Consider the following 131,059-nt stretch of genomic DNA (forward strand, 5'->3'; position numbering starts at 1 on the left):
CTGTAATCTTTGGCATATTTGTTTTTCCTAAGTAACTATTCCTTTCTGATTTTCAAGTGTGAACTGTAAAAATTTTTTATAATTGGGTGGAACGAGTCAGAAACAAAAAGTGGAACAAATGTAGAGGTGGGCACTGTATTTAGCTTGACTGGCTTTTTTAACTGAGAGCACCGAGAGAAAATGAAACAAAAATCAATGTCTCTGCATGGTACCTTACACAGCAGCAGACAAATTACCTCTTACATTTCCAAGATCATGCTCCTAATGGATTGTGTTTCAAGGGTCGGACAGAGTTATACTTGGTTTATACCTTTTGGGAATAATATTAAGACAACCAACAACTCCATCAGTCTCATTCTTGGTACTCTGCTTTGGTGTATGAGCCAGGATAAAAGTGTTCTCTAAAGAAAAAACACAACAAATCTTCAATTAACCAACCAACCAACTCTGCTCCCAAATTCAGAAGAAATGCCTCACATCAGTGCTTTTGCAGCCTCTGAATTGTACCATTATTTTCTTGGCCTGAGAAAACAAGCCACTGGTTTACTATCTAAAGAAGAGAAAAATCTGTTGGGTTTCCCAAGCTTAGAATTCCTGTATGTACACTATGTCTTTCTTGGATACACTTGTGTAGTTGAAACCACTGGAGGAGTTTCCTATTGACTTCACTACTCACCATGTAAATGTCTCCTGAAATCTTTTCTTACCTACTTTTATTTTTAAAAACACAAAATCCAAGTTTAAATGACTTTAACTGTAGTGAAGCTTTAGCAGGAGCCTCTCAAAACCCAGCTCAATTATCCACTGCCCATGTTTCTCTTAGGTCATGGCAAAAGCAAGGTTAATGCAGCTTAGCCTGCAAGGAAGAGGGCTCTAGTGACTCAGGTTATGCATGATTGCTCACTGGGCTGTGATAACTTGATTAGGAGTCCAAGGACCAAGCACTTGCCATGAAATTCACCTTTCCACAGAGCTCACTTTCAAATAAAATCACTTGTAAAGAGAATTAAATATGGACTCAAACCTAAATGTTTTAAGTGCACAAATGTTTACCTTAGCAAACCTGCTTCAGTTTGGGCCTATGTATTTCAGGTTTTTAGATTTTATCTGAACTCTGTTTACTAGAGTTAGACTGAAAAGTCCACAGGCATTTCCTAAGAATGCTTTACTTGGATTTGTTCTTCCTGCTGTGTGAGGTGATGTGCACTCCAATAGTTTATATGGTGATGTCTGTAAGGAAAAGCACATAAAAATAGTCAAATTAAAGAAAGCAAATTTCAAAGAGTTTGTTTTGGAGTGTGTGCTTTTTAAGTATTTAACCTTTTTTTTTTTTTTTTTTTACTCTGAAGATGAAAATTATCCCATATGGATTATTACTCACATCTTCTTCCACTAGAAAGCAGATCCTTGTGGAATGAAAATTGGTTTCAAACCCTGAAGTATGAAATTCAATTTTTATATAATTCAGATTTCAGTTTTTGCATATCCTTTTAGCAGAAATAGTCACTTGACTGAATTTCTCATCAAAAAGTAGAGCTGTAGCAACTCAAATTCATCCATTGCTAATGACAACTTTCAGCAAAAAGCCTCATCAGTTTCAACAATTCTTATGAATAATTATTACTACCACTAGCCAGTTTTAATAATTTTCCTCACTCTGTTGTCTGCATTTTTATTCCTAAAGCCCAATATAAACATATGAAAGAATGAAGTATGGAATCCAATTTGAGAATCAAAATATAAATAATGCTTCTAAAAGTATACAGTTTCAGGGACCATTTTCTTCCCATGACTCCAACCACCCAGCTGCAGAGTTCACAATGACTTGGGTCATCTAGATATAGGCCTGAGCGGTCTTGTACTGGGACATACAAAAACCCAGGGAATTGAAACCTGTACACATCTGGAGGTTCAGATTTACCCAGAACAAAATCCACACCATTTTAATTTTATTCCAAAGGTTTATTTTGCAATAACTGTGCATGGACACAGTTGATCACACAGACCTGCGGCACCCATACAAACACCACCTCACAGTACCTCACCTCAGTGTCAGACAGGAAAAGGGAATATAGCACCACACAACATTTGCTGACAAACACACAGTCGATAGACAATTTGATACATTCAACAAGAAAAAATAAACAATAAATTGCTGATATTTTCCATGTTGTCCTCTCATTGCTGGAGAAATTATAGCAGCATAGCAATGGGAAAAAAACTGTACGGAACAACTTCAAGAATAACACAAAACTCTCATTGGGTTCAGAGACAAGAAAGTTAACGAAATACTGGCACATCTGGAACTTCCACAGCCCAAGGCAGAAGACACTTCCCTGGCCAGTGAACAAAGCACTAGCTTGGCCTGGAATTGCTTTGAACATGGACGGCAACGAAAATCTGGTGAGATGTGGAACGCCTGTCCCACACTGTACCCAGTCTGTAGCAGCTCTTGCAGCCTCACAGAAAGTGTGTGCCCATCTCAGGTGGGACAAGAGGAGGGCAAATGGGGTTGCAGAAATGAAAACATGACCCCTTCTGTTAATGCTGTACAAGGCCCCCGAGCTATGATAGGAAATTCTATCAAGATATCTCTACCTATGCATTCAGAGCTGGGCTCCAAATGCAATTCTAGGTAAATATAAGATGGTTTTGTTTTGTTGCAGAAGTCCTGATTTCTGATATAACTGCTGTATCAAGTCAGCATGATATTTAATTGAAGTTATCCAATGGTAACATTTTCAACCGTGTCTATAATGTACATTAATGAACAGCACTAAATGTTACATTCTTCTCATTCTAATAATATTGGCTTCCAATCTTGCCACCTTGGCTTGAAGCAGATCTCATCATACTGTGTTAGCAGCTCTAACTACAAAGTAAGGTAATTCCCAGTCTGAAGGAGAGGGTCTGAATTTGCCAGTCTTGCCCTGCAGGCAAAAAAGGAAGAAACTTTTCATAAAATTTTCGGGGGGGCTGGCATTCACACTCAATGTTTACATAGCCATTCACTTAGCAAGCCTCATGTAACCCTTGGAATAGGGAACTAAAGGCACTGAAAGGTAATATTTTCATTTATTGTAGATGTAATTTTACAAGTGGTTATTGAAATAATATTTTTCTTCAGTTTTCTCTACAGTATTTGATTAGCTTCCATTTATGACTGCCAGTTGGTGTAATCCTGCTTCAATCCCTTAATAGTAGCACCATACCCATACATTTTTAATTTTTCATTCTCAATTCTCTCTCTCATATATATTTCATTTTCTTACTGCTGTACTTCTATCCCAGTAAAAAAACCATAAAGTCTGGCATGAAAGCACTCATCAATTTTTTGTCAAGTACCTAGTAATGAAATTGCCCAATTAGGTCAGCTTATGATGTCTGTGGAAAATATGCCACATACAAATAAATCACAGTATAAAACTATATACATAAATTAGTAGTAACAGCTGAACATTAGGATCTCTGATTTTAATTTACAGTGTAATTTACAGTGTAAAACAAAACAAAAAACAGCTTATCACTTAGAGAAATACAAACAACCCCCCCAGATATTGGAAAATAATTATCCATTGTGCGTGTATATATATGACTATAAATCACAGAATAGCCTGGGTTGGCAGGCACCTTAAATATCATCTTGTTCCAATCCCCCACCATGGGCAAAGGCATCTTCCACTGGACCAGGTTGCTCAAAGCCTCATCCAATCTGGACTTGAAAAATTCCAGGGATGGGACAGCCACAGCTTCTCTGGGCAACCTCTTCCAGTGTCTCATCATCCTCACAGTAGAGAATTTCTTCCTGATATCCAGTCTCTATCTACCCTCTTTCACCTTAAAGCCACTAATATTATATATATCTATACTTGGAATATATATATATATTCATATAGACACATATATGAATATATATATGCAAATTTTCTCATAGAAAGGCTCCAAATGCAATAATTTCTAGATTAGGAAATATAATTAGAGGGAGCAGTTGACTCTACCTACATGCTGCACTTTGTGTCTTACTCCTAACTGAGAGCAGCTCCAAGACTTACTGACTTTTCATATATTTTAATTTTAAAATTCTTATTACCCCTCTACATCTAGGTGCCTAGAGGGATCAAGAAAAATGGTTATCAAAATTACAAACCGTAAAGATAACGTTCATTAAGAAAAAAATCCTGTGAATTGTTCTCCAAACCACTGAGAGCCTGCTGAGCCTTTCTCTCATGAAATTAAGCAGTTTTACAAAGCTTCGGACAACTTAGGAACTCATTAATGTGAACTAGGCCTGGTGCTTCAGAATCTAATGCCCAAATAAAAATTAGTGTTTAAGCAAGAAATAGGAGCCCAAATTCCTATGCAGAGGTCTGAGTGTTAAGAACTAAATTATCAGGTCTCAGGGAAATTTGGGCTCCTAAGTCTTGTTTTAAAAGGAATGTGAAAAGAAAAGCAATAAACAAACAAACCAATTGGAACATTTCTTGTTTGAATTTTTTGTTTCAATACTCTGCTCTACACATACCATCAGAGATCTCCCCCTTCACCATGAGGTTTAGTTTTCTTTTCATATTAAAGCTTCTAAGTTTATTCCTAAAAAATAAAATTATGTAAATATATATCTTCAGACAAATGTAGTTCCAGCAAACCCAGAAACTAGAGACAACTCTATTACTAGTGAATCAGGATTTGCAGGTGAGGCAAGGAAACTCATCAGGACCCAGAGTTGCCCATTTGTGGGAAGGTGGGAGATGTTCAAACAATGCAACTGAAAGTCAAAATAGCTAGAAAAGGAATGGGAGATCAGGGAAGTGTCATGTCAGTTCTCATGGGCAGCTTGAATGACATCTTGGGAAACGTGGAGAAATACATTCTGGTGCCATTTCAGGTTTGCTTCTCAGCAGACTGGCATCTCTTCCCTTGTCCCTGCCACCTCTTCCTCTTGGAGAGAGCATGCACAGGGGCACTTCACCAGCTGCTCCTCAGAACCCTGGCTCCCCATGCCACTTCACGTCTCCAAGTCTATATTCCCCACCCCACTCACCACAGCACTTGCTTCACAGGTGCCAAGCCAACTCCATCTCATTTATTTTATCAGTTGCCTCTCCTCCCCCCTCCCCATTGTCCCACCTGTTACCCCAGCTGCTAATGAGTTCACCCAGACTCACTTAGAACATTTCCAAGGGAGAAGCAGTTCATGATGTCATAAAACATACAAGTTGTGCACTGCTATAAATTAAAAGAGCAGAATTTCCCCCATCCCCTGAAAGAGCATCCTGGGCTTACACAATCCCTTTTTTGGTTTTCCCATTGCCCGCTGAAGATGCGAAGTTTGATTCTTGTTCTTCACTTGATTTCCTCTCCCCTGGGTAGTGGTTCATCTCTTGCATTTCTAAAGCTACTTTATTCCTTTTGGCAAATGCTTGGCTGATCTCGTGAAATGTCTTATTTTTTGTTTCAGGCAGGACAAAAAACAGGTAGGTCGCTCCTGCAAAGCAGATGCCAGCAAACACTAGGAAGCAGTAGGTCTGTAAACCAGCCTGTGAATAGAAAACAGAGGAGATGGTCATTACAAAAGAGAAAAAAAATCAGAAACAAACCCAGGAACGGTTTGAAAGAAAATGTGGGCTATATGGAGCAATTTTCAGCCAAGTACAGTACATGCTGGTGCTCCTTGCTAGTTGGAGCGCTGGGATGTTTGTAAAAATGCATGAAATTTTGGTTCTTCCAACACTGCCTGTGACCTGGTGACAGCAAGGCAGGTTCCTGGCACAGGCACACAGAGCTGCAGTCTGGGTGATGCTGGGAGACACCAGGCTGAGCTGAGGCAGCACGGGGAGGGCAGGGGAGAGCTGGTGGCACCAGGAATCCTGCACTGTGCTCAGCTGAGCCTGGCACTGCCCCGGGGTCTCTGGAAAGGAGGCAGATGTTTCACTAGGTTGTTCTGCACACCGCCACCCAGCTCCTAGGTACAGAAACGGAGGCAGGCTTTAGCAGTGCTGTGCACCTCTACAAAACCTGTGGAGAAACTGCCATAGCCAGGGGCATCTTCATCACAGCAGTTACAAGCTTTGAGATTTCAAAATAAATGAGGATAAACCCCAAATAGCACACATTTGTTATCACTCTTAGGGTTACAGGAATCCACAGCAGGAAAAAAAAAATCCATAAAATGTATTTCTCTTCATGCTAGAAAGCATAAGAGTTAGTTAAGGGAATGCAAAGTACTGGCCATATTTGAATGTTATGGATTATACTTCACTGCAAAAGCAAAGAGAGTAGAAGTAAAGAAGGTAAATTATAAATTGATTATAGAGGCTTCAACCAGCCGGTAGGAACTGAAATGCAAGTATTTCTTGCCCAGTGATTATAAGATCATTTAGCAACTACCCTTACCTTTCAGCAGTACAGTTGTGAAAAACCATTTGATAAATACCATATTCCCATCTGAGCTTTGTTGAACTTGGAAGAGGTTTGATATTACAGCTCCAGGAAAGCCACTTGCAACATTTGAGAAAACCTCCCTTCCTCCTCTATTGATTTACACTCTCAAACATCCAATGTGCCTTTATTTTTCTAATTGTTTTTATTAGCAAAGCTGAACCAAACCAGAAAGTGTATCTCCAACTCCAAAAATCTCCACCTTTCTGTGGTGCCTTGTGTGAGGTCATGAACAGCAAACCCAAGGCAAACCAAACTCTTTGCACGTCACCTCAGGTGCTGCAAGGCTGAGTTTACCTCAGGGAAAACTACTGAGGATGGAGGAGGCAGACTTGTCTTTCTAAACATACATATTTGTAGATGCCATTAAAGGTATGTAGCTGAAACAAGTAAGACAGAGCCAGGCAACCTTCATTTTGCACATTTTTCAATAGACTCTCATAGTTGTTAGTCACAGCAGTCCTACACTGCAGGCTGTGTGGTGTGCAAGAAGAACATTAATTTCTGCATGGAACAAGAAAGAAAAAAATGGAAAAAACCCCTTTCCTGCAGCTACTTTTTAATACCATGGCTGATTTCCAGCCTGCCTAGTCACAATGTTCTCTGTTTCTGTGGATAATTCATTACTTTGTCCAGCACTTCAAATCCTGCCTGTAACAGGAAAAGCTAGCAAGTGCATTCTCTGATATTGTCCATGCACTCTAGAGACCATCAATGCTTTTTCAATAAATCCTAGAAGCGTGAAATCCTGAGCAAGCTGACAATCACAAGCCAAACAGCACAGGTAACATGAGGGGGGGGGAATATGCTGGCACGTAACAAAGAGAACTTTCAAGCTTATATAGAGGCAGAAGCAAAAGAAAATAGAAGACAGGAGAAAATAATTTTGCATTGCCTCATAAATCATTCTGTCATGCTAAGAATTTAAATTTTACATCTGAATCTTCTGCATTTGTAGTTGTTACAATTGTTACAACTCTGAAAGGCAGAGTTTCAACCCAGAATAATATTTTTCACTTTTTAAAATTTCACTGAATTAAATATTCTCCATGACAAAAATGAACCATGAATACCTCATATGAATAAACATGGCAACCAAATATAATAAACTACCTGCGTCTCTTGGTGGTGCAGCTACAACTTTTGTCCCACCTTTCTAATTACTCTTTATTTCTTTGCTGTCTGTGAGCTAAATAAAGTAGGGTGTATTGTCCTTGATTCATATCTCTGTAAACCTCTCCTAATTGAATTAAACACTCATGAGTGCTTGTTTTATTTGCAATTATTTTACCTAATGTATTTATATTTATTTGTAATAATCATACTCTTCTTAATTTCTGCAATCCCTTAAGAAGTAGCCCTCAGGGACCTCCAACTGAAATTTCACAGAGAATAAGCTAAAAATTAAATTTTGTTATAAATCCTATGAGTGGGTTTTGTAGGGTTTATACAAGGCTGTACTTGCTTCCTGCAGGATTTGTCCAACAGGCTCATAATTCCCAGACATGAACACTGCAGGGTGACCACAAAAAGCCCTTTTGTCACAAGGCATTCTTCAGTTATATTTTTCTTTAAAGCTGGATATTATTTTACCCTCACAGTGAAGAAAATCACTCATTCATAAACTTTTTATAACTTATCCGGAGTTCAATTCTGAATGGAAGTTCTAAGCAAATAGAGAAAAAATAGCAGGAAAGTGTGTGGTTTCTGTAGTTCTGCATTTCCTCATGAGAGGACAGGTTACTGCCTCACCCTCCGCTCCAAGCAGCAGCAGCAGCAGCAGCAGCAGCAGCAGCAGCAGCAGCAGCCCTGGTCGCGCAGGAAGCACCAAGGCAGCCCCATCCACATCCCACGGACACATCCACTCGTGCTGGGCTCTTCACGCTGCCTGCACGCACTGCTCAGGTTCAGAACACGCTGCCACCCACCCCCACAAAGCTGCCTCTCCTCTCCTCTCCTCCCCAGCACCAGGCAGCCTTGCCAGAGCTAGGAACAGCTTTCCTCAGCAATACCTGAAGCCAGGATTTACGTGCATGGTTAGAAACCCAAAGGTCAGAAGGCAGTCAGAACGAAGCTCTACGAGAGCCCATGCTCTGCAGCTGCTTTCCCTTAGCATTCCTCAAGCACAGCCTCCCACGGGAACACCCAAGGTTCAAAGGTGAGCAGAGTTTCAGGTGGTTTCCTCAACAGCAGCCATGCTGTCTCCTGATAATTATCCGTTCAGAGCCAGGGGCAGATACACAGCTGAGGATCCTTGAAGGGCCAGGCTTCGGAGGGTCACCTGCCCCATCAGGTGCCAGGGGGGAGGACAAAAGAGCTGCAGACTTATTGATGCAATCTCCTGAGGGAAGCACCTACCAAGTCTTTTAGCAGACTAATAAAACCTCTTCAAAGCAGGATTTGCATTGGATTTGTTGAGGCTTGTGAGTGCTTATTGCTACATAGGATACATAATTGTTAAGCATAAAATTTTAAATGTATCACCTTCTATTTTTAATACCAGCTTTCTGAGGACACCATTTGAAAAACAGCATTTCTACAAATTCTAGCCAGCTGAATCCTGAATTACTCATTTTTGTCTTCTCTTTTCTGCAGATGATCAAGGCTTTGTTATTTGTGGGGGAAAAAAACCCCAAAAAGCTACCAAACAACCAAGAAGTGATTTACCTAAGACATGCATGCAATTACCACAAAAAAGAATCAAAGTTGAAGTACTCAGGCAATTCCCTCAGATTACATCCCAGGCACGGCAAGCAATCAGGCCTGACTCTGAGGATGAGATAGAGCTGCATAAGGGAGATGTATGAATAAGCAGATGCTGCTTTGCCACATTTTCTTAAGAAAAGAGGTGAGCAAACATACCCCCAGCTTGTGAGGGGCTGCTGTGTGCATTAGAGAGAATGTACAGGTGTTTCCCCCACCTCCCTTTAAATACAATAGTAAATACTTAATCTTCAGCATTATGAACTGACTTTATCTGCCTAAAATGAATGAACAAAAGAGCTTGTTTTTTTAAAGCTAAACAGTAAACTGAAACAAATTAAAAAACTAACATTGAAATTATCAGAATTCTGGTTTTAATTAAAAATCCTGCCCAACGTGCTACTTTTGAAGCAATCTAGCTGAGAAGAGTCTTCCTGTTAATAGCTTGCATGCTGTGAACACCAAACTGGAGGAATCTCATAGTAGTTGAGAGGATCATTATGTGCTATTTAACGATGGTTGCTTACTGACTTAACACACTCAGTAGCAAAGGTTAAATTCTAAGCAGGACTGTGATGCTGGGAACAGGAAAATATACATTCTAGGGCAGATACAAATGAGCAAATGAACAAATTCTGAATCAATTTAACAAGGATAACACCTTAATATTTTTAAAGCAAAACTTTTGGCTCTTTCCAGCAAAAGCCAAATTTGACCCCAAATTCTCAATTTGCAAAGTCACAACCCTTGACAATAGCAATTGGTCCTTGCATTTGGAAGTTACCATGAAGATTAGTGCCATGAGATGTGGGTCAAACTGGCTTGTGAAGTGGTGAGGTCAAGTGATAATGGGTTGATGTCTTACAAATTTGATCATCAGAAAAACTGTTATTCGTGCAGACATTTGACTTCACTTTGCTTCAAATTGATATAATGCAGTGAAACAAATGGATGAGGGCTTGTGTCCTTTACCCTTTGTCCTTCTTCTGTTCCAGACATAATTTAAGGTTCTGCTGAAAGTGCAGGACAATGAAGAAAGACAGAGCACTGAAGTATAATGTATGAAATGTAATTCCTAAGTAAAAAATAGAGACATTTTTCGTCATGAACTGCAATTTCAACCATGACTCTCACACGCTCACTATCTCCTCATAAAAATGTAACACGTCCTTATATTGTATCTCTGAAGTGGGTTGATTCTAATTAAGATAAGCACATCTACCCCTCTGATAGGTCAGATGTGCTTATCTTAATAAGAACCCATATTTCATTTTCTCATCTTTGAGGGGAACTTCAACCATTTCCCTTAATATGGGGACACTGTCATTACATGAAACAGCCAATGTATTTGAAGAGGCTTAAAATAGCTTGGCTGTGGAAAACCATGCATACTTTCTGAGCACACCTGTTACTGAAATGCTTGTGCTGACTTATAGAAGTCGTCAAGGAATACTATTACACAGTGAGGAAACAATAAGGACAACCAAAAGACAATCTTGCTGAGTAAATGAATCTTGAGGCATGAGAATGAAAATCTCTAGTGTAAAATTAAGGTAGGAGTAGAGTAGGAGAGAACCTCCAGAAATCAGTATAATGACTCCGAAGTACTACTCGCAGGCACAAGTAAATTAGTTTCTAAAAGGAGGAAAATAAACACACGTACAAGCCTTGGCACGGTACAAAGTAAGCAATCTGAACTAAGCCTTCAGGGCTTGTAGCCGCTTTATCCCATATGATACTGAGCTCCTTCTGGATCACAGATCCAAGCAGATTATTTTGGTCAAACCCCAGATAAGAGTAAGATCAATTTTCCATATAGCAGTTCTCTAATCATAATGGGATATTCCTCTGCATTCCCCACTCACTGGAAACTTTTGCATTAGGAGGAAAGTCTGAAGATGAGCTGTTCTTGAAAATTAAAAATATAAAATACATAGCAATTTAAATATTTCTTGAATACGTACTGAATATACAATGTGAATTTAACATCAAAAAACCACTCTGCACATTCTTCTAGAAAGAGAAATTATTATGACAGAAAACTTCTGTAGAAATCTGCTATGTTTTCCTACAGTATATTATTACTTTACAGTGTAGTCTTTAAGTACCGCATAACAATCTAATGGCACAGCTTGAAACATGAAATAAAAATGCATCAACACATATTGAAAATAGCATGTTGGGAAATTATTTGATAATTATTGATGTTTAGTAATTCTTTGTTTTTATGCAACACACTACAAAAAGTACACAGAAACTTTTTCTAGATAACATGTAATTTAGGGTCCTGCTACACCACTGGGTTACTGAATTCTACCCCTGAAAACTCACTGCTAATGAGGAATATTACTTTAATGCAAGAAGCCTATTCTACAGCACCAGAAGTTTTCCAGCCTTTTAGATTATACTTTTGTGCTGGTTTGTTGTTCCCTGTGCCTGCTTCAGGTCATTGCACTCATTTATATATATATATATACATATATATACATATATATACACACACACACACACACATTTTAATTTCTGTGTCCCAGTTCACATTTCAGCACCTCAGGTGGTGAGGCCTGGAAAAGAAGCCACATTCTTTTTTTTTTTAATTTGTCAAAAATTGATTTGTATACTAGCTTTTCAAACTCATCCATATATTTTAATGTATGACTCAAGCCACTCTTTGATTATATTTGTCTACAGATGGTTGAAGGGCAAAAACCTAGTAATTCAGATTAGTTAATTGGTGACATTTGGTATACTAACTACTGGATGATTTTTTTTAGTAACTCTAAACTTACCAGATTTGTTTCTCAGATGTTTGGGATAATTTTGTAGAAGCACACCAAGGATAAAAAAAGTGGCTGCTGTTTCTCAGGCAATCAGGTTAGTATATAAATACACAAAGAGGATTATGCATTCATCCTGTGAAGGTGTCTTAAAGATTTTTTTCCTGATTTAGGTTTATGAAATGAGATAAGGAGAAGATATTGCCTTTATGTGAAAAAAGCGGTGACTCATAAACTGAATTTTGAGAATAAGGTTGACTGAAATAGGAAAAAAGTTAAAGCTTGGGAAAGAGATGTTCTAGTTTGATCTTGTGAAAAATCTTTAAAAATCAAAGTCTGAGTAACACGGCTTTCATCTTCAGGTGCAAACTCTAAGCTTTTTCTCTTTTTATTTCTCTTTTCTTTAAAAGAAGAAAAAAAAATCCCCAAAACTCCTTCAAGCTGGAAATACAATTTATCTTCATTAAAATTAAACTGGATAATTTTTTAATCAAACAACTGGATATTTTTATGACACGTAATGATAAATTCCCCATGGCTACAGCAAACTTCATATGGATGCATACTAAATCACTCAAAAAGCTTTAATATGCATGTGGAAAATTAGAGAATGTAGTTTGCTTTTTAATTTGAACTTACTGAGGGTAATTTTGAACAGTTTTCACCAGGTGATCTGTCAGATAGCATTAGCAAAACAAGTAGAGAGTGTCCTGAGTTGCATGAATTCAACTCTGACAGCTAAGCAGAGGTCAGGGTAATGCCCAGTTTTATGCAGAAACCAGAAACTACAATTTTAGAGAAATGTGGCAATTCTCTAAATGTCTCTGGTTAATTAAAAAAAACAAAACACCCCCCCCCAAAAAACCCCAACAAAAACAAACAAATGAAAAAAACAACACACACACACACCCTGCCCCAAAAGCAACTCAAATAAAAGTATTCTGATTAAATGTCTCTAGATTGGAGATCTTGTTCTCTGTCCCTTCCCAGCTGCCATGGAGGCAGGTGGTGGAACTGGAAGTGCCTGGCCAGCTGGGTTGGAAGGGAGGGTCTAATGCTACTAAAACTCTCATCTTCTGCAAGAAAAAGCTATTAAACCACACAGAAACATCAATTTTCTGGATGAGTTCAGGGTGCCCTATGGGTTAAGTCAGGTTCTCAAAACTTCAAGGGAATTAGATGTCTAACTCTTTCTATCAATTGACAGATAGGTTCTAATGATCTCATTGGAAAAAGAATTATGTCTTTACCTCATTTTGGAAATCTCACATAAGAGTATCTAAGTTGGAAAAGCCTTCACCATGAAACTGAAAAAACTGATGGAAAACACCCATCAATTTCAATAAGCATGAAAAGAATCTCTTAAGACATAGCAGTGTAATTGCAGTTAATGTTAGTAAATGTAGAGAGTTTGGAAAGGTTACAGACATTACAATCATGTTGAATTTTGAAGGTGATCCAAGTAATCAAAACTACAAGAGATTTGCCCCTGTTAGAAGAAATTTTAAATTAGGTGTCAAAATTAGATCATGGGTCAGACTTTGTAAGGCTTTCAAGATCTCCCATAAAGTACCTCATACAGATAATTTAAAAGAGTACTACATAGTAAAAGCAGTTCTAATTGTCAAATTAAAAAGAAATATATAAAGTTTTAGAGTATGATCATTTTACTGTAACTGCAAATAGTTAGGCATGTGGCATCGTAGAATCAAATAATTTTCTGTTGGAAGAAAAGACACACAGCAGCAGCTCTCATTACTCAAATCTCTTCCTTGGCAATGATTTGAAGACTATTCCAGAATCTCTCTCCTGGGTGTGAGGTGCAAGTATCCCAGATGGTTTGCTCTCCCTGCACCTTTCCTCTTCCCCTTTTATTTTCCTCTGTTTAAAAGCCCGAAAACCTGGAACTTCTTTATTTTGACCTGTAGTGGTGAGCTTCACTCTTAAACTGTTATTGTTGGAGCAGGTTGCCTCTTTTAAAAGTTTGGATATGGCCAGTCAGGCCATGATCATCTGTATTTCAACTCCTGAGATAAAGCACCAAATTCAGTGTGAGCTCTAGAGGCTGTAGACAATTCCTGGGAGAGGCTCATGATCAAGAAAAGAACCTCAGCTTGTTTTCTAATTAGAAGCTGCTTGAAGCCTTTTTACCGTACAATGATGCATCAATAGTGTTGAAGTGTTCTTAGGAATCAGAGCAAGAGAATGTTGTTCTATGTTGAACTTCTAATTCTCTTTTGCAATTTTTCTTTTTGCAAATAAACTTATCTTGTTAAAGTACAACCCCAGTTCTCAGACAGCTTTTGATGAAAGCGTCCTCCATGTGACTAGTGCAGCCAAAAAATCCACTAAAAACAAGTTTATGGGAGCTTGGGGAAGCTGGGATAGGAACAGATTAATCCATGTAGCAATTAAGCTTCAGCAAGAAGGAACCAGCTAAAGAAGATAAAAGCCTGACAGAAGTTGAAAAAAAAAGAGCCATGAAGCCAAGCTTGTGTAGGGAGGTGCAGAGAGCATCTATTTTCCCATGAGACTAATATGGATTTTCAAAGCATAGGGTAAACCAGATGATGTGTAGCCTTAAGGCTGAAGAAAAAGGCAGAGACAATCACCATCAGTGACTGCAAACCCACACAAAATCATCAGATTGCATAGCTTAAACACTCCAGTGGGGAACTTGCCATAGAGGGTTATCCACGGTTGCAGTATTTTTTTCTACTGCAGGACAACTTACTTCCAACACATTCCAGCAAGGAGATGTGGGTATCACAACTGATCTGTTTATCACAAATGTGGTGGGAATGTCACCCACTTCAATAATAGGGCATTTACTATTTATTACCTGAAATTTCTCCTCAAACGCCATGTGTCCCTCTATACCAGCAACATCACAGCATTTCAATTACCAAGGATGCTGAGTACCTGGATGAAAGGGAAGAGCAGTCCCACGGCGAAGTTGGAGAGCCAGTTGACTGTCCCAGCTATCATGAATGCAGCTGGCCTCTGTGACTGCTGGAAAAACTCTCCAGTGAGGACAAAGGGAATCCCACCTGAAACAGGGTCCAACAAGACAGTGGTTTTAGTAAAGACCCCCACCCATCAGCAGAGATGAACAAGCCTTATGATGCACACCTCCATGACTAGCACTGCTCTGCAGCTCTCTGCAGGGCCATCTGAGACAGATTGGTCAAAATCATATTTTAGAGTAGTGACACTTCTTTCTTTCATGAAATCACATCTCCTGGTTTACATTCTTTTCAGGGGTGACAAGCAAGTAACAGAGCAGTGAATCCACACAGCAGCTTCCAGAACATCATGTGATGAGCTGTTTATTAAAAAATAAGAATTATTGTTTCTACTAAAATGCTTGAAATATTGAAAATTCAGAGACACTGCAAAATACTTTTAGATCTTAACAGTTGGAAAAATGGCTCCAAAGAGAGTCCTATTAATTTATAATTATTACCCATTTTATTTCAGCAATAAAAAAGACAAAACTTTTGCTTCCCTATGAGTATATTTTCATTGATGTTTTAATTCATTCCCTTACCAGATACTGCTGGCATTTCTGGTGAGGCCTATTTCTCCCATCAGCCTGACATCCATCATAACAATTGCAGTTGAATACCATGTTTGTGACTCATGTTTCCTTCCACTTAGGCAGTGGACTACTTTGTACAGCACTGGCATATTGCTGCCCTGACAGTAAACCCCAGGGAGCAGCTGTCTAGTAGCTGAAAACCTCAGTTTATGATATTTGGCTTCCTTCCTTCCCACCAAATAAATCAATAAAATATTTCTATTTTTAGATAGCAAAGCCTGTATTTTATTTGCTGATTGGCTCCATAATTCAGTTAATATTACACATTAGACTTACATCTACTTGCAGAATTATTTCATTACAGTTCCAATAACTGTACAACTAGTAACATCAGTATTCTGCCTCTAGGTCCTCAAGTGTGCTGGTATTACCTCTCTCACTATGCAGCTTTGTAGGCAAGACACATATACACCATGTAAGACTATGCAAGTCCTTCCCCTGTTTTAAGCATTTTAACAAGATAGTGTAAACAACCAAAACCATATTTATAGATACATTTACTTTCATAAACCTCTATAAAAATACCGACCTCCAAAAGATTTATAAATTAATAAGAAAACACCACTACAGGCTTATCCACCCACTGGGTCTTCTCCTTGCACATCTTTCCTTGGTCTATGTGCTAATCTTTTGCACTACCTTTACCCTTGGACGTTAGTGAATACATCTCCGAGTGCATTATAAGGATGCATCCTTATGTAACCCCTGGTGCTCAATGGTCCTGGGCTTAAACACATGCACCAGAAGTTCCTGTGAGCAGTGTGAAATAGGGACTTGCAAACACATAACATCACATGCAGATGACACATGTTATTAGACATTCTTCCAGATACAGAAACTATGAATATGTGCATAAAAGAAAGGCAATCTGATGCAGCAAACAGCTACTCTCCATCATGAGCTTTTTGTGAGGACATACCTAAAGTGGTAGCAAAGCTCTCAACTGAATTTTCTGTGCCAAAGAGTGGCAGGATAAATTACACCAAAAGAGGAGAGAATAAATAAATTTTTTTACTCCTACTTTATACATAGGAAACAGATATGGAGAGTTTAAACCATCCAAACTGCATCTTTGTATCTTTCTATAAGACATATGTAGTGTCAGAATTCTGTGACTAAAAAAAGTAATCTCTCCCAGCACCAGTTTGAACATGAAGAATAAGTATCTGAACCCTGATAACTTAACAAAATTCAAGCAACTTGGGGTCTGTCAATGCTTGATGGCTTCCAGTGGCCATTCTATCATACCCTTGGGATTGGGTTCAAATGGCAGCAACCACATCTGTTCTGTCAGCATTCGGTTTGGGTCCTAAATACCATATGAGGCAGCAGTTTGCCAGGACACTTGCCCCTTAGAGGGGAAGGACGGGAAACAGAGAAATTGTGTAAGATGACTTATTTATGATCATTTATTCTGTCATGCCTTTGCTGTAGGACAATCTACAGAGGTGTTGCTGTTCCTGTCAGTATAATAAAATATGCTGTTGGAAACAGCATTTGGAAAAGCAGCATTTGGAAAAACACATATTTGCACAAGTGAGAAAAAAGCCAGAGGCAAAACAAAAAACCAAACCAAAACAAAAACAAACAAACAAACAAAAAAACCCCCACACAAAACAGAAGGAAAGAAATAAGTGTAATGGAAATAAAAATGCATTGGCATTATCTTGGAACAAGTTCCTTGAAATTCCAATTTAATTTCTAAGAATATATCAATTATCACTAACTTTCAAAAATTCTGCGGAGGAATGGGAAGGGTGGAACAGACAGACCTCCCAGCTTTCTCATAGTCTAGAGAAGTGTATCCACAGCATCACAAAACTGAGAAAGTCAGCTTCTGTAGAGGGATGACTTACAAGAGTCATAAAGAGGAACCAAGGAGCCTGAAAAGTGGTACATGAGTTATGTGAAAGACAGGTCAGGTCTGGGAACACAAGGAATGGAATGAAGCCAGGTCACCGCTGTCTCTTGCTGTATGCCTGGAAGAGCATGGACTTGACTTTATGAGGATGAAGAGGAGGGGATGTGAACGCCTTCCAAGGGCCACACCACTGTGAAGAACGCACTCTGCAACTGAGTGAAGTGAAACAGAAACTCGGGAGAGCTGAAGGAAAACTGCAAGGCCTTAAAGTCACAGCCAGTGAAGGTACCTGAGGTCAGCTGAACCTTTAGTCCCAGAATTCCATCCTCAGTCATTTCAAGGTGTCAGGGATGTGCTCAAGGACTCCCTTGGAACTCACTGTTCTTTGAGATACAAATCTGAGTGCCTGGGGCTGAAGGAAGCAGTATTATGCTTTGACTACATAAGTTGGATCTGAGCAGAGATCACAGTACTGTGACATCCTGCCAACCACTTCCCAGAGTCAGTCTCTGCAAGGTACCCTATATAATCACTAGGCCAGATGGGTCTGTGTTCCAACATGGGAGCTTGGAAACCACTATCAAAAGCAATCCAGCCAAAGCACTGTATTTTTGGACCAGTCTTTAAATGCTTTGTTGTGAGTTTTGCAACTTGAACACATACTTGAATGTGGGTGAAATAATTCACCAAAAAGCTACCTGATGATCTTTCTCATGGAGGATGAACTTGGCATTGTCCTTTCCCTTGGAAGGCTTTACATACAATTTTCAGTGAAACAGCTTTATTTTAGCTCTGAACATAAAACAAAAAAGTGTATATTAGGATTCCCTGTAGGAGTTTTTCAACAAGTAGCTTCCAAACATGAATTTAAACAGGTAATGCATTGACCACATAATTACAGTGATTAATTTCTAGTACTCTGTTCTTTTCAGCATTGCAATGAACATAATAGAAAAACTCTTAACATACTGCAATGCTAGTAAAGAGTGATAGTTATACCTGTTAGGATTCTATATCTGTTGGGAACTACAAATGTCTTACTGCAGGACTTGTATATCAGTAAGCTGTTTAATAAAACTAGGTTAAACACACATGACACAATTAGATATGCATAAATATGTCTGTTTCTATGTTCTTTATTACTTTATCTCTGTAATTAGTCCAGATACACATAGAAACAATGTCATGTGCTGGTAAAAATCCAGACTCGTAATCCAGTACTCTTTTATGCATGAAATCGGAAAGTTAGAACAGAAAATATATTTTTGGTATCCATGCTATAGATTTTCAAATATATATTTAAATTTACACAAGTATCATCGTGTTTTCTTAGAAAAAAATAGGCCCACATATTTACTGTTTTGTTCAGGGAGCAGTTATGAATAAATATTTCTTAGCAGAAGTTACATGAGTCAGTGCAAAAACCTTAATACAGAAAAAATAAGAAAGGAAGGAAAATGCTGAACTCCTCATTCTGTTCTTATCCAGTACCGAATTGAGAATTTATGTTATGGCTATATATATGATTTATGAAATGAGACTGTTACAAGAATAAATGCCTAATACAAATCAGGGAGATTTATTACAGGGGTAAATCACCTCTAAAAGTGACAGAAATTTTGTGCCCTAAGAGCCATTAAAGAAAAAGGAGCTCTCCCTGAGCTAGCAGCTCATCTTTCAATACCCACCCAAGCCAAACCCTGGTGTGTGAAGGCAGTGACCCCATGGCAGCCAGAGGGTTTCCAGCCCCACCAGAAGGACCACCCATGGCCACCCAGCCTAGTGACCTCCTGCAGGTCTCAGCTCTCCAAATTCTGCCCACGCAGGGGAGAGTCTGAGAATCCCGAAAGGATGATTAGGGCAAGAGCTCCCAGACTTTCCAGCTCCATGGTTTGAGGCAAGGAGTCTTCAAAGGGAGATGTTTTGAGAAAACAGGCAACTACCTTACAACAATGTTCTGGTTTTGGGATGCTCTAGCAGCTCTACACACGATCAAGCAAAATGGTTTTGTCTGCAAGGCAAGGCAGGGAAGACTGATATATCCTAATAGGGTGGTGGGACAAAGTGCTGTCTTAAGGTTTTGCTACTTGCAATTCAAGGGCCCTCTAGAGAGCAAATGAGGGAGAGAAGAAGTGGAAGTGAGACAAAACTCTTGAAAGATAACTGCTGGAAGAGCAACACAATGTTCTTCAGTGAGAGAGCAAAAGGCTGTTTGTTTTTACCCAGACTTTAGTTATTAAAAAACCCCAAAGAAACAAACAAACTAATAAACAAACCAAGCCCAATGTAACCAATGAACAAAACCTCCAAAAATGTGCCACAAAACCTATGGGAAAATATATTTTGTGAATACTACTAGGGAGAGATGCAATGCAGTTCCCTAGTTTCTTCCATTTCTGTAGGTCTACAGATAGAAGAAGAATTTTGTAAAACAGATAGCTCAATCTTTATAGAGGTGTTCTGTCATGTGTTAGATTATTTTAACTTGCACTTTGTGTTTGATTGAATAATACCCCACCAAATATGACATTACAGTCAGATATGACAGCTGTATTCCCAGCTAATCCTGCTGAGAGAACTGGGAGCAGAAGGTGTGACAAGGGTGTACTGAGTCACAGCTTCATGCTACAGGTTTTTCTAGCTGTCTGCAGCTCTTCTCCACGGATAATTAAGTAAAACAGGCACTTTGTTTGTAGAAAATGGTATAGTTCATTAACCACATTAATTTATACCATTTGAATCTTATCTGCCTTAGATGAAGAAACAGTAGAAAACATTTAAAGCAGTCAGTCTATGGCAAACCAAAAGTGCAAACTATAAGACCAAACTAAAACACACAAATAATACAAAACCTTGCAAACTCCGATATTATAATATTTTGTATTTATAGTTATTAAAGGACTAGTTTTTAATGCAGTGTTGTGTGAAAGACTTTTAGCATTGATTAATTGGCTCTTGGTTTGGCATCGGTATAAAACCTGCTATTCCAACAGCATTTAGAAAGTCAGTTTTGGAGGTATTCTAAACTTTGTTGGTGCAAGGCAACCTATATCACTCAGGGTAAATAAAACAAATTAAGCAATGGTGCAGAACAAAAATATTGATTCACTCTGTTCTAACCTCAGTAGTTAAAATGTTATTTCTTGGTTTTCGGGTAATTTACACTGAAATGGCTGACATACAACAACAAGGCTATTGCAGAAAATATAATAAATCACACAAAATTCTTTCAAGGTCCATTTAGGTAACTAATTTTACAGATGATATTCCATGCAAAAAAAAAGACACAATACCTTTATCTGAACCACCCGGTAATTTCCTGTTCAGTGAAATTCTCCCCCTCTTGAATATTAATTAGTGTGTTTTCCTATAATTTTTACTTCTATAAGTCAGTGCACTCAAGCAGAATTTTATGAGCAATCCTTTACTGACTGAATAATTTTTTGCTGAAAATTTGTTCAACAAAATACTTATCACATAACTGATGAATCCAAATAAGTATTTTTAAGACATTTTTCCTTAGATGAGTTATAACAATTCCTTTTGAAATACAACTGTTGACTATTAATGTGAGGAATATATTTAATTTTGAATTTAATTTAATTTAATTTATTAACTTAATTTTTTTGGTCTCTTTTATTGTAAGACCAGTAATATGTAGGCCATTCTGACAAACTCCAAACAAAATGAATACCTTTTTTTCTTGTTTTTTGGTAGCAATTTCAGAATATTGGGATATTTGGTAAGTTTTAAATTTTTTTTGTTACTATTGTTGCTTGATTTTTTTTTTACCTGTTTTTGATCTTTTGTTTGTAAAAACTGAACATCAACATTAAATTTCTCCCCTGGTTCTTGGCAACATTTCTTTTTGCTTCACAATTATAATGCTGCATAGCTACCAAAGAATAAAATGCAATTTAAAAAAATGCACTCAACTTATAACTACATAAATAGTTAATAGTCTTTTAAACATTTCTGCCATATGTTCAGATCCACTTTATAGCACCACAACCCTAATTATAGCCCAACTTTCTGTTCTATTTGAATGTGAAGGATTTTTTTTTTTAATGATCTATGACTCTGTATAATAGAATTAAATTTATAATTATTCTCAGTAACAATGATGATTAGGCACTTCTGTTCATATTAAATTGTTAAAACCAATTATCTCAATGATGAGAACAATGATGAGAGAGTTTTTACTTTAATAAAAGCACAGAGCTGTCCCTTGTACATTCATCCACTTTATAGATGGAAGTAGTGTGGAAATAGCCAAGTTAAAGACTCACAAGTGTGTTCAGCCCAAGGTAAGAGAAATATTCATAAAATCACAGCACTGTGTGAGGACTGAACAGAAGAAAAAACTCAACCCCTATCTATTCTAGGTTTATTACTCCTATGATAATCTTCTGGAAGAAATATAAAGTCATCAGACACCATTTCTTGCCAGGAAATCAAGCTGACAGACCATTAGCACAAAATGCTGCTGGTTGTGAACCTGCAAGTTAAGGCATTCTTGAAAAGTCAGTATATTTTAACAAACAAATTATTCATGCTAGCAGTGCACAATTTCGTGATTGTATAACTGCATTCACCCTGAAGGACACCAACAGTATAAACAAATTTTCAGAGAAGCTGGGACTGAAGAGTTCTCCCTGTCCTTCTCCTGTATAAGATGGGTAACAGACCATGGCTTCATTGTTTATGATTTCTGGAAGGAGTTGAAGTTTTTAGGACACATAACCTCAAATGCCAGTAATTAGAAATTGCTTGCTGATACAGGATGGTGGACAAGGTACGAGGAGCAGTAGCTGTAGAACTAATGAATGTAACTAATGACAATAACAAAAGATGTTTTCCATAAAGAAAATGCTGTGGCCAACAACAACAACAAATATATATATATATTTGTTATATATAATCACAGTTATCTGCTTGCTTACAAACAGAAAGGAAAAGAAAGAGAGACTCAGAAGATGCACTTCGACTAGAAGTACCAGCTGAAGACAGTAACAGTCTTGCTGTGATGAACAATATAAACCTTCTTTTGGATGAAACTCAGAAAGAGGTAACCAAAGCAATAACTCAGTGTTTCCAAAAAAGTGCAGTTTCTGGAGTAGGACAGAAAACATCTGGAGATTTAAAGGAAACAACTTCTTTGACTATTTTCTTGGTCAGACTGACACTGACTACCCTTGTTCATGCAGTTCTCCTTACCTATTTTTTTCCTCTGGAAGTCTCTTACTGGTGTTTATTCATCTTTCTATGCAGTACCTTGGTTACCAAGAAACACTGTCTGGACCCTAGAGCAGTGCTCATTGCAACAACAAACTAATAAACTTTTGCATATAGATCTTACATGGAGGTTAATCAGAAACACATGAGATGAACAGAAAACTTTTTTTTGCTATGCATTGTGCCTGGGCATAAGGGAAATAAAATATTTTTGTTGCCTTATAGTCATTAATCCTGCATCTACTGTTCTTTATTAGTTTGCACTTTAGCAAGTATATCTATTCTATATGTTTGCAGAAAAAAAAGTGGGTTTTTTGGTTTTGTTTTGTTTTTTTTAACTAGGTTTTCCATATCCAACCCCTATTAATCTGAATTATGTACCTAGGTCACTTACAGAGCTTTTGAATAAATGGTTTTTTTTCATGGTTAAATGAACCTCTAAAACACATGGGTGCATTTTTGCAGCAGTAAATTTCTTCAGGGTTGGAGTTGTGAGCCATCAGCAAGTAATTAATGATCATTCAGGAAAAGCTGCTAGTTCAGGTAGGAGGAGTGCTGTCAAGTGTCAAAGCATTCACATTTTGAAAGCTTCAATTAAGATAATTTGTAAAAATCTATTGTTAGCAGGATAAAGTTCATAAGTTTTCCTGCTGCTGAGAACTCCAGGTGTCACCTCCAGCAACTCCTTTATTCAACAGATACAATTACCTTTCAAATACATGGGGTTAATTTTTCTTTAGAACTGCCACTAATTATGAAGAATTGAAATCACTTTTGCTACAGAACTGTTAAAAGTTATGCATTTTCTCTATGCTGCTCTTTAAGAGAAAAGAATTTAAACATAAAATAGGTATTAATCCTAAAATATATGTTGAATGACATTGCATTTAATATATTCACGGGGTATGTTATCCTCTTCCCCTCCCCACCCCCCAAAAAAAAGCAATTAATATTTAAAGGAATTCTAGTCTTATTTCTTAACAGCCTAAAAAATCAGTTTGTTCACTCAAAGGTAATCATAAGATAAATTCTCAACTAGTTGTCTTGGTAGAAGTAGTTGAAAATACAGTTGAAAAGACTCCTGTCCCCAGGGTTAGGCAGGAGCTTCTTCCATGGCTGGAGAAAACCAGGAGAGGAGGGGTAGGTGAGTGCTGTGCTCCCAGCCCACGGCAGCTGGAGCAGTGGCACGGACACCCAGGCTGTGCCGCCTGCTGCTGGGAGGGCACAACACCAGCCCCAGGGGTTCTTGCTTTGGGATGGATGGCAGCCCTCAGCAAGGGGGTGGCACAGCAGGGGATGGGCCCCGAGGTCTCAGAAAATCTTCAGCTGAGACTGCCTCCAGGGTATTACAAGTTTCTGAACTGAACCATAACTTCACATTTGGAGTATCTAATTGATATTTGGGCAGCATGTTTTAATTCTGCTGTTGTGCCTGCAAAAGCCTTACAATTATCAATGAACCAAAACTTTTCCTAAATACCTGGGAAAACTAAAGTTACTTCTGCACAATTACTCTCCATATCCAATGCAAGAACTACCTGGCATTATCAAAGAATTCCTATCTGCTGTAAAGATTTCTAGTTTATAGAACTTTCTAAAAAAATGAAAACTAAACTAACCTTTCAAATCTACTACTTTTAAACTAAATATAGAACATCATGAGTTTATTTGTTTCTTTTACCCTCATACATTTTCTGATACAGAGAATGGGTTTTTTTTACACTCAAGCAAGCTCAAACTCTTGGCATAATGCCTCTGTGGGAGGCCATGAGTGTTAGAAGTTTTTACGTCCCACACTAAGTGGAGAAGCTAAAACATCACACAAAGCTTCTGTAAATGCCTATTTCAAGCAATAATACTGATGCTGCCTTTCATTGCAGTACTTTCACATACTACATGTGTGTTTATCACACCTTTGGTTGTTTCACATGCAAGAGCTGATTTTTATTTTCTTCACTCATGACATTTCAGGATGAACAAACCTCGTGACTTTCAAAGTGACCCTTTTATGACGACAGCTCTGCTGTCAATACAGCTGCACACATATATTCAGAGTAAGAGCGTGGACTGATTTAAACTTTAAATACCAAAGTATCTTTGATACATCTCAGGGCACAGCAATGATTTCCCCTGGGTTTTCTTTTGTTTATCTTATAATGTCAATTTAAAATTGTTTTCAATTGTATTTACTGTATTGAGCTGTGTTAGGGAAGCCTCCAGAACACATTCCATAAGCCATGACAAATATTATAAAACTGTCAAAAAAGAAACAAGTATAAGTGAAAGATTTTTCTGGAATGGCCTGGTTTGTTGATATTTCTCAGCTGTGTCTGAAAATGCAATTACTATAAAAAGTAACAATTGAAAAATTAAGATCTTACTACCATAAAATTACTTTTTTTCAATTTCATCTGAGTTTGAATTTTACTGATTTCTCTTTCTTGTAGTCAGAGTGTGACTGGAAACATATCACTGATCTGATTTTGTTATGCATACTTAAATGGAAAGTTATTTTAAAAGTAGGAATTTAAGTAACACCACACAGACTTGTGTTTGATCACACTAAATTCAGCCTTATTTGTGCTGAACTCAGCAAGACTTCTGTGGAGAAATGCTACTTGTCCACAGAAACACTTACAGGATTAAAGACCAGAATAACTATTTCTAAGACATTATGTGACATAAGACTGCAAAGCCAAAATGCCTGAAGACACTGTGTATGACTTAGCCACTGTTGTTTTTTTTGTTTGTTTGTTTTTTTGTTTTGTTTTGTTTTGTTTGTTTGTTTGTTTGGTTGTTTTTTTTTTTTTTTTTTGCAGTAACCAGCTAGAAAATTCCTCGGGCCACATGTGCATCTTTGCAGACACTGTGGACTTTTAGACAGGTAAAAACATGGTAAGACCTTATACAGAAGATCAAGCATCTCACTTAGAGAGAAATAAAGAACACAAGATTTGAAGATAAGGGAATCCAGGATCATTTTAGATCATCTTGTTCAAATACCATCCTCAGTTGTTTCAGGTGGTGTTTAATTCTCAGCCTATTCTGTGAGACACTATGAAGTTATTCTGGATCTTTTCATATATAAATCTGTTTTCTCCACCTTCACAGTAGCCCTTCTTTGCAGCCCTTCTGTGCTAACTGCTGCCTGAGCAGTTTCATGCTCCAACATTCAGCTCTAAGTCATCTCAAAAATGATGACACGATGCCTGACAACACAAAGAGCATTTTTCACATTACAATTCAGTGAGACAATGCATGACAATATGAAGTATTAGGTCTTTAAGAAAACTCTAAAAGAATGTGCATAGAGAGTGTTCATATAAAACAATCTTTCAAATTACTTAGATAAAATATAATCAGCTATGTGGAAGACTTTCATGTGATACTGAGAAATAGTATTCTTATATTTTTCCTTAGCAAACTGGCATTTTTCAGACACTTTTAAATCTTTACACTGTTCTGAGTTTCTAAGCCTCTTTTTCTCTCCAGGTCATGCAGACATATATGCCCCATTCTTAGAAATGGGCAAATGCAAAAGATTTCAACAAAACCATAATATCAAACTTGAAGAGCCACCAAAATAACACAGCTTTCTGGCACAAAGATGGCTTGAGTTATCATGTTCAGGCAATGGACATGAAATCGCCTCCTCAGATTTTTGGAACTTCTATGAGTATTACTGTTTGTTGTAATAAAAGGTAATTTTTTTTTTCTTTCCAAAGGACTCCAGGGAACTCTTTGGAAGAAGGTACATATCAAATGCCTTCTGGTGCACACGTGGCAGATCTCCCTCCCACATGCAGTGGTCAAAGGATGGGCAGCACACCTGTGGTATACAAACACTTTTTACAGATATTACAGCCACAATTAGGGTCTGGGGTTATTTTTCCTTATTTCCAGTGCTTCAGGGCACCATGTTTCCAGAGCCAGCAAATTTGCAGAGATTTGAAAGCAACGATACTTATTCAGTTTCTGAAAGAAGGTGGTAAAAGAAGATTGCTTCAAAGCTAGGTATTTTATCAAAACAGCCCAAATCCTCCCACCTCCTGCCATCTTTGCATTTAGTGAAAGACAGGCATCATTCCTCACTTCAGCCACCAAGTTTTCCTGCCCCTTCTCTGCAGCAGTGCCTTCTCTACTTATCAAAACTGGATAGAAAGGTGTTGCACTTAAACAGAATATGCTTCTAAGGAAGAAATACCAATAAATCACTTCATACCAAGATAATGCAAGGAAATGCTCTATGCCAGGTTTCCAAGTTCTGAAGGTCTTGACTGTCTTTCTGCTACCCTTATTTTCACTAGGAAGGTTATCTGGAAGTTTGTGCCAATGTTTCTGTAATCCCCAATTAATCAGTTGATCAGGTTTTTTCTCCACATGTTCCACTATCTGACACACCTTGACAGGTGTGACAAAAGCCATTCTCTGGTTCAGGGCGTGACCATATAATTGTTTTATATGAGATGGAAAAACTTCACAACCAAAACCTGCAAGTCCCTCCCATCTGAAAATTCATGACAGACTCACTGACAAGTGAGGTCAACATCCCTGCAGACAAATCAGGAAATTGAATGGAACACATTCTGTGTCAGTTTTGGGGTGTTCAGTTGTTTTTAAAAAATATTTGGCTGGTGATCAAAGGGGACATTCTGCAGCTGGTTTTCTAAAACTACAATGAACAATTTTCAATTCTCCCAGAAAAATCAAAAATCACTTGCTGGCACAACAACTATTGTAAAGGTACAATGAGTGAATGGGGAATTTAAGAAAATAGACAAAAATAAGCAGAACATTCCCTTTTTTTGTTTTGATTTGCCATCTTTCCTTTAAGAGATTGATTTTGCAGGCACAGCTGAACATGAGTGTTCAGTCCATGAAGAGGCAGCCACACAGGCTTAACTGAGAAAGTGGGAATAAATCTTAGTTTTCCTTTTCTCTTAGATATTAATTAAGGCAAAGTTAAAGAAGGAAGATCTTTCACATGTACCTAAACCTGTCTATCACTATCCAGGTTTCCAAGAAGCTGCACATTATTTAACCATTCTGTAAGGGCATTACAAATCAATGCATTTGCTCATGAACAGCACAAATGCTCTCTGCAGATACTGAAAATATTCTCATAATTTTTTATTATTATTATTTGTTTTCTCAGCTGATTTTCTGCTTTTTGCTTTTTGTCTCCTTAGGAGTCAGAACCAATCCCTTCAGTTTTTTCTACTTCCTGTTTGCTGGATTCTTAATTTCAAATGTATCCTATATTTATTTCAGGACCAGCAGATATCTTAATTTGCATAAAATTAACCGAATAGGCACAATGAAGCAACTGTCTGGACCAGAATAACTCTCTGGTCTATAGAACAATAAACGATTTTCTTTCAGATCACAGATTGACGGTATCGAGCATGAGGGCCCCTTTAAGTTTTAGAAAGTGAAAGTGTTCTGCTGTTTGTCTTTTGACAAAAATCATGAAGTACCAAACCACACACATGCCAAACATACCTGTTCCTAGCATAACTGCTTCAGTCCTCAAAAATATCTGCAAGCTGAAAACCTGAGTTCAGAAAATTGAAACAAATAAACACTCTCCACAGTTTATAGTAACAGCTGATCCTCACTGTAAAGAAGCAGATGGGACTCATGCATATGCTCTCAGAAAATGGTTTACACAACATCTAAGCTATCGAGAAGGTATTAGACGTTCTAACAACAGAGAAAATATTGTACTTTTAAAGGCAAATAGAGAGTTAAAGCAGTATTTTTATAAACTCAATTCCTCATGTTATTTGTTATGTTTAGATGGGATGATTTTTTCAAGTACCGATAGCTCAATGAACATAAACTAAATTCATCCTAGCTAAAGACTTGTACCTATGGAATCATTACAAATTGTTTTTGTAGTGTAACTGCAAAAGAAATTAAGATATTGCAGATTAGTTAACAAGAGTCTCTGTTTGACCAATACAAATGAATGGCAAAACTTCTACAAAAGGCTAAAAGTATAAAAAATATGTAGCTTTATAATAAAGAATACATCTTAATTTTCTTGGGGAAACCCCCTTTTACCACCAGAAAGGTGGGAAGGTTATTCTTGAACTTCGGCCTTGCCTCATTAAACCATCAGAGTGCTACAAAAGAACACTAAAGTGTGAAATTTCCCTGCTAAAGGGGTGTCATAAAATATCACTGAGAAGGTGGCAATAAGAAATATCTGTTCATTCCAGAAAAATCTGTGTTGATAAGGTAAAAGTTTACAAGATCACAAGGAAGTTGAAAAGGAGGAAGAGGATCAGTTGCTCTATTTCTGCAAGACCTAGAGGATATCACACAGAGGCTAACAAAGGATGTGTGCATGAAAGGTGATAGACATGTAGTTTTCTTTGCCAAAAACCACTAAAATTCTGCTGTTTCAGGCAGAGATTTAACAAATCCATGGGAGACTATGAAAGCGTTAGAAGCTATTTCTCAGAAAGACCCTAAGCTGGAAAAAAATGTGTTTTGGTTCTCTAAAAATGTCTCACCTACTTGCCCTCTTTGTATTTTGCTCTGGGCTCCTCCCTACAACCACTGCAATGGAGAAAAACAGAAGTACAAACTAATCCCTGTTGATCTTTGTGTAGTAATTAAGGTAGCCTGCTCGACTGCCTGGAGGCAAAACACTTTTCCTTACAGTCTCTCTGCATCTTTCTTGTTTTAACACCTGCCTTCTGCCTCTCAAGCCCCTCACCATGCAGCAATAGGAGACTGGCTCTGCCACTGCAGCACCCTTCTCATAGGTCCCCAAAGCTGTCTCTTCTCAGGCTGGACAAGCCCAGTTCACCCAGCCCCTTCTCACAGGTCTCCTGACTGACAGGGTGACTCTCCAATGGACTTGTCACAGGCTATTGATGTCTTTCCTGTACAAGCAAAGGGGAACGAAACTTGACGCAGTAACTGCACTCAATTATTGAGTTGTGCTTTGTGATACAAAAAGCAATGGGTAAAAAGTGGACTTCTTGTAATAATTTTTTTCTTCAGAAAAAAATATATATGGTCTCTTCTTATTCAGCCATCTTAAAACATTGTTAATAATGGAAGTTGCCCAGCTAAAAGGTAGTAAAGTAGTTCAGATCTCCTAAGCTCCCCTAAAGAGAACAGAGAAGTTTCATTGAAATCAGTCCCCATCAAAGTCAGCAAAAATATTGCTATTGATTTGCAGAGATAGCGGAATATGATTCTTCATAGCTTCTTCTCAACAGATGAAGGGTCAATTGCTGAGATTTTCATTAAAAGCAATTCAGTGTTAAGTGCTACCCAGATATTACCACTATTGCCACATATGACAAATGTTTGAGCACACAGAGGAAAGGCAGAGAGGCCAACTAGGTAGCTGCTAGTACATTATTAATGTTCTTTGACTTTAACAGCACTGATTACAGTGAAAAACACAACAGAAGCTTTAATTTTAATGAATTTCTCTAGAAAGTATGCCAGTAATTTCTAACAATAGGTGTTTATCCCAGATGTATCTGCAGATACTTTATTTCAAAGACATTGTGAAGTACAACACAAATCCTGAATAACATCAGTTAAGAGAAAGAATCTAAATGAAGAACACTAGAATCCATTTTGAAGAATGGTGAGGCGAAGAAGAAAAGCAGGGGTTAATCTTCATACTCTGGAAATATAACATGTAAGAACATAATGATCTGCAAGTTCTAAAAATTGGTGGAACATCTGTAACAGGGGGAAAACCTCAGTTTCTTTCAACAGAGATTTTAAAAACTCCAATGGTAGATGTTGCAAGTAGTTGCACTTAAACCCTCTGAGCCATATAAAACACCAGAAGGGAAGTTTTAAACAAATTTCAAGTCAACATTTGACATTCCTGAGGTATTTAAAATTCAAGAAAAGTTCTATTCCACAGAATTCTTTAACACCCACCCCCCCTTCTCAGTTTAAGAACCATATGTCAGCAGTACAGTAGACTTAGCTGAACCTGAGATTTGTCCTTACAGAAGGACAAAGGGATTGCTATTTTTTTTTCAGTATTTTCACAGTATTTTTCAAAGAAATTAGTGACAAACCTTTTTTCCCAGAAACAAGGGTAAAATAAATATCTTGGTATTCTCCCCATTTTTCTCTAAAGCAGCATAAAAGAGGGTCCACAGAATTACAGCAGCATTTCATTGGAGTCACATCAAACATCAGCAACTCTTCTCCAAATAAACCACAATCAATCAATTAGACCAATTCAGTGGTAAGGATGTATAAACAGATGATTAATGTTTAATGTCAAACTCTTAAAAGAAAAAGAGGCAGAAAATAGTGCACAAGAAACCTCCAAAAGCTCAAGGGAACAAAAGTCTTTCTGGTTTACTGCCAAAGTGAAGTTCTATACAAGTGATTTGCCAACGTAACGCCAGGGCAAAAATACCTATTCTTAGATGTACAAAGAAACATGAAGAGATAATACAGACATACCTGGTCCGATGCAGAAGGATGCAATGATTGCAAGGATACAAAATATGCTGAGGTAAGGAAGCCAATGCACAGTGTTCTGGGTAGATAAAAGACATTCATTTTAAACATATTGTACATATCACAAATTGTCTTCATAATAGTTCCTGCTATGCACAAATCATTGAATTAAGGAGTCTGAATATGAGAATGTGAGAAAGTCCCTATAGCTTTTTAATGCAAAAGATTTGAAGCAAACAGATTCATAAATTAATATAAGAAACCTTTCACTCTTTATGCCAAATTGATTAAAAGAATTGGCTTATGCAGGAATGTCGAGACAAACCAGTATCAAGTATGTTTAAAATAGGTAAAAGAGAGAGTAAAAATCTTTAGGGACCCTAGTGTTACCTGTAAAGTCAGGGAAACAGTGAGTACAGCAAAGAAGACGACCATCAACCCAAAACCCCCGATGAGGAGAGGCTTGCGTCCAAGCCGTTCAATAACTAAGCCCTGAAAAACAAAAAGTGGCATTTGACTCTGTTGAGAAGACACGAAGAACTTGGACCATCAAATATGCTCTCCTAGTAAATATAAAAATCAAAACTAAAACCTTGAAATTGATTTTACACTATTCAAAAGCTATGACATTCATAATTGTGCTCACATTTACGTTGACAAAATTTAACATGTTTGGAAAAAACAATGCAGCATAGTATCCTTATCTAAGACCACTGAAAAAATTGTTTATTATTTGAATGGCTTACAAATATATATTAAATTGCTATGACAATGTTCTTACAATTACAATGTTCTTATAATACATAATTTTTAAATGTCAGTATGTTGAGGTGATTTATAGTCTCTTGCTTTTGCATTTTAACTGTTTCCTAATTTCAACATCACTCTGAATTTAAGCTTAAAACATTTAAAATTTGAGATTTAAATATTTGTAGCATAAATTACATTTTAATAAAACCAAAATTTATTTTAAATTTCTTTTTTTCTCAAGTACAGAATGAGCATTTAGTTATTATTTTGGATAATTAGTGTAACTGGAATATCCAAACAAAAGAAATCCATGCAGCAGAAAATTTGCTCAGACAATTGATTTTAATAGTGATACTTGTGAAGTTACACCCATTTTGAATTTATATTTAACATCTAATGTAATGTAAATCACAAAATCTGAATATATATCTGCTAGAGAACAACACAATGAAGAATTTCTTAAAAAGCTGTGACTTGAAGTTCTGCTAGTCTGACTCATTAAAACAGGCTAACACGTATTTTGTCATAACAGCTGATGTCATTTTCATGTTGGTAACTACTAAAATTACTAATTACACTTGGTTTTCTTTTGAGAAAAATAAAAGAGTTTTATGAAGATTAAAATGTGCCACTTCAAACAAGTTAAAATCAGAATCACACAACTGTTTTCCGTATCATTTACTGGAGACTGAATGCCATCTTCTGCATATCCTTTGAGGAAAAAAAATTAAATGGGCAACTAAAATAAAATCTGGAGTAATATCCTTAATTCCAGGAAACAACATGCATCACTCCACTGCGAGGATCTAGAAAAAATGTGTTAAAGCAAAGTACAGAGACATCCATATATGAAATGCCTTGAGAGGCAAGGGCTCCTCCCTCAGTCTAGGGTTCCCCAGTAGATTTTAGGACAGGCTTGTCTGTCCTAAACACACTTTAATGTTGCACCCTGAGCTGAACTTCTGCACCAGAGATATGCTCTTTGATGCTGCAGATCACTGAAAGCAGCTCTGTGGCAAGATTTTGCACTCTTTATTTCTTTAAATGGTGAAATATACTAACTTGGATGACTTTCACAGCTTCCATAATAGAATTACTGAATTTTAAAAAGGCCTATACTGATATTAATAAGATCTTATGAGGTTCTAATATTTCAGAACTGCAACTGCTTCACTGTCAAAACCTCTACAAGATGGCAGCTATTTCCCATTATGATGAATGAATCCACCTTGCAAACACACATGACCACAGACACTGAAGCAAGAGGCAACTTTAATGGCTTTGAGGGTTAAAAAATTATTTGTTATGCCTGTAAGACCTATCTTCTGCAACTTCTGCATGAGACATCTGCAAGAGGTGTTGGTAATTTGGAGTGCATTCTATGTTCATCAATAAATATTGCACATGTAATTTGACATACTGTGCAATTTCTCTTATTTTTTTCAGTGTTGGATTGATGGTCATAATCAAGCAATTTTGGTGTTACATAGCTGCAAGGTTTTGTATTAAAACAGGGTCAGGGACTGAGCATTTCTTAGAGAGAAAAAGTTCATAGATGCTTCTCATACAATACATGGGACAAATGTGATATATCGTTTTCACTTGTAAAACTCAAAGCCAAACAAATTCCAGTAAAGAAGAACAATTTGGACTTGGTCTTCTATAACAGCAAGTTTCCCGGATGAAAGCAATGCTGGTTTTGAGGTTGTAAACAGACAGCAACTTAATTTTTTAGTTATGATTATACAAAGCCAAAACTCGTTCACTTGCAAAACCCACTAAGATGCTTATGACTCATAAGAAGTGGAAGATGATTCACCAGTTTCCAAGTATTTATAGTTCTGAATGCTCCACTGCTATGCACTGGTAACTGTTACCTATTGGAGATGTATAGCAAGTCAAAATATACTGTACAGTAGAATAAAGGAAATAACAAGAAATCCAGACAACAGAACACTGCAACTCTTTGCTGTGATGACACCTGAGTTACGCGCCAGGCTGTGTGGGCTGATACTTGTTTCTGTGTGATCATAAACATGCATTTGTAGAAACCTATACCCAGTCATGATGATTAACACAGCTGAAATTACTGAAACTGTGTAAAAAATACTGCAACCAAAATTCTCTCAACACAAATGTTTCGTGATAAAAAGGCAAATGATATACAAACTACATTAACCGTTCACACAGCCTTACTTCTGTCTATCAGGAAACACTTGTGAATAAAGTTAAAGAAGCAAATGTTAACCTTTTCACTCAATTCAGCTGCAAATACCAGGGCTGACATAATGAAAGCAGAGTGCATAGACCAGACAAGCTTCCTTGGATAAAATGAATGTGCAAACAAGTCCTGCAGTCCAAGCAGGAAGTCGTTGCATACTGTTCCCTACTTATATCCTGGCCCTAAATTATACTAAGCAAACCCTATCAGGTTTTCTTGGTGTCTCAACTCTGTGAAGAAGTTTGCTTTACAAGTTAATGTCAAGAATAGTCACACTTTCTTTCCATTTATTTTGGATAAAATCTGAGTAAGACTTTGTGACTAGATTCAGACTTAACATGGCAAGCTAACACTATGTTATTTCCATTTTAAATATTAGGATTAAAATGGATAACCTCATTTATATCAGTTCATGACACAATGCATAATATCTTGTACCCAGGAAAAGGAGAGGAACAGTAGACTGAGAATTATAAATTGGGGGGCTTTGATTAATATTTTGATGTATATCCATTAGTCTACTGTATGAACTATTCATTTTAAAACAAAAAAAAAGGGGCTATTTAAAACAAAAAAAGGGGAAATTAAAGGCCTAGCATCAACTTTGACCACATAAGCACAAGCCTTAAATAAATCTGTCTGCAAGGCTCACACATCAATTTACCTGTATCTGTATTAAAGCCATGACAGGATAAGATCCTACACAACTTCTGCAGGTACCTGTCTAAAGATTACTCTCAGTAAAGCATGGAATTGATTACTACATTTTTAAGCTCAGTCTGAAGAACTTTGCAGTAAGGCATCCTTAGTCAGCTTCACTTGGCAGTGAAAATTTCTATTCACTAAAGATTCTCTCATACTCAATACCTGCCAAGACCAGCACAGCCAAAATGTAGCCCATGCAAGGACTTATCTTAGCCATCCACTTTTGCTTCAGCAGTGTTTGGCAACAGCCTCTAAGGCAGCACAAACCACCCATCTCCTTATTCCTATTCTGGCCCTTCACGAAACTGTAGATATTTCTGAAGCAAAGCCCCTTCTAGTGATAATTTAGTTGTTAAATCATTAAGCTATCATGTTTATGCTATAAAAGCCAGACTAGATCTCAGCTTTGATCTGTGACAGCTTATTGTGGTTGATGCTTTATTTTCTAATGGTGATACTTGAATGCCCTGATGCAGATCATCCTGAATATATTGATAAGAATTACTCAAACCTAATACTTTTAATACACAAGAGCAAAAGATACATCTTTAAAACTTTCAATTTCTGAATATATCCAACAGAATTATCCAAAAGAATTTGTACTACATAAATGCAGCCTTTAATCATGTACACCTTGGGTCTTAGGAGTGGTGTTGTATGGTTACTAGGACACATGCAGTCCTCATCTGTTCAAAACTCCATATGTATTAAAACAATTCAAAAAGAATAATGTCTTCACCTAAAAGAAATCCTGTTGATTACCTTTGGGCTAAGGCAGTGTGCATGAACAGTCTCTCTGCAGTCCACCCTGCAGAGAAAATATTCCCAAATGCCTCTGGCCTTTCACAAACACTGTGACCTGAGACACTGCTTGCCCAATCCCTTTTCTACTGCTGTCTCTATCTGGCCTACTACAGTACCTTCAAATTCTGGTAATCCTCGAGCAACAGCTTGTTGGGGTGAAGGGACAAAGAGGGGGAAAGGCCATGTTTGCCACATTCTTGCCCTCTCTACTTACATCCTACTGGAAATTATGGGTATGTGAAGGCTGATTCAGACTTAGTGTGAACAATGTCACAAGGGACTTATTTGAAAGCCTTAGTAAAAAACAGATCCTGACATAACTTCCTAGGAACCCTCAAGATTCTAGTATTTGTCACCCCATTTTATTCACTTGCTAAGACTGGCTGTTACTGGAACATATTTCTTTCTCTTCTGACCACAGGGGACCCAGAGTTTCAGCAGAGAGCTCTTGCATCATCCTGTGGAAACCATGGAGGAAGGTGGAAAACCATGTTGGAGATTCTGTGGAAGTGTCTGGAACGCCCTTTATTTAAGATGTGCCATGCCCTGAGCAGGGACTATTTCCTTCTATATTGAGATCTATTAACAGTAAAAGAAGCAAAGAATGAGTCTAAGAGAATGAGTCTTTGTCATGACATCCTAAAGCAGATTAAAATCCGCTTGTTGAAGAAAGCTGGCTTCCCTGACTTCTGTGTGATACTGCAAAGGATTTCCTACATACTTTTATGGTCTAGTACTGCAGTGCATTTTAACTCATCCCAGGCTTCACATATCTTGTCTCTGTCACAGGCTTTTAGTAACACCATCATGCATCATCCTATGGGAAACACTTAGAGCACAGTCTTCTCAATATAGTCTCATCTAGAGTCTTTCTGTGAACATTATAATGAAACCAAGTGTGGTGCCACAGATGGCAAAACTTGATGTGGGATGCTTAATTTGAATAACATTCCCTTTTATTCTATGCTGGCTTCAGGGAGGAGGGAAGGAATTTTTTCAGACATTTACTTCTGTCTTCCTTTCCATTCACCCCGCTCCTGTGCTAATGGCAGGCACTGGAAAATTGCTGTCTTTGCCCACTAAGAGTAATACAACAACTAAAATTAACCTGAATTACTAAAAATTAGGAAATAGCAGCAGTAATCAATCTTACTGAATAATAACTAAGTTTGTGGTATGCTCTTACTTTAGTAATTATAGAACAGACTTCTAATAAACACAGGGAATTATTTAGGTTCCATCCTGCTTCAAAGAATTGTATCAGGTTAGGTAACTTACTGCTGTAACATGTCTGAGGGGTAAATCTATGCAGTATTTCATTCCAGAGGACACAAAACTTGAGAAACAAACTGAATTTAATGGGCACTGTGCTAAAAAGTAATTGTTTATTCAGTTTTCTAAATCAAATCTGTGTTAAGTACAATGGGTGGAATTCTCTCTCATTAATTAAAAAATATACAGAAAGTTTATATTTTCTCCCTAGAGAGAAGCCAGGGCATCAGGTATGCAATGTTAAAACACAAGTATCACATGAAGTAAATTAGGAAGTGTTGGTGTAAGTGGAAGTTGCAGCCAAATTATGTGAATGAAAGGAAAACTATGATGCATGTTTCATCTTTCAATGTCTTGTTAATCTGGCTTTTTCTGGAGAGGAAGAGGGGTGGAGCTGTAGCCAAAGCATGCTTCTCCATAAAATACATCTCTATTTCACAGTTTTCCTCTGGCATTCATAAGGGTCTCATCAGTGGAGGACATCAATACCCAAGCATTCTTACTGAGGCTCAACCTCATGACCACCTAATTTATGCATAATGATCACAGATGGTACATGATTTCTAGAGGACATTTACAATTTCTATTTCACTTAAGAGGACAGAAACTATACCTCTATAACTGATTACCTCTACTGAAATCTTGGAGTTTATTGTGAGTAAAATCTGGTTTCTGCTAGCAAACACAGCCTATTGAAAATACAAGGAAAATTAAGTTCTGGGTTTCTTCTGTTTCTTCTTTGAGTAGTACAAAAGGCATGCACCTGGCTTAACATTTAAGGCTGTGAAAGAGATTTTTAAAAAAATGTCAGAAAGAGACATTGGGAGAGGTTGGGAATGGGAGGAATCTCCTGTCCTCAGTGCCAGGCATGAAAACTTGATGGGAAATTACTCCAATAAATAAGCTGCAAAAGCTAAAACTGAAAAACTAAATCCATATTGTTGTTCCTTTTAACAACAGCAATGAAACTTTTATGAAGAAGAGAACTGAGAAATTTGAAGGGAACAGAGGTACAGGTACATCAGCATTTCAGAGGCACAGCAGGCAGCATTAACAGAAAAAAGTATTTAAAAAAACTCCTCTTGAGTACAAAAAGTTACCACACATACCAGGAACCAAAGCACACCCATTCAGCTCATTATTTATGAAGAGTGTGCTCTGAACAAACTCCACAAACTGACAGCACAGAAGGAATTGAAAAGATTACAGATCCTTTTCATAGAATGGCTTTAATATAATGGAATCATTCCATGTAATTAGCATCTGTTTTCACATAAAAGAGGAGTATTCTTCACTCAAATCAGTGGTAGAATTATCATTATTATTTTTCCATATCTATTAAACAAAGAAGCATGTGTGCAGTATCACAAAGAAGAAATTGTAAGAGGTAGCCACTTTCATATTTCTCTGTTTCTACCTATTAAAATGAATAATAAGATCAGTCTCTTTAATTAATAAAAAGAAAAAGTCAAAAACAGATTTGTGGAAATTCACTAACATCAGAAGATATTTGTGACCCTGTAGAGTCCTTATGTCATAAACTATAAGAAAACATACCTGATAGCTGGATTTAGTTTAACATTTTGTAGGTCACAAGCAGTTACTTTAATGTGCCACTGAAAAGGACTCTTTATCTAAAACCATTCTACTGACATTTAAAAATGCTTGGTGCTGTGTTCAGTATTGTTCCAATACAGTTGGTATAGAATATATGAAGGAAAAATTCTAACAAAGGAAGGACTACTCTCTTGTTTGCCACTTTCCATTCTGAAGACTTTCCCCATTTCCCTTCTTTTTTATTGCAGTGCAAATATAAATGTATTTCCTTTAGCAATTAATTCTATTAAATTCAACTAATTTCTACTAAAACTTGGAGTTTTAGTTCGCTCATTTAGTGTATTTTTTTCCCTAGTCAGCTTTTCCACTTTGAAATAGGAAGGAAAAAGATATGCATACATGAGATCTTCTATTACCATCTTCTTCTAGATTCAGAGCAGAGCAAAGGACCTGCTCTGGAGCTCACGTATTAGGAAGGGATGGATGCCTGTTTGTCCTGAGTAAGGCAGCAGAACTGAACACCACATGGGACTCCCTTGTTCCAGCAGGCTGGCTTTACTGTTCCCCCTCCCTGGGTGGCTGTTCCTGCCAGCCACACTGAACACCTGTAGCTGTTCTGTGCCTGAGCCTTCTCCAAACAACACTGCTGCTGCCCAGCAGGCCCATGAGAAGACTCTGAGATGTGAATAAACTGCTACCACATAAGGTTGTTCTACCAGGTGAAAAAATGTATGAGTTACCACTTAATACACTTTGGCCCTTGCTGTTTCTGCCTTCTTCCTCTTCATACATACAAAGCACTGCAGGACATACCAACTTATTCTGTTTCTTTTATGGGTCTAAAATTAAGGAGCATCTTAAAAAAATATTCTAAGAAAAAAATTTGGTTTAGGATTAAAACTAGAAATAGTATTTTGAATTGCGTTATCAACCATACCACTTAATCAACATACTATTCTTTTTATATTTTGCTGTAAAAGAAAATAAAATCTAATAATATTTAAATATCAAGCATGCTAATGGATTTTTATAAACATACTTACAGAAAAAACAGCAGCCAGAGTCTCAACAGCACCAGTACTTAGTGTAACGTAAGGGATTGTTTCACGATTGATCCCAGATTCACTAAAGATGTTGTTTGTGTAGTACCAGATCTGTATCAGAGAGAATAAAATGAGTTATTAATCATTATAGGTTGAACTACAATATATCATTATTCAGTTCAACCATCTAATCTGCTTGAGGTGAGACTTGTCAAAACTCTGAGCCCTCCCAAATCACTGAGGGTCCGACAGGACAACAGATGTAGGGAAAGTGCAGATTCCAGGTGGATGAGGTACAACGCTGCTGTAGTTCCACTTGTAGACCCAGGCAGAATTACAAACAGCTTCAACTCAATTTAGCTTAATTCACTTTAGGAGTAAATCAAAGAAACTCACTTTAAGCTCGAACAACAGGATACAAAGAGGTTTCGTGTGGCTTACCAAACAGGTTCGTGTAACTTTATGGAATACTCCAATAGCATGTAACAACAGGGGAGAGAACAGGAAAGAGATGTTGTGAGGTGATGAAGAAGCTGCTCATTTTTGGTGTGAGGTGTTATTTCTGCTTTAACCTTCCTTACTGGAGTGTGGATACCTGCAGCCAAGCCATCCCCCCTGGTCTTTCTTTATTATCCACAAAAAGAAAAGATACTTTTAAGATTAGAGTTACCTGGGGAAAAGTAAAATGCAGGTTTTAGGATGAAATTAATCATAGGCTTGTAGTAGGTGTCACTAATGGACAGAAATACAAGTTGTATGACTTAGAAGAATTCAATCATCTTTAGTCAGTAAAACCTTATCGAGCAGTGACAATATCCAGGCAGATAATATGTAGTGACAACATTCTAAAATAACAAGTCTGGTAAGCATCAGAGTGCCATTCACATCAACTGTGTTTGAAAACCATATATTTATGTTTGACTCAGAAAAAGAACTAGCCAAAGATTTTGGCTGCCAAAAACATGTAAGAAGAGGAGAAAAAAGATAATTGATTTAGTAGAATGAAAAGAAAAATGGTTGAAATTACTGATTATCAAAAGAAAATAAAGTTCTAAACCACAGGTAATTTATCTGTGATGACAAAACTCAAAGCTCTAGATAAAGATGGCACTAAACTCTAAAGTAGCAGTGATATTTTTTCCCATATGTTCTCAATGGTACAAGCCCTAACACTGCTAAATACAAGGCTTGTCTGATGCATGGAAGTGTTATGATCACATGAGAAAACCTGGTTACCTGCCAGTATATTATTCACTTTCTACATCTATTTGTCACAAAACTAACTTTCTGTTAGCAGTTTTGTCTTAAAAAAAAAAAAAAAAAATCAAAAAAAAAATCCCCACTATCCCTTCAGCAAAGCTGCTTGTCCCAGATCAAAGAAGAAAATCCAACATAAAGTAAAATCTTTTCTACATGAAGTAATCTCTCTTTGTGTAGCACATGCTGGAGGTAGTGGTGCACTGCCCTGCTGACACAAAGCACAGACAAACAAAACCAATGATCAGCTCCCATATCTCTGAAATTTTTATGTCCACTCATAATTTTGGGCGGACCCAGTACCCTGACAATATATTCACTTCCCATATACTTATAAAGTATATTAGCAGAACAAAGTAGCACAAAACCTGATAAAAATAATTTTCTTCTTCATGCTAGTTACATGCTTGATTTAGTGCAGTAAAGTTAGAAAACATGTAACTTAGGCATTTCATCCTTGTTATCGGTTTTATATAGCAGCTAGATCTTTTAAAAATGACAGAGATGTTGCAGGTATGCACAATTTAAGACAGAGCCTAAAGAGCCACTAAAGCAGTTAACTCGTGAATGGAATTTGCCAGAATGCCACAGCAAGAACATAAGATGTTTTGCAAGTGCTTTCACAGAAGAGTATGACTGGCTACTGATAGTAAGATTAAAAAACTGTCAGAGCAAAACCAGGATGGGATTCACAGACTTATTACTCTCTGTAGCAGAAAAAAACCAAAATAGGATAAAAATTAACAAAATGTACAGTTTTCAAGACAAAAATTGAATGTTTTTCAGCCTGTGTACCATTAAGGAGAGAAAAAAACACTGGCAAATTTGCTAGGCATACTTACTAGGCTAATGATAGCTTTTGTAATTTCATTTAAGTCATCTTTCTAACATGGTTTTTGTTAGCTAATGATTTAATCAGCTAAGAAAATTAGCTAATTATTAGGCTAAACATTTTTGAATGGAAGAGCTGTGGAAAATGGTGCAGAAGGCTCAAAAACTAAATGGGCAGCAGCAGAGACACACAGGCTGCAGCACACTGCATTCTCACCCTTTCCTACACTGGCTGATGCTCTCCACACTGGCTGTGAAGTGCACACCATGCCAGATCTTTTGCATATTGAAAACATGCATTGTTCCACAGATCCATCCCAGAAGAATTTCTTTGCACCCAAAATACAGCCTTAAGAGCAGACCTTACAGAAGCATAGGGATCTCACACTGGGAATGACTCCAATACGTCGTACAGTGTATTCCTTGACATGAAAAAGTACAGCCTTCACAAGGGAAAACTTCACTGTAGTTTTGTGACTTCTTTAGAACTGAGATAAAGTGGTGGAGGATAAATGAATTTATCATGGCTTATATGTATCAGATAAATGTTAACAGAGTAAAAGAGACTAATAAGAAATAATTTGTTTAGGTCAGGCTGTCATGTATTTTGTTATGTGAAAAGTGCATATTACATGGCTCTATGCAAGATATTTACTATATGTATTATGTTGTATTAATTGTTAATGTTGTGTTAATAGTTTGATAGTATAGTAAATGTAGTTTTGTAGTTAAAATGTAGTTTTTATGTACCAACCACAGGAAAACGTAAATCTTTCAGAGAAAAAGGATTTACTACTTCTTTATCAGAAGAGACCAACTCCTCCTGCCTCGCTCGGCCTTGGGGATGCCATAGAGATTAAAGGAAAAAAGTGATACTAACCAGAGACAATTCTTTGTTTGAATGGAATTTATGCATCATGTATGAAATGTATGAATATTCAACAGGCTATTGCTTTTAAGAGATAATCCTTTGTTAACAGGGGTCCTTCTCCGGAGCATTTTGCTTGGGGAAGCACCCAGACGTCTGAAATTTTGGTTTTTTATTGTCTCGTATTGTCCTAACTCTAACTGTTCATTTTTTTAACTCTAATTCTATTTTTATAACCATCTTATTTACTATTAAACTTTTAAAATTTTAAAAACAAGTGATTGGCGTTTTTCACAGTTATAATTGAAAACATTAACATGATCAGAGCTTCACCACTATTTCTGTTCCATGTGGAAATTAACAAATGTACTGTTTTAAGTAAAACAAATTTTTATTTGAAGTAAAATCCTTAAAAAGAAGCAGGAGTTCTCAGGTACCAGCAGGATGATTACAGTGATCTGCCAGCTGGTCATTTCCCTGGAGAATGACCTGAGATTCTCACCTGAAGGAATCTCAACTTTCCCATATGCCCTGTCCAGATGGAAGTTGTGGAAAAGACCAGACTGACTAACAGGGCACTACAGACAAAACAAATGAGTTAGAAGGAGCCTTCCCTGCAAGCAAACCTGGCTGATGCTGGCTCACACCCAGCAGGCTGGTCCAGATGCACTCAGGCAAACCAAGATCTAGGTTCTCCAGTGTCTGTCACACCTGGACCTGTCCTCTCATCTTGGAGCTTTGGGTGACTTGAGCAGCAGCAGCCAGGAAAGCCAAGCAAAAGAGACAAATTTTCAAAGCCTGGTCTCTTAATCAAGTGGTTGAACTATTTCTCTTAACCCCTCTTTTAATTTTCTTGGTTTTACTATTGAATGGTCCCAACAACTGTTTAAATAATCCATTTCAGAACACAATTTTTGTGTGAATAATTTTTTTGTGTGTTTGATGACATTGCATGAGAGGAGAAAAATAATAATAATAAAAAAGGAAGGCTTGAAGTAGCCAACTCAACACACAGGTTTCCTGACAAAGACAGTTTTTCTGAGACATATTTTTAGAAAGTGGCCATCCAATGACACTTTTAAATAACTCTGGCATCCATTTTGGACTGGACAGGTCTGATTATCCAACCACAGCCTTACTTAAGCCATGAGAGTGTGGCTTTGTTCTGCCACAGAATACTGGACAATTTCTATAAACTTAAGTATCCTCAAAGTCCCAAAACTCTTCTATTTCCCCTGAAAATTTAGCTGTGACCTTTTTTTTAGGCAATGTGCTCCATTACTTGAACAGTCTGTTTATTACTATGAGTGTCATTTTTTCCCCTTATGTGTTGATAAATCTTAAAAAGACTGGATGACAAGATAATTCTGGGGGTCTTTTTCTCAAAAATGTTTCCACAATGAGGAATAAAATAACCTGCCATTAGCTCTGAAATCCTACCATTAGAAAAAAAACATCACCTATACAAACAATATTATAGTTTACCCCACAGGATGAAAAAAACCTCTTCTAATTCCCTCCAAGTATTTTGTAAAAAGCTTTTAGATACCAGAGTTCCAATTGCATTAATCTTTTAAATGGTCTTGAACAAATTACTTTTATTTGGAGTCTTAAAGCTATAGAGATACCTGAGATAAGCCTGAGCTAGTGTTCATAGATACAAAAGCACAAAGACTTACTAGCCCGGGGGGGGAAAATCTAACTGGAGTTTGCTGCAGGGCACAGTGAGAGTTCCTTGCAGCAGCAAGAATATTGCTTTTCATATATATATAAGCAAGTAATGCCTTTGAACCATGACAAAAAAACTCTTTTCCTTTGAGGTGCTTCATGAGAATATTTGTTTTGTGCAGCATAAAACATCTAACCCAGATCTCACAAGCTGCAGGAATGATAGTTCTGGCTGGATATAAACACTTTTCACAGTGTAAGTGGTGTAAACACCTGGCGGAGGTTGCCCAGGAGGGTTATGGACTCTTCACTCTGGAATATGTTTAAAACTCAACTGCACAAGGTCCTCAGTAGCCTGAGACAACCCTGAAGTCATTCCTGCTCTCAACAAGGGCTTGGACCAGGTAGAGGGATCTTCCAACCTGAACTATCCTGTGACCTTCTCATATAGGCTCAGATAAATGGTAAAGGAGACTTCTGACATCCATTAGCCTCACACATATTAATGGTCAATAGGATTTGCTGTTTTATGTTTTTTTCCTTCTTTTGTTTCACTTTTGAAGACAGGAATATTGAAGCAACAAAAAAATCAAATATCAGTGAGACCTTTTAAAATTTTTTATAGTAAGTTTTACTGACTTCTGAAAGTACTGAATGGAACGAATCCAAGCTGAAATATCTACTGAAAAAACCCTGAATAAGCATGGGCCATATCCAGCAACAGAGAATCTGAGTACCAGAAGTGAAAGTTTCATGCTCTTTCTCTGCTGATCTTTTCTACATTTACATCTCCTTTCAAAGTTAACACAACATGCTTTTCCTCAAACTCTTTTTGTTTTAAAACCCCCCAACCAATACAGATCTCTGGATCTTCCCACGTGCTGCTCTCACTGAGTCATTACTGATAAGAAACAGCCAAAAAAGGGTAGAGGTTGGTAAATGGTATAACCCAAACCTTGTTATAAAGGAAAGGAGCTCCCCAGGAGATGCCATGCCTGAGGAAGGACACTTACAGCGTTTAGCCCGCAGAGCTGGTAGCAGCCCATGGTGACGACCACGGTGACGATCTGCCATCGCACCGCGCGCGTTCTCAGGAGCTGAACAATCGACACCAGCTTGGTGTTTCTTTGGACTCGAGACTCTGCCAGAACTTCTTCTATTTCATGAGACACGTCATCTTTCCCAAGGAATCTCTGAAATGCTACAAAGACAGGACACATACTTTAGGCCAAACACTTGGCACTGTGTGCATTTATAACTGTCTTGCTTCTTTAAAACAGAAATATTTGGCAAATACAGGAGGTATACAAGAGCTACAACTTAATTATTCCTCTGCCAACAATATGATTCTGCTCTGGATGTGATCTGGTACACCCTGCCATTAGGCCCAGAAACTGAAACAAAACCATAAATTATATGTCTCCCTACAAGATCTCTCTTGTGTTATTTCATATGTAATATAACTTAAGGTCCAATGAAGAGTGAAAACCCTATGTGACTTGAAAATATTCATTACCAAAGCATTTCTGAACATTATTTGGCTTGGCTAGTTTTGCAGCCTAACAGCATACCTGGCTTCATTGCTGGAGATAGACTGAATAGAGAAGTAGTAAGATGTAAAAATGCAGGTAAGTCTGGTAAACCAAGAAAAGGCAGACATTGGAAAGGAACAGTTTCATATTATATTATTTCATGTTCTTGTTTTAAATATTAGAAATAATTACCCAGAGCAGTTCAAGACTTTATATTTGCCAATGCTGGAGTCATGGGAACAAATTTACATGGCCAATGTAAGCAAGCAAACAAGCAACCAACTTCATCTCCCCAGAAAGACACCATTTAGTATTGCACACTGATAGCGTACTGAAATATCCTTCCACTGTGAGGCTTTCCACCTCACACCTCCTCCAAGATAGAAATTCCTCTGATGTGTCTCCACCCACCTTGTTTAACAGATACGGTCGATGCAGGTGATACTTTTGTCTCAGTCTAATGAACAAACCCCAGGGGTTGGCATTTTAAGAGATGTTTTAAACATCATCTCAGAGTGACTGCAGAGAAACAGTGACATTACATGCACTCCTGCAACAAGGCTTTGTGACCCAGTAGGATGCTAACACTCAAAAAAAAAACTTCACACAGCAGGTTACTTAAAATTGTTATTTTTATTAAATTAATAACTTCATTTAGTTCACCTAAGAGCCAAATGAAATTTTTCTTATCCACAGTGTTACCCAACACTGCCTATAAACAAATGATCGTATATTTCAATATGTTGACACACATTTGGATCATAAAAAGCACTTTGGTGGTCAAGAAAAGTGGAGATACGGACTAGTCATGGTTAATACATCCAGAACTGATGGCCTCTCCAGAGCATCCCTCTCCTACACTGGTGAATGCACAAGGCTGCACATTCTCCTGGCTCCAAATCTGGTGGTGCAAGGAATTTACTTGAGCTCTGGGTCAACTTTTTCTGAGGCACTTAGCACTTCTAATGCATTTTAATGGACCTCACATGATTCTGCTTAACAAGAAGGATGACTTTTTAAGGGATGAACTGCCTCTGGGTGTTCAGTCAATTCATAACATTCATATTCTGTTAACCAATTTCTCTCTTGTGAGAGGAGAGGTCAGAATTTTTAAATCTCTCAGCAAAAACACAAGATCTATCTTTTCACACAGGCTGTACAATCAGAAATGGATCAACAAACGGAGACCTCAGAACTAAAATTTTAAGCTGCTCAGTTTTGTTCTTTGTTGTTGCCTATTTTTAATAAATAACATGCTAAACACTCATTTTAATGAGTACGATGTATGTAAAGACAGTGATAAGAAATGTAAAATTAGAAAATATGTGCCTACAGTATGTTTAAGTCAATGTTTCATGCTGAAATTACACTTTCCTCAGTACTATTAGAACATCAATCGAGAAAAATTCAGATAAAGATGAGAAAAAACAGACATATATCACAACAGTCTTCCATGAAATAATTCTCTTAGAGTTTTAAACATCTGGTTTATCAGTGTAAACTAGGTCAATGCATAATTTTCTTTGTTTTTCCTGTCCTTAGAATCCTCAGCATCACTTTAGGGCACACAAGTCAAAAATATAGGTGCAGTCAAGTAAAAAGATAACAATCTCTCTTTTCTGCACAAGGGAGCTGGCTGTATTTCTAGAGGGACCAGGAACTAAACCAGCTGCGATTAACAAAATAGTCAACTGCAAGGCAGGAAAACATAGACACCTGATTTCTTTTCTTTCCTTCATGGCATTAAGTAAAGGGAGGTAAAAGCAACTAGACAGCTTTGATGGATACTTAAAATTACCAACAAATCAAGAAATGCTAAGAAATTACTAGTGCTGTACCTGCATAATTTTGAATAGACATCACCCAACCTTTTTGGAAAAACATTTTCCTACTACTCAACATCTTTAATTTTCTTCCATTAGCAGTTTTTCAGTACCATAAGAATCACCATTTTATATATAAATAATGTGGAAATAAATTCTGCATTAACAGGGAGATAGAGAAACTTAAAAGTCTTTCAGTGTGTGATGTTCAATTTATTAGTTTTACATTCTAAACCCTGGCATTACTGCCACTGAGAAGCACAGCAGTCGTTCCTCTCCTCTCTGCAATGACTCATTTCCCTCCGTGACTTGCTGCCTCTCCCTATAAGGAAACCTTATTTTCATGTAACACTTAAATCCATCTGAGGAGTTGCGGTTCTAGAAACTTTTAAAACTTTCCAGATTCGTATTTAATTCCCTTGTATCAGAAGGTTATAGAAGCTCAGACTTCAAAAGTTGGAATATTGCCTTCATAAATAGGGAATGAACAGGATGGTTCCAGTCAAGGGGAAAGAAGTCAAGAAACCCTTCCACTTACACCACCAGTTTTTATTCATCTCACCTAAGTGAAGGTGAAGCACCTGAAAGAGGTTCAATGAGATGAAAAAAGTCAGTTGGTACCATGTCTAAAACCAGTCAGTCCTTTAAATTAACTGAAGACGGACACTCAACATCTCAGCTACTTGGGGAATTACTAATTCTTTTTCCACTATGGTACTTCCAGGGCTGTGCAAAGAAAGCAATTGTTATCAACAGGATTAGCATGCAAATTTTGAGAAGAAATTTTAAAATAAGACCAAAAGACTCTTGAGTCATTTACAGTATAAAGCCAGCACCAGGCAAGAGGGAGTAGAAAAAGAGAGAAGTGGTCAAAGCTTGTTTGGGCTTATCCTTTGAAAAGAAGCAGACAAAAAATTAAAATAAGCTGTAGGAGTTTTATTGTCATCTGTTTCCCATGGACACATTCACTTCCCTGATGATTAATTATATTAAATCCAGTGTCAACACTGTCTCACACATCTTTGTCTAAGTTCTGCTTAAACAGCATCTTGTTTGGCCACTGTTGAAGATAGTAGAAATTTCCCTGTAATGACTCCATGTCAACACAGAAAAAATTTACAAAATGAACTAATAGTTACTTTCATATAAACTAATTTTATTGGAGTACTGAGTATCCGGAAGAATAATTCAATTCATCCTAGAAGAGAGATAAATATAAAAATGCTATTTAAATCTAGAAAAATACTTTTTATCCACTAGCATACAGCATGGTAAAATTTAAGAAAAAATATCGGGAAATATAACTGCAGGCAAATTTCTTTAGGCTTTTCACACATAATCTCCCTCTTCTGCTAAGTAAAGGACACACAGACCTTTTTTGAGTTATTATACAGTTAAGGATTAGATCTTTATTTGTTTGTATATGTGGTTTTACACATATCAGTAGGCCTGTTCAGGTTTACCTGAAACTAGCCAAGGTGTACAGGTAAAACAAAACATACACACACCACCCTAAAATAACACAAGAATTGGTAAACAGAGTTGTATTTAAGGTCCAATGACCTAACATCCTTTATAAAAGACAGGAGGTTTAAGGAAAGTTTAAAAACTAATCAGACGCACCACAAGCACTCCAGCTCTTGACAGGCAAACATCTGCGATGAAGCCTTTACCAAAAGCCAGCAAGTGTGGTAGTCATGGCTGTCTCTTCCTTTCCAGTAAGAATAGTTTATAATCCTTAGAGGCATACAAAACCCACAGAGAAACAAAAATAAATCATATACGTGCTAGTTGACAGTCAAAACCCCTTATTTTAATCACTGGATTTGCAGTAATTTTTCCTGCTGTAACTTTGGGTTTAACACCCCTCCAGTCCATGTAGGTCCCCTGAAGGGCTTTGTAAAACATTGGCTACCTGCTTTTTTAAATCAGGAGTAGCCTTGCTCTTTCGTCACATGAAAAAGTATCAACTCTAATCCATCTTTCTAAAAATTTAAATCTATGCTTCTCATTATACCTATTGTAATGCTTCTTTCATAACCATGGGACTTTTAATGTATGCCTGAATATACTAAATGAACAGATTTTGAGTGTCACCAACAGATGTTGCTGTGACGTTTTATCCAAGCTGCTTGACCCTTAAGACATAACAAAATTCTTGTTCTCTGGCAAGCTGGGATACCAGCTGAATTCCATTATTGATTTACATGACCTGCTACTGTAGCTGCATAGAAAATGCAAGGTTCCTCCCTGTAACAGTGCACTTCAAAAAAAGACACCTCAACTCTCCTACTGCAACTGTTTATAACTAGTGTTGTTAGTTGTAACAAATGTTCCATTTTATCACTGCTACTGGCTTTATTTATATTACATCATTATGATACTCGCAGATCAGGGGTGCACTTGGCATGCAACTAATACACAGCTGATATGAAATCCTTGTCTTACTGTCCTAGAACTGATGTAATTACAGCAGCAGGCTTTTTCTGTTTCTATCCCTGTCAGTCTCATTTCCACAATCTCCTTTCAAAGTTCTTCTCTTCAAACACTTAAATACCCATTTCTCCTCTGCCATCTGGCCTTGATTAAGAAGAAGGATCACACCAGTTAAATGCTAGGCAATTTCTTCCCTTCTATTCTTATCAAATGAGAAGAATATTAGTTATGGGACCTGGGAGAGGAGCTGGGATGGTTCTGCCCTTGCCCCTTAAAGACATCTACCAGAAAAGAGGCTGACATCACTTGTATTTTGGTAGTTATAGACTGGTTATCTCCTGAGACAGAGAAGAAAAGGAGGGGATGAAAGCAGCGGGAAAACTTTATGGAAACTCAATGACCTACATTATCTCACAGGATATTATTGCTCTAAAACAATTAGGAAGATTAATGTTGTCAGCTCCATTTTATGAGCTTTGACATACACGCCTACTTTAGAGTATTTCATAAAGATTAACATAGTCATCTGCTTTAAATACAGCAGACCTTTTGCAAATAATAGTTTTATATTTATCTGACAAGGTATAATCCACAGTGAAATATATATTTGCATGAATAGCCTTGATCCATTAAGAGAAAAAAAAGGGATTTAGTCAGTAGAAAGAGTTGTAAATTTCCGATATTAATATGTAGATTTAAGCTAAGAGGGAAATTATTTAAAAACATTACTGTAGTCATCATTAAAATGAAGAATTCTGCTTTGTCATTATGTAACTTACAAGCAGAAGGGCATTTTAATAAATCACAACTCCTCTAGTCTCCTTAATACTTAGATTTTTCCTCCCCCATTTCTGCTGATAATGCGAATATCCAGATGATTTCTCTTGATTGTTGATTCACTCCCCTATTTTTTGAATTCCGCTGTAGACTACACTCAAAATGAGTTGCTGTGCACTACAATATCTCTCAGAACTGAGTCTTTTCTTTTAGAATTAATAAAATCCAAAAGCATATATTCATATGCAGTTACTTTGAAAAGCTTTTTATATCAGTTGTCTCTTTTTTCTCAGAGTATCTAAATTAATAGTCTTTAGGGTGATTCATGAAAGCCATCTTCTTGTATTCAGCAAGCCAATGGCTAAAGCTCATTTCCCCAGGCAGCTGCTCTCCTGACTTCTACTTCATAACCTACCTCCAATGCCTCTGGATCAGATTTCAAATTATTTTCAGAGCATGTATGCTGAAAACATCCCAGAGTGCAGTTGGCACATTACCAGCAACAGCAAGTGGTGTGTATTTCAAGGCAGGAGGTGTTATTTTACTGCCATATTTTATAATTTTTAAACTCTATCTATGAGAGGTCCAGTTTCACTGTCAGTGCTGAGGTCTCCAGGTACTGTAGCAGGATTTTCAATAGTTCCTCATAGCAAGTGTGACATTATGCAATAGCATTGCAGATGCAGACTCTTTGCCAGCTGTAGCTCTGGAAATACATTTTCAGTTTTATCAGGCAGAAATGAGCCAGTTTAAACTTGGCACCCAAAGGCATTTCTTCCCTGCCCAGCCGTGGTGCTGCAGAAGTTTCCACCCAGCAGCCAACCCGAGCTGGGTCCTGCACTCCTGCTGGGCTCTCTGAGCGCAGCTGGCCGGGCAGCCCTGTCCTTCATGGTCCTTGGAAAAGATGTTCTCTGCCTCCTCAAAGCTCTGCTGACTCTGTGAAGCTAAAGAACTCTTCCCAAAACCTTGTTGCTTGTGTGTTATTTTTTTTTTTTTTTAAGCACTCTAAGTGTCTGAGGCTCCACCATTTATAACATTCTTCATTCAATGCCAAATTGAGACAACGTGGGAGTCTCTTCTTTAGTATGCTATTTCTTTTTCAGAGGGCTCTTCAGAACAAAATGGGCCAATTTTTAGTTTCAAAATAGAAGAAACTGGACAGAGTTGCATTCATTTAATGCTAAAAGATTATTAAATTTATATTTCAAGTGTTGATAGACGCTTCACAAGTAATTTTGCAAGCGACTAGTTCAAGACTGCAAATGTTAAGGGTCATATTCAAACAAATTGTTTAAGATTAATTTGTAAAGCACTTATGGTTGGTATTTTAGTATTATAATCAGTCTCCTTTTTTTTGTAGATTCCTGTTTTTCATGTTGTTATAATAAGATAAACCAAATTTTTAATATTCTCTAAGCTGTATCGAGACCATGGTAAATTTACTGGGATGAAGAATGCAGCAACTGTGATCATGCAAGCAAATAGTTTTATATTTGCAACCTAAAATAAGGAGGAAATATTCTGTATATGTGAAGCTGAAGCAATATGGAAGCATTAGAATTTTTCAGTTAAAGAGATGTATGGGGTTTTTATTAGATCTACAAAGGTTATTGAGTTACAGAACACAGGGTCAAACACAGCAACTACTGGGCAAAAAAAGCAGCAACAGAATCTGTGTTTTTATTAGTCAAAGTGCAAAGACTATAGATTTGAGATGACTGAAACCACCTTTCACTTCCAAATTAACCCTGCACAAAATAGCTGGCACACAACAGCAGGATGATTTGGTTAGTTCTGTATCATCATGTGTAATGTTATATAGATTACCTTGCTGAAGAATTTAATTTATAAAAACTTCAAAGCTACAGCTATACTTATGCATACAGAGACAATTAAAAAAGGTGAGAAAAATTATTGCCAAGAGATTCTCTCCTATGAGAATACTCTGTTTCTGGAGTGGTATCAGAATCAGGTATCTCCAGCCTGAATCCTTACAATAAACACCCTTTATTGCAAAAAAGTAACATATCATACCTTTTTCTGCCTTGCTCCTGTTATGCTTTTCGAGCAGGAGGTACCGAGGACTTTCGGGAAGAAAAGGCAGAATCACAGCTTGTACCAATGAAGGAACAATGATTGCTCCAAATAAGAAAGGCCACCGAGATTCCTGCAAACAGATGTAAACACGAGTCAGTAATACTCTCCCATAGTGAGACTTGGAAGAAAAATAGCTTTGATAGGAGACACTGTAATTTTTTGTCATTCAGAGTATTGTCTCCACCACCAGAGTGACATGTTCCTCCTAAGATTAGTAAGTGGTTTGGGCATTTTCATCTCAAATCACTTTACTCAAGGGCCAAGCCCCCAAATTTCTTTCCATTTTCTTTTTATTTTACATTCTTTCACTTCAGCAAAGCCTAAAGCACCACTTTCTGTATAGTATGGGATGTAATCCACACGTCAAACCTGGAAGAAAAGGGGGCCCAAGATAACCAAATAACTCCCAGAAATAATGGGCATTGACAAAGTATTTCTTCAAAAACTTAAAACTTGATGTAATCCATCACCTTAAGAGCCTGCATTATCCTGAAGGCTTCAAGACCCTATTTCTTCATTCCTTTTTCCTTTTTTTTTTTTTTTCCATTTGAGTGGAAAACTTTATGTAATGTAGGTGAATCAAAAGTGGCTAATAGTGTTTATAGAAAAATAAGCCTGGATTTTATTTTAAAAACCAGAAAACTAAGGTTAAGACTTTAGAATCAGTGAGTAATCACATAATCAACAATACTATAGTTTTTTTAAAGAGGAACTTAGGAAAAATTTATAGGGTGTTAGAATTTTTTGACTATAATTCCAGATAAAAACTTTACTCTTGATCAGCACATCATATTTTCTATAGTTTTTTTTTTTTTTTTTCCACAATGTCAAAGATGTTTCTTAAAGGAAAAAAAAAAAATTCTTTGTATACTCTTATTATCAGCATTCTGCCCACCTATGGAGACTTCTATAGAATAAGCTCACACTCCTTTTAAAGTCACCTACAATGTATGGTTTATAAGCTGGTAACATTTATCTCAAATAAATCTTTTTGAAAGCATTATTTTGAAAAATTATGAACAAAACTCCGAACTTACTCTTTATAATAAATAGCAAACCCTGCTACTATAATGAAAAGCCCTTCATTTTCACTACGTAAGACATCAAGTTTCCTTTATTTCCTCTATTAAAGATTCCTGTCTTACTTTTTATAGTGCTAACTTCTAAAACCTTAAGGTAAATTCATAAATACTCATAAATACTCATAAACGTGGTCCCACTTGCCATTTTAGCATGAATTGATCAGTAAGTGACTGAAGCAAATGGAAACTTCTCCATCCATTTCAAAAGATTTCATGTCTATTCAACATCATGTAGCGTGTTTTCTACTTGTTTTTCTCTTAATTTACATTATACAATTTAACACTTTCCTCCCACTACAGAAAAGAAATAGTAGGACTAATAAAAGTTTCAAGGATTCATTAAAATTCCTGGAAGTCAGGCTGACCTAGACCCTATAAAAAGAACCAAGAGTAGCAGGGAAAAGGAGGATTTGATAATGTCTTTAAGGAGGAATAGAGCAGGACATCTCTTGGGACAGTGCTCAGAAGCAGTAATAAGCTAAAGCCAAAAGACAGTGTAGCCGACTTAGAAGACGCTTAAAACACTTTACCTCAACTGTCAGCAGTAAGGAGAAGCACACAGGCACTGCTGGGAGAAATGAAAACTACATCCCGTTTTATTTCAGGAAAAGCTTAAAAGAGCATTAAATGTTTTAATTACAGGGGTCCTGATTTCATCACCCGCTCAGAATTGGTAAAAATAATGTGTCAAGATGGTAAAATTTTCCTTTTATACTGTCACATTATGGATATATGCTTGCACTGGAGCATGAAAAACCTGGCTTTGATGTATTTACAAAAGACAGTTAAACAGTAAAGCAAGTTTTACAACCACAGACTAATTCAAAGGTTGATGTAATAACGTGCAAAACCGCAGAGACAGGATTGGGTGGGAGGGAGGGAGATAAAGCATGGTGTGGATTTAGCTGTGAATGAGACAAGATTAAGGTGCACAGGAATACAGTAAAGAAAATGTTGCCATGTCAGAAAATCATCTGCTAAAATGCAGGAAATGGAGCTTATTGTGATCACCAAAAGGTGGAAAAGAAAGTGGCATGGGAAATGTCAACAGGCACCGCTGACAGCTGAACTATCCATATCAAACTCAATAATCTATTTAAGCACCAGTTACATTAAATACTCTCAGCAATTAGAAAGACTTCGATAAGATGTGAAGACAATCTCAACACAGACCAGGTTAACAATATATACATAGGTAAATTTTATAGGGAGAACAGAATTGTTAACAGGGCAATGCAACAGAGGTGGGAAGAAGTGCTGTAGTGCCCTGGCTACGGGCACTCATTTTTTGAAAGGTCTAGTGTGGCCAGTTAAATATCCAGTAAGAGAGGGAAAACAGGATCAAAAAGACTGAGTAAGGAAATATGCAACTGTGACAGGCTTCACTCTCTCTGTTTCTCTCTAAATGATTTTACAGAAACAGAGAAACATAGAATGGTTTGGAAGGGACCTTAAAGATCATCTTGCTCTAAGCCCCGCCATGGGCAGGGACACCTTCCACTATCCCAGGTTGCTCAGGGCCACATCCAGCCTGGCTTTGAACACTTCCAGGGCATCCACAGTATTTCTGGGCAGTCTGGTCTAGTGTCTCACCACTCTCATAGTTAAGGATTTCTTCCTAATATCTATGCTAAACCTCTTCTCCTTCAGTTTAATAAATATATTTTATTTATTTGTATTTATTTTAAAAGCATAATCTGGACATAGATCCCACACCCCATTCCCAGCTGAGTATCAACCACTACTGCACAGTCAGGCTTCTTGTTTGCTCTCAGCCCAGAGTTTGGGTTTCTGTGCTGGGGAGAACCCCATGGCCCACTGAGCATCCTGACCCTGACTGCTTCCGGGCGAGCTTCCCACATCCTATCTCCTGTCCATTCTAGAGCCGCGGGGAAATGCCCATTCACCAAACACCTTCTCCTCGGCTCAGGGTGGACATGGAGTAGCACAGGGCACTCCCCAGCCCTGCTCTGCATCCCTGTGTAACCACCACGCTGCCTCACAGGACTGTCAAGGGCTTGGCTGCCTCTACTGCTTGAAAAGTGCAGGAGATGGTACCAAAATAAATACCCTTTCCCTCTTTTTAGTATTCAATGCACAGGATGAACTGTGATCTCTCAGTGAGCAAGTCTATTTACCAGTCACTATTAAATAGTCATTATTTAAGTATTAATTCTGGAATTAATTCCTTAGGCATAGGGTTGTGATGAGTTTACTACACTGCTGAACAACTTATAAACAGAAATGGCCTTTTTGTATAACTTTCTTGTGTAAAATGACATATTTTACCCATTTTGTATGTGGGGAACAAAGAGATAAAAGCCTCTGGCTTCCAATGTGAGGTATTCAAAATATCCAGGAGATTGTGATTTGGTGGTCTCTTCTTTTTCATGTTCTAAAAGAGCAGGAGCACTTCCAAAATTTTAGTTTGGCAAAATATAATCACACATACAGACAGAAAGAATTACATCTAGTCTAATTTTTAGATGCCCTGAAGCATCTTGCTTCAGCCTCCTGCTGCAGCTACAGAAGGATGCAGGTCTCTGCGATATTCTGTGTCACATCTGCCAGTCCCATAGGGACATCTAAAGTACTGTAGGGCATCAAGATGATACTATGTGCTTATATTCAAGCAATTGAATTTTGTCCTTTCTTGTAGAGACTTGGCACAAAAAATGCATATCAGAAATGTTCCATTTCCCCCATTAAAAAATTGTATCCCTGCTCAGAACAGACTGGGTAAACTTACTTAGGCATACAAAGCCCAGAATACTGCACAAGTTCAGCATTTCTCTGTTCATCTGTTACAATATCACATAAAACACTCCTAAAAGTAAAGGACAACCTTGGCCTGGGGCCAAGGACTGAAAAAGCACTGAGATGGAACTAATTTCTTAGCATTAGAACTGTCTTTTCTTCCTTTAGTCAAGGGTATGGCACAGTGGTGATGATCATGAGGCAGCTGAGAAAAGAACTTCTACATCACAGGCTTCAGAGCAGCTACTCAAGTAAGGTGCAGAACAACTGCCTTCATCTTACCTTCCTTGTATCACTCCAAACATTTCTCTACAACCTCCTCTGGCTGCAGAGGATGCTAATCTCACAATTATATCCCTGCTGGACACAATTTTCTCTTTGCATGACCATTTCTGTAACCCAATTTGTCAAAATGTATTTCAATAACAGAGTTGCAAATTGCTTACTTTCCTGTTTAAAACAGAGGCAGCTCAAATAATATGTGTATTTCACATCTGTTCTGAACCCAGGTGTGTATTTTTACAGGTCACTACTACAGCTATAGCTCTGACAAGATGCTTACTCAAGTGTAAGTATCTTCCCAAGTAATAACCAGTACAGGAAGTCACTAGATTTAAGACTGTCTGATGTAAGACAAGTCTGATGTAAAATTCACAGAAATCAGCAGGAGATTTTGTTACTGAGTAAATGTCCTTTGGATGAGAACTTAAAACAGCTTTTAAAGTGTCTAGTGTCTGAGTTCCATGATTTTCACTTCACAAAATGGCATGTTAGATCATGTACGTACTGAGAGGGAGAATTAAAGTATCTGAGTTCCCCAGATGGTTTTTTGTCCAACTTTTTAATGTAGTAACAACTAACTTTTTACTGCAGATTTATATGGCATAATTTGTCTTCATTTCTTATTCGTCTCCAAGAGAAGTAAAAATTTCAAAGAAAAGCAAGGGGAAATAGAAAGTTTTCACATGGGATTATTATCAGCAGCCAGCATATATACTCGAGCCTCTTTAGGAAGAAATATTAGAGGTATGCTGGAGCTAGGCAAAATTTCTGACAACTTCCTCTTAGTGATGCAATTAAACTGATGTTAATATCCATAAATAACAAAACATAAAAATAGTAAATTAAAATAATTGAAGAAGATAAGACTGTTTTTCAAACACGAGAATGTGCTATCATTCTGATGCCCTTGGATACCTCAGATGTCCCTGTGGGACAGGCAGATGCAACACATAGAACTCCAGAGACCTGCATCTTTTTGGGACTGCAGTGGCAGATGAAGAAAAATGCTCCAGGGCATAAAAATCGCTCAAAATACTAATCAAGAATATACCTCCCATTTTTTCCTTTTGTCAGCAGTTTCAAAAGCAAAGACACTCAAGAGTAGAAAACACACCCTCCTACTCAATATGATGACAGCATGCTATCTTACAGTGCTTAACCAACTTGCCATAGCATTAATACCTGATTTGTAAAGGACAAATTTACATATTAGGACATGAATTTGCAATAATGAGCAGTTTTACAATGTATAATAGGAAGTAATACTGAAATGTTAAATCTTGAACCTTCAAAAATGTTTAAGTGGTGGTTATTTCCCCAGTGTGTGAAACACACTTAGAAGGGAATCTCAGTTCAAATTGCTTTAGAGTTATTGCTTAATAACAGATTTGTAAATATTATCAAATACTCAAGCACTAAGGAAACAGGCAAATCTGAAATGTTCACTTGTTATTAAACATCTGAAGCAGAGTCCAACTTACACAGGGTAAGATGAGTTTTATAAACAGGCACTATTTGTTGTTAGGTCAGCTAAAGTAAGTGAAAACCTCACTTTTTAAAGTCTGATAAAGTAGCAGAAAGTCATAGCATAAATATGAGTATAAAAAATGCTCTAAGTTTTGTTACATGTGCTAACTATGTTTCAGTGGATAAGGAGATAATTATAAGCAACTGCTATCAGCCTCCACAGTGTTTTTATGCCTTTCCTTCACATCTGTTGAAGGATATCATTCCAGGAAAGCTTGTCTACTGTGTTTCCAACTGACCTAATTAAGCAGAGGACAGCTACATAGAAATCTTCTCAAGAGTCAGGTGAGCACTGTTTCACTGTCTATGAGTAGCAGTCCTCACTCATGATGAACTTTCATCTCAACATTAGATGCTCTGCCATTAAGTCTTTTGTTCATTGTTGAGTCTAAATTATATATTTATCTCCATAGTGCTCTTGTTTCCATAACCACACTTCCACTTTCAGACAATTCCTCTCCCGTAAGATGTTCTCCTTCCCAAATGCAAAACTGCAACATTTCAATATAACATATGGCCCATCGGCCATATGTTGTTAAAACTTTGGGAATTGAAGCCTCACAGCACAGCCTTAATGGACTGAAACTCATTTGCAAATATGAAGACACACAGCTGTTTTCCCATGCATTACTAAATGAGTTCTGTACAGAAAAGGGATGAATAAATACTGTTGTGTCTGTCTCAGGGAACCAATAATAAATTGATTTATAATCTCCAGTAAATACATAATCTCAGCTGAACCACAATAGATATAAACAAAGTACCTCACTTAATATCTCCATTAGAAATACATCAACACATACCACATTCCCCCAGCAGGGCTGGTATAATATATCAGCACCATCAAGGCTGTGTCTGGTGCCTGCACAGCATCTTCCCTTGACTGGATCAACCAACCCTTGGATGAGTTGACCTTCATGTACCTGATCACCAACTCACAGCTTGTATTGAAGAACTTGTGTCTTGATAAAAGACTTGGAAATTGCTTCAGCGTAAGAAACTTTGTGCCTTGGGTGTGTCTGGTAGCAGTTTGCAGGAAGCACAGGCAGGTATCAAACACCTGCTGAAATTAGTGTCTTTCTTTTTGTCTTTCTGTCTTTCTTTCTCTTTTCCTTCCTTCCTTCCTTCCAGAAATTCCTTCCTTCCAGAAACTCCTTCCTTTGTAAGGGTGTTTCTCTGAGTTATTTTTAGCTATATCATGCCCTTAAGGATTTGAGTAGCTACTGATAAGCACCAATATGTCTCCTGTATCCTTAGCAGAAGTCCTAAAACAGTCTTTGGGGAAGGCTTTAGCTTTCCATTCAGAGTTTTGCATTTTACTACATGGATACAAAACAGTTTTGTTTCTGTGTTTTTAAGAAATACTGTACAAACTCAGCAGTCCAGTGAACTTCTAGGGACCAGGGTCACTTGGAGTCACATTTTTGCAAGCCTGGATCAATAGCAGAATGGTTTCCAGGAATACTATGAGACCACCTCCTCAAACTCCTGCTCTAAACTTTGACAAATCCTCACACCTGGAAATTAGAGCTGAAGAGAAAGAAATCCTATGTTATTTCTCCCAAGTCCTACACTAACCTTTGCTCTTAAGAACTCATTAAGAACTAGCAAGGTATATACTAAAATAGACTCTACAAAGCAGCATGTTCCTACAGATACAAATAGCTCCACCATCATCCAGGTCATTAATGAAGATACTGAACAGGACTGGAACTCTGTGTTGCACCACCAGTTACTGGCTTGCAAACTAGACTTGGCTTCAGTTAACTGCAATTTTTAGAATATAACTAGGCAGAGTGAAGATGTTGTGGGATTTTTTATTCTGTGTAGCCAGATGTTTGAAATTATTATACACAGGACACTTAAGGGTTTCAAGTGATCCTGGAAAATGTTAAACTGGCTGAGTCATTTTTTCTCTACTAATGGAAAGTAAAAACACTTTTCTATATTCTGTAGACAGAATAAGGCATAAGCTGCTTTAATTTCCAACACTCTGCCTGAAGCTGCAAGAGTTCACCTGTCTCTTATTGCCACAAGAGCTCTCTGTTCTGTACCCTGAAATTCCCACTTGTATTTTAAAGAATAATATCTTTAACTATAGTCACTATCATGGCTCAAGAAGATAAACATACTGAACAAAAGAGCTCACAGAAAAATATTAAGGAACGGGTTGATCATACTTTGTGTTATCATGCTGATGTGTCAAGAGCATCTCCAACAAACCATTTTGCCATTGGTGTCCACCTGCACACTTCAGGTCCCTAGAGTGATTTGGAATTGTTTTCTCTACTCATCTATAATTTACTGACAGTTTTTAAGGAATCCTTGAATCTGAGTCAAGAGACTTAGGAAGAAGGATCAGTTAAAAAAAAGAAAAACAAAGGAAAAATCAAGCTGAAAATGAAGCTTTGACAAGTAAAATCAAAGCTTATTTTCAGAACAGTCTTCAACTGCACAAGCTGTACAACCTATTCCATCACTGTCTATTTTTGTGCAAGTGAAGGAATACTTTTAAAAGACCTTGGCAGAGCAAAATGAAAAATTCCTATATAAACTTTCCTAAATACACAGTTATCTATCACATCAAATACATCATTTTTAAGAGGTCCAGTAAAGAAAATTAGTTTAACACAGCATCTACAGAAGTTTATTTTTTTATCACAAATATTCCTCAGCAAGGCTCACTTGTGTAAAAAACTAACTTGAAAGGGACTCATCATGGAGATGTTTCCTTAGTAGACATATTGTACAGTGTCTATGGAGTTCATTGGTCCTTTCCCAGATTTAGCTCAATTTGCTGAAGAAATTGATATTGATGTCAGTAGAATAATTTCTTTGCTAAAATAATGAGTTTTGGGGAAGACAGTTTGGCCACCATCATCATGTGTCACAAACCTATTTCCAGCTAAATACCTTTTTAAAAACAGGTATTCTCTAGCCAATATGCAAAAAAAAGTGTAATTAGACAAATTCATGTGTCTTCTATGACAAAGACAACATCCAATTAATAAAGTTTGTAACTCTTACCATGTACACAAGAGTTTTGCAATAAATTCCAAATGCTTTTAAAGAAAGATTGAGAAGAGTCTAGAAAAAAATCAGCATGTCACTTCAAGATGAATTCTAAACCTTCTCTGGTGCACTTTGTTTCTGGCTCACTCATGCTTTGAGTGTTTCCCCTACATGGGGTTACCCTTAAGAGCTCTTTAACCCTGATTTTTCTCCTCAAGAAGCCACTTCCCAAATCTGATCATTGCTGTTCTCTCCTGTACCTTGTACTGCTTGATTACATTCTTTTTAAAACAAAATGACCAAACCTACTCTATTTGCAATGTTCAACAGATGGACACATCAGAAATTTTACATTTTTTCTGTTTAGTGTATATATATATATATATATATATTTTTTTTTTTCTCCCTTGAAACACTATCACAGTAATAGGGTTCATTCAGAAAATGTTCCCCTGGTGAGTCTTAGGATGCAAGGAAAGCAAAGTTTTTAGGGTAACATAATACGCACTGGGAAAAAATGTAACTATGTAGTTAGACAAGCTCCTGGGTGCATGACACAGAAACATTTGAAGTTTATAAAGTACGGCTGCTGAAGTAAACAGACAAACAAAGATTTTCTCTTTGTCCATTGGTGTACCAATGGCAAGCAGCAGTTCAGTCAGAGAAGCGGGCAGAGCTGGCCAGCCACCAGGGACAGCTCCAGGGAAAACAACTGCAGCTCGGCAAAGCCTGGCACACCACACACAGGAAAAGGGCCTCAAAGCACAGGGCTGAGGAGAGCATGGAAAGGGCAACTGATTCAGCTTTAGCTGTCCTGAATAAATATATACACTGTGGATTATTTATTTCTCTCTCATATTGATACACAAATGAAAGAAATACGGAAGCTCAATGTGTGTCGAAAGTAAGAACACTGTGACCACTGCAAATGTATTCAGAAACTAAACCCTCTATAATTACAGGGAAGATTAAAGCCCACCTTCATTAAACAAAATGAGGCTGTAGAATAGACAGTCTGACTGTTTACAATGTTTAGAAGATGCTAGCACGCTAAGGAAAACCTGTGGAGCAGGCCATTCCATGCAGGAGGAACTAGATGAGTTAGCTAGAGAGATACCTAAAGTTGCATGGAATATGCCAGAGTCAGGAGAGATAATATTCCCCCAAGACAGTAAGTGTAAATTTGAACTTTCAAAACTAAGTTGACAGTGCCCTGGTCTTTGCTTTGCAGGAACAATCTGTCAGGAAAAATCGGCTGGGTGATTCAATCGCAGAATCACAGAACAGAGAGAACGGAAATACCTGAAGGGCAGTGTTTGAAGAAGTGACAGGTCTAAGATAGTTTGTCCTTATCTTATTATCTGTTTTTTTTCCCTTCAATGAGATATATGGAAAGATGCACATGCTGTGCAACCAAAAATGGCCTGAATTAAATAATCATGCAGCCAGTAGCAATAATTCAGGGCCCACATTACAGCAGTTAACATCATTGCACATCTGTGAGCCTGCATCAAGTTGTCATCTGCAGATACCATGGCTTCCTGAAGAATTAAGGACTCTGGCTTACTGAACACAAGGTGTCAGCATGTGAAAATAAGCACTGACAACTCTCAGCAGTTGGGGTGGTGGCGAGAAGCAAGTCACCAACACATGAAGTAATTGTGCTCTATACTCTGATCACCAGTTTGCTTTAGCATGGCGGAGTTCTCCAAACCTCAGTGGAAACATTGCAGATAGGTTTTCTCATAGGTTTTGAGATATAAGAATCAGAATCTCGAATAAAAAGCATTGCTGCAATTTGTTGGATGGGAGGCAATTAGGACTGTGAAAAGCAAGCAAGATTATCAAGTCACCACAGCAGAGGACTGTTATCACAATTGCAGCTTTTCTCCTTCAAATAATCATTCAGCACTCCATACTGAAGAAACACATTTGAAAATTAGTACATTTGTCTCCAAATATGAGAAAATTCTATATATTTAGAATAAAAAAAATTGCCTATATTTAGGTATTACAATCTTTATTAGATTGTAAATTTTTAGTTGCATTTGCATATCATAATTTAAAAATTGGACATAGTCATATTTGTCTAGTTCATGTCATTATGGCACGACGCAGAAAGGAATTAAATGCATTTCTGCAATACTTCAGACAAAACATTGCCAGGCAAAACAGGAAATATTTAATATAATTCTATTTTTATAGTATAGTTTCCTCTGGGTTAGCTGCATAATCTTGTTCTTCTAGGTTCAAATTTAAACCAAGAATCATCTGAGAGAATGGCTTACAGGGTGAGAAAGAGATTGAAGAGCTTGTATTCCTAGAGGAGGTGAAGTTTAACCTGAAACACAAAGATCACAAGCAATGAGGGGAGGAAAAAGGAAGCGCACTGTAGTAGGTGGTGGGAAAAAAAAAAAAGAAACAGATAGGAGCTAAGGAATAAATAACAGTTGATCAAAAGAATAATGAGAATAAGTTGGCAGAACTGGCATGAAAAGGTATTAGAAGGAAATTAGAAGATTGTCAATTCCCAGCATTTCCAGTAAAAAGCTTGGGAAAACTGAAAGAACAGGAAAAAGCCAACCAACCTTAAACCAGTAACCCAGCCAGAGCTGACCACTGCCCCTCAGCACTGCACCTGGCGCTGCCCACACCTCAACCAATCTTAACAAACAAAAGATTGCTAAAAAATCTATTTAGGGCTGCTTAACCTACTCGATACAAAAAGCAGAAGGGACTTTTGATTTGCCTCAAGTAATACTCATTGCCTTAGAGCTATTTTTATCACAATTTCACATTTAAAGGGACAATTTTGCATTTGATAACATGAAATCATCACTTAGATTGTTAATAAATGCTTGTTAACTGTATGCCCTACAGCCAACAAAAACACTTTCCTTTTCTGTGGAGAGACTTCTACAGAACCACTGAAGGCAACAACCTCATATAATCCACATAAATGCATCAAGCTCCAATTTAAAATTTTAATTTTCTGCTCAAGCTACTTCAGCCGGAGTCTGTTCCAAACTCTGATGAATTTCAGCATGCAATTATTCACACAATATTTATAAAAAATCATTCTTGTAGCCATATTGTCTTTGAGATTAAGCTACTTTATTCCTTCTTTCTTATGTTAACAAGGTGCAGTCAGTTCCTCTCCCTTCTCTCTGCTTATTGACCACAGAAGCAATGTTGCTGTTACCTCCTCTTACAAGAAGGACCTCAGCCAGGCTGACAGCCCTCCTCATGTCCATCCCTTTTCCAGAGTCTCTTCCAGTAAGACATTATCTCTGTTTTTGTCCCTCCTCTCTTCAAAACCATCAATGCTTAGATACTGTGGTAAATAAGCTCTTAGATATTTGCTCAATGTACAAGTAATAGACACTGACAGAGCTCAGCAGAAAAATTATGAAACCATGACAGAAGTATTTGTAACTAGTATTATTTACAACAAATTCTGATAAGAGACAAACTAATACAGAGCTGCAAAACTAAAACTACCTCCCAGTAAAGGAGTTTCAATGGGAAACCCACAAGGCTAAGAAAAAAAAAAAAAATCCTGGCTTGACTGAAACCAAGAAAAATTAAAAGAAAAAAAACCTGCTCACATATCCAACTAGAATATTCACATCAGCCAAAATTTTGTTTCTTTTACATGTTGATGTTACCCATCCTGAAAAAAATAATTCTACAGACAAAACACACTTCTTCTTACATAAATTAATGTCTGTCTTTCATGGTGTGATATGAATTAATTTCACACTAAAGCAGGCTATAGAAGCAGAAACTCTACCTCCATAATTTGGTAGTGGCAAGAGTGGTGATGAAAGGAAAGCAAGAAGAGAAAGAAAACCCACAAGAATGAGCTGAAATCAAGGAATGAGAGTTTGTGTGACACTTCACCTTTAAAAGTGTATGAATCTTTCAAAAAAGCCAAATTCAAAAAAACTTCTGCTACGTAAGGGCTGCCATATTTGAAGCAATCAAATTGGCCCCTTGAAATTTCATGCACTCATTTGTAATAGACTTGCTTCCAAGACAAGAGAAGGGACATCTAGAAGCCACACAATAAAAGCTATTTTAAGTTTTTTCCCTATAATCTGTTGCTTTGGACAGTCAGGAGAGAAATTTATCCTTCAATAAAGGGTAAATTAAATCAAATTATTTGTCTTCAGGACAGCTGAACAGAATTAAGGGATGGAATAAGAAAGCTGGTCAGGCAAAAATAAATGTGTCAGGGAGGATGGTACTATGTATTTGCAAAGGAGTTGCCTCAGGATAGACAGAGGACAAGCTCCTCACACTTTCCAACTCCTTATTACTTTTTCTGGCTGTCAGAAGTTCAAGTTTCACTGTGAGAGGATTGCTGCAGACCTTTCCTCCATAGTGCCTTGAAGATTCATCTCTGAATGGAAAGCTCCTGGTTGGATCAGATGACTGCTCTGGTTCTTTCTAACCTTACCTATTGGGTGAGTTTGTATTTCTAGTTGCCAGCCTGAGCAAAACTCGAGTTCATTTACTCAGAGTAATGATGACATCCAGTGGCCACGATGTTAATCTCAGCCTATGACATCAAGACTACCTCTTACCTGAATAGATAATCTTTCCATAAAGATGTGTGTTAATTCTGCTCTGCTATCACTTAGTCTAAAAGTGGGACAAGTAAGGATTCCACTAAAAGGAACACAATAATCACCAAGCAAGAGTCCTCCTATTCAGGTTCTCATGGTAACTCTAACCAAGCCCTTTTCAGCTCTATCTCACACTGAAAAATTAGAGATCAAAAATATAAAAATTCTTAAGGATTTCCATGGTGTCCAAAGAAACTGAAAACCAGCAAAAATAGATGTACATCAAGAAAGGGGGAGAGGGAGATCTGCATATGGACACACACAAGCCACTCAAGCTGTTGAAACTGCTGCCCACATCTACCAAACTCAGTCGTACTTTTAGTACATGCTTTTAGAAGACATGCAGGAAACTACTTTTCAAAATGCTTCAAAACTAAAAATAAATATTCCTGTTTTCCACATTTGTAAAGAATCCAGTCAAAATATGAAAATATGACACTTAGAACATGCTTGTGTTCTTTGACAGGAAAGGCCTGTTAAATACTTACTTGCCCAAATATTTCTGGTAGCCCCAAAACTTGACCAGTGAAAACACCAATACAAATGAAAATCGCTGTGACCTGACCCAATGAACCACGGATTTCCTTAGGAGATATTTCACTCAAATACATGGGGAGGGCACTTAAGGAAATGCCTAAAAAGGAAGAACAAAACCAATATATTAAATCAAAATATTTTTATTATGTCAGGTATGCAACAAATTTCTATTGAAAGGAGCCTGAGTGATAATCTGCTCACAAAGGTGGCATAAAAACATGCAAGGAACAGAATTACATCTATCCATATATAACATGAATTATTTTCCCTGAATGTCTAATTACTCTCACACCATTTAATAACTATGGGATTGATTATCTGTTACAGATCTACAGCGATGTGCGTAGGCTGCTTTTTGATGTGGAGCACCAAAGGTTACTCAGAGATGAGAATCTCAGGGAAAACAGATTTTATGCTTTAAATTTGCTCATCCCAAAGCACACAAAATCATATTAACACTGGTGTGGGTAAGGGAAAAAAAAAAGCTCAGGGCATCAGTCAGAGCAGGCATTATCAGACGAGGTATTTTTTACGGTAAACAGTATTAGCAGATGTTCGTCTCAATACAGGCTTATAATTGCAGTGAACTCTTCACAATAGGCATAAAATAAGAGCTAGAATGCTGCTTAAAGCCAGGACTAGAACAAACAAATGCATGACCCTGGTCATCACAATGGCAATGTTTGTACAGCTCCAGAAATTTGGTTGCTTGATGGTAATCTGAGAAAAAAAAATAGCAGAAACCCTTCCTTCTAGCATCAAGATTATTCTGGTGCTGCAGTGCCTCCATGATTTACTTTCAAGCTGGGAAGACCATATTGCTGGGAACAATTGCTGAGGAACCAAACCTCCCCTAGTCCTGCAGGTATTAGCATAGGATCCAACAACTTTTAAGCACAGCAAAAAGCAGTGTTAATAAACAGAATACACTCTCCTAGTCAAGGGATTTTCACGGCATGGAAAAGGAAGGAACTTCCTTATGGCTGGAAGAGGAAAAATAGGGAAACAACCAGCACTGTTAGAAGTGGTGAGCACCCATTCCAGTGTCTCCTCCAAACATCACATCCTCCCTGATGGAGCCCTTAGTGTGCCATTTTGTCCCAGTGAAATCAGTGTGGCTGCAGCTAGTCCCTGGAATACCTCTTTGATGTAACACAAATCCTAACCGGGGAAGAGGAGAAAGTGAGTGTATGGCACAAACATTTCAGGCACGTAGAGTGTGACCAAAGCTTACCTGCATCAACACCCATGATAACACGGCCCAGAATGAGCATTTCAAACGACCCCGCCAGCAGGGACAGGGACATCAGCAACGCAGCTGCCACTGCAAACACATTGTTGAGCACCAGTGTGCATTTCCTAAAAGGCAAAGAGGCTTTAAGTAGAAACCAGCATCATGGCAGTTAAATTCAGTTATATTAGAAGCACACTAAGCTGTTATTCTTAAATATTTATAAATAAAAAGTGTTTAACAAACTCTGGCTCTTAGATTTGCAGAGTTCCATAAAACAGCACTATATGCATGTGGATACAGTTTCAAACCTATACCACAGTTTAAAAGACAACATAACATAGATAACTAAGGAGTTGTACATAAAAAGCACAACAAGGAGATGACATATGCATCCTAAAAACCCAAGTGCCAGGCCTGAGGCTTTGTACATGAATATAAATAAGCATACCCTGGATAGATGTCTGCATGGAGAACCCAAAGAATATACTTTAAATAGCAATAAGTTGATATAACTACAGGCACTTTAATGTTACATGCAGTTTTTGACACTTAAAGAACTTCCCAACTGTGACATCATCCATGTCATTATAATTCATCCTTAAATTCTCGATATTAAAACCACACATTAAGGAAAATAACTTCCTACTTCTAGAGTTAGGAAAAACACTTGGGCTTATTCTAGTAATAAAAATCAACTTTTTCCTAAAAACTGTTGGAATTAACCAAAATAGAGGTTTACACATTTCTTCCCCACTTTTATTCTATAACAAAACATTAGGTATTAGGTGGTTGTTTGGGTTTTTTTGGTTTTTTTTCAAGTAAAAGAAATACTCTTTATGGCAAATTATTATTTGTTAAAAATTATAAAGAAAAATCACAAAACTATATTTTAAAATTTTCAAAACATCTAAATATTTCATTTGCCGACAACTTAATTCCTTTTAGTTTTCATCTTTCAGAACTTTCTGCTCAAGTTTGAAGGATTAATTAAAAAGAAGAGGAGTGACCAGGAAGGCTGTCTAACCCTTTCCTTCCTAGAGCAGGTGACAAACTGCCCCACCTGTTCTAATTTTTTTCAACATGAAAGTATCAACTGGAAATTTCACACCCATTGAAAAAGTCACTCAAGTTCTCATAACAGATGCATACATCTTTGAAAGGAAATATTTTTAATGCTTGTATTTTTAATTACTCTTCCTGCTTTCTAGTGAGTTTTGAACACTGCATGAATAACACGGCTTGAATATTGAAAAATGAGCTAGAATTAATTTAAAGTCTATACAACACAAGTCTCAGAGTGACTACTGAGTGTGACAATATGACTGTACCATTTGGAATAGATTTTTCAGATGGAAATACACTCTGAAATGTATGAAGTGATACAAATATTGACAAAAATGGAAAGAAAATGTTCATTCTGGTCAAACAAGTCTTATTCATCTGAAGATTTTTTTTCTCCCTTAATTTAAATAAAAACTATAAAATACATAATTTTTGAGAGAATGTAGGCCAACAATTTCTTATACTATACATCTGAGAAGAGAAAAGCACAGCCTAACTAAGCACAATAAAACAGACTTTGGCAGGCTGAAAAGGAAATGAAAACAGGAGAACACTCTATTTCGGGTGTTACCATGGAAAGCAGTGTCTGTGGCAAGGTTGTGTAAGTGTTGGGGCTGCAGGGGTGGCTTCTGTGGGGAGATGGAGCGAGGGAGTAACAAGGTCAGTGGAGGAGAGGGTGATCCAGACCAGAGCAGGGACATCCCCAGAGGGACTGTGCTCCATGGGGGCCCACACTGGAGCACAGGAGTGAGGAGCAGAGAATGGCACGAGGATGCACACTGACCCTGCGCCCTTGCACTGCCCTCTCTCTCACTGAAGGCACTGAGTGGGACCACAGGCTGTGGTACCAAGAAGGAGAGGAGCCTGTTGTGATGCTCAGCCTGTCTCCCTAGAAGTGACCTAAACAATCCCTTGAGCACATTGGTCTGGGTGCTCAGGATAAATAGCAGCAGACCCTTTTCACTAGAAGAGGAGAAATTAAATTACAAAGTGTCAAAGCCAAATCTGAACTTGGGAACTATGTTTATGTGTATGAAGGTTCCATTTCAAAAAATTACCCTACGTGTCTCTTGAAGTAAATAGGGCCTAGAAATTCAGTAATTTGGAATTTATGTTTTTAACCTTACAGCAATATGATTCAAAATTGTTCTTTTAAAGTCATACATTATTTCTGACTAGTGCTTTTAATCCCCCTTAGCTCATCATTCTGTGTCAGTGTAAATGGAGCTCAGCTTCATCACACACACAACCCTCCAACCTACACTTGAGCAATTTAACAGCACAGTATTTTATTGTTCTGTCAACATTTCACTATGCGCTCCTCAGTTACCGTAATGACATGTCAGTCTGGGTTCCTAGACCAGACAAACACACTGCAGTGTGAGCAGCAAGCTCAAGAACCACTCTTTGGTGAGCAGCCCTCATTCACACAGCCCCTTCCCATCTCTGCTTCAGCACTCACCCACTGTATCTGTAACAGAGCTGTTTTCATGGCTCAGTGGAGACAAACATAATAAACAGGGGCAGAGTCTGCAAGTGTAAAAGTCTGCCCTGGAAACCTGAGCATCTTCAATAGAAGTGGAGTACCTATGACTGAGATCAGCCACCATTTTAACAAACCTGCACACACAGCTGTTCTGCTCTTCACTGAAAATTCTAGCCTTCTGCAAACCCATTTTTATTTCACTTTGTTTTAATAAAGACTCAACAATATTCTGAGAATTAATCAGCCTGAATCAGGCACAGGTTCATATTTCTAACAAATATGTCAAAGCCAAATGTATGATTTGGCAGAAGAAATTGAAAACCTCAAAAAAAAAAAAAAATTAAAAATTGAAAATTGAGTACTGAAGCAACAAAATAAATTCCTGAAGAATGGGTAATAGCTAAGAATACTGACTTGCTGTAAACATTAAATGGAAGAAACTGAAAGTATACTCTTTGAGATGAAAAATGGCATATAGACAAGCTGGGAGAATGAAAAATAGACCTAAGAAAGTACAGTTTACTGGAAATAGTCAAAATGTAAAGCAGGAAAGTAAGAACACTGGAGGTTTACGCTTATATTTAAGACTCCATGATGATGTTCTCCTGTGATTTAACTGACTAAAAGTCATAAAATAATATTGAATTTACAAATAAGAAAAATCCAAATCAGCAGTTATGGTGAATGCTACAATTGTTGGTGTTTTTTTCCCATGCCCTTCTAAATATAGATAAATTATACATTACCTTTAAAATTCTATTTGAAAGACTGTATGACACAAAAATTTGTCAGAAATACCTAGCTAATACCTGCACAAAAATGTAAACACACACCAGCACCAACATTCCTAAAATACTCATATTCTCTAAGGTCAAGGTTTGGTCAAATACTGCATTGTACACAATGGATGGCACACCCCCTTCCTGGGGAAGGCAACACACAAACTTCATCCTAGGCCAGCTCTTCAAATTGTATTTTGACACAAGGGTTGAAAAGAGAGTAAATTTTTAATACCATATGACAGCAAATGCTGTTAAGAAGCAAATGAGATATGTTGATAGCTTTGTTTGTTTACAGTAAGATACTCAGTAGACTCATGAAACAAGATTCTGCCTGTCCTTTGTGAAATCATTTTTGTTTTATGATATTTTCCTTTGGCACACTGGACAAGTCACACTCCTTGACATCTCAACTCACTGCTCATTCAGAGCGAACGGCTTCTGTGACTCAAGTGATGCACAGCAAGTTTTCAGAATTTAAATATATTTGTTTGGTTTTTTTAGTAAAACTAAAATCTTCCAGAGAGACTAAGTGAGAAACTACTTTAGAAAATACAAGTTTTCCAAAATGCTTACCTTCCAAAAAACTTCACAATCGGGGTAACAATAATGGCACCCACAAGGCCACCGATGGCAAAAATAGAAACAGTTATGGACCAGAGGAGCGTCAGTGTGCCTTCATCCACCGAGAAGCCATATCTCCTCTCCCAGGTTTCATTGTAAAACTTCTTAATATACTGAAAGAAAATACACAATAATAACACGTGAAAAAAAAAAAAAATACACTTAAGGAATACAACTGAGAGAAACAGAATTAAAATCCCAGAAAACTACCAGTAGCTTTCTTTCAGGAATCACTTTTGCTCTTCTGTCTCCCTCCTCCAAATAACAGGGCCTTATTTAGACACAACTGCAATTAAACTAACTGATTCAGTCCAAGGATGCAAGAATATACACAGGTAACTACAAAGTGGCACCAAACCAGGTGGGAAATAAAACCACAGGTAGACAAGAGTGTCCAGGTAGAGATAATTCTTCAGCCTTTTACATGTCAACATTTACATTCTTCCTCTGTTTTCCTGACATGAGCACAACTACGGGTTTTTGAAGGATGCCGTCTAACAACTTCCCCTCCCTGATGTTTAATTAGACTAAGTTCTTCATCTTTTTAGAAGGTAAAGACATCATAGCTCCAGGACAACATTTTAACATAGTCTCTGTATTGCCTGCAGAGACATCACCTATTTGCTTTCTATTCAGTCAAGCTTCCTTGTTTTTATGCTGCTCCCATTCTAAAACCAAGGAAATGCCACAGTGGTGCCTGATGTTCTGGCAAGGATACAGTACCAGGAAGTTGCAGGCACTACAGCAGAAGGTCACAGCAACTTGGGAACAGTTCTTAAGCTCTACAGTATCAAAAGTTTAATCTTGGCCCTTCTTCCCAGTTTCTTCTCCAAATTTCTTCAGAATGTAACAGATCCTACATTATCCTAGGACAAGACTCAGCATAATAAGTCACTACATTTTCCCTGTTCAAAGCAGAGATTCAAATTTTTACCTAAAGTCTGGCCTTGGACACATGAAATATTCTGTTTGAGGGTTTTTAATTTGAATCATCACCTCTCCATCTATAAAATACCTAAGAAAGGTGAAAGTAGAATATACAATTTCCTGTCTTCCACCTGTCTAAATTTCTAGTAAACTTCTAGTGCCCTGAATTAAAAAGAGAATAGGGTTATTTCTCCCATCCTATCTTAAATGTTTCTCAACAGAAAGGAAAAAATAAAATAATAATAAAAAGTCAGTTTGGTGCTTGAATAATTTAGAAATCTCACAGTAAGATTCCAAATGAATCTGCCATTAAATCAAGAGTAACATCTTAGTTCTTTAACACCAATACTCAGATTATATTTAAATTCAGACATCTTCTTTTCTATTTGAAAATAATTTCTGATAGTAATGAATACTAAAAGAAAACACTTTTAGAACTCTATTAGCATTTCTTGCTAATGATAAGGCCTAAAAATAGTATGTAAATTACTCTCCCCTTGTGTTATGATTAATTTTCTCAGCATAGCTTAGTTATTTACAAGGAGACATCAAATAACTGCAAATATTCAAGAAACAAAAGTAGAAACTAAGACACTCACTAGTAACAGATAGATGAATGTCCTGACAGTAACTAGCACCTCTCTCTGGACTCCAATTGACAAGAAATAAGAAACTAATAAAACACAAAAGTTCTCAGAATATGCACATAAAACAAAACAAACCTGGTGAACAAATCCACTGGATTTGAATCCAGTGCTATGTAAATCCAGGAGCTATGTAAAAGCTCCTCTGGGACTTTGGTCAGGTGTTTAAATAACACTAAAGGCATAAACCTGTGTACAGAAATTTTAGCCCCTACACAAAGCCTACAAAAAATGGTGGCTGACAGATTCCAGTATCTTATTTTCTCAACTGCCCCAGTTCATTATGATAGTAGTGCTGAGATGAGAAAGAGAAGAGAAATAGAAGGAATATGCAAAGTTATATATATATGAATCTAATGGATGGATTTTAAAAACAAGAGAAATATTTCCCTTGTCTTACCCATAATTACAGAGGTTATTCACACACAGTGACAACTACTGAAGCAGCTGTCACAGCAGGCTGAATGTTTGTTCCATAGGAACTCAGAGCTGCAGCCTCCTGCAGGAAGAGGGCAAGGGCTACAAAGAAGAAAGTGGCAGGGACTTTGCTTCCCTCACAGAGCACAAAGCACATCATTGTTTCACAGGCATTGCCCACAATCAGTCCATGAAATGAACTCTAGAAATTCCGCTCAGAAAAAGACAGCTTCATCTTGTATTCAATTAAATCTTTTGTCTTCCTACTGCCAAATGTTCACATATGTTTTTAATAAACTCTGGTAACTCTTTGAACAAGCCCATGGAAACTTGTAATTCTGGGTTTCTCAGGGAATCATACCTGTGATGGGCCATGCTCTTTCCCACAGAACCACAGGGAGCTGAGTGGGAAGCAATCTCAGCTCTGAAGAGAGTATGTGCAGCTTATTTCCCCTCTGCAACAATCAGGAAGTTAGACTAACTCTGCCTCACAAGATGACCTGAAGCAATGCCCACCAGTGAGAACTACAGGAAAATTCCCCTGTGGTTTGATGAGCTGACACAATTTGTGGCACTGAAAGAAAATGGACACAAAAATTTACAGATAGTTCTTCAACACTTCAGTCTTTAATTAACTTCCTTTACTCCATCAACTCCTGCTGTCATCCTGCTGATGTGCTCAGTTTGAGGATTCTGGAAACATTCTGTGTTTTAGTCAACTGTCATTACCAAGTATTTTTTCACTACTTCTCAAAGGATTATACAGTCCTTCTCTAAAGCTGGAGGACTTCAGCATCAGGAGGAATAATACTGAAGTAAACAGAGGCAGAAGATACCCAGAATCCTACAGAGAGAAGAACAATCTGACAATGTCTGCTGTAAGCTTCATATCACCACAAGAAGTTATTCATCCTACCAAGTTTATAACTTGTAGGAATCCCAGTAATTACTCCAGGAAATAGACTAAACTTGTAGGAATTACTGCACTCCCAGGAATTACTGCACTCCCCTCTTACAAGGCTGCTTCTATCTACAGCTACAAGATGCTTGACTTCAGTGTTTCTCGGTCATCCCATATCGGTACTCCCAAAGGATCACCTTCCAGCAGACTGATTTAGTAACATACAGGAGAAAACTGATGGGGCAAAGGTCCCTTTTCTTGTGCTGCAAGAGGCACAGCTTGGATATGGCTCACTGATCCCCACCATGGCTATGACCTCAGCTCATGCTCATCCCTTCAACCTGATCACTGCAGCTCCAGGGACAGAAAAGTGGTCTGTTGTAGGCAAATGGATGACACACATTAATCCTGGAGCTAGAGACAGGGACAGAGGACAGATTGGTATTTTATTCTTGAACTAAACAACTTCCTTGTCATGGGACTGTTCCTTAGCCCTAGCTAATGTATGGCTTAACATGAATAAGAGAGATATGAAGTTCTCAACCAAACACTGAAACACCAAGGGAGACTCCATGCATACCTGTAATGATATGACCAAAGCCATCAGCATAGTGCCGAGTTTCAGCCCAAAAGCCACCCTAAAGGTTTCAAGCAAAACCAGACAATCCTGGAAGTGTTATACATTTGTCACAGGGTTGCATCTTCAGCCTCCCCACCCACACCACTGTAATCTATCACATGGTTCAAAAAGAACTCTCTGAGTGCTGCCAAGGAGCACTTCCCATCATCCTTTCTTTCCCTTACTCCTGTAGAAAGTGACAGGAAAGCTTTGACTGCCAAGACAGTCCATTTTTCAAATGGTACTTGGAAGTTTAGAAATTGGCTCAGTCTCACTGCTCTGTTGACAGCCCCAAGGCAGTGCAGGAAGGATTTTTCCATCAGTACAATCAATACCATTGCTCACAGAATTACAGCCCCTTGCTGATTTTTTCTAAGCCATGTTTATCCTCTGATGACTGCAAGGGGAAATGGTGCCTGGACATGTCATGCTAACATCCAATTTATCCAACCTTGAATTACCGGTATATAATACACCAGGAACTTGAAGAAAACTCCCAGAAGTTATAAAGCAAGCAACTAAAAATTTCTATAGGCTGAGACTCTTCCTACTCCTTTGGGTCAACAATTTACCAAATAAAATACACTTATGAAACATAAATTTTAAAAAATGCTTCTTTCATTATTTGCATAAATATTGCATCCAACTTTGACATGAAAAACCTGTTTAGGTAGAAATCTAGCCACATATTTTAATAGAAGATTTTCATAAAAGAAGGAGCTTAGCTTTGGAAAGAAACTATTTTGACATGGAATTTTCACAGTTAATTCATTATATTTACTAGCCACTTTTCAATACAGTGTTGCTTGCAACTCCACTGAATTGCTTCCTGCTGTGCCTGACTGAATTGAGGGTGTCTAGACAGCCAGTGTAAAAACAAAATATTCAGATTTCCATTTGTAATAACTGATATTTTAATGAAATCCCCACAGATTTTGTAGACTGGTTTCACAGTGCTCTATTCATCAAACCTATCCCACATGTTGCAGCCAATAGATGGTCAACCCACAAGTTTAGAATTCAGAACCAGACAAGACATCACAACAAAACACAGAAGAGGAGGCCCATTATCTAATAGGAAACCAGAAGCATTATTTATAATATCAATACTGTGGGAATGAAATGTTGTGCAACCCTCTAGAACTGAATGATGTGAACAGAAGCTGCTGAACCTGTGCATGCAGCTACTGAATACTCACCAGTCAGATATTAAAAATACTTTATCACATAAAAACGTGCAAGAGGATTCAGGACTAGTCTGGACCTGGGAGAATGAAAAGTGAACCATGTGCACCCATTCACCTCAACAGCAACATTTAGCTCTCTGAGAGTTACTGAATTTATGTGAATACCTCACAGGAAGTAGAAAGAAGGTTTGAGGCAAAGATACTTTAGTATACAGGATTTAATCCCCTTCTACTATCTAATCAGGAGGAGTACAAAGGCAGGATGCTGAGGAGCACAATAGTTGGACAAGGCTGCCCTCTGCTGATATTGAATTCTGCTTTAGTCAGTCACTTACCCCTGCGGGAGCATTCACCACCGACAGATTGTAACCATAAAGAAAAGACGACCCAAAAGCACCAGTTAAGGAGGCTAAAATAAGACTCCCAGACCAATTCTGAAAAACAAGGAAAAAATACAACAATTGTTAACATGCTCAAAACTAATGTACCTCAGATTTTAAATGCTCCTTAGCTATCTTGCATAGCTCCTGCAGGCAGATGTCCTTGCTGCAGAATAATAGCCTGAAACACTTCGCCTTGCTCAATCTGAGAAACATTACATTTGAAGTGACAGCATGTCACTTAACATCTCTAGAGGCATAAGTCAACATTTGAACTTCTTTCAACCTCACAGAATTCTGCTGCAAGCATTCTGCCAGTTCCCACACCAAAAAGTAAAGTGCTGGGGTAGCATAAATTTCAGCAAAGGCAATTGTTTGCAGTATATCACTAACACAGTGAAGTAAGGTATAGCATATATGTGGTACAACAGGTCTGTGAGTAGACCAGACTTGGATGAAAACTCAGGAGACATTGTGCCCCTCTCCACCCCTGTCATAAGGATTAATGAAATTGTGACCAAAACAATTAAAATTATGCCTACAAACTGGGTTTTGTAGTCCAAATGCAAGTTTCCAACAGTAACTTGTTGCCATACACTCTCCAGTGTCTTTTCCTAGTTGTACACCTGTACTTCTCCCTCCTCAAGTCTCCTCCCTCATCCTCCTCATAATATTTTTAGCCCAACTCTACAATTTCTGCTTCTGCATCAGCTGTTGAATAAAAGGTAGAAATGCTTTGATTAGAGAGATTTTGCTTTTGCATTCCTTTCCAACTTGCCCAGTATTACTTCTGCTGGATTACAGAATGTGGCAGAAGAGACCATTCCCAGTCATTCCCAAGAGACATTGACGTTAGTGTTTTGGTGGCTGGTCAATTGCAAACGTCATTGTGTATATAATGAAAGAAAACTCTGAATGTGTTAAAAAGGACATATTTTTAATGTGTTTTCAATTTAAAATCAGATATGATAAGAATATAGAATTTCGGGCACAGTTCACTGCTATTTATGCCCAGCCTCTTCACTCACTGAAGCCTCAATCCTTTCATGAGGAGGAAGACCTGCTTAAGCAGGCTGAAGAAACTCAGCTTCAGTGATATCACCACACCACAACAGGTTAATGAGTGAATACATTCTGTCAAATGCACAAAGTTGGGTGTTCACTTTGGAAAATGCAGATCCTGAGCATGAAGGAGGTTTGTGCAGCTGGCACATGGCACAGCTGCAGTGACAGTGCACTGGAACAAGCTCCACCAGCCTCGTGGGCACAGCAGGGCAGGTGAACGCACCGTGGCTATTGGCATGTGCCAGAGCTCCCGTGCCACACTGTTGTCACAGACTCTGGGACCTGTGGAGAAGGGATGAGATACTCAGGTGCCAGGATGGGGAGCACAGTGTAGGACCCAGCACATGTGGGGTCTGCCATGCTCGTAGCTGCCAACTCTGAAAGTTCAAAATGCACCCTGTGGGATGGCTGGGTGTTTTTAACTGCTTCCACATGATGTGGGAACCTTTTAAGAGATTACACAGTTCATTAACCAGCCTGTTTTTGGTTGGGTCAGGAGGAAGTGTGCGGGGGACAAAAAGACTTGTGTAAGAAATATATCCCGTTGAGATCATTACATAAACCAAACACAATTTATTATTATTAGCCAGCTTCTTAAAATGAGCCTGCCACACACACACACACAGAGTCTGCACCATTACTTTGTCAGTAAAATGCAGAAACTTGACATAAGGCTTTATTTAACTTCTCAAGATAACACCTCATATTGGGTGCTTATAATTTCTCTGCTATGCACAAGCATTCCTGCACTTAGAAGAAATTGCTGTTACTCTGAAGGAAAGATGCTGGGGGAAATATTTCTGGTGGTTTACCAGGCTGCTCCCAAAGGGTTCACAAACAATAAACATAGAGGTCCCGAGTGTTATGCAGCACTCTTGATGCAATATTTCTAAAGGGCTCTACTCCAACAACACCGGACACAGCAGAAAAATCCTGCAAGCAAAATTATTTGGAACATATAGCCTAATGGTTTTTAGAAATGCAAATTATATGCTCATGAGGCTAAGTGGAAGATAATGCAGGGCAAGTCACAGAAGTGCTTAGAAAATCTCAATTGTAATAACTGGGTTTAGAAATTTATTCAATACCATGAAGTTTTTAAGTATACAGGCTGCTGCAGAAAACCTCAGGCTCGCTCAATTCGGAGGTTTTGGAACTTGGAACATAAACTTCAACTTCTCCATGACCTGTCTTCTCATTCACTATTTTAAATATTTGCTCAGGCTTCAGCAACACCAGATAGAGACAAAAGCACAATGAAGCAAGAATGCAAGAAAAAAATCAAACTGTTGCTCAAAAAACTATTTACCCTGTGGCAACATTAGTAAAAGGAAAGGAAAGATAAACACAGCCCACAGTGTCTTTTAAAATGGCCAGGAAACATGAAGGCTACCACGCCTCCTTCACAGGTGTTCCTTGGCATCACGGCCATGCACGACCTCATGCATCGCTGCTATCAGCCCAAGGGCAGGAACATGTGACCGTCACCACAGCAATAAGTATTCAGTCAGGAGAGCTGCATGTCAGTTCACAAGCACCTGTAGATACACGAGGATTGCTTACTTGTGAAAGCCCACATTTTTGGTCTAATCACAGAGCCCAGGGCACTGGGTCTGTAGATGCTTTTCTCAACTCCTGTCCTTGTTCAGTATGCTGTAAAATATTTGTGCTGTCTACCACGAGTCTCAAATTTTCTTTTTTCGTTTTTTTTTTTTTTTTTTAATTTACTGCATGACAGTTTGCGTTTCAGTCTGCACTTCAGTTTTCAAAACACAGTTTAGAGTATTGTGCTTTGGTTAGTTATAGCCCCCTCCTCAGACTAAAATTAAACACAATTGTTAGTGGTAAATATTGCATGCATGCACGCGGAAGTTTTATCTTTTTAGATAGCTACTGCTAATTGACACAGGAGAGCTGGACGCTGGAGCACCATACTGGGGATGGTGAGACCGCGCGGGCCGGGCGTCCTCCGGCATCTCTGCCCTCGGGGCCGGGGGCGATGAATGGAAACCTCCGTGTATCTCTCCCTGGCTCTGCCATTGCCCTGAGAGCTTGTCAATACGAGTTGTCCTGGGGAACAGCGAGGAGGCAGCAGAAACGCCCTCGCCTTGCTCTACTCTCGCCGCCGGCGCCTCACCCGCGGCGGCGGCTGCGCTAACCGGCCGGGCACGCACCGGCCCCGCGCCGACCCCCGCCCATCCTCCGCGTCCCGGCTCGGCGGCTACGGGGTTTTGATCTCTGCCGCCACCGGCCTCCCCTGCACCGGCACCAACAACTTTCCGAGCGGGGAAGGGCTGTGCAACCTGAGCTCCGCCTGGCTCTCGGGGAAGCCTCCGTGCACCACCCTCCCCGCCCCGCCAGAGAGGATCGGAATCACCCCCTCTCCCGTTAATCCTCCCCGAGGCGTGGGCAACGCAGGCCGAGAGTCCCCGCCCGGCCCGCCGGGCTCGCTCCCGCTCCGCGATAAGGGCTGCGGGCATTCCCGCAGCACGGAAGGCTGCTCCGCACTACTTACGCCCCGGCGGGCGCGGCCGCCGCCCCCCGCTCCCCGCTTGACCAGCGTGTCCGCCTCGGGCTCCGCCGCTCCGTCCATGCCGCCGCCACACGCGCGCAACGGCCGCGCATCTCCGGGGGCAGCGGGGGCGCGGCCGCGGGGGGCGGCGGCGTGTGGGGGTGTCCGGGGGCGCGGCCCCTGTCCCTGCCCCTGTCCCTGATTCTGCCCCTGTCCCTGTCCTTGATCCTGTCCCTGTTCCTGATCCTTCTCCTGCTCCTACTCCTGCCCCCGCCCCTGCCCCTCCTGCTGTCCCTGTCCAGGCCGCTGCCCCTGATCGTGTTCCTGCCCCTATCCCTGCTCCTGTCCCTGTCTCTGCCCCTGTCCCTGCTCCTGCCCCGGCAGCTCCCCCTGCTCCTGTCCCTGCCCCTGCCCCTGTCCCTGTCCCTGTCTCTGCCCCTGTCCCTGCTCCTGCCCCGGCAGCTCCCCCTGCTCCTGTCCCTGCCCCTGTCCCTGCCCCTGTCCCTGTCCCTGCCCCTGTCCCTGCTCCTGCCCCGGCAGCTCCCCCTGCCCCTGCCCCTGTCCCTGTCCCTGCCCCTGTCCCTGCTCCTGCCCCGGCAGCTCCCCCTGCCCCTGTCCCTGCCCCTGCCCCTGTCCCTGCCCCTGTCCCCGTCCCTGCCCGGGCCGCTGCCCCTGCCCAGCCGCTGCCGCGCAGCACCCCGGGAGGTGTCCGGGGCTGCGGGCAGGGCTGCAGAGCGATGGGGAACACGAGCTCACTTCTGTGCGTGCTCGCACATAACTTAGGAGAACGTGCCCTCCCGCCGCCCTGCCTGGGGCTGCCCGACAGGCCCCGTCCCTCCGAGGGGATTTACCCAGCAGCGCAGGTAGGGCAGGGGAATGTCACCACTCGGTGTCCATCACGGCCCCGCCGCCGAGTGGCATTGGGGCTGGGGGACCGCGGCTTGCAGGTCCCGACTGCCGCGGTTCCGACTGGAGACCTGGGCAGCCTTTCTGTGAGCAAGACTCTAGACTAAGGTGGGGAAAACTTTTCCCGTGTTGCCGGGGCTGGAAAGTGAAGGTACCACAAGACTTGTAGCCCATTAAGATGTTAAGGATGTTTCCACAACCTTAGGAGGTTTAGATCTGACACGCCACACTACTGCTGTGTTTAGGATGGAGATTAGACATGCCACCTGGGGAAGATAAAAGCTTTCAGCCATTATATTTGAAGGTACCTACTTGCAAACATGGAATTTTGAACTAAGAGTTAAATGACACCTTCTAGTCGGCAATGATGAGTATTAAGTGCATCTGGGAATTGTCCCCAAGAGACTGTAGCTGATATTGGTGTAAATCTGAGCTGTTTTCACTTCTGATATGTTGCATGCCCCAGAACTAGCTCAGAGCTCTCAAAGACATAGTAAGTAATACCATTGAGCAATGCAGGCTGGAAAGCAGTTCATTATGCAGCAACTTTGAAGCGTCATTGGCTCAGATCAAGATGACCGGGGTTTGAATAGAAAGCCAGATGCTACTCATTAATGTGTACTGTTATTGTACATATTGATAGAAGATTTGGACGACACTTATAATCTCTTTGAATTGTCGTAAGCAGTAAAAAAGTCAAGTTATGAGAATCAAGCCCCTGGGATATATAGAGTGTATTTGAGATGAATCAGACACCTGTGTTTTGTTTTGTTTCATGTTAAATAGCAATGAAAGTAGTTCAGTTCATACTCAAATACAAATACCATGGCTACATGTGGTTAATACATACATAATTTATCACCTTAATACACTCATAATTTTTTTACCTTTTCCAATCACTGTTGGTTAGTTATAGAGACTAAATATATGTTACTAAAAAAAAACAAAAACAAAAACAAAACAAAACAAAACAAAAAAACACGTAAGTATTCATATAGGTTCCAAATAATTATTTTATAATTATTTTCTGCCTCTAGTCTCCACATAGCAAACAAATACTTTGACAGAAGACTTGATGAAATCACTCACCACTTTTTTCTTTACTCCATTAATTTCTTTTGTCATGCCATTGCTTTGCTGTTTGTTCTCCATTCTGTAACCTTGTTAAATAATAGCTGAGAAAGAAAAGAGGAAAAGTCGTACTACTGTTCAGGATGGTAAAAAGATACAGGCTTTTAAGTAGGCATCCTGTCACTATTAGAGGAGGAACATCAGACCCACTACAACTACAAAAGAAGTTTAGTCAGTCAGGTGGAACCACATTACTATGGCTGAGTTCCAGCCAGGGCATTTGGATTAATTGTTGGTGTGATTAGACCTTATTCTAGCTAGGTCATTGCATATTGGCAAAGGAGGAGTCCATTTATTTACTGTTTTGTCAAGCAAATTCTTGCCTCATCAACATAGGTACCTAAATAACAGCAAAGGGCATTTCAATCTTAATTTATTAGTAAACTAAATTGGTTCCTGGTGTTTCAGAGAGGATCTGATATTTACATGGTGCTTCATTGTATGATCTTGGGCAGTCCACCAGTTTGTTCAGTTAATTTGGAACTGTGTTATTCTGCTTCAACTTCTTGAGATGACAGACCATTTTAAGGTTTTTGCCTATGTGGCCATTATGATAATGATAGACCCAGTCCTGAATACAAGTTGTCTTCCAGACAGGAGTCTACAAGACAGTGGGCAATGACATGTGGGGATAACAGGCAGTTTGGTGAGGCAGCACACGGGACTGTTGAGGCCATCAAACTTAGAAGATGTTTTTAGGATGAAATCACTTCTATGAGACATTGGCAGTACTGGGACTATTATATCAGATGGTTCCAAGCAATCAGTCTGAGTTTTTAAGTATGAGAAACCAGAGATGTAACATCCTAGAAGCACTAAATCCAGAAAAGTTACCTTCTTCCTTTTCTACTTATCAGTGCAGTCAATACTAACAACCTGCAAACAACATCCTTTTCCTCTGCTTCAAGGGTCCTTAGTCAATTCCTGCTAAATTGTTCTTCAAAAGAGGCTTTCATGGAAATGTATTTCACTTTATAGAAGAGAGGCTTAGTCTCATTGAACAGTTCTGTCCCATGCCACATTTAACAAGTGTGTGAAAAAATAATATCATGACCAGTTCACTGAAGCTCCCACATCCCATACAGATTTCATATGTGGATAATGTAGATAATTAAATTAATGAAGGCTCTGACAGAGCACAAACAAAACATCATCAAACTGGAATTTAAGAGCTGACAAGATAAAGAGCATATGGGTCATAGCACTGAAAGAGAAATAACAAAGTCGGAAACAATCTGCTAAGCATCTAAGGAGACATAACCTCACAGTTAAGCCACTAGCAGGGATAACTTGTGTCTCCTTTTCCTCACTGAACTTATTTTTATGTGGCTGATTTTTTTTTTTTTTTTTTCAGAACATCTTTAAAGCATTTTAAGATATGTCTGTTGTGTCTGGAAACTTTAATTGCTGGCAGTGCACCATAAGCATAAGTGTTAAGATTGAGTTATCCTTCCTATATTTCAGGAAGTTTCTTTTACTTTTTAAAGATATCAGCTTGACTGTAACAAAAGGAATGTTACTATATCCAGAAGAGACGTTCTAGTTGATGAAAAAAAAAAAAAAAAAAAAAAAAAAAAAAAAAAAAATTTGGACTGGAGATGGAATAGAAGTCACTGAAATCCTGTGTGGATTTGTTAATGTTATTTTTGCATCTTGCTGACTTGTGTGAATGGAAGAGAGACACAATGACAGCAAGCAGAAACCTGATCTTCAGATTGCAGTTTGACAAAATCTAAGGAAATAGTGATCCACTTAGGGAAATGAAAAGCTCATATTTGCTCTGATGCTGTTGTTTATCACTCACTGAAAAACTTTAATAGTGTGGGAAAGTTTTCCTTCCCTCTGAAGTTCATATTGCTACTAACAGGTAAAGTTGCTAACATTCATTTATTATTTTTTCTTTGTCACAGCAGATTAGATTTTTCTGCTCCATAGCTTGTACAGTTAGTCAGGAGGTGACTCACAAATCAGGAAAATCTCATTTGTGTCAGGCCAGGGGGCATCTTCCATTTCAGCTACAGTTTGCTTATCTGCTTATCCAACAGCACTCATCTAATGTATGGGTTGAGTTCACTGGCAGGACATGGAATCACACTGAGTCCTAGGAATTGATAGCCTTGGCAGGGAAGGCTCAGCAGTTCACAAAAAAGGAACATTGACTAGCACAGCTAACTGACTTGGGAGAGGTATGAATAGACCTACGGAAATCCAGGTTTGATTTTGAACTTCTGTTGAACATTCAGCTTTCATTTATTGACTGCAAGTCGGGAAAAAGAAAGGCTGTTGGAAAGCTGTCATGTTCAGGAAAAGCAAATATGCAAAGGGAGAAGTTCGGGTGAACTAAGATTCTAAGCAGCCGTATTTGCTAAGTTAGATGGTGAAATCACCAAGGAGATGGGCACCCCAGAAAAGCTGAGTTAAAGGACACAGATGTTAAAATAAACAAGACCAAGTGAGACTAAGAAGCATGTAAAACCTGGACTAGATAAATTATTGTTGTCCAGTCTGAGCATAAGGCTCAGTGGCCAGTGAGGGCCCATTTTCCACCTTCATCAGATGAGCATGGACTAACACCAAAGCCCCGGTCACTCCACCCAAAGCAAAACACACACAAGCTTCAGGCAGTTTATCTGTGATCTAAAATATTCTCCTGTCACAAATTCCTCATGGTGGGCATGCACAGCTTCCCTATGTCACCCAAGTACAAAATTATACTATCTCCATTGAAAAATAATGTCTATATCAACATTGAACTACTATGGACAGGAGAAATGTGGAAGAGCAGCCCCCAGCTGAGAGAATTGACTTGTAATTATAAACTAGTATGACCTCTCAGGGATGGAGTGGGCTTTTTACCCCTCAGGATACATGGCTCTCAACGGTAACACAGAATAGTTTGCTTTCTTTTAAAAGCAGGAAAAAGAAGAGAAACAACACCACAGTGAGGTGTGAGTGGCAAAGCTTTGGAAAACACACTGGTATATAAATAACCCAAACAAACTCAGTAAGTCTTATTGCCTGTGATAGACTGACATCCAATAATTTTTGCATTTGGGAGGTAAAATTGCCCAATTTAATTATTTAGTTTGCTATGCTTTGTACTGGAAATAAGTCCATGTTTCAAAATATTTTCTTTTTTATTATTTTTACATATTTTATTTATTTATTTATTTATTTATATAAATAAAAATTCAACACTAAAACTCTGACAAAAGACCATGGAAGAGAATTTTTGCATCTCACTCTTATTCCATAGCTTGCGTGTCGGTAACTTTTTCTACTGAGCTATTGCAGAAGTTTTCTATGGCTTAGTGCTTGTGCCTTTCGAAAATGGAGCTGTTCTTGCTCCATTGAGTGTAAGAGATGCAAGCCGAGGACTTGCCTGTGCTTCAAGGCAGATGCCTCTGCCCCCAGTTTATGGTGTGAACTGCAATGAATGTGCTCCTCTCCAGTACCTATAAAGCACACATATACTCATGTAGAAGAAATCTACCATCGACTAATTAAAAGACTGATTAATTAGAGCATCCAATGTGAAGAACACATTTGAGTTTCTGTGTCCCCAAACCAGTAACTATTTATGTATCGGGTCCTGGCAAGTGACATAACTACCTGGTTAAAATAGGTATAGTGGAACACCATTAAGAATCAAAGGGATTATTTTCTTCTCAAGCAGTTTTGTTAATCTAGATCTATTCTGATTCTAGTGAGACTGTACAAGTCAATGTTTTCTATACTGTTTATGAAAAAATGTCTAGCAGTCCAAATACTAGAATCAGATGGGCTATGACTTTTATTAGACGCAGCATTCCTATGGTATTGAACTATTTAGAAAAAGTTATTCTCAAATACTGTAGGCACCCTAGCTCCCAGAAATACCTGTATTGTAAATAATTAGTTAACATAGTGGTAAAAAACTTGGCTTTTTTTCCTGTACCTCTAGTATCCATCCTAAAGTGCTTTTGCAAAATGATGAATTATTATATTTGCACTTCAATATTTCATACGAGTCACAAGCTGATCTCTTATACTGAGAAGCGGAAAAATTGAGTTTCTATTTCAAAATAAAGTGTCCTGTTGTGGGTTGTTGTTGGGTTTTGGTGGATTTTCTTCTAAAAACTTCTTGTGAAAATTAAAGTTATTTTCCGTAGAAAAGTGTTGCACTAGGAGAGGAAGACATTTCAGAGTTAATGACTAGTTACGCAGAAGCTGAGTATTTGGCTAGCACAGGAAATTATTTGTTTATAAATTTCAAAACATTGGTTTATACCCAGATAAATCTATTCTTTGCTCCCCAAGTCAACCCCTTGAGAACATTGTCAAATTTCCTGTAAAGTCCAAGTCAAGTCCAACTTCTACATGCTACTCACCACTTATCTGAAGTATTCTTCACTTCCAATGAAGTTCAGTGCAGTCCAGAAGCAGCCCTCTTCAGAATTGCTGCTGCTGCCTTCTTCTCTAAAATAGGGACAGCTAAGTCACTGAACTAAATGTAAAGCCAGATTTAACTCTTTTATACCATTTCAGAAGTAATAAATAATTAACAGTAAAAACAAAGAATAGTATGACGTTTCAGCTGGAATTCATGCAATGTCTCTTTTTTTGCCCAATAGAAAACAAACTGCCTTGTATGGTTATGATACCCTACAAGAGGTCTTTGTTTCAGACCTTTGTTTTCACAAACCATGAAAAAGCTTTGCTTCCAAAATTTGAACCATTAGGCATTGGAAATGCAAGTGCCTAAGGCTAGGACTTGCATTCTTATACTTTTACCTGATTACAAGTGACTTTACTGAGGAACACCCACAGCATTCCATGTGCTATAAATAGCTTTAAACAGTGATGTCTTGGGCCGATACTTGAGCTGTAAAAAGCTTTTAACAGTGGCCAGTACCTGAGTGTGTGAGATGGTGGAGTGACCCCTTTACAAGACTATAGGAGGCTGGGACAGTACTGTACAGAACACACTGTACAGTAATTAACCTCTCAGTAGTTAATAAAAAAGTTACACCTTGTCTGCTCTTCTGGCTTTGTGTCATGGAGAGGAGCTCCATATCAGTGTTAGTTTAAAAATTGAACAAAATATGGATCAGGACAAGGGTGTAGCAGTTCTGACTTTGTTATAAATTCCTTACGTCCTGAAGCTAAGAGAGATAAGAACACTCCATTGTGAAAATGTGCTATCTGCTTCAACTTTTCCCTGCTTGTACACATATTGCTCTCTGGGAAAATTCAAGGTGTGTTAAAAGCCTCATCAGCATTTTTCTAAGGACCTTGCTAGGCAATTTAGTTGGATTATTCCTAAATTTGCAATGTTGAAGTATCCAAAATATGTTAGAGAAGCAGCTGTACAGGGGTGAGTTGGCTGAAACTGTAAACTCTGGGTGGGATTTGAAGTAAGCTTGTTCTTTTGGGGGAAGTGGAATTATTGAACATGTGGTACTTGGTTTGTATTTCAAGTTGTGATTGTTCTGGCAGCTCCTACGGCTCACCTGTGACCCTGTTACATAAACCTTGCTGAGGTTCTCAAGAGATATTAGCATCAGATTTACTTCAGCTTAACATAGGCATCCTTCTCCAGTTACAAGTTGCTAATTAATAAAACACCACTTTTGAGCAACAGGAAAGATGTTCTCCTTAAGATCCCCTAGCATATTTTATGTAAAAGCGTCTTTAGACTTGGAATCCAGTATCCCACAATTAACAGGAAATGCAGTCTTGTACTTCAGCTCTGTGTAATGTGGTGGCCAAAAAAAAAATAGGAGATTCATTCTCTGGAGTGAGAATGAGGGACCAGACAGGTGAGTTTTAAACAAATCTTATATCTCAGCTACAAGTGAGAAATGATACCTTCCAGACTTGCATACATTTAATTTTCATTTCAAATAATCTACACTTTGACTGTAACTTTTACAACTTCAAAATTAATCCAAGATGATTAGGTTATGAAAACTAAAGCTACTTCCTAGTTGCATCTGTCACTACTGGAAAGGACTTGTTGCTCAGCATTTCTTATGATTAGCATAAGGAAAGGAAAGTAAGCAAGAAGGGCTATAAAGCTAGCACTGCTACCTTATAAAACAGGTTTTATATAGTTATGTATGCTTTGGACACACATACATGTTCAAAGAGCATTAATCAATGCTCCATCAATGATCTTTGAAGAGCAGCTCATCCTATGGTAAGACTAATCCTTTCAGACTAAACGAACTACCTCTTTGATCCAAGTTTTCCCTTGGAAAAACTTGGAAAAATTTCTCCCATCCAAGTTATAGATTCAGGTTTATTAGTTCGCCCTGTTTCATCTTGAGCAAGAATACAAAGAAACCATTTCAAGGGCAACGTACACAGACACGACCAAGAACTAGCACAACCAAAACATGAATTTCTTTGTTAAATACCACAAAAGAAAGAAGTCATAAAAATGGAAAAATTAGAATTTTACAAGCAAGCGCATGTTAAAAGCTTGTAAAGTGACTATTCAAACAGACGGCTGTGAAATTTTAATGTTCATGATGCTTTTTTTCACTGTTAGGAAGCTGGAAACACAAATGTTAGAGAAAATGTGATAACCAGAGAGTGCACAGTGTTTGTAACACTGTGTGTAAATGCTCATTCACACATAAAGATGTAGTTGGTTTGTATGCAGATGTCCCTTTGGAGTTGCAGGCTCAAACTGATGCTAAGATTTTGGGTCTATAAAAATGTTCTGATCTAGCAAAGGAGTTGTATACAGTTTTGTTTTAAGCCAGTCCCATAGGAAAATTAACCATATGCATAAATACTTTGCTAGTGAAAGAATACCTAGCTTCTCACTTAAACCAAAGTGGTGGTCAAATCACCAAAACTGGAATATGGTATTGTTTTACAGCTACATGTCCTTGATGAAAATGCATTGCTTCCTGCACTGCTAAAACCACAGTTTTGAGAGAAATTGGCCAGTACACTGACCTTTTTTTTTTTTTTTTTTGTATTCCTTTCATCTTAAAAACCTTAAAGTTCCAAATACTTACACTTCTGTACAAGGAGATCAAACAGATTGGGGGGGGGGGGGGGGGGGGGGGGGGGGGGGGCGGGGGCTGGGAACAGAACAAGAATATTGAATATTTTTAAATAGTTTTTGTTGATTTTATATGACAGTTCATTGGATCAGCTACAGCAGAGTAATTTCCAGCTATTTTGCAAGAAATAGTGGTTAATAATTACCCTTTGCTGTGTTGGTCTTTAATGTTGTTTTAGCCATTTTTTTCTTATGTACACATGCAAGTCTGGTATGTCATCATTTAGGAAAAATCTTATGAGCCATGAATTTAATGGTTTTATTATGATAGGGTTATTTCCAACATTGCCCTCCACAGACTAGAGTAAAGCTAGTTAAATCTTTGCAAAATTATTTCCAGTGAAATCAGCCTAACATCTATGTACCACTTAGTAAATGTTGAATTAAACATTGACAAGTGAAGGCTTTTACGTTGTGAGGTCATGCCCTGAAGTAGGACCAGAGCTGCTGCTTTCTACAGGTTCACTCCAGGTGGAAAAGAAACACTTTTAAAGTAATTTGTGTTATAAAGAAGGATGATGCCACAAAATGGAGCCCTTCTAGGACTCAATCCTGAAAGCAGATTCCCAGCATCTAAGTCCCTTTTGGTTGAACATCAAAGAATATTTCAGAATTTCTGAGACTAATGTATTTGAGCAGTGTTATTACACTCATGTTTACTACTTCTCCTGAAATCTTCAGAGAACTGGTGATCTTCTTGAAAGATCACTTGAATTGCTAACCCTACAGACCAAGCTCTGTGCCCTGACTCAAGGATCATCCTCATTGATATAATGACTTCTTCTAGCCTTAGACATCACTCTTGATCTCTACAGAGAGGGAAGAATCAAAATGCCTTTGCACTGCAACCTCAGCCAGTCACTAGCTTGCTCAAATCTTGAGTTGCAAGGCTCATGTCCCCTGAGAGCAGAAAGCACTGCTTGAGCCTGGAGTACACACATTCCTCTCAAGGCTGAATGTGCCTAAAAAGGATGCAGAGCAAACCCAGGGTAGAAATACATACTTATGTTATTTTCTTGTGAAAGTCAGTCCAGGAAATTAAGCTAGGAAAATAAACTTTGTCAAACTTTGCCCTATCCAACCTGTCCAGCTATTTAAAATAGCCCCAATATCAGCTTTGCTTCAAGCTACAAAACCCTTTTAGTTTGTCTAGCTGTAGTTTTAAGTTTGAAGTTTCATTTTTCTTTATCTAAAGACTAAAAATAATCAGACATATCTGAGTAACAAATTATTCTTCCATTCTCAGATTCATGAAACGTGGCAAGCAGTGATTCACCATTTATTCTCTTGAAGGTTAAGAGATATTATCAAAATACTCCCCTCTAAAAGTAGGGGTAGATAATGTAATACGAAAATAGGTTTCAATGTATCACTACCATAATTTGGGTAATTAAGGTAGTGCAAAGTCTTGATATGTAAATATAGTAAAAGTCTGCATGCTTTGGACATATGTGTTTTTCTCCCACTTTGAGGAACTGGGCAATAAACAAAAAAGCTAGTGAGATAGGTCCTCCTTCATCTCTCAAGCTTTAGCTGTGATTTCCAGAGGCATTTAAATGTCTTTTGTTGTAGTTTAAAAAAAATGGTACCAAAAAATGCTTCGTCACACTCAGTAAGTTTCAATTACATGAACATAAAGACACGAAACTCCCTGACATTGCCAAGGCTTATGAAACACTGGAAAGGCTGGTGGCTGAAGTGCCTGCTTTGCATTTCAAAAGATATTGGGATCAAAGTCTGTTAGCAATTACCATTTTCAGCAGCTCATGGCAGCCAGCCCTGAGGAGCGCCTCCTGGAACAGCGGGGACTCCTCTCCACTTCCCTCGGGAGAGCAGGCCAAGGGATGTTCTCAGCCATGGTCCACAGTCCAGGTAAAACTCATCCAGACCTTTACCTGACTAACTCAGACCTGCCTCGTCACCGTGGACTTGCCTGTGGGCGACACGGCTGTGTCTGTCCCTGACTGGTGACTTCAGTTCACACCTGAACCCCAGACCTGCCTCACCACCAGGGCTGAGCCTGATCACTGCTACCAGGTGACTGGAAGTCAAACAAAGAAATTGTCAAAGAAGTAGTATCAAACATGTGTAAAAGACACAATTATATCATAAATTCAGAAGCTGTGGAGTTGCAGGCCAAAAAGTCCCCAAAGGACTTGGAGGTGCAGGATGGTTGCCATAACCCAACCCCCACCAGGGTGAAACCATCAATCTTGGGAGGAGCAGGGAATGGATGAGTGTAATTCTAGGGAGAGGAACAGGATCTGAGCAGTGTGGGGTAACATTGCTGATGCGTTGTTGTTCTCTCTTTCTCTGTAATAAGTAGATCTGGACTAACAGCAAGACTCTTAAAATCTCAGTTATAGAAACAGGCTCACAGTTAACAGTAAAGTCTTAATAGATCTAAGGTGTGTTTCCTCTTTGACCATAAACAATGCTTTGAACAATGTTTCTGTTCCAAATTTTTCTGCTCTAAAAGCCAGCCCTTTGAACTGTGATGTCCAGACAGGGAGGTAAAGGATACTGCAAAATTTAGTACAGAATATTTATTTGTCAAAAGCAGGAGTCTCTCAGCTGGTGAGCACTAGTGACAGCAAAAGGAATTCTCCATGAAAGAAGATCAACTTTGCTTCAGTTGCAGTTAAATTGTAAAACAATTTTTCTGCAGTAAACTTCACTGTCAGTCTTTACCTAGGATGGTAAGTAATACTTTTTAACCACCTAATAATTTAGGTGGTCTAATCCTTCATAGAAATAATTATGCAAGCAGAACAGCATATTCTAGGAAGGTGCTAGAAATTAAATTAATGTCACTATAATTTTGAGTAAATAAGATATCCTTTTTCTCATTTTATGAAATAAAAGGACATTGAGAGAATACCATCATTTTGCGTCCAGACTTCCCTCTGAAGAGAAAGAATAGGGCTAGAGCAGGGATCAGCACTGTACTCAGCACTGGTGAGGACTCACATGGAATCCTATGCTCAGTTCCAGGCCCCTCTGTTCAGGAAGGATATTGAGGTGCTGGAGCAAGTTCAGAGAAGGGTAAAGGAGCTGATGAAGGGGCAGGAGCACCTCTTACGAGGAGAAGCTGAGGGGACAGAGGTTGTTTAGCCTGGAGAGAAGGAGGTTCAGGGGGGACCTTATCACTCTTAGGTACTTTGCAAACTAGATGATTCCATGATTCCATGATAGCCCACTCTGAAACTGCATAAGTGTCCAGACAGATGTTGCACATCTTCTTACGCAATGTGAAACCCCCAAGTTATAAATTCGTATAACATCCTATATAGCCCAGTATATTCTGTTTGCATTGCTACTGACAACTACTGTATTCCATCTTTTATGCTTCCTTGTACTCAAACATTTCCCACTGTAACAATCTTTTGGTCTCCAGTCTTAAGTACTAGCTTTAAAGTTCAGTTGGAGTTGACCTTTGCCCACTCTTGCTATTCAAGGTTTGAAAATTGAACAAGTTACTGTAATTTCATGGTGTAAACCAGTATGTGAAAGCAAGAATACTGACATAAGGCAAGTCACTAACAATGAGACTGTTCCTAGTTTTATTGCCAATTATATGAACAGGGTGTGATAATGACTGAAGTATGTCCAAGTGCATGACTCATGCCATGTATGGCAAAAAAATCCTGTGACAACACTATGTTATTGCATTCCACTTTGCTGTTGGTTCAAGGGCCATTACTTTCATGTTAAGACTTACGCCACCAATTAATAAAACACTAACCTGAGAACAGAAACAGGAATCTGTAGGTAAAACACACTAAGCCATTGAGAAGGATATTCAAATTAGTCATCTTCTCCCAGAAGCCATTATTGAACTTACTGGTAGCTGCATGGCAGAGTTGTGTTTGTAGATCCCCTTACCTCCCATTTATGGTTGTAATGAAAATCAGAGTTTTAAGTACTTCCTGTGGTTTTGTTACTGGGAAAGTCATTCACTGTTCCAGACCAGTATAGGATGCAAGTAAACATTATCTCAACCACACAAGTTATGCAAGTGCTAAAGCACCATGCTAAACTGGATCTTTGTCGTACTGCTGAATTGAGCTACTTCTGTGTCAAATTAATTCCATTACATGAAAGAACAACACACAATTAATATGACTACCTGAGAATTGTATTGCTCAACCTATCACTGAGCTATTCTGAAAAGGAGAGTGATTGTGAGGAGAAAGTTTGCATAAAAGTGTACTAGGGACACTCAAATCTAAGGCCAATTACAAAGAGCTGTAGAAAGTCACTTTGTGCATTAAATGGCAGATTATGAAAATGAAATTGCTTTACATACATATTAATGTAGAAAACCCCTTTATAAATACAAAGGAATGGACTCACGTGTACCTATTTTTTGAAAGATCCTGAAACCATTATGAATAGTCTTAGAAATCTGACAGTTGAGTTTCTGAGGCAGAAAAAACCCAAGAAAAACAATAAAATGAATCTTAATAAAGGAGTCCTTAGGCTGATGCTGTTTCAGACTGTGGCCAGCAGTAGATACTGTAATGGGCCTTTACTCTCACAGCAGTTGCAGAGGACAGAAATCATGGATGTTGGAATAAGTGTGTTAACTTAGAAGGGAGATGAGTCCTTTTCCCTAGGTTGTCCTTTCCTTGCAGAACCTTTGCCAGTATAGACAATTTCACAAAGAATCTCACTTCTATAAAACTTGCCAGCGCTGCCTTTGGTCCAGCCTTGTAGTCACATCTTACACTGGCTAGCAATGAGAAAAAAAGAAAGTTTATATGTGTCCAGATTCTGATAATAGGTTTCTTAACAACTTCCTAAATTAGAGTATGTATGTATTTGGATCCACTTTCCATTCTTATGTGTCACTTGCCCAATTTACTTGTACTGTTTGTTCCAGCTTCGTGTCAGTGAGTTTGACAGGGTTCATACATCAGATTGTCAATTTTGACTTATTTTCTGGTTACTCACCTGGAATTTTCCTAATTCTTATGTTGTGTGACTGATCAGCCACACCTTTCCGAAATAAAGTTGTGCAGGTTTACCTGCTTTATCAGCTTGGTTCCCTAGGCACACTCCTATTGTGCTATATTAAGCAATTGTGTCTCACAGTCTGTATCTATATTAGTACCTAAAATAGTTCCCATTTTCCTAAACTTTACAAGACATCCAGTTCACATGCTCCAAGACTGCTCTGCCTTACAAGCCAAAACACGTCTTGGTTTACTAAAATTCAAACAAAAACACCACTGTGGTCGCACCATAATCTCCCCAACGTACCCAAGGAATCTCCCTTCACCTAATGCTGCAACAGGCGACCTCAGCCTTAGGTTTATCCTCTTTCAGGAGTGTTGTGGTATGTTTATTTTAAAAAGGAATTGCTCTGGATAGAATGTGTCTGGGTTTGATAATTTTGTTTGTTTGTTTGTTGTTGTTGTTGTTGTTGTTGTTGGTTGGTTGGTTGGTTGGTTTTTTTTGGTTTTTTTTCTGAGCTGCTGCAGTAATGCCAGGAACTGGTGCAAGAGATCACTCAGAGCAGAGGCAAAGCTGAGCTGGGCCAGATGCTCCAGGACAGGAAAAAACAAGGCATCAGAAGCAGCAAAGGAAAATTATCAACAAAATGGAGCACTACAGCCTACAGAGGCAGTCTATTGTTGGTAGAGTCCTCAATATAAATACTCTCTTAGAGGAAGGCTGAAAATGAGAAGTGAAGAGCAGGGGCAGTCAATCACATCTTGAAGACTGGACTTCTATCAGACTACTCTGAGTTATTAGTTTGCCTTTGGGACAATATTTAATTAATTTCTTTTTTCTGCTTATTTTTCATCCTCTCAAGTTTACTGAAAAAAAATTCCTTGCTCAGTTGTTTATTTCCTTTTCAGAAAAGGTTTAATTAAAATTCTCTTCCCTTCACTCCCATCTTATTTGATGACTCCTTATGCTCTTTCTACTTCAGCTGTGATACAACAGGTTTGTAGTGTCTTTGGACGGGAGGGCCACAGGTTTCTGGCCATCTATTCCTAAAGTCCTGGAAAAAGAAATATTGCAATTAAACGATAATATAGAGGTTCTTGTACTTGCCTAGTATTGTGGCTAAGGAATACAACCCATCAGGGTGTTACATACCACGAGTGTCTGGCATGCCTGCTCCCTTTTTCCCCCTGTCCAACCTCTCTTCAACAGGAGAATGTGCACATCAGGCTTTCAGAGTGGTTTTTGTTCACTGATATTGCACAGTAAAGGTTTGTGAGTGTTGAGTGCGCTCTGGAGGCCTGCAAACCGCTGCAATACCATGACTCACAAATCTCACTATGGAGGGGCACAAGGGAAATAGGCAAACTCATTAACCTTTTTCCTTTAATTTATTTTATGAAATAGAGTGGATTCTCAATTAGTGAAACTTGGTCTTGTCAAAAACAAGAGCCAGGCAGGTTACTGTAGCAGCAGAAACAGATATGTCTTATAGGAACTGTTGAGAGCTTTTAGCAATAGGTATAAAATCTTCTCTGGTCTTGTGCGCATTTTCTTTTCTTCTCCCCACTCTCCTGACAGCTAAATTGTGAACATAAAACTGCCTGAGATGCAGCCGTGAGATCTGCTCCATAGGTGCTTAATTTTAAAAGAGTTTGTTGATGTTCCCTAATACAGCATATATCAATTAGTGAGATGAAGACAACATAATTAATCCTGTCCCTGAAAGAATCTTCTGTGTGGCATTTAAGCTTCAGACTAAAAAACTTAATAGGCATAATATGGTGTTCTGCAGAAGTAGTGAGAGCAAATATCCACCCTGTAGCTTAATAACTGATTATCAGCAAATGTTACGACATTTAAATAGAACCGTTACTGTTTTATCAGCTGCATGAGAGCTGATAATCTGCAAGCAAACATGTTAATAATGCTACTGCATTCAGTTTTTCCAACTTTGTACTCAAGATTTTAACAGACATTGAGAGAAGGATCACCACAGAGGAGGAAAACACCATGAATTTGTCTAAGCTGAAACTCATGATGGTGTTTCCCTAGTTAGTACAGACTCGGTTTGATATTTTCCCTTCTTATAAAAAAATCAATTCACATGCAGTTAATTAACAGCTGGAAACTTGCCTGATTGTTTCATTAGACTGCAAAAATATAACCCAGGGAAGTAGGAACACTAGAAAAACTGACTTGTATAATTACTGTTGCAAAAGGGGCTTGCAACTTCTATCCAGCCTATGAGTAACAGCTGGTGCGCCAGAATAAGGTAGGCAAACACTTAATGTAGTCTCTCTTACTCCTGTATGAATTCTTCCTGTTCTAAAGGAAGGAAACCCATGATGTACCATAGTAATTTTCTCTCTGCAGGACCTGCCATCAAAGCTGCATTGGGTGGACACATAAGCTCATACACTACAAAGAGATACACTGTTTTTATGGAACACCCTGAAAATATCTAACTGCATGAAATGGTTAAATGTTGGTGTCAGCTGTAGTTTGATATGCTCTCAACAGTCTTTGAGGCAGCAAGGTACGGTAAATGCTATTTTCTTCAGATATAAGAGATTATACACTTCTCTTGAAACAGAAATTTGGAAAATTTTTGTAATTTTCTCCACTCATTCTCCTGTTCTTCCGTTATTATAATTTCCTGTCTGCTCCTCAAATAATTTAGTTAAAGCATGAAACTCATTCATGAGACTCCTTAAGCTGCTCTCCCCTTCTTGCTTTTCTTCCTCTTTGTGCAAGACCATAACATGCTGTTATCTGAGGCTCAGTACTGCCTCATGGCCCCACCATCCTTGTGGCTTGATTTGTCTCTTGATCATTTTGATTAATGTTTTTTTTCCCTCCAGGTGCAAAGCACTGCCCCAATATCCTGCTGTCTGCAATTATCCCAGCTTCAATTTTGTTTGAAACTCTAGCTTTAACTCTTCAACTCCTTTATCTATGTGTAAGTAATTTCATTCCTGCTGGAATTAATACATACTGTGCTGTTCCTCATCTCTTTATGGGGACATTACTGTATGCTGACTCTCTACCCAAAAATCTGCAACAGATACAACAGCCAAAGACTGGGTACCATACCAGGCCCTATGGCATTCAGACCCCATTTAATGACCTCTGTCCTGACCTACAACAGCTGATTAAGGTCTGGTATCCTTTGTGGGTAGGATATATCAAGGACAAGATAATCTCTCAAATCAGAAGTTAGATTGCACCACACTTACGTGCACATCTTGGCTCTGACTCATGCTTGTACACATAGTTACACGGAAGCCACAGCCCTCTCTGGCCAAATCAAGACTTGTTTTTGTCTTGTTTGTCAGTGTCTGACTGACCACAGATTTCAGAGACAGCAGATTACATGTGATGTTACATTCAAATCTTATTCCTTGGATCTACACTTCTGTTGTGGTAAGCTTTACCTGAAAGCAAACATGGAGAAGATTCCGACTGCATTTGGACACTGACCATCCAAACTTATCCTAATTCACTGTTGCCTCTAAGCTGAAGTGATCTGAGCTACTGATAGAAATTCTTCTACCCAAATTCCCAAGGAAATACTTGGAGTTCAAAGTGAGGGATCTTGTAGACATGAAAGCAGTGAAGGGGATAACTACAAGCAACTGTGGAGACTGAGAAGATCTCACAGCTTTAGGTCGCTTTAGGTCACACGTGGCTTAACTTTTTTTCAAAAATCCAAGAAGGGAGGAATCTGGTTGCAACTTTCTTTCAAGTTACCCTCTTCTCTACAACATGCTTTTTCATGTTTGCAGGTATTGCCTTGAAATACTGACAGCTTGGCAGACAATACATTTTTTAACTACAGTTTCTCCTCTTCAAGGCTACATTTAGGTGGTTTTGCATGAAATTAAATTACTCGGTTTCTGTAGCAGTGCAGAATGACTCCAAGCCCTTTGTCCAAGTCTAAGATTTGATACCACTCCCTTCAAATTTTTCTGGCTCTGTGTTATGATCTTATTCTATCTGCTTCACTTGCTTAAGACCTCAAATAGGGTTTTATTTTTAATCCTTTTAAAAACAATTTCTAATAAAAAAAAATTGTACTGGAATAGCTTCCTATTGCAGAATCTGAAGGGTTTTTTTCTGTTGTTGGAAATCCTGGTAGCTTACAAAATTATTTATTTGCTCTTCCTTTTAAACTTAAATGAAAATGTATCATTGTTGTATGACTGCAAAAGGCTTTTGCCAATTTGTAAACAAAGAAGCACTAATAAAATAATGGAACAGTAATAAACATCTTCTCCAAACTTTTTGGGACATCTCAAAATCCTTTTGTAATTAGAGAAAGCTGATTTGACAACTCCCTGTCCAAACAAATCTCTACTACATTTCCTTCTACCCATTGTCCATGATGTTTGTTCATAAAATTTCTTCCTAGTAAAATTCTAGTAAGAGCCAAAGGCTTCATTTCCCCCTCCACTGTAACACACGGTTTAGGAATGAGGAACAACTTCTGTCTGCTAAAATAAACCCATGACAGAGTTGTATCCCTTGGTAGGATTCCTCTGTTTCGGTGCAGTGGGGAAAAGAAGGGAAACCCCTTTTTCCATAACTTTTCCATTTTCTTCCTCCTCATTCATGGACTTGTTTTGTCTGCCTGAAAATCCAGAAATAGAGATTAACTCTCTTTAAGCAGCTTGGGTTATAGACTAGGGGCAGAAATAAGTAAATTTCTATTTCTTATCAGCCCCTTTGTTTACTATGAAGAAGGACTGAAGATTAATCTTCAGTGATTTGCTGTACCTATACATATGTAAAAATTACAGAACCTATAATTTGACTTTTTGTTTCTATAACTGAGACTCACTGGGAAACACATATCACTGAAGTACAGAGAGATAACCAAGTGTTTAAGACGTGGCAATGTATAGGGAAGGCTACTCCATGTTTCAGCATAATGCTATTTGGAAGGCTTTTTCTTTTTGGAAAACAAAACAGAACAAAACAAACCCACTACCACACAGCACCACCACACACCCCCCAGGTTATGAGAACTGAGAAGCAGACTTTTTTCCAATTCTTTGTTTTCTCCACACAGCCAATATCTTCCTCCTCTTCTATCCCTGCCCTCTCAACACTATGACTGAGCAACAAAGAGCAAATCTCACCTTCAGGCAGAGGAACAAAACCCTTCCTCACATGAGGAGCAGAGGAAGAGAGGAATGAGAAATATGAGGCTGGTGAGACTAGAACAGAGTTTTTAGTGGGAGAATCAGTCCTGTCTGGACTAGGAGCCTGGGAGGTATCAGGTTGCTTCAGCACCAAACGCGGCAGCATGCAGACCCTGGCATCAGCTGGCTCTCCAGCTCCCCAGCAGTGGGACTGAGTGAGTCAGACCAACCATCACAGGTATTTGAGACGAAAGGATTTGGATTTTATACACATTTTGTGTTCATTTTCATTAATCCTCTTACGATTAGCATTAAATGCATTCACTGGGAGAATCTACCAGTAAGAGAGGGAAGTACCCACTGCCAAACCAGGTTCTTGACCTCCCTAACTTCCAATTTTTCAGCCTTCGAGTTTTCAACTCTATGACTTAGTGGAAGCGAAATTTCCAAGTAAAGAATTTTGGTGATTTAGCCGTAATGTTGCACTCCAAAAGACTGAGGACAACCAATTAGATAGTAGAACATTACAACCATTAGAACAGAAACAGAAACAAAATTCAAAGCAAGCAGGTAAGAAAGTCTTTGGTATTGCCAGTTATTTTCTCATACCTCTGAGGATAGATGATCTAAAATGTGCTTGCAGGAGGAAAGTATTTTACAGGTGTTGGGTATTGTTCTTCTCAAAAATCTTGAAGTGAAAATTTATTCCAAATCAGTTAATGCTGAAGGTTATTAAAAAGAGATGGGTTTGTTCTTCTGGTATGCTTGACAGACTTGAGACAGTCTGTGATCTTTGCTTGTTTTTCACACTGTGTGCCTAAGCAAAGGGTGTTACCTGTGAATTACTTTTTTCTACCTTTGGACTCAAAAAGATAATGGATAAAAAAAGATACAAGATCACAACCTCAACTTAAGCCTGCAGTACTTTTCAGTGTTTTCAGGACATCAATGTAAATCTTTTCCCCCTGAATTCCCTCACCAAAAGAAACATATGTATAACAGAATTAAGACCCTTGGCTGAGTAAGGAATGTCTTAACTTATTTTGTAAAGAAGGGTATGGTGCAAAGCAAATACCCTTCACAGTTCTCGAAATGTATTTAGATTCAGAGTAGATCTCATAAGATTAAATGGAAAAAAATCCCATTAACGTAAACATTTGATCATCCCTCTTAAATACAAACAAACAAGGATACAAGAGTCCCCATCTATCTGAGTTTCCACATAAATTTCTACACACTCTAGGAAAACACCATACCTTTTCTTTGGATCTTATTATTGCAAGATTGTTCTCGCGTATATTGGTTAGAATACTTATGTCAGACCCCAAGTGTACAACTCAGAATTTGTACCAGGGAGCTGAAACTGCCCATCAGTTTTTGTTTCCTTTTTATAATGAGTTTTTTGCTATTTTTTATAATGAACTCTGCTGCTTGGGGACAGAAATTATTTTTAATAAAGCCACTTGCCAAGTTAGCATATGATTAATCTATACTTACATCAATTAAAGAAAGCATTAAAGAATTATTTTGCCTCCAAGGAATTACATAGTTACAGAACAGTTCCTCCAGAAGATAAAAGCTGTGACATTACATGCACAGACTCCTCTGAGTCAGAAGATTCCCCATAAAAACAAACCTTTTGTGAATCAGTAAAGAGACGGGGACTTGCTGAGCATCCTCTGCTGTGCTGGCACTCAAGAGAAAGGATGACAAAGTGAAGAACCTCTTCCTTCCCTCCCAGCGAGCAGAAAGGGTTCTGGACAGCCAACCCCTCTGCCCACAAGTTGGATTTCAGTCAGTGCATGGCTGATGGGGGTGAGGAAGGCGTGACTGCCCTCCCAGTGGGGTAGAGACTGCTCAGGGCTCACTCGGTCCCCCTCGTGTACAGTAACCAAATGCATCACAAGACACACCTCTCTGTTCCCCAAGAAAGCTCTTACTGTGTCCTGCACATTCCCTCCCTGCATTGATGAGTACTTAGCCTTAAGTTCCTCAGGGGGGAAGAAACTGAATAGTAGGTAAGCAACAAAGTCAGCTGATGGGGGAAGAAATACACAGCAGACAAGATTATCTGCTGCCGTAATATTAAGCCATTAATTATAATAGAATAAAGTTGAAAGAAGAAAAATCAGTGAGGTAACTCCTCAGAGAAAACAAGCATTTTTTTTTACTTCATTTCACTGGTTTTCATGTCAGACAGTCCGTTTCACTGCAACAAAAGCCCTAGAAAAACCATAACAAGTGTCTTAGGGGGCCTTTGAGCTAATGAAAAAAAAAAAAAAAAAGAACAGGTGTTTTAAATTAGGTATTAATACAGAATTATTATTCATTGAAATACCTCCTCAGTTCTGTATTTGCTGTTATTCATTAGATCTTACCTTACAGAGCATTCCGAAGAACACACAAGCTGAATTTTAAAGAACTGACACATCTAAGAAATTCTGCATTTTTCAGCTTTAGTCATATAGATGCTAATAAATCTAGTAAATTCAAAGCTAACTCCAGAATCTAGTTGTTTTTCTCTGAACTCTTTTCAAACCAGTATCTGTCTCTGCCTGAACTTTTCTGGAATTCAGCCTTGGGTTCAGAATTATCACAGCAACTTCCTCAGACAGCACTGTCCAGTCAAAGGGACCATACAGTGCTTGAATAGGCACTGACAGAGGACACACTGTTGTATTTACATTAGTGCCTCACTTAAGGGTCTAAGTGTGCTTCCTTTAGCATCTGCCAGACCTCCTGGCTTGGATCCAGGAGACAGTAATAGCAATGCCAGTAACAATTATGGGTGATACACCCTTTATTTCCAAAGAACCATTATCATTGATATTAAATATTTACAAAGTGACTACAAACCCCAGTTTGGCATTCTGCTTCACTATCAGCAGATAAAGAGCTTTTTTGTAGGGAGTTCACCGCACTTGGGGTGAAGAAAATAGTATGAGAAAAACAAACAAAAGAAGAAAGGGCAAGTCCCAGTTAGTCAGTCATGCAATACACTTTCATCTTATTCTGCTGGAACTTTCTGACCAGCATGGTAAGGGATCATTCTAAAACATCTGTGAGATATTTCAGAAAGTACTGAACAGTTGTGCTAATTTTCATGACTGTGGCTGAGCCATGAGGAGTTTGCTGAGGAGTTTTCCTCTTGGGACTACACAAACATTATAAGAACAAACATATACCATGGACAGTGAGTCTCAGTGTGCTGTTGGGTTTGTCTCTTGTAACCATGACATACATATATCTTCAGAGATTTACAGCCCAGAAGCCTGCCACGAGGACAATACCAACAGCCCATTCTTTGTGGGAACAGACTAACACCCACTGCTTGTTTGGTTTTCCCCTAAAAAATTAGGGAGTTAACTTTTCTAGCAATGTCACTATAATCCCCTGTAACAGCATCAGGAAGTGGGAAACTTTGCTTCGGTCCCATACTCAGCATAAGGAGATTCAGTCCCATTCCTCTAGTTCCTATAGATCAGGCTTGGACTAGTGGAGACTTGCAAAGGCACTGCCACAACCTGTCCTGGAAAAAATGGTACCAAGTGTGCAACAATGAAGAGGAGGTTCACTAGGGAAAATGCATAGCCAAAGGAAAACTTGGGGCTGTGGCATAACTGTTCACGGCACTCCAGTACAGAGGCAGTTCAGAGCCTTGGAGTCACTCTCACCACACAGCGTTAAAGGAAGACTGCTTTTGGTGTGACTTTTGCAGAGTGATGCAGTCCTAATCCCTTCAGCCAATCAAGAGTAGCTGACAGCCTGTATCTTGGGGTGAGCAAGCCTTTGAAAGTCACTGGAGTGAAGAGGTCATTGAAACTGCTGTTCCAGCTCATGTCCGTGGCTGCCTCTTTTTGTCAGGTCTGCTCCTAGCTGCTGCATTGAGGCATGCAGTAAATGCACCTGGTTAGAGAGTTTTTCAGTGTGCTCAGTCAGAGGAGATTCCTACTTGATACTCTTTGTATCACCTTACCCCAAACTGAGCCCTACAACTACTGCAGAAACAGCAGACAACTACAGTGTTGTCCACTGTGTTTGGGGCTATTCATTTCGCACAACTGAGTTTAAAACAAAATTCGGTTTGACTTTATAAAGCCAGTTTTGAATCTTCCAATTCCATCCAAGTCCTGTGTTAAATTTAACCTAATATGCCAAATAAACCCCCTGTAATCTTGTTAATCTGCAGCCACCAAGTGATCATCATTCCACCCTGGAGCCGGATTTACAGGAGATTAGATTGGAGAGTCTCCAAACTGGCTCTGAGACGAAAGGCAGTGTTAGGCACTGCAGCCCACAGCAGCCCCGTGTCCACAGAGCCGCACGTGGGGCAGGGCACAGGGGCACAGGACAGAACCAGACCTGAGACCTGACTGCTGAGTCCTGCTGGGCCAGGCGTTTGTTCCAGCTCACTGTGGGGGTGCAGGAGTCTCACCACCATGCTGCTACAGTCACTGCAGAAGTAGCTGCAGATTGGAATAAGTAGGCCGTGGACACAGTGCACTGAAATAAGCCTTAAGGAGTTTTCCTATTGACAAGACAATATGGTGAAAATGTTGAGCTAGTAGGGTGAGGATCAAGGGCTGTTAAACCCGCTTGGGTCAAGTTAAACTGAGCTTAGATATATCCTGGAAGGACACATTCCACAGCTGAAAAAAAATAACAGCTATCTAACCCAGTGATTAATCTGTGATTTTGAGAGACAGAGTGCTTGTGTACTTGATGACTTCTGTACAAGAATGTCTTCTCTGTGGAAATGCACAGGAACTTAGTCCAGAGAAAAAAGCCTTGATGAAGAAATTTCATGGACTTCAATATTCACTCAAATATATTTGCAGTCCGGCCACATGTTCTTATTTTCCACACAGAATCTTTTTCTGTATGTATCAGCATCTTAGGCTGAACCAGAACAAGCCATACTTAATCCTGGAGCACAGAATAAGAAGAAAAAGATAACTGGAAACCCTGGAAGATAAGTAAGAGCCCAAACTTGTTTTCAGTGTGTAATATTTATACTTTGAACAATTGAAGACCTGGCCTCTAAAATTGGCTTGGTTTCTATTTCAAGAACCATATTAACTTTACATAAATACTTGAAAATATAAAAGGGGCAAGCTACATCCATTATTTCATAACACGACATTAGTTTAACAGATATTTCTGTTCCAATTAGTATTTGCATTGTTTGTTGTTTTTTCTTCTTAGGTAGCATATCTACCCCGAAAGCAGAGTTTAGTCTTGCATGAGAAATTCCTTTCTAACAGTCCTCTCTGATCCTACTACAACACACTAATGTGAGAGGTGGCAGTACTAGACTAGACTATGCTAATAAATATGCTCCATTGTGCATCATGTGATTAACTAAGATTTTGTGAAATACAACTATGCCTCTGGGATTTTATGGCAAATGCTAAGTTTTATTCAAGAATAAATTGTGGTTAATTATCTGTCTCAAAGGATGGCAGTTCTGGGGTTCTTATGGCTAATTCAATCAACTGTAATATCAGTTATTCAGCAGTGATAGTAATTAGAAAGATATCCAAAGGAAAAGATCCTTTCTGGGAGTTGCCTGACTTCTGTAGGCAGGTCAACGAACATAAAATTTTCACAGTTTTAAGGTTTTTTATAAATAAAATAAAATAAATTTTAAAAGTTCATCATGGCTTAACAAAATTTCTTCTTTTTTTTTGACTAGAAGTTATATCCTGAGTTATTTGAACAGAATAATGCATTAATGGATGTGAAGATGACATAAAAATGGGAGAAAGACCTGGAATCTGATGTGTGCCAAGACAATTGTAGTAGATATGTTGAAAAAACATGCAAATCCTATAAATAACCCAATAAAGTTAAAGGCAAAAATGGAGAAATCCAAGTGATTATAAGAAGACAGTGTTAGTCAGCTCATAAGGAGTCTGGTTATATGAGCTTTAAACAGATCACAATCTATGTAAAACACACACACACACACACACACATATATATATATATATATATATACACACACAGAAGGTATATTTATAGACAGGTGAAGAGGGCACAAAATAAAGACAGCACAAACCACCCACCTCCCCCTGGCACACAGACGTTCTTCTCTTAACTACTTCAGAATGTCCCAACACTACATCTCATCTTGTAAAATACACAAATATATGGGTAAAACCCAAGAGGTTTTTCGATATATTATTCTACTTACTAAGGTCTTAATCCAGGCTGAAACTTATTCTTTCAACAAGTCTTCAGTTTTTCCTCTTCATCATTGCTATCCCTCTTTTATACTGTTTGGTTTAAGAGCGTTAGTCCATCCTTAATTCAGGCAAACTGACTAATTAAACAAAGCTGTTCAGCTGCATTCCTCTGCTCAATTGTTCCTGGAAGGGGAAGAACTCAACCCCACTCTGAGAGAAAATGTCACACTTTTGTGGCTGTTGGGAAAAATTGAACAATTTCCTGGAGCATTTTCCTATGAATATTGCTCTTGGGGAAAAAAAAAATAAAATATCATGTGAATTATATTCAATTTAAATTTTAAAAAACCCAACAACATAAGATTATGCCTTTTATTTGATATTTTCAAAAGTTCTCTGATTCCAAACAAAGCAAAGATAGACAAAAAAGCCCTATTAGAAATGGTCTGTGATTTCTTTAGAAACATGATAAGTTAATCCTGGTGCTTTTCATAATACCTCTTATATTTCACCATTAATCTAGGCTAGGGATTTAGCTACTCTGAAATATAAATACACATCTTTAAACTCACACAATCTAGAGAAATTCCCAAACTAGATTCTCAGAGAAAAATTATGTGTCTGAGATCTTTCCAATAGTCTGAGATCTTTTCAATAATTTGTTAGTTTAATTCTTTAGCATTCCAAGATATTTCTATATGAACAAGTGTTGGTCTAAAAAAGTGATTACAGGAGAAAGACTAATGGCAGCCTCAGCAGTAAGTGAAAGGGACGTGATAATGGATGGTTTGGCATTTGCAGTGCTGCCACTGCAATACCCTGTTAAGCTCTGTGTCCCCTGGGACGAGAGAGAGATGTGCAGATGGATGGGAGCTCAAGAGCTGCTCCAGGTATTGGAACATCCAGTGGGGAGGCAGAGTCTGTGGGAATTCAATCCAGAGAAGTGGAGACTTGGGAGTGAATTTAGTTACTGTCTTCCACTTAATGAGGTAGGGGGAGGCAAGAAAGGACACAAAGTCTTCTTTGAAGCAGAAAGGGAAATTCTGGTTGTATATATGAAAAGATAATATTCACAATTGATGATTTTAAGAGGTACTCAGAGAAGTTTCTGAGGAAACTGTTTTAGCATTGAAATTACTTCCAAACTGCTACTCCAGAAATCTGGCCTAGGTGAAGCCCAGAGGTCCCTTCCAATCCAAATTTTTTCATGATTTTATGACAAAACAATTTCAATAGATGTAGCCTTTGACAACAGAAATTATACAAATTCCCTTAAGGAAATAAATTATAATACCAAAAGTGCTCTCTAATTGGCACACTTCACTTTATTTTAGGTCTTTTCCTGTATATAAAGACCAAAAAAGCTGTCGGATTAATAAAAATAATGAAGACGTTGTCGTACTGAAAACTGCCTCCTGCAGTTCGAGTCCAAATCCCTAGTCAGTGGTCAGCATGAGGATAGCACATGTGCAAATCTTAACTATTTCTGATTAAGTGTAGAAATCAAATCCAGTATTGAGGAAAACATTAACATCCATGGAATATTTCAGGCTATTTATCATTCCCCACTGGACTTTGAGCTGTTGGATTGCTGGCTAATACACGTGTAAACCTCACTGTCATAGGAACTTCCCACATTTGCAAGAAATGTTTAATTTGTTGTCTGTTCCTAGATTTCGTTCTTTCAAGCATATTCTGTCTACTTTGTTGTGGTTTTTTCTGTCATACATGATAAACCTAAAATAAATAGTCTTCCAGTGATATTTTCTTTTAATCTTGAAATTTGCCAAGGCAAAGTGAAAAGTTTAGAACTCTTTTTTAGCCACCATAGCCATCATCAGGTCCATAGTTTGAGGCGTTAGTTCCAGGCAACTCACAAAATTATTCTAGAAGTAATTGATTCAATCATACATATAAGTTACAAAGCTCCTTAAAATGTAGGAGACGAAGGATCAGGATGTATATTCCAAGCTGATACTTAAATTACTTTCCATATCATTTAGTAATCTAAAAGACAGAACTAACTGTTCATTAGACAGACCAGAAAAATATAATTCTCTGTCAACAGACCTCAATTAGGTTTGGGCAAAAGGGGACTGAAGATTAGAGTTACCAGTTCCTGTACATTTGACTGTGTTTGACATGTCTTTGATAAATTTTAAATGCAACATGTATTTCATGACCTTAAGTAATGTTTTGTTTCTGCTCCATTTTGTAGCTTTGCTGCACTGTAGATAAAACCAGTGATTGGTACAGTCTGTACATGCAGGCTGTGACAAAAGTTTAGAAATAGTCTGTTGGAGTTAGATAACAATTATTAACACATTTCATATTAAAAGTTATTTTGACTATATAAGATGATGAGCTGGAGTAGCTCACAGAAAGTAAAGATCTTTTCCACCTTAATACTAGCCTATTTATGGTTCACTCTCTTGCAATTATCTAGCTTACTCAGTTGGAGATTCATTTATGATTATCTTTTCTTTCCTGCTATTTGTGTTTTTAGTCTTCTCTCTATCTAGTCCAGCTACATTTAATACTGCTTTCATATCCTCATCTCCATCCTTCTGTGGAGCTGGGCACCAATGCTTAGGAAGACCCCTATCCACTGAATTCCTGGCCTTTTCTAATATAGTATGAGCCAGCAGTCCTTGCCCCTAGTGGTCTTAAGGGTCTTTTCCAACCTACCTGATTCTGTGATAAGCAAGAAGCTGGGATGATGGTTCTCTTGGCTGCCCAATGCCCTCTGCTCATGAGGACTCTCATGGCCCTTTAATCTTTCTCACTTGGTTCTTAATTACCCATCTCCCCTTTCCTCACCTCTCTGCCCATAGGCAGCTTTCTTGCCTTCAGAGGTTCAGTTCCTTCTGTTGCCATTCCCAAACTGCTCTGAAATTTGCAAATGCTTATTTCTACTCTGTACTGCACAGCAGCTAAGGTCCCTGATGTCCAGCACTGTGCTGTTCAGCCAGCAGCTTGCCAGCAGCAATATTTTGATTTTGTGTATAATGATGTAGAATTTAGGGGAGAGTTCTCCCTCTGATAGAAATGAACCTATAGAGGACCTTCAAGTACCTTTTAAATTCAAGAGGTCTTCAGGTGAGAGATTATGCATATATTAGATGCTTGATTTACATATAATTAAAGTACATGAATAATTTTACCCTTATCAGCAAACCTTGTTTAGAGGTGAGAAAACTTAGGCATAGCAATTGTAAAGGCCACAATTCTGATATTCACTGTCATTCCATACTGCACAAAGACTAACTGGACAGAGGGTTAAAGGCTATGTGCCCTTACTGGCCTCGCCTGCCTTTCTAGCTCAAAGTGTCTCTTTTCGGCATATTAAAAAAAAAAAAAAGAAATTTAAGTTCAAACTCAAAATCTGAATTAAAAAAAAAAAAAAAAAAAAAAAAAAGAGTATATGAAGAAAAAAGCAAAGTGAAAGCCAAAGATGGAGAGATGATGCTCAGATTAAGAAACATGCTTTTGTTCAAATTTGAAGTATAAGTCAGAATAAATGCCTAGTATTCATTAAAAAACACCCCAACACCTCTCTCTTGAGAAGAGTGTCACGTGGAACTATTAACAGCATGCCACAAACTCTTAAAATGTGAAAGAATAAAAAACAATTCTGAGTTCCCATTTGGGCTCCTTTCAAATCCTGCTCCTCTGGTGTACATTGGATTTCTCCTGGTTTGTCAGAAAATAGCTTGGGAGGGTCACTTCAAGGCTGAGTATTCGTGCCTGCACAAACCAGGGCTTTTAGAGAAATCCTTGGCATCCCTCCTCAGCCTCTTGTGAACACACATTAATTTTCTTTGGTGCTGTCAGTGCCCATATGCTATTTTTTTTCCTTTGTTTTCCTCTCAGAAAGGGGTGTCTCTGTTTCATGAAGATCTGTTTTCTACTCCAGGGAGTGATCTCCCAGGGTACTCTCCCTTCTCATACTGCAAGCAGAGTAACATCTCTGATTTTTCCCTTAAGGATAGAGACAGAATAGGAAAACTGTGGAAGATTATGCCAGAAAACAATGTCTAGACTTCACACACCTCTGTTTTCAGTCTGTGCAGGCTGCTTCCATCTATGAGTAAATCACAGTCATCCTTCAACTTACTTCAGTGTCTTGCTTACAGATGGAGCTTCTTCATTCTTTACATTCACTTCTTACCCATACAGGCCAAGTGGCTTATTTTTTGTGTTTAACTGACACGATTGAGAGGTGATAATTTCTCTTGTTTATCTGTAGATGTGACTCATTGGATAAAAGGGCACTTTGTAAGCACCTCCATCATGGTATTGACTTCCTCCTAGAACTCAGATCGGTTAGTCAGACTCAGGATTTGTAAAGACATAAGAAAACATGTTTACTAGAAATGTAACTGTTCTTATGCCTCAGACATGTCTAAGAAAATACAGGCACAAGTTAACGTGATAATCAGGCTGGAAACACCCGCAGTTCCCTAAAACCCAGGTGCTGTGACTGTGGACTGGCTGGGCTACTTGGCTGGTGAACTCAGAGCTGACTGTGTTAGTGGTGCATTCACTGACTTTAATGTCCAAAATGCACAGGAGGACAAGGGCCGGAGGGAATCTCTCTGTCTGCCCTTTACTGGAAGATAAAACTACAGATTTGGAAGAAATTGACCATGCAGAAGAGGCATTGATGTAGAAGAATAAAGACTGTCTATGCTCTCCCTCACCTCACCTATTCATTAAGATTGCATGGTAAAATACTCAATCACTCAGATTCAGAAGTTAATATTGAATGTACCACTCGCATTCCTAGCTGATTTTTTATATATGTACTATGTTTTAGTCTTCAGCTGTAAAATCATCTACTGCTTCAATTCTACAGTATAGATACTCAGTCTCCCACCAATCTTGACCTTGTATTTAGTGACCTTAACATGTCTTTATTCATAGGGCCTTTTGGCTCTATAAATCCCTTATCTTTTAGCCTGTTTCATTTTTGTGAATGACAATTTTGGAAATAAAAATGCCTGTAGATATGTACCCAAATTGCTCAGGAACTTTCAAACACCGCTAAAATTATATTCTCGAACACCAGGAGGGTTTGGTTTTTTTTTTTACAAAAAGGCAATTTTTGAGAATCACAGAACAGCCCGGGTTGAAAGAGACATCAGAGGACTGTCTGATACAGCCTTTCCTGAGAAAGGGAGCCTAGGTGAGATAGTCTAGCAAGCTGTTCCTTTCCACTTTGAAAACTTCCAATGATGGAAACTGTGATATATGTCCTAAAGTTAATTCGTGTTAAATGTTATAATATGTAATTCATTCTCTGTAAGTGTAATGATAACCATAAGGAGCAAGTTTTATTTCTAATCAAGTATACAACGGGTTAACTGTGACTAAAACAGCATGGTGGGACACAGGGAATTCTCTGTTGAAGATTGCACAGAGGGACACAAGGAAGCTATGCCAGGAATTACACAAAAAGGGACATGAGAAAACTTCTGCCGGGAATCGTTAGAGGAGAACACAAAAGGACGGAAAAGGGAGATGGAGAACCCGGAGGATCGAATGATTACATCAGATTGATATCTTATCCGTCCCCGCCCGACATTAACATCTCTACACCGTCCCCGGACGCAGCGATCACGACATTGTTCTCCAGCGCAAATCCATTCAACCCACCAGAACCCAAACATGAATATCTAATGAAGCTGCCTCGGAAGGGGGAGTCTTAGGGTCCCGATTTTCTCTCAGTGAACCAGTGTATAAAAATCGGCAGCCCCAGACCAAAATGTGAACAGAGGGGGTGACAGACTGACAGAGTGTGTTACCGTGTTCACCCAGCGCCGAAACCCGGGGGTTCGACGCCGTCCCTTTTAATTGTGGCTATCAGAGACTGTTATTTTGTCTCAAAATAAAATTCTAAATTTTGATTTACTGAATTTGGTCTATCATATTTATTATAGAAACTTTCCCACCTGGGGAGATTGTTCCCATAATTGGTTTTACTTACTATGAAAGATTTCTTTCTTATATGGAAACCTTCCCTGGAACAACGGCTATCCCTTGCTCCTTCTCTCTCTGGCTCCTTGAGAAGGGAGAGCCTCTGCCCTCTTTGTAGCCGTGCTTCAAAAACTGAAATTATGTGGTGAAGCTCTTCCCTGAATCTTCTCTTTCTCGGGGAGAAAAGACTTAACTCCTTCAGTCTTTCCTCACAGGGCAGATTTTCTAGCTCTTTAATCATCAAACGTATCACTTCAGAGTAATAGTCACAAAACCCATTTTGAGCCAAGTCTTGCTTGCTATTGTTGCATAACCAGAATAACATACACCTTTTTTGTATAAAGCTGAACTCCTATATTATCCATTGTCCTTCTGGAAACAGTTTTCCAAACACAGTTATTAGTATATGAAATATTCCAGATTACAGGTTAAGATACAAGGTGTATGATTGATTGTTTCTTGTTGTGGGATCAACAGATTTTGCCAGAACATAAAATACAATTAGTATTATAAATTGCTCAATAAAACACTCATGCAATAGAGCTCAAGGAAAGAAAAGTAGGAAATTACAACATTTATACATTGAAATACAGACAAGAAGAGTTAGTGATTTGTTTTTATTATTTTATTTGTATTTCAGCCCCATTTTATAGATAATAAAACCATAAACTTTGCTTGCAGTGTTATAACTTTCTTTTATATGCAATTCTTCCCTTTGACATGAATAACCATACACTCAAATTACACTTGAGCTTCTATTTTCATAAAAAGTGATTCCTCATTTGTACTTTTCCATGACATAACAAATGCAGGTTGCAGCTGAACTTCATCTCCTATTTCCAGATTAAAACTACGCACAGTCTTTCAGCTTTGGTGGAAGATATCAGGACTTTGTCTGAGAGTGTTTTGGGACTGGAACTTCATGAGGGCCGCAGTTATCATCAAGGTCATATTAAATAGCAAACAACTTTCCCTCTAGATTTTGCAAATTACTGATTAATAAGGTATCTAATTCATTCTCACTGAGTTTTTACCAATTAAGTCTGAAAAGATCACTTGTGGAATAGCCTGCAAGTTGTGAAAGTTGGTTACAGCATTTGAGCAGGTCAGATTCTCTAGATTTATAAGTTTCTATGGCTTAATGCATCGTTATATTTTTTAGTATATATTTTAGTATATAGTTACAATTATGTGTTGCAAGACCAATCAATATTAAAATATATAATTCACTTATATATTACATTATAGAATACATTTTAATATATTGCATTATATAAATGTTACAATTTATTCTGGGAAATATAGCTTCAGTTTTCATCTGCAGAACTCAAATTATTGTCTGAGTCCTACAGTTTCTTGTCAATTATTTTAACTTCATTTCGTTCTAAAAATATCCAGATAGAAATGAAAGGGATTTAGGAACAAGGTTAACTATACTTTTCAGCCTTATGGGACAGCGAAACACTTCTCCAAGCCACGGAAAATAGTGCAAGCAAATTACTGTTACGTCAGCTCTCCAGATAACCATTTCAATATTCTGGATGAACTTCCCAGCAGAATATTCCTTAAGAAGACACTACTACCAGCTCCTCAAAAAGCTTCAGGCCTTGTGGCTGTGCCCTTCCAAGCTGGGCGGGCGCGGGCCCCTGGCTGGCTCAGATCTGCACAGCGGCCAGAGCGTTTTCAGTCCGGGTATGAAAACAGGCTTCCTTTACCTTCCTTTACCTTCCTTTACCATAAAGATGGTTTATTCAGGGCGGCAGGAGCTCCGCCACCCTCCCACTGCCCAGCCAGAGAGAGTTTGAATTTCCCTCCCCGAACTTATAAGCCGGGGAGTATTCAGGGGAGGTAACAACAGATCAGCAAATCAGGGAATTCAGGGAGTTAACAGGGGCTGTCCACTTCTAAACCTTGGACCACTGACAAAGGGGGAAAAGGGGATTTGCCCGGGCACCAGCCTATCACTCGAAGCCCCTCTGGGAATTTCCTGAGCCTGGGGAGGGGTCCCGAAGTGACAGACAGGATGCCCCAGAGCTGGGGGGAGAGGAGATTGACAAGGATAGGTGGGGGGGTGGGATGGTTGACATGAAACAACTTGCTATACAGAAAACTCAAAGGGGAGGAACCGTTACAGGACTGGGGGCACAGTGGAATGAACCATAACATAAAACTTCTTATAAAACTTGATAAAACAATTCTTGCACAGCCACAAGGCCCCTCAGGCTGCGAGTACTTGTTTTCCCAAATAACAATCCTGTCTCCAGCTTCCACCTGAGGCACAAGAGTCCTTGGGCCAATTACCCATCCCGAGGTCTAGAAATAACCTGACAAACTGACAGAGTCCCCTTTAAAATTTGAGTCTTCTTATCATTTACTGATGATCTTGGGTTTAGAGATGATTGATATAAACAAGCAGATGAAAAGTCAGTCTTTGGATGGAGTTTTTAATATTCTATTTTTTTATTATTATTATTCTCAAGATAGGAACAAGAAAGTAAAGATCATTTAGAAATGGTCTCCTTTCCAAAATGCAATGATCTTTCTGTTCACCCTTCACATCTGATTCCTTTTTAGATGCCGAGAAAAGCCAGGCCCCACTCCTTTATCAGGTTGCTGTAAGCATAGTTTAATTCTCCTCTGAACTTTTGTCTGGCTAAGAACCAAGCCCTCTTTATTATTTTTATTCTCCCTCAGCAAATTCTTCCTCTGCAAAATATACTCCTTTCTCTGTTAACATCTACTTTTTTTTTTGTCCATATCTTGATAATGTCCTATTGCTCTAAGGCCTCTTCTGAGGGAATTTTTTTTTTCTGATTTATGCCAGCTCCTGACAATTCACGTACTTTGTCATTATGCAATTGTTAATATATTTTTTCCTTGTAGTAGGAGTACTGTTTCACTATGACTGAGGCAGTATCACTGAATAGGGCTGTTATGGGGCTTGGGAGTGAAGGAGAACTCAGGGAGCAGGGGAAAGTACAAAGGTAAACAGATATTATTGCAAATCAGGGGGCATCAGTAGACTGCTCTAGAGACCAAGACACCAGTAATCTGTGAGATGCTTTGCCTGGCTCTGTATTCAAGTTCAGGATAGGAATTTCCTTCCTACAAGCTGCTCTTCTTTTTCCCCAAATCCAACTTCTAGGCAAGGGAATGTAAGAAAGTTTTCTGAGCACAGTCAGTTCCCAGCTAATGGAACAGGCCACAGCACATATCAAGAACTAGTGTTGGAGAATGGAGTAGCCATTTCTATAACTTTTTCCTGCATGCCTGCCCATGGATTATTGGTGAAGAGCTGTCATCAACTCAGATCACTGTTTTTTAAAAGCAGGTTCAGAAATGTGATATTTTAACATTATGTGAAGAAATCTGGTTTGAATTCTCACAGCCCAGCTTTAAAGAATATATGTAAAATTAAAAGCTTCTTAGTTGTAGAGTAATTCCTTATAGAGTTTCTAGGGCAGAAACTACACTGTAAATAGGAGAGAAAACACTCATGCTGCTACTTGTTCAGCTTTTAATAGGTTTCAATGTTCAAGGGCATTCCTGAAGGTTTGTAGCGATAAATTACCAAATAAATTATTTAGGAAAAGAAAAGGAACACTGCCCTTTGCTGTCTCTATCTGTATTGAACACACACTTTCAGAGATGCTGCAGTCAGCAAAAAGGCTCATAGGTGTACGCCTGACATTTGAACAAGTAGGATCAAGCTGTAAAAGTTTATCTACATTAATAACAAAATTCTTCATCCTCTGTTTCTGCTGCCGAGTCTATTAGTCAGAATGATAATGTCAAGAATGCTTCATTGCAATGTTCTTGGAAAAAAGCCCAGGTTAAGAGATTAGAGCTTTGTACAAGCATTGGCCACACAGTTTCTCCCTGAAATGAAATTCTCTTCATTAATATATCTTATCTCCTGCCCTTCTTATACTAACAAGAAACCACTTCAGCGGTTTCCGACATCCTAAAGAGCACTCCAGTGACTGCGTTGTGGTCTGTCCTCTGCAAGAAAGGCAGAGAGAGTTACCTTTGTAATTTTCTCCTGGTTCTCAATGAAAGTTTAATCCAAATGAACATTTTTTCAGAAATTTTAAATTTAAAGAAAATCAATCAGAGCATTCTTGCCAAATAGTACCAAACAAATTAAGAAATCCAGAAAATTAAAATAAGCCATATTTTTAAGAGAAATATGACAGTAGGTTTTTTTGGTTAATAGAGGAGTAACACCTGTGGTGAACAGGTAGAAGGCATGTCTGGATATCAGAAAATGAGGAAGAACTCCTTTACTGTGAGGGCAGCTGAGCACAGGAACAGGCTGCCCAGAGTGATTGTGGAGTCTCCTTCCCTGGAGATGTTAAAAAGCTGTCTGGACACAATCCTAAGCAACATGCCCCTTTCTTGAGCAGGGAGGTTGGACTAGTGGTCCCTTTCAACCTTACATATTCTGTGATTCTGTGACTCAGGTCTACATCCATGTCTGCTGCTTTCCTTAGGGCATTTCCACCACATTACATGCCTTGAATTTCCTTCCTCTTAAACAGAGTAAATGACACAAATAGCAGATACAAACATCAAGGAAACAAAAAGTACCCGCTCCTTTTTCCAAGGAGTAATATGAAGACTATGTATTAGCTTCAGGAAACAACTGCCTGGGAAAGACCCTTTTTTCTACCTTAGACAACTCTGAACCTCTTGTGGCTGTTTAGCATGACGTCAAGATCCTCTGAGTGGCTTTGATTTATGAATTCAAATCCTACCAGCAAACAGATCTCATGTCGTTCTCTTCTCTTGTTAAAGAGAAATCTGCCGATGCCAAAATGGCTGTGACAGCCAAGAGGCAGAGGCAACAAATTCCTGTCTAAATTGTTACCTTGTTTTTTACTATTAGAATATTTCAAAAATGCCAGAAAACACTGGAAGCAAATAAAGTTAATGACATTGTCTTAATGTGGTCTGAGACTGTCTTTTCTTACTAGGTATTTGGTATATATTATAGTTAATGTCCAATTCAAGTTGTCTTGTAAGGACAAACATTTTGCATAAAAGTGAAGAACACAGAATTAAAATAAAGAGACCATAAAAAATATAAAATTAGATTTTTTTTTTATTATTTATGAACAGGAAATATAAGTCTTCTGAATTGCTCAAATGCTGCTGTTAAGCAAGGAGAAATTTCCATGAGTACACATTTAGTCGATGTTTGCATGCTTCACTAGGTCTAATTTGTATAAATGAAAATTGCACTTTAAATAGCAACAGTAAGGTTAAAAAAGGACAAATTTCAACATAATAGCATGTTGGAGCAGGGCTGTCCATATACTCCATCAAGATGAGGAATATTCTCTCACTAAGTGCCCTGAGTGGCTGTTGTGACAGACATGGCATTGAAGAGGCTGAGCAGTAACAGGAGCAGGAAATTTCCACAGAATTAGTAGGTCAGATTTAATCACAAGACCTCAAAAGGTGAATGTTGCTGGACAGAAATCACAGATAGTGAAGCTAGGAATAAAGTAATTCCACATACAGTCTTCAAGTGAAACCCCTGTAGATTCATTAGTAAGGATTAAATCAAATACTCTCTGATGGGTTTTCCTGACTGTTCTCCAAGAGCCCTAAGACTCAGCTCTGCAAGGAAATGCTCCTGTCAGAGCATTTGGCATCTCAAAGGCTGAGTTTGGTTTTACATCTCTTGTTAATTAATTTGAGCAATTTTCTAGAAAAACGGGACTTTTGATATGTTTTAACTTCCAAATTTACCTTTTAGAACAGGCTTTCTGTGGAGCATCACAGAATCATAAAATACCCTGATTTGGAAGTGTTGGAGGTTAGGTTTGTTCCTTTTTGTCTTAAAGAATTTTTCCCTATAAGTTACTAGGAAACTAAGTGCTGGTACTTAGAGGGTACTTGACTAGCACAAAAGACGTGGCCGGGAGGGAGACCATCATGCGAAGTTTGGGGGAGTGAAAAAGAGGGATGAGGGAGCTGAGCGTTCTTCCTGTTCTCGGCATCGGAAAGGACGGTCGGGCTGCTGCTTGCTGCGAGAGGAGTCCACTGTCAACAGAAAGCCCTGTCCTGGGAAATCTATCATCATCTTGTGATATATGTTCTAAAGTTAATTCATGTTAATAGGATATAAAATGTAATACAAGCCATATAAATATAAGTTTTGTATAAACTAGCATGTTATAAGTTAAGATTTGTTCAAACCAGCATATTGTGAATTAACTCAGGGGAAGGGGGCTCAACAAAATAAATGAATTTCTCTAGCCCGAAAAGGCATGGGAGGGACACGAGGAAAACATGATTGGAATTACCAGAAAGAGGAACGAGAAAATGCCACTGCCGGGAATCCTTGAAAGGGAACAAAAGGCGACGGAAAACGGAGATGATAGCCTGGAGAACCAGATGATTACCTTAGATCAATATCTAGATTGTCTCCACCAGAAATTAACATCTCCACACCACACCTGGACCCAACCATTAACAGTATTGTCCTCCTCCACCGATCTAATCAGACTCTCGGAACTGAGACCTGCATGATTAATGAAGATGCCTCGGAGGAAGGACCGTCGAAATCCCGAGTCTCTCTCCGCGATCCAGTGTATAAAAAGACACTGCTGCAAACCAAAAAGGTGAACTTGGGGGATAACAGACTGGCAGAGTGTGTTATCATTGTTCACCCAGCAGCGACTCCGGGCTCGACGCTGTCCTTTTAATTGTGGCTGTCCGAGACTGTCATTTTGTCTCTCAATAAAATTCCAAATTTTGATTTATCGAATTTGGTCCATCTTATTTATAACAATCTGCTCGTGTGCCCAGGAATTCTGAGCCCCTTCACCTGCCCTGCTGGAGCTGGGCCAGCCCTGCCTGGCCATCACGGCTTCTTCAGCACTGCTCGCTTTGCCGGGACACCCCCCTGCCTGCCGGGGACATCCTGCCCTTCCAGCCACCAGCCCGGGAGTTTCCACTGTTCCACCTTGGGCTCCCAAGGGATCAGACTGCCCTGGGCTTTGTGAAACAAAGCCCCTCGAGGTTCCTGGTTCTGTTTATTGTTAATGCTGTAGTGGTTGTTGTTTGTTTCCCTTGTTATACTTACTAGTAAAGAACTGTTATTCCTTTCCCCATAGCCCTGCCTGAAAAGCCTCTCTAATCTTCTAAATTATAAAAACTTGGAGGGAAGGGATTAGAATTCCCCATTCCTAGAGAGGCCCCACCCCTCCCTAGCAGATACCTGTCTTTTAAACCAAGACAGGAAGCGACCCACAAATATCATCTAGTCCAGCTCCTGGCCCTGCACAGGACAGCCCTGAAGCTTGATGCAACTTTCTTTCTTACAAGAGATAATATGGACAAAATGGTTGCATGTGCTGCGTGGCACTGATGTCTCCCTGGGTACTCCAGTCACACAAACTATACAAAAGTCTTACTTTCAGCTGCTTCTCCACCTTAGGGCAGCACTGAGCCATAGTGGCCTTTCTCCTTTTGGCACCTGAGGCAGATCAGCTGTCCATTTGGCACTGTAATGCTGTGGCAGATCTGCACCAAGGTACAAGAAGTACAGCGTTTTATTTGTTACACACAGGCTCCAAAACAACTGGAGGTGCAGCCTTTTTTTTTTTTTTACCTTGAATGCATTTGTGAAATTTGTTAAATATACTGTAAGTTTCCGAACAACAAATAATTTACCTGGCTAAATGTGGCCCCATGTCTTACACGACAGAGTCACACGACATCGAGTTCTCTTCTCAGTAGATTTGTATCTTACAGTTAATTATAAAGTGCAGTTCTGGAGAGAGACAGAAAACAGATCTTTTACATTTGTGTAACATCAAAAACATCAGGGCCTTGGGTTTGTGAGTCCATGATTTGTGATGAATAATGAAATATCTATGAATGAAATCAGACTACATCTAAATCCTGGGTGTGAAAAACGCCATTCACTTGTTTTTGAAATTTTAAAAGTCTAATAGTAAATAAGATGGTTATAAAAATAGAATTAGAGTAAAAAAAATTGAACAATTAGAGTTAGGACAATATGAGATAATAAAAAACAAAGTTACAGACATCTGGGTGCCACCCCGAGCAAAAAGCTCTGAAGAAGGACCTCTGCTAACAAAGGACCATCTCTTAAAAACAATAGCCTGTTGAATATTCATATATTTCATACATGATGCATAAACTCTATTTAAACAAAGAACCGTCTCTGGTTAGTATCACTTTTTTTTTCTTTAATCTCTGTGGCATTCTCAAGGCTGAGAGAGGCAGGAGGAGTTGGTTTCTTCTGATAAGGAAGTAGGAAATTCCTTTTTTCTCTGAAAGATTTACGTTTTCCTGTGGTTGGCATACAAAAATTACACTTTAATTACAAAACTGTATTTACTATACTATCAAAACATTAATACAACATTAATAATTAATACAACATAATACATATAGTAAATCTCTTGCGTAGAGCCATATAATATGCATTTTTCACACTGGGCCTATTGAAACCAATGGACATTTTGGTACCGGCATCAGTTACATAATGACTTCTGCATCTTTTCTCACATTTCAAACAAAATGCAACCTTTTAGCTTTTTTAATTTAAGAAGTGGTGGGAAAAGAACTCAATAAATTGCCAATTTGGAGCTTTCTTTATTGTTAAAGCCAGTTAAGTGGAACCTATAAAATTCAGGATGGTATAAACAATGATGAAAATATTACCAGTGAGGTTTCCTGTTTAGAATTAGGAACAAAACTTCAAAATCCTTGGTGTTTGCCCTCTATATGTGATGAGTTGTGCTGTTTTTTTAAAAAAAAAGAAAACAGAAAATTGAGTATGTATCCTTTAGTTATACCCAGGACATGCCCTCAGCAGTATCTAGCAACAACTAGGTATGAAGCAAATCTCTGCAGTGGGTGTGATTCATTTTCACAGTGAAGTAGCCTGTTCCAAATATTTGCATCTCGTCATGTAGCTTACTAGCAACAACCTTGGGTGGAACTTGGTAATAAGGAAAAATGTTATAACATATTAATTTACTAAAAAATGTAGAAGAACTTGCTTACTGATAGAAAGTCCAGGTTTTTATAACTGCACCTCTTGCATTTTCAGTTTAAGAGTTCATTACTGTAATGAGGAAAGCCACAATACTAAATCGGGGTGGGCTAAGGCTAACATGTGACCTACATGCAAAGAGTACTTCTGTTGCAAAATGAATGACCCTTTTTAACCTATGACCTGGCTTGGCATTGCCAACACGTATTTCACCTCAATACTTGTCTTAACCTTGCTCTGCCATGGTTGCACAAACATGCTGCAGCTTTCCCTCACATAAGATTTCTGTTGCTGCTTGTTCACAGGTAAGACCTCGAAGTAGTGCTCTGCTGTTATATTTTTGAAGCAGCTGAAAAAGAAAATGTACACTTGGACAAGGAACCTGGTTTTGTCTGGAGAAATTTTTTTTGGAGTTATTTCTTTTTATATGCAGATAATTGTTTTTATTAAGTAGTGTTCATGGTAGTGACAGCAGGACTCCAAATATCTTTTAAATCTGTGTTAAACTACAAGGTGCCTGGACTTACAAGAAAGACGGGTTGATCCCTTGTGCAGTGAGTGGAGCATCAGGGACCAGTGAGCTGTCCTGTCCAGCTGGGTGGCCAGACTACAGAAGGAAGAACATGCTCTGATTCTGTTGGGAAAGGATTCTGATATTAAAGTCCTTTCTCAAGTTCAATATTCAAGGTGAATTGTGAGGAACTTCTGAGAATCTAAGACACGGCAATTGGATTGAAATCGGCAGCAGAACCCTAGAGTATGGTGAGATGGAAAGGTGTTGTATGCAGCACCAAGGCCTTTAGAAAGAAGAATCTTTCCCTTTGTAATGAATAACACGTTCTCAGGCAGTACCCCAGTTACTTAAATTCTATTGACTTGTTGCTTGTTCGTGATTTTGATTTGGTCACAGTTGTTTTACATTGAGTGCTGTCATGAATCAAACTGGAACTAAGCAAGAATTGGGGAATTTTGGATTCATTTGAAAAGTAATAATCTTTAAAAAATATCAGAAAAGAAAGAATAAACAGTATGGTAGGCTGTAGTGCTAATAATTCCAAAAGGCAGTTCAGTCAGTGAAGAGCTTTTTAAAGAAATTGGTAGATTCAGGAAGGCCAATCTAGACCATGGCAGTCTTAGTCCATATTTCCAAAACTGTTTTCTCAAACAAAGGAATTAAAGATCTTTTCATGAACACAACTTTTAAAAGCAAATAATAGTCCACAAATGGGTAAATAATCTCTTTGGGGTCTCTAACATGTAATCTTGGAGTACATACACTCCCAAGATCAGTGCTGCTGAAGTTATTAGGCTTTCTCAAAGACAGTCAAAGAGTTTGTCTGGGGATGATGAAAAGCACTTTTGCTTTTCAAAGAACCAATGATTAAATTATAATAAAAATTCATGTATGACCATTAGAAGTAAATATCTGTGTTTCTGTTGTTATATCTAGACATGATCTAGTCACAGTCCTGGGCAATTGGTTATAGGAGGCCATGCTTGAGTCTGGGGTGTAGACAAGATGATCTCCAGAGATACCTTCCAACATCAATCACTCTATGATTCTCTAAAATTATTATACACGTTAAAAGATAATTATAAATTTTAAAATTCAAATAATTTTAATTGCTGTGATGAAGTTACAATGAAAAGAACAGTAATCTAATCAAGTAAAATATTGCCTTTCTGGTTTTGCTTGATCAATGACTGTGTTGTATCAATATTTATGTCAGCATAACCCTACTGAAATCAGCTTTTTCTGACACCCTGGGAGATTCTACATCCAGCCATTTCCTTGTCTGGCAGTTTGTTACAAAATCAAGGAATCCCCTGTGATGTAAAAGCAGGTTTGTCCTTCATTATGTGTTGATGTTTTCAAGAGGAAATCTTGAAATATTCTAGCTGTTCTATCACCAACCATTTTTCATTATTCAAAAAAGTTACTGTTCAAAGAAAATACCTCTTTAGTCAACAAAATCTTGTATATATGCCTGCCAGGAAGGCATGTGACTTCTGCATGGATTTGTGAGTTCTGGGTGAAAAAATCTGCCAGATCATCTGACTATCTGGGACTCTAGGTTCCATTCCTGTACAGGTATGTAGCCTAAGCTGGAATTACCTCCTCCCTGTATCAGTCAGAAAGGCTGCATGACACAGTTTCAAGATATGGGAATTCTGCCAGATAATGACACACAGTAACCCTCGGGTCTTGGGTAAAACCCTTAGGTCAAACAGCATTGTAGTGACGGTCAGTATGTGATATGTTGTTGACCTGTCCCAGTTAGCCCGCTATGAGATGACAGTGGCCCAGTCTGGAAGCCAGCAGACTGCAAGGAGCATTCAAAATAGGCATTATAGACAAAACCGTGTCAGGTTTGGCCCCTCCACCCTACACAATCCTCCAGTGTTATCCCAGTAGACTTTGTAGCCTCAGGCGATTTCTCAAGGCACGCAACACACCCAGGTCATGTCATGTTATCAAACTATGCCCCTGATCGGTTGCAACACAGCACTCGTATAATTTCAGACTTGTTGAACTCATCAGAAAGTGTAAATGCTCAGGAGAGGTGCAAATCCAAGTACTGTGGTTTGGACACGAGCAAACTGTTCCTCTTTAACTCTGCTTTATCATGCAGTGTGTAGCTGGCTCTGCTTGATTTTGCAGCCTGTATGCAGCCATGGGGTCTTTGGCCTCCAGGCTTCTTGGTCCTGGTGGGAACAAGAAATATTTCTGCTGGGGGAGAGGGAGGGATCAATCTTGTTAAACCACAGAATTATATAATATTCTGGATTGGAAGGGACCCAAAAGGATCATCAAGTCCAACTCCTGGCCCTGCACAGAATCACCCCAAAAGTCACACCATGTGCCTAAGAGCATTGTTCTTGAGCTCTGTCAGGCTTGGTGCTGTGAACCCTACCCTGTGGAGCCTGTTCCAGTGTCCAGCCACCCTCTGGGTGAAGAACCTTTTCCTAATATCCAGCCTAAACCTCCCCTGACACAATTTCAAGCCATTCCTTTGGATCCTGTCACTGGTCACTACAGAGGAGAGATCAGTGTCTGCTGCCTTCTTCACCTCACAAGGGAGTGGTAACTGCAATGAGATTTCCCCTCAGTCCCCTTTTCTTCGGGCTGAACAAACTTAGTGACCTCAGCCGCTCCTAAGCCCTAGACAATGGTGCTGAAAACTTAATATGTAACAAGCAAGACATTCCTGGGTGAAACTTAAATGCCTTTGATATGTATCAGGCCAAATTTGATGATCTAATAGTTCCTTCTGACCTTAACTTGGGTGAGTTATGCTGCGTAGGGAGATGTCTCACCGGGGGCACTGGGCAGCCAATTACAGCCCACAGAAGAGTGGCCTGAATTGTTTCCTTTAGTAATTTTTTTTGCATGACGCACTACTATCTTCTCAGGTAATAAGTGACAGGGAAAGCCTTTTCTTGCCTAAAAAGAGAAATGACACAATTTACAAGGGAGAAAAAAAAGCACTAAGAGAATACTTAAATAAGTGTTAAATAAGGTTACAGGAACATACAATCAGTCAAAGGTTCCTGTAAAATCTACTGGCATGCAGCAATGATTGCAATGTAGGTGTTACCTTAGCTCTATCATATTGGTATGTGTTGCAAAAGAAACAGGGAAACTGATCATAGCAAACAGGGGATTGTTTCACTTCCAATATGCAAATAAAAACGTCTCTTCTGTAATCAAATAAACCTGAATTAATCGTTAGGATGTCATCAGCTGCACTTGACAAATGGCCTCCTGTACCACACAGGACACAATTTTGGCACAGTGTCATACTGGCAGAGTACGAATCCTGCCGTGTTCATGAGGCGGGCACGTGTGACTCAGCGGAGACATCCGTCGGTGTTGAGTGACTGTAGGCTCCTCTTCCACCAAAACCATCTGAAGTGAGACCTTTTGTGCTGTGAATGGGAGGTGGGCACACTGTCTGCACATCTCTAAAGGGCAATCTTCCCAAAATACTCATTATGTGGTTGCTGGTGGTCATTTGAGCTCTCTTTCTCCTTTGAAAGGGCAAGCACTAATAATATACAAGACAAATAACTGAGCAAAAGGAGGAGTTGAATGGACAAATAAATAGTGCAAATCCGTTCTACATACTTTCAATAGCACACACAGTGCTGCACTAGCATACTGCTGGTCATGAAAATGCATCATGTAAGTATTTGATACATCATGCATTAGCCAATAATGGACAAACTCATCTAAAAATACAGGAGGTAGACTTTAAGGTATAGAATTCTGGTTTTAAAAGAATTCAGTTCCAATCTACAAACCAGTAAGTGCTTTGTGGTTATTACAGGGCTTGCCTAGATGGTAAAGAGGAATTTTATGGTTGAAAAATTTTAAGCTAATTGACTTGGACCAAAATGAGCAGCCAAAATATGAATAAGTTCATCTCTTTAACAGCCTTTTTAAGATTGTAGGTTCTATGGAGAAATCAAACCACTGTGAATTGAATCAGGACCATTATGATTTATATATTAATCCCTCTTCAAAGCATAGTATTTTTATGGTACCATCATAATTTAATAATGTAAAGCTTAATGATTTTAAGTGAACTTCGCAACACAATGCCAAAATAGACAGAAATATTAATATTCAAAAATATTATCTGTTACATTTATCAGAACCTGGCACCGTTTAGAAAACTCCTCCTAGAAGATGTTATCTTTGACACTCTGGTTTAAATTATCCAGACTGCTTTCCTCTTCCTTAAAAATATCCAGAAAGTTAAAAAAATACTTAGCAGAACTTGAACCAATTTCAGTAAATGATTGGCACTCTTACTTCCTAAAACCCAGTGGCTGCACTATTGCTGCTTAAATTGTAATGAAGGTGTTCCAGAGGTTAATACTTACAATAGCTTAATGCCAAGGTGATAGAGAAGCTTGAAAACAACAATACCTAAAGAAAGTGAATCACCTTTCTGTAAATAATCACTCAAAGCCAGTCTTACATTTATATGCATCACCAGGTCCAAGGAAGAGACATCGAAAAAAGGATTAGCACATTAATGGGATATCCTGCTCACAGTACAGGGAGGATGCTGCATTCCAGTAAACTCTCCGTGGATCTGGGAAAAACCAGCAGCAAGAGCACATGATGTACTTTATCTCAAGCTTTCCTTTCATAAGCCAGCCATTTTCAGAGCAGAAATGGGGTGGTCTCTACTGACCTTCTGTTACCTTATGGAAGAGAGTGCGTTGTCAGGTCATTCAGAACCTACTCCAAGGGAACAGGAAGAGAGGGAAGTGTCTCAGAGCAGCATTTCCAAAGGTCTAACAGGAACTTGGTGAAGACACTCTAAGACCCTCTGGGACCCAGTACTGTCACATTGGAGCTACTGAGTGGTGACTTGTGAGATCTCAGTGAGGCACACAGGATGAGAGAGCAGACACACGGACACCCAGCCACACACCTGATCCAAACAAGAGATAAAACATGGGTCTAGCAGTAATGATTTAGAAACAGGCTTGATTTGCTTTTCATCTGGAAGGCTGATCTTAGGGATTTTGTATCTTTTTAAAGATACAAAATGAAAGAACTTCAAAAGCCATGATCGGGTTAGAGTCTGGCAAAAAGTAGCAGAATTTTATACTTGTAAGCATTGGAAGCCTTATCAAATGTAATTCAGAAACTTCACAGAGAGGACAGAGCTATCTGGCTGGCTGAATTTTCTTCTACATGCTATTAAAAAATGCTCTTTTAGTCACTTGTCCAAATGGGTGTGCCACAATATCTGTTCTCCACAGGTGGGCCATGGCTGAGATGAGGTTAACTTCTTTAACTTCTTAACAGCTGAAATAGTAGAAGCTGACAGCAGTTGATGATATAGGTGTCCCCCAAGCTCCCAATGATTTTTTCTGGAAAAACAGAAGTGCCAGGTACACAGAACAGATCATACAAAACCTGTACCCAATCCCAGTTACTGTGATAGGAATCTAATTCAAAAATGCAACTGCTTCTGCTTCTTCCTCAAAATGCACATTTCTGGCTCATGGAAAGAGCTTTGATTCTAGATTATAACACAAAATTTGAACTATGGACTTTCAAATAAAGAAATGCTCATCTTCTGCAAAAAATCGAATGAAAAAAATTCTGAACAAATCCAGCCATCTCTACTCAGTCTCTTCTGTATGCATGGGAAAAATGTCTGCCTCTGTCCCCCAGCAAACTCCCTGCAGACCATGCTACTCTCCCTGTGAGCTCCCAGGCCATGTGCCCACCTTCAGCTCTCCCAGTTCCTCCACTGAGTCTGCCCGGCTCTGGTGAGGACAGGCATACTTCCCCATCCCACAGAGTTTTCCAGGTTTTCCACCAGGCTGGTTTCCAGCCATTCTGCCCCCAGCCCATAGCACTTCCTGGGGTGGTTGTGAACCAGGATCCAGTATTTGGTCTTGCTGAATTTCTTACCACTGGTCTTGGCTCATTGATCCAGCATATCCAGATTCCTCTGCAGATAATGACTGGAGAGATGGTGCCTGGAGTCATCAATGGTGGTGAGCCTCTCTCCACTGCCCTGCCAGAAATGCTCATGTGAGAGGATGAAGTGACATTATTATCAAGGAAGGCTGCTGTGTATGTACCCTCAGGCACAGCTGCATCACCAAGAAGCCTGGAGCAGCTGCACTGCTGGGAGACCTAAGTCATGTCAGGCATTGTCTTTTGGGTATCCCTGTTCCCCTCAAGCAACCTGCTGATGGCACATCCCTCACAGCCCACATTGCCAGTACAGGACTGGCTCTACAGCTTGCCCAAACCTGTCAGCTACACGAGGCTCCTGCAAAACCCAGCAGCACTTCCCTGCCAAGGAGTGTAATCTACCTACCTTGAAAGGCCTTCCCTTCATATCAGTCCTCTGTTGGCTCAGCTGGTCACTGACTCTTGCACAGTCCAGCTGTGACATTTTCTGTGCATTCATGGTTGTCAGAACAGGGTCAGCAAAGCTTCAGTTCCAGATCTTTGATTCTGCTGCCTTGTTATAAACTGCTGTCAATGACTGTTAACCTAGACACTAATAAATCAAGTTGTGCTGACCACAATAAAGGGGATTTGATTTAACTTGTTTTGTTGGTAAGTCATAGATGATCTAGTCACCCGATAAAGACTCATTTGTTCATATTTTGTTACAGTATCAAAACCACTATACAAACCTCCACTGTTTTCAGCTGCGAGGTTTTCCTTACTGATCCAGCACCAGAATGATCGTCTTAGCACTGTTCAACTCCTACAGCGACCACTTTTACAAGTGCCAGATTTCCAGTGCACATATCTTTTTCCACAGGTCCTCTGTCCTGCCTTCCAGATTGAGAACTCATCACCTTGTGTTTGAATCAAGTTACACCAGACATGACTTTCTCTGCTCTTGTAAGGAAATAGTGTCACAGAAATGCCCTTAAATATAGGCATATAAATATAGTAAAAAATTATCAATGCATAGTTGTCACTGCCTACCTTTTCATCTCTTTCTTTCAGAGTGGTCTAATAGAAGGTGGCCCTGTCCAGAGCATGGGGGATTGGTGATTTTTGAAGTCCCTTCCAACCCAAACCATCCTTTCTGCCTGCTTAAGTTCTAGCCCTCCAGTGGCCCTTTTCTATATACTAAATAATAAAGAGCAGTGTCCATCATTATGGCGCTACGCTGATCTGAGATGATGTTCTGGCTGTAAAACCCTTGCCAAACAGCCTTGTTTCCCTTGAGACACCGCTTCGTGCTGCGGGACCTCCCTCGCTGGCGGCTCTGGCTCAGGGAGCAGCAGCAGGAGCGCAGGGCTGGGGGCATGTGGGGACCACAGCGATATATGGCAGGGGCTGGCCGGGCCGCATGCTCCGTCCCGCGCAGGAACAGGTAAATCAATCCCGAAACAGAAATAACTTCCAAGCGTCGGTGCGGGCAGGACAGTAGCTGGAAACGGAGTGGGAGACGCCGTCAGCAGTGCTGTTGTGCCCCCTGGTGCTGGAGCGCCGTCCCGGCCGGATCCCGCGGCTGCCCTCCTGCGTGCCCGCGAACCGCGCGTCACCCAGCCCCGGGAGGAGCTGCCCACAGCGCCTGCCCCGCCGGCAGCACCGCCAGCAACCCGGGACAAGCGTCACCACCCAGCCATAAAACCCTCTTGAACCCTGGATGGTTTGTACTACTAGTAAATATCATTCCTCTTTCCACAGGGCAGTCCTGGGGATAAATTGTGTCCCAGAATGCGATAGCTGCTGTTTGCAAAGATGTAACCGCTACTTACCCACGAGTTACAGGCACGCGGTGTGATACTCGGGGGTGTTCTGTGCAGGGCCAGGAGTTGGACTTTGATGGCCCTTGTGGGTCCCTTCAAACTCAGAAATTCCAACTATATTCCCTGATTCTATTTTCGTCTTGAATGTCTAAGTCTAAAAAGTACCAACTATGTATGTTTATGACCTTATTAGGTGTGTTCTTAACTCCTTCCTTACCTAAAATTTCCCTCCCACATTTTAATATGGTGCAGGTGTTTCTGTAGTTGTAAAGTGAGGGACAGCTTAGTCGGCAGCATGCATTAAAGATTGGGGGTTTACTGTTTGGAAATGGATTGTCCATGAAGATTATCAAAAATACTCAGCAGGAGGGACTGTTTTCCACCTCCAAATAAATGGGGAATGTTAGGAAATCTGTAGACTGTGTCTGAATACTTTATGCTTTAACTTACTTGGCTGCAGCTTCTTCTCTGCACTTTCCTCATCCTGGAATCGCTACCCGTGCCTTGTGGGGTTGTACCTGGCTGGCTGCAATGGGCACTTCTAGAGTCTCTGCACTAAGAATGATACTGAGAACCTTGAGCAGACCAGCAGCAAGCCAGTGCTGCTTCCCTGCAGGTCAGTGGGCATATGAAAGACCTTCAAAGGCAACATGTGGAGGAAGCCCCTGTGTTTTGTACAAGTCATGCACAAGTTGCAACCTGCATATAGACAGCAGGGTTCAGGAAACAAAGGCTAAATATGCCAACCCAGAAATCTGGCCTTGCTGAGCATGAGAATCCTTGCACAGACATTTATCAATATTTATTTGGCCATAATATTCACACCTGTCTATCATGAGAAGATTCCCCCTTCCCATTTTAATGCCTGCAAGCTCTATAGAGTAAAGCAAATCAACAGGGAAACACTGAGGCCTGACTGACGTGTTAAGCAACTCTCAGGTAGTCAGATCATCTGACAATGCAGCCTAAATGATGTTGATAAGCCATGTTTTCAGGGGTTGTTATTAAATACAGGTGACTCCCTTGCTCATGTGGGACAGACCTGCTGGCAGTCACACAGATCAGGCAACAGAGAATGTCAAACAATTCTGGCTATCATAGAAGCAACTTCTTTTGGTGTCAGGGGTAAATTGCACTTCAAACTTCTCTCTTTCTCTGCAGCATATCAGAACTGACTGATCTAACTCAGAGGTGGGCACAGGCTGACTGTTCACAGAACAAGCTGGCTGGTCTGGGCCAACAGCCCCAGTGCTTCCAGTTCCATAGGCAGAATACTCAGCTGCCAGCTAACCTACAGAGTGGGAAAAGGGAACAGCTAAGCCTGGCTTGTATGTTGAGTTTCTCACAGGTTGGCTCACAGGGAGCTAAAGAACCATGATCTGTAGAACTCCATAAAGATACATCCATCTATAAAGCTCTTCTCATCAGGATGTAACTTTTTACAGATCCAGGACTGAAAATTTTCAGAAATAAATGAAATTTCAGAAATAAATTTCAGAATGACTTCAAAGTGAGGCTTACTCCTCAGACCTGATGTGCTTCCTGCAGGTCTCAAGCAACAAGGCAACAAAACAAAAGTTTCTTCTTTTGAAGAAATATCAGCAGCGCTGTAGATATTTAGAACACGCACAATACAGCTTTTTTGCTTGAATTTTTCAGGGAAAAATGGAGGTCTGTTCTTAAATGAGGGAAATAAATTGGCATAAGGTGATAGAAAAAGCTCAAGTACTCAACACTTTCTGGCTTTGGTTTTCACAGACAGGCCTGCTCCCACACCTCTTCATGTGCCAATATGGTCTGGAGAGGCACAACCATCAGGAGGAAACAGCGTTAGGGTCTTCCTAAAAACCGATGTATTCAAGTCCATAGGGTGATGATGGGACCAGCACAGAGCTGTAGAAGTGGTTGGCCCACATGATTATGAGACAGCTAAAACATCATACACGCAATACACACAATACAGCTTGGAGTCTCAGGTCAGATATTAGGAAATATTTAAGTAGAACAGATTA

General features: G+C 38.8%; 1 protein-coding gene across 1 annotated transcript; it reads right to left on the bottom strand.

Annotated features, from left to right (window-relative positions):
• Window positions 1–1,995: 1,995 nt before the first annotated feature.
• Window positions 1,996–80,462, bottom strand: SLC2A9 (solute carrier family 2 member 9). The gene is made up of 12 exons (XM_040065734.2): window positions 80,385–80,462; window positions 76,760–76,858; window positions 71,682–71,842; window positions 67,779–67,903; window positions 66,496–66,641; window positions 52,654–52,786; window positions 45,065–45,252; window positions 39,428–39,538; window positions 31,466–31,567; window positions 31,079–31,154; window positions 14,841–14,968; window positions 1,996–5,537 (listed from the first exon to the last, which is right to left on the bottom strand). Exons 1-12 carry the CDS (start codon window positions 80,460–80,462, stop codon window positions 5,280–5,282), a joined length of 1,605 nt encoding a protein of 534 aa, XP_039921668.1. The 3' UTR covers window positions 1,996–5,279.
• Window positions 80,463–131,059: the final 50,597 nt, after the last annotated feature.

Source organism: Hirundo rustica, chromosome 5, assembly GCF_015227805.2.
Source record: "Hirundo rustica isolate bHirRus1 chromosome 5, bHirRus1.pri.v3, whole genome shotgun sequence".
Lineage (NCBI taxonomy): Eukaryota > Metazoa > Chordata > Aves > Passeriformes > Hirundinidae > Hirundo > Hirundo rustica.

Coding starts and splice junctions, on each gene's coding strand:
- SLC2A9 (XM_040065734.2), bottom strand. CDS start 80,462: ATGGACGGAGCGGCGGAGCCCGAGGCGGACACGCTGGTCAAGCGGGGA. Junction 39,539..45,064: donor AGCTCTGCGGGCTAAACGCT/GTAAGTGTCCTT, acceptor TCTCTGATACAG/ATCTGGTACTACACAAACAA. Junction 31,155..31,465: donor CTGTTTCCCTGACTTTACAG/GTAACACTAGGG, acceptor TTATCTACCCAG/AACACTGTGCATTGGCTTCC.